General features: G+C 47.2%; 2 protein-coding genes, 1 long non-coding RNA gene and 1 pseudogene across 7 annotated transcripts; 2 read left to right on the top strand and 2 right to left on the bottom strand.

The window, feature by feature from the left end:
* Positions 1-3,593: 3,593 nt before the first annotated feature.
* Positions 3,594-5,365, bottom strand: LOC144124689 (uncharacterized). The gene is made up of 2 exons (XR_013313253.1): positions 5,042-5,365; positions 3,594-3,996 (listed from the first exon to the last, which is right to left on the bottom strand). It is a non-coding gene; the product is annotated as an uncharacterized LOC144124689 (long non-coding RNA).
* Positions 5,366-5,903: 538 nt separating this feature from the next.
* On the bottom strand, positions 5,904-13,147 carry LOC144123853 (uncharacterized; annotated as a pseudogene). Its single transcript, XR_013313139.1, has 3 exons — positions 13,031-13,147; positions 8,447-9,281; positions 5,904-5,908 (listed from the first exon to the last, which is right to left on the bottom strand). The product of XR_013313139.1 is annotated as an uncharacterized LOC144123853 (transcript).
* A 59,995-nt stretch (positions 13,148-73,142) lies between these two features.
* LOC144123106 (uncharacterized) lies at positions 73,143-120,253 on the top strand. 4 transcript variants are annotated; one of them, XM_077656012.1, is made up of 4 exons: positions 77,718-77,781; positions 101,811-102,015; positions 113,001-113,182; positions 119,526-120,253. In XM_077656012.1, the coding sequence occupies exons 1-4, from the start codon at positions 77,736-77,738 to the stop codon at positions 119,729-119,731; spliced, it is 639 nt and encodes a 212-aa protein (XP_077512138.1). In that variant the 5' UTR covers positions 77,718-77,735; the 3' UTR covers positions 119,732-120,253. The 4 variants fall into 4 exon arrangements, 3 of the variants coding, with proteins under 3 accessions (XP_077512138.1, XP_077512139.1, XP_077512140.1); XM_077656013.1 differs by having other exon boundaries at positions 113,001-113,137; XM_077656014.1 differs by lacking the exon at positions 119,526-120,253 and adding an exon at positions 114,700-114,779.
* A 3,848-nt stretch (positions 120,254-124,101) lies between these two features.
* LOC144123854 (uncharacterized) lies at positions 124,102-125,200 on the top strand. Its single transcript, XM_077656583.1, has 2 exons — positions 124,102-124,294; positions 124,809-125,200. The coding sequence occupies exons 1-2, from the start codon at positions 124,132-124,134 to the stop codon at positions 125,198-125,200; spliced, it is 555 nt and encodes a 184-aa protein (XP_077512709.1). The 5' UTR covers positions 124,102-124,131.
* Positions 125,201-137,759: the final 12,559 nt, after the last annotated feature.

Genomic DNA, 137,759 nt, shown 5'->3' on the forward strand with positions numbered 1-137,759 from the left:
CTGCCACGGGAAGATCCCGGAGGGCGGCTAGTAGCGTAACGCGCCACCTCCCAGCTGTGGCAGGTAGTAGCAAAGCGAAATGCCACCTATCACTGAATCTTGCCGTGGCAGGTGGCTCTCTTAAATTTTGTACCTTAGCATATTGCAAAACTAAAATACATAAACAGCTGCGCTTAAAATTCGCATTACCGACTATCGCAATTGGCTGTGTATACATACAACCTTTGTCCGTAAAGTTCCGAGACTTAGTCCATTAAAAAAAATGCGTTGAAATCATTGAAATCATTTGTGCAGCACCCCTTCGAAATAATCTCCCTTGCAGTCTATACACAGCTTCCAACGCTTGTTGAGGTCTTGGAAACAGTTGGAAAACGCTTCTTTTGGCAGGGCTGCCAGCTCCTATGTCGTGGCGCCTTGAATGGCCTCCCCACTCCCCATCCAGCGACCTTTTAGGGCTCTCTTCACACGATGAATCGGGAAAACATCGCATGGGGTGAGGTCAGGCGAGCATGGCGGATGGGGAACTACAGTAATGCTGTGCTTGGCGAGAAATTTTGTCACGCTGAGAGTAGTGGGCGGCCTTGAGTTATCGTGGAGAAGGCTCCATTGTCCAGATGCCCATAAGTGAGGGCGACGGCGTCGCAGTGCATCACGCATGTGTTGGAGCACGCGGATATAAAACTCCTGATTCACCGTCTGCCCTTGTGGGACGAACTTGTGGTGTACGACACCTCAGGCATCGAAAAAAACTATCAGCATCGTCTTTGTTTTGGTCTTCTGTCGCTGCACCATTCTCGACGCCGGAGAGCTTGTGGACCGCCATTCGGCGTTCTGCCTCTTTGTTTTGAGTATCGTATTGAAAACACCATGTTTCGTCTTCAGCAATGATGGTGTCGACGAATGCCAGCATCCTTCTCTGCCTCAGAGAGTAAATCAGCGCTCACTGATTCCCGCGTGTCCTTCTGGTCCTGTGTGAAGGAGTGCGGCACAAGTCTGGCATTCAGCTTTTGTTTCCCCAAGTTCTCACATAGAATTTGGTGGCATGTTGTTCTTACTAATGTCGAGAGCATCTGATAGCATGCGGATTGTAATGGTGCGGTCTTGCTGTATGATTTTCCTGATCCGAGCCACGTTGTTTTCATTCTGTGAGGTTTAAGGGTGCCCCTGCCTTGTGTTGTCTTCCACAGACGTTCTCCCCGAAACGAACCTCTTGTGGAACTCGAAAACTTGTGCCCGCGATAATGTCTCATTGCCGTAAGTGCCACGAAGGAGCTGCTACATCTGTGTGGCTGTCATGCCAAGCTTCACACAGAATTATAAGCTTACACGTCCATCTCTCCACATTCACTCACAGTAGAATGTGCAGACGACAAGTGACAACGTATTTACATGTAGTGCCATCTAGCGGCTCCCTCAGCAACTAACATAAATAGCTCAGGTTAGCCCGAAAAGATTGTGCTACACATACGCACCAACATTTGTTTTGGGGAATTATTTCTAGAGAAGAAAATAAATCAGTCTCGAAACTTTACGGACAAAGGTATTTTTTGCCCGTGGTTTACTGCTGCTACAATAGCACACATGGCTCAGTCTGTGCACTCTACTGCGTGCTAGCGCATGGTATGCTTCAAAAGCAAGGGTTCGGGCAAGTTGTTTGTTTTAGTTAAGGTTGGTCGCAGAACAAAAAGGGATGACACGGGAACCAGACGCATAGCACTGACCATCGAAGAGTTGAGTCAGTGCTGTGTGTTGGGTTCTCGTGTTTGTGCTGTCTTTATTCGTTGCAATGTGATCAACCTTAGCTTCAAAAGCAGTCTTCACACTCTGTACAGGGGGAGTGCACATGCAACTGCTGCACAGAAAAGGCCTTAATAAGGTAATAAACATTGTCCATTTCGCGCTCGTGTCTGTGTACAGCACCTGGTGCTAACTGCTCGCTACACTGCACATTTCAATTTAGGCGCCAAATGTACTTCCTTGTGATGCATGGTGTAGCGAGTACTTTTCTACTTCGCATGTAACAAACTGTAGCCGTGATTCAAAAATATCATTGTAATGCGTCAGCATCAGAACCCCCATGTTGGAATAATTCGTCCATCCATCCGTCTGAAGCCTCAGGTGGCAAAGTGGAGAGAGTGGAAAGAGAAGAGAGGGTAGGTGGAGATGGTTGGCAAGCGGTTGACAATCACAGTCGAGGGGTGGGGAGAGTGGATGTGTCACAGATAGCTGGATTTCATTAGGTGAGTGGAGTGGGCGTGTCACGTGGTGATTGATGGGACCCATTCGTAGTCTGAACCTGTCAGCAGCTGCTGCGCTCCGTCTGGCAGGAACATAATGCTGACGCATACTGTGCCGCATGAGTCACATTGATGGTCTGTGATTTATTTTTAGCCTTAATTGATCAGCATTTAACACATGTACCATTCGTGATTAAATTTTATCGGTTTTCATGCGGCACTGCAGGGACCAGCTTCGCGACATTCATGCGTATGCCATCTTCACGTTTGCTACAACAAGCTCATGCATTTTGTACTATATTTCATGATTTTTTTCAAAAAAACCTAATTAATGTAACAGTCCTTATTTTGACATCAGCTTATACTGACACCACAGGCTGATTGTAACCATTTAGATTGAACTAGCGAGAAACTATTTTCTGCAAAAGAAGTGAGATACTACACGTGAACAATATTGACAAAGGCTTTGACCCTACAGGCACGTTTTGTTCAAATGAAAGAAACTTTTCTAATCTTCAAGTATTCCCATCATTATTGTGTTCTGACAATAACTGGAAGTTGCAGCAAAAATACTGTTAATGAACATGCATTGAACACCTTGTCAGTTGTGCCCATGTGATGTGGGTATTGCAATTAATAGACAAGTTGGTTGTTTGGTTTATGAGGTTTAACGCCCCAAAGCGAATCAGGCTACGAGGGGCGTCGTAGTCGAGGGCTCCGGTAATGTCGACCACCAGTGGTTTCGCACAGCACACGGACCTTTAGCATTTTGCCACCATCAAAATTAAATCACCGCAGCTGGGATCGAAGCGGCGTCTAATGGAATCTATTGAATTTCAACGTTACACACACAGATTAGTTTTTGCTATGTGCAAGTTGTATTTAATGTCTGTACTAGGAAGGGTAGCTTTCTAAAGCCACAGATGGGCTTGTAGGGCATCGTAAACATCCATTAGAATCAATGTTTTTGTACAGTGATCACACAATGGCAGCGTATCTATGACTGCAAATGTTTAAATCAAGCGTAGTATCTTGAAGCTTATTAAAAATAGATCATATGTAAAATTACCTTCCAACTTCTCAGAAGTACCACATTCGTGGAGAAATGCAATTGAAAATTGCCAAAATGCCTAGGAAAAGAAATTTTGGCAGCCAAGAAAGGAAAAGGAGCACTTTATGCGAGGACTGTGGAAGGATGAGTTGCACCCAATTGTGGAAAACGATGAACCCTAAGAAATGATATGTGAAGGTGATGCAATTCACATTTCGTGCATACTGGGCTGCCTTGCATTACGACAACTTGTCCAGGTTGACTGCCACAAGTCAAGGAAAACCCCTGATACATACAACCGCAGCTTTCTGTTAGACATTTTATTTGCAACATTCGTTATCTAGCTGACAGGTTATCAATATCCCGAGGTGAATGTGAGGTGCAGGATGAAACGGGTGCCATGTCTGGATACTGGAGAAAATGTGGTGTGATGAGCCTTGGGAGCCTTCCTCTTCACGTGGCTCCAGGCAGTTTTGCGGCCACATATTACGGTTGACAGTGCTTCATTCTGTAACCTAATACCACAGTTACTTGCATAATGGATGCAGTCTGTGGGAAAAAATTTGAATGGTAATTTTGGTGCATTTATTACATGCTGTAAAACTTGGTGTGGTCAATTAAACTTCCCCAAATTTTGGCGACTGAAGTAGGCAAGGCATTTATTATGCAAGTGCATCCATTATGTAAGTAAATATGGTGTACGAAAGCCTGAAACAAAAATAGAAATAAGTATCTGCATGAGTGGAACAAATTCCTAGCAACTTTGCCACAGCACCATACCTATGACTGCCAAGCAAATTCATTTATGAAGTGCTTTACTATTGTGAGGGAAGGCCATTCTCAACTAGTTCTACCACGGCAATATAAGTCCGTGTGACACATTGCACCAGCAATGTTCCGAAAAATGAGTAATACTGTTTGTCTGCTGCAGCAGTATTGTCTTTGTTAAATAAGATGAATGGTAGTTATGTGCTCCACGATAACTACATATTCTCAACTGTCCTCTAAAAGGGCAGTTCACTGTGACATCACGACATGACAAAGAGGTATGTATGCAGCATGGAGTGCCACTTGATACTGCTTTTCCTGAAGTGCACCACATGCAAACAAAAATGATAGTGAATGCAAGGCAGGTATTAACAAGCAACAGAGTGCACTAATTGCCTAAAGATGAGAAATGCTTGCTAATTGTCAAGAGGTTCTCTGTTGAGCAGCACCAGAGAAAATTTACTCACACATGCAGATTCTGAGTGGGGAATGAGGGGCCTGAAATATCTTATTTGTAAACTGTGGGGTTTATATTTGAGGGCGACACATGGGCTATGAGGGACACCATAATGGAGGTCTCCGGATTAATTTGCACCCCCTGGGGCTTTTTAACGTGCGCTGACTTTGCACAACATATTGGCATTCTTGTATTTTTCCTCCACTGAAATACAGCCGCCACGGCCAGGATCAAACCCTGGGGTAAGCAGTCTAAAGACGCCAGAGCCACTGAGATGCCATAGCGGGATGAATTCTCCATTCCTAGGAGGAAAATTTCGGGAAGAATGACTAGAAAGGAATTACTTGAGGCCTGTAGTGTACCCTTACTGGTGCTGCTTGACATGGGATATCAGTTCCCTTGTTATGACCATGCGGGCTTCAAGAAAATTAGCAAATGGCACTCCTCTTCCCTGCTGTGTTTTGAGCTTGCTATGCTGAAGAACTTTGTCAAAGCAGCCCAGCAACTACCTCACAAAATAATCCTCACCTGAAATCTGCCATCTTCAGTTGGCAGGGTCTACAAACAGCCAGCACATTCAGGTGCTACTTTCTGCATTATATATTTTCCCTCATCAAATCTGCAAAAAACAAACACAAGCAAGGCAAGCACACAACTTGTGAAAAAGCTACATTTTCTCTAGTCAAGGACAAGTGAGAACCTGTCCCTATGACCAGTGTGGTTTAGCCTAAAATTTGGATGGCTAGTCTGGTGTAAAAATTTAGTTCTCTATAAAAAAGTTTTGCAGCCCATTCTGCTCTGCACACAAAGATACAGCAAGCTTCCTGCAATGCAAGCATGACAAGGACTATGTATTGCTCGACTGTATCAACAATGCCTAGGATTAGAATGCCTCCTTATAGTTAGTGGAGGTGCTGGCTTCCCTCAACCTGAACCCGCAGCTCTGCAGCTGTACATTGCCCCAGATGTTAGCATGGCTCAAGTCAGCAACCTGCAAGCCCGTAGCATTAAATGGAGTTGTACTCAGGATCATTGATATTGCCACTTGAATGACAAGGTAGGCTCACTATAATTCAGGGCACCAGGGTTCTTCCGTTACCTGACTGCACTTTATACAAACAGCCCGCTTTGGCCTGCTACATTAGAATTTTATAAGTTCCACCCAAATACTGTCTGGCATTGCACAAACCTTTTGCTTAAATAGTTTTTACTAAGTGAGAATGAAACATACAGTTAGGAAAGAGGCAAATACTTCAGTACATTACCAGCAATGCATTCATATGCACTTAGGCTAAGTCTTTACTGTAAGCTTGCCTATGCCACAGCAACTGGTCCATCAAAACAACAATATGGCATTTGCTGCACTTTCCTTGGAAATTGTTCAGTGCAGTCATGCTGCGAAAATAAAATTCAGACTTTTTGAGAACAGCCATACACATCACTGGTGCTCCCTTAGTAACGGCATCTCTGGTGTCTGAGTCATCATCGGCAGCTTGTGAGCATGTCTCATGGACATTTTCAGCCAGTTTTTTTTTAAATCTTAGTTCCCTTTGTGCTGTCCAAATCGTCAACAGCTTGTGAGCATGTTTCATCGCTGTTTTGAGCTAACACATCTGATGTCCTGTGCATTTTGACCTTAATGGCATGTTATACCTGGGCAGAAGTATTGCAACAATGTGTATTGTGAAAGTTCTGGTTAACAGAAAAGTGACAGCTGAGTTTAATTTGCACATGCTTCCTTAGACTGCATATATACGCAACCAAAAGACTGTTTTCTCACTTCAACATATTCTAGAATTTAACGGGGCTTGCATTGAGAGCTTGCTATATACTTTATGTCAGTTCCACCTGTGGCACTGTTGGAGATGCCTCTCATGCTCTTCAACACACACACCATCCAAGCCACTGCCACACCGCTGTACACTATGTTACACATCTATGTACACTCCATGCACACACTTACCAGCAGCACACGTGACAAGGTTGGAGGTGCCTCTCGCGCTCTAACGCACACACCATCCAAGCCACCGCCACGTGGCTGCACACCATACCACACATCTATGTACACTCCATGCACACACCAGCAGCACACGTGACAAGGTTGGATGTTCCTCTCTCTCACACACCATCCAAGCCACCGCCACGTGGCTGCACACCATACCACACATCTATGTACACTCCATGCACACATACTTACCAGCAGCACACGTGACAGGAGGTGCCTCTCGCGCTCTAACGCACACACCATCCAAGCCACCGCCACGTGGCTGCACACCATACCACACATCTATGTACACTCCATGCACACACTTACCAGCAGCACATGTGACAAGGTTGGAGGTTCCTCTCTCTCACACACCATCCAAGCCACCGCCACGTGGCTGCACACCATACCACACATCTATGTACACTCCATGCACACATACTTACCAGCAGCACACGTGACAAGGTTGGAGGTGCCTCTCGCGCTCTAACGCACACACCATCCAAGCCACTGCCACATGGCTGCACACCATACCACATCTATGTACAAGTGCAGGCAGTACAAAAAGGAACATGTGGTCAAGAACAGTTATTCCAATTTATCAATTCAGTGAGCACTGCTGTTCCGCTTTTCATGGAAGACAACTGAAAAGCATGACATACTTGTTTTTTTAAGACATGTTGGGTAAAGCACTGGCTCGCTTTGGGGCATGCTTGCGTGTTCCCTTTCATAATGGTTGCATTTGTATGTTACACAAGCAACAGCACAAATTAAGTTCGAGATGCCTCTTATGTTATAACAGATGCACTATCTATGACTTCCCTTATTTATGCTTGCTATTTACTGTTTTCAGTCAATGCACTCCATGAACATTTCGCTACACAGGGATAAACTGCACATTTCTCAGCTTTGGACAAAGTTCAATCCGCAAGGAAGCATTATTTTACTTTTTTACTTTACAGTAATCGTGGTCATTTCCGGTATGAATAATCAAGACTTCTTCGTCCAGTCCATGAGAGAGAAGCTGCCGTTTTACTGTTTCCTGCTGCAGCATAGTGGGAGGACGGCCCAATGCAGGCTTGATTTTGCCATATTTCAGTGCTCCATACCGCGGCTGCTTTTCAACGTTCTTATTTGCAGGCACCAGCCGTGGTTTTTTTTTCTGTTGGCTTCTTTGCGGTTGCAAGGCTATGCTTTGCAGCAAACTTTGTCAGGTCTTCGTCTATCATCTTTTGCTCCTCGGCAGTTTTCTCTGGAAGCTGGTTAATCAGCATTTGGAAGGTAGACCCAGCTTTCAATTTCAGCACATTAGTTCTTTCTGGTGATATTTTTAGTGTGGAGCCTTGCTGAGTGCTCTGCATAATATGTTGAGCACTGGCCATTAAGGAGCCTGCATCATCGATAGCAGTCTTGGATGCCATCTTTGGAAGGACAATTGGAACAGGTGGCCTGGCTGCTCTGCAACTTGCGCGACTGCAGCTCCATTAAAGCAACAGCATGCATGTGCTTGCACATGTGCGCATGCATTGCATGGTCAACACATGTGCATGTGAACATGTTGTGGCAAGCCTCACACTGCTTGCAATGAAGCTCACAGCCACTGCATGATTTGCTAGTCCTTTGCACTGTGTGCTTGAAGTTCACCAAGCTTTGTGGCTTTACATGCCACTGGCCATCTCCCACTCTCTCAATACTGGTCTTACAAAGCTCAATCCCCACTTTATGCCTCCCAAATAGGGCAGATTTGCGGTGGTCTGCTCCTCCTTTCATAAGTGCAATAGCCCTGATGTAAAGCTTGTCAGACGTCAAATAAAAAAGTACTTTGATTAATTTATCCAGTCGCCCATTTATCTTTCCACCAAAGGAGTACTTCAGTGTCTTGTGCATTGACTCCAAGTGATTATTTGTTGTTAATCCAATGTACTGCCGATAGCAGTAAGCCCACTGACATGCCCTCTTTGCGTATGTTTTTTCAAAATATCTGATGAAGCCATTCAGCTCTTCCAGCTCCTTTGGAGCAAGGCGATTAAGCTGCTGCTCTTTGGAATAAATGCTAAGAAACGCAGGGAGCAACTGTTGAAACTCTGTCTCATCTGTGCACTTCATCAGAGTGTGTAGCATGTCCCTTATTGTATCCCTGCAGTCCTTGTTTGTGACCGTATTCAGGCGCGCGCCCCAGTTAAGCAGCACGTGCCAGCTGCAAAGCAGTCGACTCTTCAGGGTACCCATCACCTGCTCCCATGCATTGCCATAAACAGGGGCATCATCAGACATAAATGCCTGACACTGTACTGTGTTTGTTTTTTCTTTGATGGCCTCGAAAAACCTCACCATGGTGCCCATGTTCACCCTTTTTGAAATCACATAGGCACACGGGATACCAGATCCGTCTTCAGAAATTGTGAGCAGGGTTGTCAGTTGAAATTTGTACTTATTTGTGCCATGGGTGGAGTCAATGCACAGTTTCTCTGTCCCCAATTTAGAAAGTAACTCTCGTTGTGGGAATGTCATTAACGCTAGCTCAAATTCACCATCATGACTGTTGGGGTCACCCTTCTTCATGTAATACAACAGTGGTGACTCGTTTTCCGCCCTCATTTCTTCGACCCATAAGTCAACACTTTTAAAATCGTCTGGATCTCTGCTCTTTGCCAATCCTAAACTTATCTGCAATGTTGCGGAGGTCCTTAGTGGTCACAAGTTGCATCCGTGGGCTTGATCCACTTGTGCCTGCTCGGATGTTGTGCACAACGGTTTTTGCGGGCACTCCTTCTGCTAACCGACCTGAAAATTGTACAGAAAAAAAAACTGTTAGCATCTCTGGTACATTTGCTTACTGCCATGTAATAAAGTGACAGATACTTCTTGTCAGATTCCTTTGTCTTCAGCCTTGTTCCTTTTTTACAGATGACACAAATTACATCATAACTTTAATTTCACTTTTGTGGCACTGCACAGCACACGACAAAATGCTTGTTTCACAGCCAGATGGTATTCATTTTATGTGCTTGAGTGTTTAAACATGCATAGAATGCAAAACAGGAAAGTTATATACAGCCTGTTATAAATGCAGGATATAAAAGCTCTGAAAATGTGTACAAGAAAAGAACAAGGACATCTGGCTCTCATTCAGTCCCGTTTCATTCTACATATTCAGAAAGTGCACCAATTGACCTGACTGCACCTTTAAAGGAGTAGACAAACCAAATTTCTGAATGCGTTCTTTGTTTATTTGGACTGGAGCACAATACTGTGCATGAGGCGCAATGTAAAATCCTGAATAATTTCTAAGTGAATATTTTTCTCTAGCTGTTTCGGCTTCAGCAACCGAATGACTGCTGCTAAGTAAGAGACTATTTAAGGGTGTGCAAGTTATGCATAAACTGCAATATAATCTGCTTGTTCTTTTTTTTGTGATTTGAACTCTTGTCCAGGCTTGTGTTTAGTGGTTTTTGAGGAATTGAAATGGCACTGTGGGCACCTGAACGTGCCATGAGGGAAGGCAGGAACGTGGGAGTGAACGAAGCAAGGGAAAGCCGTAGTGGAGGGCTCCGCAATAATTCCAACCATCTTGGAATCTTTGGGCACTGACAATGTGCAGCACATGCGCACCTCTTGCATTTCGCCTCCATCGAAACGCAGCTGTTGCGGCCGCGTTCGAACCCGGGTATTCCGGCTCAGTAGCATTCAAACCACTGAACCACTTCAGCGGGTTAGGCTTGCATAACAAATGCTGCGAATTAAAACGACGAAAGCAGTGACCATCAAATCATCTGTGCCGTCACAGCCACCGTTCAGCTGTTGAAACCGTAACAGCATAAGAGAAAAACATTCAGTTATTGTCGCTTGTTGGCATAATTCACATGGTTGTCAATATCTTCTCATGTGCTGTGCATCGTTGCAAAGACTGAACGTACAGCTAAAATTTGGTATCTCTATTGCTTTAATGCAGCCTGTTATAAGTACTCTAAACGGCTTATTAACATGGGTTCACGAAACAAAAATTTTCTGCACGTAGTACAAAATTTGGAGAGGATAGAAATGCAGTTATGGTCACGCAAAGTAATACATGAAAAAACAAAACCTTTAACTGATACCATAATAACCTTTAACTATTTATGTGGCAACAGCGGACACTGGTGTCTCCCACCTGCACAACTTTACAATTTGTGTATAGCTTGTGAGATGGCCATTGCCACTCTAGGACCGGAAATTCCTCATATGAACACTGCACTGAACTATAAATGTATTATTTTTCTTTTGTGTCATGGTGAAAGCAATATCAGCAGTTAAACTTCGTGCTCATTTCTGACGAGTGATGTTTCCAGCTGGCATTTTTTGGAAGCGACACAATCTTGATCCGGGCTTCCAAGAACATTTTTGTTATATTCCGCATGTCAACAGGAATGTCGGGACCCTGTTTGTGAGTGGATTTCGTAACTGGATGCACACTACTCTGTTTTATGTTTGAAAGTGTGGGCGTCAGTGAGGAATCATTACGATTAGCAATGACTCTGTTCCAGGCATACATTTTTAATGCAACGAAACTCTGCAGCGGCGTTAACCAGCAGTGATCCCAAAAATCCCAGATGATGTCTCTGTGACATCAAATAAAAATAAAATTTCGAAGGTGCAGGGAATTGAGCCCAGGACTTCCAGATTGCAAAGCGAGCGGGGAACCCACAGGCCACAAAACCATGTTGCGTCTGGGCGAGCAGAGGTGAACCATGTTTATGCGTTACCTTACAAATGTATGCTAATGAGTAGGTGTGTAAATAGAAAGAGAAAAATTTGAAGTGAAAAGGAACTGAAATAAAAATGCTTTCGCACTCATGTAAGTAGTTTAAGCGCCCTTAGTAATTTTTCATGGTATTGCATTCACCTAGTGACCTAACAGGTTTTCATTGTTCATAGTTAAGGGGGATCCGATAACTGAGGAGACCTTAGAACTGTTCTTCAGCTTTCTAGACGATTAAAAGCAAGGCACTGAATGATTTGGGCAGTGGTTTTCGAGCACCCTCCACTTTGGTTCTCACGGAGACATTAGATTGTGCAAAGCCAACACCAAAGGAAGCTGCAGGATCTCTAAATGCATGCTCAACCAGTTGGCGATGGTAGGGAAAATGACAATGGGATGGGCTGCTGTAAAGCTTACTGACATTCCTGCGAGCATTAGTAATGAAGTGACAACACAGTGAAATAGTCCGAATTAATGAAAGTTCACTGCAGACGAACCTGTCTTGTGAGAAAAAACATGCCCCTTATACAACCGTTAGCCTGGTAGCGTTGTTGCCCTTATCAGAACAAAATGCCTACCCTTTCGACAGGCGGCCAAAATGGGGGCTAGCATTTAATTTTTTATTTGGCTCTTGATGCTGCAGTTGTCATTCAAGACGCATTTCATTGAGCTCAAGCCAAGTTTTGTGGCTGAAGTTTAATGTCAGCCGACTGAGAGACAAACCTAGGATAGTCAATGAAACCAGCAGAAAAAAATTGGCGGTGGTTTAGCTCTGGTTAAACCTGGTGTGACGCGATAGCTACAGCTGGCCGAGTGGAACTCGCTTAGTCGAATTGCAAAGTCAGTCTTTCGCCGCTCCGTTTTGCTGGGCGTTTATTCTTCACCTTCGTACCACTTGACATGGCGCATGCGCACAAATGTTGCAGCTCGGTTTCGCCTGCTCTGCACCATGTGGCTGGTCACGTGACGAACCACGTGGCCATGTTGCGGTGGCCATGGTCACGTGCCACCACCACGCTAAAGGCTCGAAATGCTACCGTAATGTAGCTATCGCTACAAAGGAAAACAGACACTGCAGTGGTTCAGTTCTAGACGGCATTCCTAATCATGTTCAATTCGAAAGACTGGACCACTTCCACAAAGCATCTCTAAACTAAACAGCATGAAGTTCGTACGCGCAATGCGCCTGCAATGTGCCATTGTGGATCAATTGTTTTTCACCCTTCCATGCGACCAAGCAAGCTCAAGTGTATTGCACTATAGTCAGATACAGCTCAAGAACAAAGTGGCGCATGACCCTCAAAGAAGACCCTCCATTCAATGGTATCAGCTGATTTTCATGACCCAGCAGTTAAGCCGCAACTAATCCCCGTTCATCTGCCACCATCCTGCAATGCTACTCCTTAGGATTAACGTGACATCATAAGAATTGGTCGACACCACTGCCTAGAAGGCTTCCTTTGAGGGGCATTGGTCACTTGGTTCTTAAGTTGTATCCTACTATAACTTATTCTGCCCCCTCGTTTTGTGGGACATACCTTTTCCCACTTTACAATAGGTGTTTTCATGTGTCGTACCACCTCTTTTGTGCCATGAGTGCATTGCAGGAGAATGAAAATTCATTGTAATGATCACTCTTCAGTTCAATGAACAAATTATTTCCCTAAATTTCTAGTAATGCACTTTTGTCTCACACCATATGAAGGGTTGATAGAGTGTAGCCTCTAAATGTTTTTACATTCTGATACTGTGAACACTGCATGCACAAACGCTTTGTACAAGAGGAGTGGCTAACCTGCAAGCACTCTGGCCTCATCCTGGGACAGCCTCTGGTGGCAGACTTCATTGAAGTGTCCGTAGTGTTTCTTTTGAAACACTACATATACTTTGCTGTCTTTCTCCGTAACCTCTAGAGTTGCAAAGCAATGCTTGCCAATTCTGCAGCTTCCTTGCCCCTTTTTCTGCCTTTGGCGCTGTTCTATAGGAAGCTCTTTGTGCGTGCCGGAACAGTGGCAATGCAGGTAGCGTTTGAAAACGCTTGATGCGCTTTCTTTCCTTCCTGTTGAAGCTATGAATTGACAGCAAGTTCTTTCTTCTCCATCTTTCCAGGTGCAAAATTTTGAAATGGAAAAATTATAAACATAACTAAGCACTCCACACAGTAGAAGTTAATTATTGGTGCAAGAGCACTATTCTGATGCGTAAACACCTGAGCAAGATTTTGTGAAGTATGTGGGTCTGTGCCAAGAGCATAGCAACGGCAACATAGCAACCACAGTGTCATAGCAGCATTACAGCATAGTTATGACGTGATCAAAGTCCATGACAAAAAAAGTAAAAGAAAAACAGGCCTGAACATACATGTGCTTCATTTTGATAAAAATGTACACAATGACAGTGCATGAAAAACGGCATAAGGCAACATTAGAAAGCCAACAGTGAAGTAACAAGACAAGGCAACGTTCATGCAATTCTGCTTTTGCATGTTTATAGAATTTTGGCAAAAATTCTCTTTTTTTTTGTGCATCACACCACTTTCATTTTTTTGAAAGGCAAGTGCAAAGTGAAGTTTGCTCTTTTTACATAGACTAATGAAAAATGCAAGCACTATGGATTGGGAACACGGGCAATACTCCCGCGCTACTACTGGCGCTCTGCTTGTGCCAAGTGCACATGACAATCACGAATTTAGTTGACCATTTTTTGCCTTTTGCCAGTAGTGCAGAACTGCGTTTCCCAGCTTATTTTTACTATTAAAAAATTGATCAGTCATTCACTTACGGTTTTTTCATGCTACTGGTGCATGAGCAACAATTTCTGGAGAATATTGTTTAATATACTAGGTTAACTGATTACACGAACTGTTACATAGTCTACCTCTGCAAAGCTCATTCCTGCATGGCAACCTTTTACGTGGCCCTGTCCTTGGACCACAAATTCAGGGCAGCTTTGTTGACTTCCAGAGGCTAGAATAACACTGGGCATTCCTCCTGCACACTTCTGTGTGTTGCAACTGCGATGGCTACAGCACTGCCAAGCCAGTGCATGCCGCGACAATGTCGTGTGTCCTGTATGTGTGTACCTCTGTCACATTGCGGTTGTGATGGAGATATGAAGTGCAGTTCGGTCAAGACATCGCAGGTGCAACAGAGCATAAGCAAGGCCTGTAGCACCGAGTCTTGCTGCTAGGATAGGCTGCACGAGCAGTTTTTTTTCCTGCAGTGGCTAATTTAAATATGAAAGAGAGCCCCTTATGGAGGACCTAGGATACCAAAAAAAATCTGCAAACACACTTAAGCGAGAATGCGAAATCATTGAGTCACGGCTACGTAGCATGACTAAGCAAACTTTGTACAACCTCTGTACACATTGCATTACTTAAGTGCTGAGTCATGCTATGCTTCATAACCATTATGAGTCGCGGCTATGACTACGCATACTTTGTAAATTTCATTACGTCGCTTGTATGATGATTATCGATTTTTATGGCGCAAAGGCATCTATGGCCAAGGAGCGCCATGACACAAGGTATTTTTGACTTCTCAGGGTGGGGTCAAAGACCCCGTTTCCAAGCAGTTCACCCCAGATAAGGCGAGCACCAGGCCAGGGGAAAACTTGTACCCATTGTATCACCGGTGAGTGCCCGGCGGCACTGGGGATCGAGCCCCGCACCTCCCGCATGCGAGGCGGATGCTCAACCACTTGGCCACCGCGGCGGTCATTACGTCGCTTGTAAAGTGCCGAGTCATGATACATTGCAGAATGACTAACTACAATCATGACTTCCATAGGTCATAGTACGCTGCGTTTCAAATTTGACTAAAACGCGCATGTCATCGCGAAGTTTTTATGCGCAAAACCACGTGCACGTTTCCCCGGGTGAGTGTAAGCCCGTAAATAAAAATAAAAAACGAACGGGCTTTGTATTAACACACTTCAAAAGCGCGCACTCGAAAGGTCAGTAAACTGCAACTTTTAAAACAGTAATCGAAGCTATAACGAGCGTCCGACTGCCTCCCGCTCTGCCCCTTTGTGGTCGTGACCACTGCGTGCATGCATGCAATAGCATCGACTTCGTTTCTTACCTGTATTAGAGTCGAAGTCTAGATTCTCCACTTCTTCCTCGAAGTTGTGTTCGTCCACATGGTGCCGCCGCAGGTCACGAAGAATGACAAAATGCTTCGGACACAAGTCGCACGAGAACGACCGTACCTTCATCGTCAGCGCTTCCTCGTCTTTTACATGCTGCAAAGCTCCTTCCCCGTGAACGTTCTTTAAGTGTTTTCTTAAATTACTAATGTTGGAGAACGCCTTGTCGCAAAACTTGCACCACTTCCGTTCGGAATTTTTGCCGGTGGTCGCTGAAGCAGCACCAGCGCTCACGTCCGTCTGCATGCTTGAGGCTAAAGGAAATGGCGGGAGAGAGAGAGATGCACCTTGGGATATGGGCACCTATCGTACCAAGGAACGCGGCGCAAGCAAGGATTTTCGCAAAGAGTTGAAATTCTCCCTATCGGTTGAAGCACAATGCTCCCCAAAAGTCCCCACAGAGTGACGTAGCGCAGAGCAGTGACGTCTGTTTTCAGTTGGCCAATCGCAACGAGGATCAGCTTCCTCTGAATAGCCGCTCCGTTCCGGGCGTGTCATCTGCCAGCCAACCAAACGCGAAGAGCTTTCAAATGCGAGCACCGTTGGAAGTTGGTCCAAGCGACTGTAGGTGTCACCCGCTTCACATTGCGGTGGACTGCGCAGTTCCTAGGTAAGGGAAGAATACGGCGGCGTCACGCTCCGGCGCGCTCAAGGGGGAGCGCCTCCGCGGTATGCACCCGCGGAGCGTGCGGAGCATCCACTTATCCACGCGGAGCATGTACACACAGAATGTGTACGTAAGCACGCTTCTTGCTTGCTGCTTTTCCTTTTTATCATTTGTGCGATTTTCTTTGTTGTGCTAGATTGTGTTCTTTGGACGAATTTTTTTTCTTCTTTCTGAAGGTACATCGGAAAAGAGTTTTCAGAGCACACAAACCGGGTTAATATGTTCGCCGCTCTCTGAGATAACATTGTGGAGAAAATCTTGGCGACCTTGGAGCGGGGAATGCGCTTTTAGGCCGTCCTGACATTTGTTGATTTCGCCTTTTTTTTCGTCCTTTACAATCCGGATTGTAAAGTGTGCCACGTTCTCTTTTCCAACTTCTTCACACGGACCGAACGCACAAGTTTGCGTACGTTTCTCGACCGTAGCGCGAGGTTTGGGCGTTTACAGGCCGCGTCCGTGAGATAAGCTTGTTTGACATTGGTCCGCTGATAGCGCATGCAAGGAAAGTATGAAAAAAAAGAAAGTGAACTGTTAAGAAAAGTTCCCAGCTAGGATACCATCCGCCGCGACAAAGGGGAGAGCTGTTGGTATGAATCCTGTCTTGCCACCCGTACCAGACAAGGCGACTTGCGCCTAAAAGCGAAGGGTCGGACAGCCTGAATGGCTTTTTTCGTGGCCGCGACGCTCGCCGTGCGTTTTCCTGTGCCCGGTGTAATGTCAAGTTGTCTAATGGCTTGTCATCTACATGCGCCTCCTCCCCTCTCCTACTTAATTTTTTTATGGGCTCTTCCATTCAACACAGCTATCCTCTGACATCACCACCTGCTTCGTGAGCGCTTGCACTTTCAAACGTTACATATAACCGCCTAACATGACCATCTCTATTTGAGTGGCTACCCAACCTTCCCCGCTCCAGGATTCAGAAAATTAAAAAAAAATAGTTCAGGAAGAACATCATGGTGGCAGGAGTGCGAAGTTACTAGGGTAGGCGAACTGACAGAAAGGAACGCTGACTTTTCAGCTGGATTTCTATCAGCGGGAACACGTTAATGTACCCGAACACAAGGTAGAAAACATAAAAAAGACGTCAAAGAAAAAACACGTGCGAGGAGAAATAAAACGACTCATAAACCTTTTCTGAGAGTTTTTTGCTTATATAATTTGTTGCAAATGAAGACCAGCTCTAAAGTAAGCGTTGTCTTTCCCCGGATCTCTCACTTCGCGTATTTTTACGCTGTTGTCACAATCGAATACGCCCAGGTATCATTCCCCGATTTAGAGATGTCATAGTGCACTGCATGCTTTAAAGAGATGCTTTACACAGCACCGTCATCTCAACGGCGCGTATAAAGAGTCAACGGGCCTACAGCGGTCAGTACGGAGAGTGAAAAAATATAAGGGCGTAGCTTGAAAATAATTATGCACCTTAATATCCACCCACCTCAAAGGATCGATGTGAGAAATCGTTTTATAGCTAGCTTCAGCCATCGACGAGGAACCTCTTGTCATTACCACCACAACGAGCGATTTCAAAGGCAGCTATAGGAGCCTGCGCTAAATTTTCATGATGGATGGATGGACGGACGGACGGACGGACAGACGGACGGATGGGTGGATGGATGGATGGATGGATGGATGGATGGATGGATGGATGGATGGATGGATGGATGGATGGATGGATGGATGGATGGATGGATGGATGGATGGATGGATGGATGGATGGATGGATGGATGGATGAAGGGACGGACGGACGGACGGACGGACGGACGGACGGATGGACGGACGGATGGATGGATGGATGGATGGATGGATGGATGGATGGATGGATGGATGGATGGATGGATGGATGGATGGATGGATGGATGGATGGAGTTTAACCATTTAATTCGGGCGGTGGCTCACGCCACCAAGCCATGATTTGTGAAATTTTACTCTTGTCTTGATTTCAGCCACAAATCAGATAACCTTCGCTTGGTTACTTCTGCCCGCTTGAAATTTATGTCCCTTCACTGTCCTTGAACTATAAAGCTTTTAAAAAATCTGCCCCGCTGATTTCCACTGTAGGGTGAAGGCCTTTACAGAAAAGTATCAAGTGTTCAGCCGTTTCCTCCTCCTCTCCGCACGCAACGTACAACGTGTCTATCTAGTGCTACCTGACTCTATATGTCTTAGTCCGCAAAACTCTCATCCTGGCCTCAAACAACAAAGAGCTTCCCCTACAATTATCATAGAAATTTTCTTTGGCGATTTCCTCCTTAAAGGTTCATTCCATCTTTCCATCTTCCACATCCAATGTGCCCAGTATGTCCCATAAATCCTCTTGAAGAACTTTGTGGTAGGCTCCCCTGACACCCAGAAATACCAGCCATAGGGGCCTGTGTTCCTTTTCAGGAATTTGTGTACACTGAGTCAATGAAAACAGATTTTCCTCCAACCTCCTTTGTCTCCAGATCCCAATTTTGTAGCTCCCCTAGCACCCCTCGTTCTCCACCCAAGACTGCAGTTTGTCCTTTATAATATGCTTCGCCACCCTGTAAACCACAGACATCAATGTAATGAGACGGTCGTTGTTTATGTCAGCTTTGTCCCCCTTTGCCTTATATATCACGTTCATTCTTATTGATCGCCATCCTTCAGAGGCTCTGCCACCCGCTGTCATTTTTTGTTCACTTCTTTCATTAAAGTTTGCTCGGATTTTGGTCCTAGTTTCTTTATTAACATAGTCGGAAAAGCATCTGGTCCTGTTTACGTGCTAATAGGAACCTTCTTCTCCACCTTTTCCCTCTCTCTTTGTCCAAGCGGAACAATTGTGGGAACCGATCAATCCTCCTTGCCAGTGGCACCGCTGTAGTGAACGCCATCCTGTTCAAAGGGGTGGGAGCTGGTCTTGTACGCGGCCCTGTTAACTTCCATTACCCCGTATCCAAGTCGTTGTCTCGTTCACCTGAATACATGGTTAGCCTCAACGACGCTCCTTTCCGTCCAGATACACTGCTTCTGGATCTCTGGAATTGTGCACATGGTCACATGCACCCTCTCAGAGGCCTCTCTAAGCCTACGCATTCCCGCTTCTGTTTCTCAAGGTTCTGTCTCCTCCCCTTCAGCACATCGTGAAGACCAGCCTAGATGACGACAAGGTGCTCATTATTCATGTTGTCCCCTACCACCTCCTGGGCTTTTGGCCATTGCATCTACAGTGCACTTCCCTGACTCGTCCTCCACCTGCACCCGCCAGACTGCCTTCACTGTCGTCAAAACGCCTTCCGCAGCCCTCGCTGCGTTTGTGTCGCCCACTACCAGAACCCTTGTGCGCTGTAACGGTTCGCTTCCTGCCTGCGACTCTTGACCTCTGATTCACGCTAGCTAGCTCTCCTGCCGCCGTACGCTACTATCGCGCGTCACCGTGCCCGTTGTTACCTTTCCGTGTTCCCCACTCAAAGTCTGCTGCTCGGCCGTGCTGTTTTGTGTTTCTTTGAGGTCGGAAACGTTTTTTCAGCTCGAAGTACAGATAATTCACAGCAGTGAAATTTTCAGGTTCTTGATGTAAATTTTTGTATATTTCACAATTTTTGAACACTTTGTTTTTGTTTTATAAGCTGAACGTTAGAAATATCTAGCTGAATTTAATAATATTTTATACTGCGTGCACAAATAGAATTTCACATTACTGATATTTGTGATTCATCTAATTAAATGCAATAGAAGGTTCGCGTGCAGTTAAAACTCGATTTCACGAAATGAAGAGCCGCTGCTATTTATTAATTCAGATCAAAATTCGTAAAATCGAGAAAGGCATTTTTAGTACCTTGGATATTTAAAATTGTAAATTAGCTGCACATAAATGCTATCGCGGCTTCGTATTTGCCGCTAACTGACAACGGATCGTATGAAAAGTCGGCGAAGGTGGCGCGAATCCCTTGTGCCTGAAAGCGCCATCCGGTATAACGAATTCGCATCCAAGGTGCGAAGCGACGACAACAGCCGAATCGTTGTTCCATGCGGCGTCCACATCGTTCAGTCCCGCCCAAAGAAAGCTAGGTCCTTGACTATGGCGCCCAGATGTTCATGCATGAACGCTACCTATGACTTGCTAGACGCAGTGGCCACAATAAGTCAAGAATGACGCCTCTTTTTTACTCAGTGCTTCCTGGAAAAACTTCGATATATCGAGTTTGGTAGCCCAGGTTGTTTTGTTCTATCGGTTAGATGTGATCATTGAATCCTGTGGGCCGGGGAAACAAAATTTGTTTGTTAGATCGAGAACCTCTCAGAACCGGATGTCGTTAGATTGGGTTTTACTCCACCTTAATTTTGGTGCGCTGCATTAAGATATAACTAGCGCGCACTTTCTAAAAGAAGAATAAATAAACACACACGAGAATTGCCAAGTTCTCTGGCGTTAAGGAAAAAGTCAATTACTGCAGCTATTAAACTCCACGGTAAGAACCTGGGCACCTAATGTTCTACTTTCTAAGTGCTAGCGCCCGTGGGCGCCTCCTATTAGGTGTAGCGTGAGGTACCAGTTGCTGCCTGTAGCTTTTTCAAAGTGTTCTTGTATCAAAACGCGTCGAACATTTCTTTTTTATTAATGGGTCAGCATTCGATGGCCCATGCTTAAGAAAAGGCGAGGTGGATAGAACTAAACGCTCTTTTCTACTTGCTGGTGGGAGGAAGGACACGCCAGAAGGCTGTCACCGAAAGAATAAAACCATACGATTAAAGAAATTACTATAGAATTGATATTGACTAAAATGACTCAGAATGACTCGTCACCAATGAAAATGAGCATGAACGACTGTACAAAAATGAAGGTGTTTAGGAATGACTGCGCCAAGAGCAAAGTAGCTCAGCAGTTTGCTCAGCGAAGTTGAGTAAAGAACCACTTATGGCCAAATAAATAAATGGCAAAGTATATATGCGAATATGAGTAAAATAAGAACTACAGAAGTTATTCAAAGCAACAATGAGACCTAATCCTAATGCACTAAAATAGCATAATGATAATTAAGCACCCCGTAAGTTTTATTCTTACAGATGTCGCTTTATTTCACTTATCTGTATACTTGTGGAATATTGGCAGGGCGGGAGTAAACATACGGCGCCTATGAGGTATTTCGAGACGGATTCAACTCGTGAGCTATATTGCCGCGAATCTTTGCAGTGTTTGTTCCTTCTTCAAATCTGCCGCCACGCCACTTTATCGCTTTGTTTGCGACGCAAGACGCGACTTGACTTATCTGGATTGATCGCAGCCAAGCAGAGCTGATTCTACGTTGTTCGGAAGGTTCTAGTAACTTTGCACGCTTTATCTCGAAAGTTCGCTATCAGCTTCAAATCGAGCACGGCCGACAGCGGCGGGCATTCTCTTCGACGACCGCCGAGCACGCTTGTTACTACGCCGCCGCCGAGTGATTAAGTCCATTTTGGGTGCAAGTCTGCCCAACTAAAGAGTTTTGTCTGGAAACCATTTTCGGAGCCTTTCTGCGCTCCGGACTGCAGTCACCACTTCGTGACATCTGGTGGAGGTGCTGGGTGGCCTTCCATGTTCCGGATGCCCCCTTCAAGTCGTGACGCCACCCCTCAGCGCTTCGTACCTGAGGAAGGGCCTGCAGCTCAGCGAGCCAGCCGACGTCTCCAGGGAAAGCAGCCTGAGTTCGGGACCCTGCCGGACCGCACCAGATAGCGAAAGGACGCCGCTACGAGCACCAGTACTTCACCAAAAGATGCCGACCGCGATCATACTGCAGCAGCCGAGGGTGCCGCCAACTATAAGTGGATCCCTAGGCGAAGACCCCGAAGAATGGTTGGACCAATATGAGCGCGTGGCATCATTCAACAATTGGGATGATGTGGCGAAACTCCGGCACATATTTTCGCACTGGACGGCTCTGCACGCACGTGGTATGAAAACCACGAGTCTTCTCTAACGAGATGGGAGCTATTCAAGAATTATCTCTAGAAGGTATTCACCAGTGTCGTGAGAAAAGAGAGAGCGGAACGACTCCTCGAGTCCAGGTTCTAGCTTCCGAATGAGCCCGTCCGTGGTCACGTCGAAGAGATGAAGCGCCTATTTCGCCGCATCGACCCCGGGATGACCGAGGAAAAGAAAGTTCAGTTTTAATGCGCGGCGTAAAGGAACAACTTTTTGGCAGCCTCGTCCGCCAGCCGCCAAAAACAGTCGACGAATTCATGCAAGAAGCCTGCACGATCGAAAAGAACCTCGACGTCCGGGCGCGGCAGTACAATCGCCCTTCGTCTGTCTGTGCAATGTGTCCAGACACGACGACCACCACCAGCGACAACTTGCGGGAAGTGATCCGCGAAATCGTCCGCGAGGAGCTACGCCGATTACTGTCATCATCCCCACAGCCGCAAGCAGCGACTTTCATTGACGTGCTACGGGAATAAGTGCAGCAGGCATTTGGCACCCCGACGGCCACAGAACCCCTGACCATGACTTACGCCGCTGCAGTACGAAATCCTCAGCGCCAATGACCACCCCTACGTCCTCTCCGACATGATAGAACCACTTTTTCCCGAACGCCGCCTCCCTGCCCCCGCCCGCCCAACCTATGAGCGACGCTCAAGCCCCAGGAAGTGCGACGCCTGGAGGACTTCCGACAACCGGCCGTTGCGTTTGCATTGCGGTGAGGCCGGCCATATTCTTCGTCACTGCCCGTACCGGATGTGTCGGTCTTCGAGGATTTGCCGTAGACGCCCCACGACCACGCTTCGGCCAACGTCCGCGGGAAATCGACGAGTATCTGCGTCGGGAGGAGTACACACCGAACCGCCTTATGCGCTCACCATCGCCGTCAACCTCGCGCTTTGCGTCACCACGCCGCAGCTATGCAGCCGCGGTCCGAGGAAGGTCTCCCTGCCCCCGTAGGGGAAACTAAAGACAGCAACCTCTGGAGGTAAGGTTGCTCACGAGCGAAACGCCTAAGATCCTACACCGACCACGCCCCATGAAGACGCTGCACCCGCTACGCCGCATGAAGACGCTACACTCGCTGCACCGACGGCGCACAAAATGGCAACCCCGACCACGACGCGACCTGCATTCAGAACGACGCCGCCACACAGAAAAGCTTCGTCGTCACGCCCCACCCGCGACTCGCATACGCGACGAAGCCGTGACCTGACGTCGAGGCCGAATTTCATTGCAAGAGACAGGACATCTGACTTTGAAGTGACTATCGACGGCCGGAAAGTTACCGCTCTTGCCGACACAGGAGCCGATTACTCGGTGATGAATGGGACATTCGCTGCGAAGCTGAGAAAAGTCATCACAGGTTGGGACGGCCCACAAATTCGCACCGCAGGGGGCCACCTCTTTACGCCATCAGGGCGATGCACCGCGCGAGTGACTGTCAAAGAACATACCTATCCTGCGTCCTTTGTTGTGCTACCGCAATGCTCCCGTGAAGAGATCTTGGGTATGGATTTCCTTAATGAACATCAGGCGATCATCGACCTGCGATCCAAGCTGATCACGTTTTCGACGGACGAAGCCATCGCTTCGATGAAAACTCGGGAAAATCACGTTGCTCTAAGTGTCCTGGAGGAAGAAGTGAGCGTCCCTGCCCGTTCAAGCGTTATCGTGATTGTAGGTGCCACGGAAGTCATTAACGTTCAAGCAATCATCGATGGGAACATGCAGTTTCTTCTAGACCAAGGAATCAGCATCGCAAAAGGCATCGCCCATTTCCGCAATGGCCAGGCCGAAGTATTGCTGATTAACTTCAGCGAAGAATACCGGCACATTAAAAGAGGAACGACGATTGCTTTCTTCGACGAAATATCTGACGTACGAGACTCCTTCGCCCTCTCCGACCCCTCCGCAGAAGATTCGCCTGACCAAGAGAACTCGTCCAGTTTCGACATCAACCCAACCCTGCCCCGGAACATACAAGACCAGATCCGCAATCTGCTTCGAAGCTACAGCGAGTGTTTTTGGTCATCGCCGAAGGTCCGACAAACGCCGATTGCTAAGCATAGCATTATAACCCACCAGCACGCCCGACCTCTCCGACAAAGCCCCTACCGTGTGTCGCCGCGAGAACGACAAGTCATCCGAGATCAAGTGGAAAAATGCTTCGCGACGACGTCATCCAGCCTTCAAACAGCCCATGGGTGGCACCGGTTCTTCTATTGAGAAAGAAAGACAGCGCACTTCGATTCAGCGTTGATTACCGTCACCTGAACAACATAACAAAGAAGGACTTCTACCCCCTCCCCCGCATCGACGACACCGTGGACCGGCTCTGCAACACCTAGTCTTTGCCATGTAAAGAGATCGCGCGAAGACGGTATTCATCACTCCGGATGGGCTCTTCGCGTTCAAGGTGATGCCATTTGGTCTCAGTTCTACACCAGCGACGTTTCAGCGAGTAATGGATAGGGTGCTGGCAGGCCATAAGTGGCAAATTTGTCTGGTATATTTAGAAGACGTCGTTGTCTTCGCCTGGAATTTTGAAGACCATCTAGAAAGGCAGCGAATAGTCCTCGAGGCAATCGAGTCCTCCGGCCTAACCTCGAAAACAGAGATGTACCACTTTGCATATAAAGAGCTCCTGCTTTTAGGCTATATCGTTTGCAAGAAGGGAGTACGCCCAGACCAGCAGAAAACAACTGCTATTGAACAGCTTCCACCGCAGGCCGATAACAAAGCAGTGTGCAGATTCCTCGGACTGTGCGCATATTACCGACGATTGGTGAATAACTTTTCGCGCATTGCCGAGCCACTGACAAAACTGACGAAGTCCGACGTGCCATTTAAATGCGAAGCCCCGCAAGCAGAAGACTTCAAATAACTTCAGCGTCGTTTACAGTCCCCACCGATCCTCGCGCATTTTGATGAAACCGCCGATACTGAAGTTCATACCGACGCAAGCAGCGCGGGCCTAGGTGCCGTCCTCGTTCAAAAAAGCGACGGCTCGAGAAAGTCATCGCATACGCTAGCCGTTCCCTTTACAAGGTCGATGCTAACTATCCGACGACTGTGAAGGCGTGCCTTGCCATCACCTGGGCTATGTCGAAATTCCGCCCCTCCCTGTGCGGACGACCGTTCAAGGCAGTCAGCGATCAACACGCGCTGTGTTGGCTGGCCAAATTGGACCTCTGGCCGCCTCGTTCAATGGAGTCTGCGCCTCCAGGAGTTTGAGGTCACCGTCGTTTACAAGTCCGGACGCAAACACTCTGACGCCGATTGCCTCTCACGAGCCCCTGTAGATGCTTCGCCGCCGGACGACGATCAGGACGCCTTCCTTGGACCCATCAGCTCCACCTCTTTTGACCAGCAGCAACGCTCGGACCCCGACCTAAAACGCCTCATCGGGTACTTGGAAGGCAATGTTTCTTGACCCCCCCGCCTCATTCAAGCGAGGACTTTCTTCCTTTGGTGCACAGCAAGATGTCCTCATGAAGAAGAACTTCGCAGCGAACACAACAGCCTACCTCCTTGTTGTACCTGCTTGTCTTCGCGAAGAAGTTCTACAGACTTCACACGACCAGCCGACAGCTGGACATCTCGGGTTTACTCGCACCCTCCGCCGCATTCAAGACAAGTATTGCTGGCCCCGACTGTCTGCCCATGTCGCACATTGTGAAAACGTGCCGAGATTGTCAGCGACGAAAGACCCCTCCCACCCGACCAGCAGGATTTCTGAACCCCATTGAACCATTCTCAAGGCCCTTTCATCTGATTGGCATAGACTTGCGTCGTGCTTCCCGAAAGTCAACGTCTGGAAATAAGTGGATCATCATAGCGACCGACTTACCTTACCCCCTACGCCGAGGCGAAAGCCCTACCGAACGGAACAGCAGCAGAAGTCGCCAAATTTTTCGTGGAGTGCATTCTTCGGCACGGCGCCCCCGATGTGCTCATCACGGGCAGAGCAACAGCATTCAAGGCGGAATACCGCAAGCCATCCTGCGTTACAGCCAAACCATCCGCCGGAGGACAACTGCATACGGCCCTTAGACTAACGGGCTGACCGAGCGCCTGAACAAAACCATCACCGATATGCTCGCCATGAATGTCGATGCCGAAAACAGTACTTGGGACGCCATCCTGCCGTACGTCGTCTTCGCCTACAACACTGCAGTGAAGGAGACCACCCAGAAGACGCCTTTTAGGCTCGTCCATGGCAGGGAGGCCACGACCACGCTAGACGCCACGCTGCCCAACGTTACAGAAGAAGAGAACGTCGGCGTTGCCGCCTACCATCAACGCGCAGAAGAAGCTCGAAGGCTTGCTCGAATACGGATCAAAGAACAGCAGCGGACCGACGCCAGACACTACAACCTACGAAGACGCAACGCGGAATACAAGCCAGGAGATCAAGTCGGGGTTTGGACGCCCATTCGCCGCCGTGAATTGAGTGAAAAGCTTTTTCGGCACTATTTCGGCCATTACAAGGTTCTTCGTCGGCTAGGTGAAATGGATTATGAAGCCATGCCTGACGCAATGACTGTATCCCAGCAACGCCGCGTTCCACCAGAATTTGTGCATGTCGTCCGTTTGAAGCACTATTATGCGCGCTAAAGGACGCTGCATTTCCACACTGTTTTTATCTTCGCACGACCCGTTTTATTTGTTGCTAGTCGCATTATTTGTTTTATTGCATCGGGTCGATGCTTCTTTGAGAGGGTAGTAATGCCCCGAATCCTTGCAGTGTTCGTTCCGTCTTCAAATCTGCCGCCACGCCAATTTATCGCTTTGTTTGCGAAGCAAGACGCGACTACTAGGTTTACCTCGATTGATCGCAGCCAGGCAGAGCTGATTCTAAGTTGTTCCGGAATGTTCTAGTAACTTTGCACACTTTATCTCGAAAGTTCGCTCTCAGCTTTAAATTGAGCACGGCCGACAGCGGCGGGCATGCTGTTCGACCACCGCCGAGCACGCTTGTTGCTACGCCGCCGGCGAGTGATTCAGTCCACTGTGGGCGCAAGTCCGCCCAAATTAAGAGTTTTGTTTATACACCATTTTCGCAGCCTTTCTGCTCTCCGGAATGCAGTCACCACTTTGTGACAATATCATTCTTTGTATTATCTGGCTAGCGAGCTGCTCACCGAGACGAGAATTGTATCTTTGCACTGCTACGCAGAAATTTGTTTCATCCGTTTGTGCCTTGCTGCAAACAGAAAAGTGCTCTGGACAATATATGAAAACGTTAGGCCGCATGCATGAGAGGTAGCCTGAGCATGCTGCTGAGCATATTGTTAATCACATTCAGTGTGGATAGTATGGCAGCTGCCAACACGTACCACATGTGGCCAGTCTTCGTAAAGAAAATAGAAACTTCCATTATGAGATGTAGTCGAGGGTTCGACGGCATATCGTCTGGTCAGGTATCATGGCTTGATGAGGTTCACTGGTCACTGACCAAGGTCAACAAAATAATGACGTTTCAGGAGCGCTACGGCTCCCTTGTTCACAATGAGCAGCCAGCTGGACGTCCCGGGCTTTTTGTACCGGTTACTATCGTTCTGAGGCATTTCGCGTAGATAGGGTTCAATGTGCCGTCATTCTTATTTATTGCGTTGGGCGTAGTCTGGATGATTAATGACTCGAGATTTCGACGGGCTGATACATTCTTTTCCGTTGTAGCTATATCTGCTTCATCCCAGTTAATTTCATGACCAGTCTCTTGCGCATGCTCCGCGATTGCGTTCGTTGTCACTTTTCCTTTTCGTACATCGTACTGATGTTCTTTCAGGCGTCTCTTGAAATTTTTCGTTTCGCCTATGTAAACTGATGAATAGTCGGCGCAGAGAATCTTGTAAACCACGCCGGGAAAATTGGCACGAAGGAGCTGGTCTTTCACGTTTACAAGCTCCTTTCTTATCTTGCTTGTTGGGACATGTGCAACATGGACGCCGTGCTTGCGGAACATCCGCGCCAGCGCCTCGCTGATCCCTGATACATACGGGATAGCGGCTCGTTTCGGTTTCGGTGCGTTAGCACTTTCGTCTTCCCGGGCAGTAGGCTTACTCGATAGAGCCACTCTTTGCGTGCTCCGAACGAAGGAAAGTTGGTAGCCGCTTCTTTTCAAATCTTTTTCCACGGTCTTCATTTCGTGGTTTAGGGCGGCGTATTCACTGCATACTTCCCTCGCACGGTTGATTAGAGATAGAACCACTGACCGCTTATGACTGACAGGGTGTGCTGAATTGAAATTTGGGTACCTTTCGGAATGCGTCGGTTTCCGGTAGACGCGAAAACTAAGACCTGTCGGTGTACGGGTTACCACGGTGTCGAGGAACGGAAGGCAGCCGTCAGTCTCTTCTTCAACAGTAAAGTTGATTTAGGGCTCAATGGCATAAAGGTGATCGAGAAAAGTGTGGGTGTGCTTCCGGCCTATGACGCAGGAGCAGTAGTCCACATACCTCAGAAATACTTTTGGTCGCGGCTGGAAGGTGGCCAAAGCTTTGCTTTCGATGGCTTCCATAGCGATGTTAGCTGCTGTGACCGAGATGGCTGCCCCCATTGCTGTGCCAAAGGTTATGGGGGTTATTCTTGTAATAACGCTCAAAGGGCTAGATGCAGTAGTCGCTCTCTAGCACCAGCGTGCCAGCCCTAGCAGTCAGAGCTGTGACCCCCAACTCGCGGTGAGGTAAGTCGCAACCACGGCGGGTTCGGGCCTGAGGGGACAAACACGAGTATGCTACTCGGATGAGCGTTTATTGCTCCCGAGCGATAAGCAGCAAGCAACAAAACAACCGCCGCAACGAGGGAGTGTTCCGCTCGCGTACGGGGGTGAAAGGCACAAAAAGGGTGGAACGCACACAAAATGGTGGGGGAGGAAGGTTCCGCTCACCTCGTGGCTCCTCGCTCACGGCCCGCGGCGGTCAGTTCACACACGGTGGCCGGGCGATAATGGCAGCGGTCTCCGTGGCAGATCTGCGTCCGCGCGTGTGCGCGGCTCCCGCCAGAAGACCCCCGGGCCCCAGGAGAACCGCGCGACCGCGCCTTATCCAGGGATGTGGAGAGGAGGCCTCTCCGTGAGAGAGGGGAAAGAGGGAAAGTCTCCGCGGCGGCGTCGCTGCGAGGGCGCGAAAGGAAGCGGGGGTGGCGTGAGTGCCCTCCCTCGCAAATCTCCCGAACAGCGCGCGCATAACATCGCGTGATAATTACGCGCGGCCGTTACCATGGGGCAGGGGATTCGCGTGTATCCCCACAAGGTCTGTTGGTAGAAATTGCCGCTGTACGTAAAATATGTGTTGGCGAGACAGAACTGCAAAAGTTGGCAAAGTTCCGCTGCTTCGAACGGTGTCAGATCCTGCCACGAGGTGTCATTCTCGAGACGTTGCTTACATGTCTCAACTGCGAGATCAACAGGCACGCTTGTAAAAAGCGAGCAGACGTCGAAAGAAACGATCTCATCTGTGTCTTCTAGGGCGACCTCTTTGACCTTGTTGATGAAGTCGAATGAATTCTTGATGTCTGTGCCTGTCTTGCCCACCAGCGGAGAGAGAACGCCATGAAGGCACTGTGACAACGAGTATAAAGGAGACTTTCTAAAATCCACTATTGGGCGCAGGGGAATCCCTGGTTTATGCACCTTTGGTAGTCCGTATATGGCGGGCGCTGAGCCGTTTGTATATAGCAACTGATAATAAAGCCGTTTCATAGACGAGGGATGCTCTTGAAGATTTCTGCTGGCATTTTTTGAAGAGACGTCTGCACTTTGGGAGTAGCGTCTTTCGGGATCCGAAAGTAAATGGTCTCGTCCTTAAGCATGGCCTCCATATTTTCCTTGTAAGAACACCGGTCAAGGATAACAATGACATTCTCTTTATCTGGCGGTAGGACGGCTATATCCTTGTTAGCCTGGAGGCTTCGGATTGCTGAGCGTTCATCTTGACCAAGAGCGCGGTTTGATGACGTCTTCTCCATGCGTGACAACACACCTATCGCCTTCGTTCGAACTTCGTCCTGAACGTCTCGTTCCAGAAGTCGTACTGCCCCTTCTACGGCACATGCAACCTTTTTGTGGGTCCGGTGCCTTCCCTTGGTTGAAATTCAAACCTAGGCTGAGCACCTTGGCTTCGGATGGATTCAATCTGTAGGGCGACAGGCTCCGTGTTTCGAAGATTGGTGAGAAGTGAAAACTTTCTGCCCCTAAAGTTTTCGCCCAAACAAATCCAGTGCTGCGTCATATCTATGGTAAGTCTCTGAGTGCTGTAGTTTAATTCTTCTTTGAAAAGTGCCTTTGGTTTAGCATGCCTAAGCAAGAAATATTGTGCGAGAGCAGTTTTTTGCAGGTGGGTACCATCGCCACATACCTGAAAGCACCGTTGAGGCGCCCGCTGACCCAGGGAACCAGTTTTGCGCACCTTCAACTTTTTCATCGTCAATGCAAATTTACGCCACGTTCACCGGCGGCGTATTCTCCAGTGTCACCTTTCTCAATTTGCGTCTGTCTTCAGCGGTTGTTCTGTCCCTTGGCGCTTCTATGCTTGGCCATAGCAATGGGAATGTTTGCTCTGCTGTTCAAAATTATCTCCCAGAATCAAAACTTCTACCTTCATAAGCTTTCGTACTGCCCATACCATCATAAGCTTTAATATTTGGGTAACTACTTTTTGCAATTCCTACTCTTTCTCTCTCAATCTCTTTTTTTAACGGATTCCCTTACCTAATTTTCAGTTTGTTAGGCCGCCCTAACTTCCTGGAACCTCCTCTGCTACGGAAACAGAGTTACACAATTTTTGTTAGGTCATTCCACGTTTGCCATCCGCAATCTGCAATTTAAATAGCCCCCCGCCTGGTTATGGCCCTTCCCCCTTGTGGGTATGTGCCATTTTGTGAGGGGAACAACAACAGTGTGTGATCGGCAGCGGCGAATGCCTAGTGCTTTCGTGCAGTGGCCAGCGAAGCTGATCCGTTCACTCCCATACGCGTTCGAATCTCAGCTGTGGCAATACTTATTTATTTAGCCTTCACACAGACTGGTAAGCCGGCTTGACATCGTGATGTAATGCTTTCGCAGTAAGAACGGCGTCAGCGATGGACACGAAACTTCATTTTACGCTTCTTGTAAACGCAGTTCGTCTGAAGTCAGATATGTTCACTAGAACCTTTTGCGGTTACTAAATAAAAGTATAAAGCTGCTTGCCCTGAGGGCACAAGCGATCAGCGCTAGATCTTTTGAGGAAGAGTTTGCGCTATGGTGGCTCAGGAATAAAGCTACGGCGATTGAGTTTTTGGTACGGGACCACAGCGATGGTCGTGTGGTTTTAACACGAGCCTCACATGCGGGAGGTGAGAGGTTCGATACAACAGTACCACCGGGTACCTACCGGTGATAGAATGGGTACAGGCTCTCCCCTGGCCTGGTGCTCGGCTTATCTGGAGTGAAATGCGTGGGAAATTGGTCTTGGATCCCACTTTGTGTGATGGAAACCACCTTGTGCAATGGGGCGCTTTGGCCAAAATTGCCCTTGCACCATACAAATTTGTCGTCATCATCATCAATGTAATGGGAGGGCTAAAATGAGTGCCTGTGAACGCGTTCATTCAATACAAACAGTATCTCTAGCTTATAAAGACTTCGGCACATTCATGAATTGAGAAAGTGTACTCTGCATCAAGGCCTGTATTATAGCCTCCGGTTCGAATGCGGTTGCTGAGATGGCTTTGCTGGACACAGGCGACCGAGGGGTCTACTGCGGAATCTAGTTTAAAAAGGCCTTTTATTCTGTTTTCTTCTGCGAGTGCGAAAAAATGAGCGTAGAAGCGCCTTGAGCAATACGCAGCAAGAAAGTAATCAAAGAAATAAACGCTAACCACGTGAAAATTTTCTTATACTTTATTTTTTACAATATAGTCTTCGGCGTAAACAGCTATCAGCCTGCGGTTCATTTTTATTTCTACAGGCGCACTCATAAGGTTCAATACAGCGTTTCCTACATGCAATGCAAGCCGTGAAGCTGTTGTCAGATGAAGTTTTTATTTATTAGCATCACCATTATGTTTAAGCAGGAGCAGCCTAATTAACTGGTGTCTACTCATATTTAGTTCAAAGGGAAAAATGCATCTGTAATCGTATATCGTATCGAATATTTTTGCGATTCATGCTTTGTTCCTATTTTACGCATTTGATACAGGAGCCGGGGAAGGACACCGTGAGTTTTGCTGAAAACGATGGCCCCACATGTCGCAACTACCAATGGCGGAAGGGGAAGAAAGAATGGAAGAAAAAATGTGCCGATTTTGCCTCGCTCGCTACCTATGTGTTAACAGAAAAAAAAAACAAGCCTCCCGAGCGGAGATCTGCGGATGTATTCATTGTTACAGTGGAATTTTAAGATCTGTGAAAAAAAATTACCGGCTGTTTAGCTTGGGGCTAATCAAGAATTAACGGGCGTTTACACGATTAACCCTGATTTTGCATGGTTTATGTTGACTTTCCATGGTTTTTCTTAATTTGTGCGGAGTTACCTTGATTTGTATATCGCTGATGTAAGTCAGCGTGATATTGCTTGTTTTAGAAGTGCTTCAGTCAAATTGGTCGTTTCCTACATTCATAGATTCCTTTAAGTCCTCATATTACTCCGGGCGTAGTGGTGCAGCAGCTAAGCGATCTGCTTGAACTGTTTTGATGGATGCGGACAAACAAAAATAGGGTTGCTTAAGTAACCTTAAGACTATAACGCGCGAGCATGAGAACTAACGTTGCTGCCGCATATTTCAATGCGTGGTTTCAGTTCCGTGTTTCACAACGTGGAGAGAGAGAGAGAGACTCTTTAATGTAGAAACAGAGAATTTAGCCGGCGTTTCAATATCGCTGGCATGCTACTCTGCGTAGGGAGGGGAATTTGGGAGATAAAGACTGAAGGAGAGCAGCGTGGAAGGGGTGGAAAAAAACGAAGATAAAATGCAGCCATGAAATGGGTACTAAGGATGCAGTGGCGAGTATTGATGTAACCTATGGAATGATGGAGTGCATAGTCCGACGAATGGGCTGACGAAGTTCACTGCAAGAAGAATGCATGAAGGTAACCTGCAAGTTAATTTAGAGCTTATCGAGATGTCCAATGTCTTTTAAATATGTAAAAAGAAAGTTCATTGCAAGTCTCCGTTGCCTGAAGCAGGCTAAGGGGCCTAAAACTTTGTCCATTGTTAGGGGCACTGGGCAGAGCTTCTGCATGCAATGCTCATAGTACGCACGCTCGTTAGCATACGCAGGGCTCTCAAGCAGGATATGTTCCACAGTTTCTATCGAAGCACAGTTGTCACAATGCGGACTGTACATTTGTCCAAAACGGTATCGCAGGCCATTTGTATATTGCCGCCAATATTTGCAGTGTTTGTTCGTTTTTCAAATCTGCCGCGACACCACCTTATCGCTTTGTTTGCGACGCAAGACGCGACTAGATTTATCTCGATTGATCGCAGCCAGGCAAAGCTGATTCTACGTCTTTCCGGAAAGTTCTAGTAGCTTTGCGCCCTTTATCTCGAATGTTCGCTATCAGCTTTAAATTGAGCACGGCCGACAGCGGCGGGCATTCTGTTCGACGACCGCCGAGCACGCTTGTCGCTTCGCCGCCGACGAGTGATTCAGTCCATTTTGGGTGCAAGTCAGCCCAATAAACAGTTCTTTTAGAAGACCCTTTCGTCCGTCTTCATCGCTGCTTCGACTGCCGTCACCACTACGTGACATCTGGTGGAGGTGCTGGGTAACTTCCATGTTCCGGACGCCCCCTTCAAGTCGTGAACCCAGCCCTAAGCGCTTCACACCCGAGGACGAACAAGCAGCTCAGCGAGCCAGCCGACGTCTCCAGGGAGAGGAACCTGAGTTCGGGAAACTGCCGGACCACACCAGACAGCGAAAAGACGCTGCTACCAGCACTGCAACCTCGCCAAAGATGTCGACACCGATCATACTGCAGCAGCCGCGGGTGCCGCCAACTTTCAATGGATCCCTAGGCGAAGACCCTGAAGAATGGTTGGACCAATTTGAGCGCGTGGCGTCATTCAACAAGTGGGAAGATGCGGCAAAGATTGGACACGTTTTTTTCTCATTGGATGGCTCCGCACGCACGTGGTACGAAAACTACAAGTCGTCCCTTACGACATGGGAGCTATTCAAGAGAGAACTATTGAAGGTATTCACCAGTGTCGTGAGGAAAGAAAGAGCCGAACGACTCCTCGAGTCCAGGATCCAGCTTCCGAATGAGCCCGTCCGCAATTACGTCGAGGAGATGAAGCGCCTATTTCGCCGCGCCGATCCCGGGATGACCGAGGAAAAGAAAGTTCAGTTTTTAATGCGGAGCGTAAAAGAACAACTCTTTGGCAGCCTCGTCCGCCAGCCGCCAAAAACAGTAGAGGAATTCTTGCAAGAAGCTTGCACGATTGAGAAGACCCTCGACGTCCGAGCTCGGCAGTACAGTCGCCCTTCCTCTGCCTGTGAAATCCGTTCGGACACGCCGGCCACCACCAGCGACAGCTTGCGGGAAGTTATCCGTGAAATCGTCCGAGAGGAGCTACGCCGCTTACTGCCATCCTCCCCACAGCCACAAGCAGCGACTCTGATGGACGTGGTACTGGAAGAAGTGCAACAGGCACTTGGCACCCCGACGGCCACAGAACCCCAGGCCATGACCTACGCCGCTGCAGTAAGTACTGCTCAGCCCCAGCGACAACCCCCACGTCCTCCCCGAGATGAGCCAATCGTTCCACAACGCCGCCTCCCAGCCCCCACCCGCCCAGCCTATGACCGACGCTCAAGCCCCAGGAAATGCGACGCCTGGAGGACTTCCGACAACCGGCCGTTGTGCTTCCATTGCGGTGAGGCCGGCCATATTCTTCGTCACTGCCCGTACCGACGTATCGGTCTTCGAGGATTTGCCGTTAACGCCCCACGACCACGCTTCGGACAACGTCTACACGAAATCGACGAGTACCTGCGTCGAGAAGAGTACACGCCGAACCGCTTTTCGCGCTCACTATCGCCGTCAACCTCGCGCTTTGCGTCGCCACGCCGCAGCTACGCAGCCGCGGTACGAGGAAGGTCGCCCAGCCCCCGTAGGGGAAACTAAAGGCAGCAACCTCGGGAGGTGAGGTTGCTCACGAGCTAAACGCCGAAGATCCTCCACCGACCACGCCCCATGAAGACGCTGCACCCTCGACGCCGCATGAAGAACCGACACTCGCTGCACCGACGCCGCACACAATGAGAACCTCGACCACGACGCAAGCTACCTTGAAATCGACGCCGCCACCCAGAGGAGCTTCGACCACACGCCCAACCCGTGACTCGCATACGCGACGAAGCCGTGACCCGACGCCGAGAGCGACATGCAATGCAAGAGCCAGGACCGCCGACCTAGAAGTGACTATCGACGGCCGGAAAGTTACCGCTCTAGTCGACACAGGAGCCGATTACTCGGTGATGAATGGAACATTCGCTGCGCAGCTCAGAAAAGTCACAACGGCTTGGGACGGCCCACAAATTCGCACCGCTGGGGGCCACCTCATTACGCCATCAGGACGATGCACAGCGCGAGTGACTGTCCAAGGACATACCTATCCTGCGACCTTTGTTGTGCTACCGCAATGCTCCCGCGAAGTGATCTTGGGTATGGATTTCCTTAATGAACATCAGGCGATCATCGACCTGCGATCCAAGCTGATCACGCTTTCGACGGACGAAGCCATCGCTTCGATGAAAACTCGGGAAAATCACGTTGCCCGAAGTGTCCTGGAGGAAGAAGTGAGCGTCCCACCCCGTTCAAGCGTTATCGTGACCGTAGGCGCCACGAAAGCCATAAACACTGAAGCCATCATCGAGGGGAACATGCAGTTGCTACTAGACCGAGGAATCAGCATCGCAAGAGGCATCGCACATTTCCGCAATGGCCGGGCCGAAGTACTGCTGACTAACTTCAGCGATGAATACCGGCATATTAACAGAGGAACGACGATTGCTTTCTACGACGAAATATCTGACGTACGAAATTCCTTCGCCCTCTCCGACCCCTCCGCAGAAGATCCGCCTGACCAAGAGAACTCGCCCACTTTCGACATCAACCCAGCCCTGCACCGGAACAGACAAGACCAGATCCGCAATCTGCTTCAAAACTACAGTGAGTGCTTTTCGACATCGCCGAAGGTGCGACAGACGCCAATTGCCAAGCATCGCATTGTAACGGATCAACACGTCCGACCTCTCCGTGAAAGCCCCTACCGTGTGTCTCCGCGAGAACGACAAGCCATCCGGGACCAAGTCGAAGAAATGCTTCGCGACGACGTCATCCAGCCTTCAAACAGCCCATGGGCGGCACCGGTTGTTCTAGTGAGAAAGAAAGACGCCGCACTTCGATTCTGCGTGGATTACCGCCGCTTGAACAACATAACAAAGAAGGACGTCTGCCCCCTCCCCCGCATCGACGACACACTGGACCGCCTCTGCAACGCCAAATATTTCTCATCGATGGACCTCAAGAGCGGCTACTGGCAAATTGAGGTCGACGAAAGAGATCGCGAGAAGACAACATTCATAACTCCGGATGGGCTGTTTGAGTTCAAGGTGATGCCATTTGGTCTCTGTTCCGCACCAGCGACGTTTCAGCGAGTAATGGATACAGTGCTGGCAGGCCTGAAGTGGCAGATTTGTCTGGTATATTTAGATGACGTCGTTGTCTTCGCCTCGAACTTTGAAGAGCACCTCAAAAGACTTCGAACAGTACTAGGCGCAATCAAGTCGTCTGGCCTAACCTTGAAAGCAGAGAAATGCCACTTTGCCTACGAAGAGCTGCTGTTTCTAGGCCACATCGTTAGCAAGGAAGGAGTACGCCCAGACCCGCAGAAAACAGCTGCTATTGAACAGTTTCGACCGCCGGCCGATAAGAAAGCAGTGCGCAGATTTCTCGGACTATGCGCATATTACCGACAATTTGTGAAAAACTTTTCGCGCATCGCCGAGCCCCTGACCCAGCTGACGAAGGCAGACGTTCCGTTTAAATGGAAAGCGCCGCAAGCAGAAGCCTTCAAGGAACTTCAGCGTCGTTTACAGTCCCCACCGATCCTTGCGCATTTTGATGAAAACGCCGATACTGAAGTTCATACCGACGCAAGCAGCGTGGGACTAGGCGCCGTTCTCGTTCAAAAAAGTGACGGGCTGGAGAAGGTCATCGCATACGCTAGCCGTTCCCTTTCCAAGGCCGAGGCTAACTATTCGACCACTGAGAAGGAGTGCCTTGCCATCATCTGGGCTACGTCGAAATTCCGCCCCTACCTCTACGAACGGCCGTTCAAGGTGGTCAGCGACCACCACGCGCTCTGCTGGCTTGCCAATTTGAAGGATCCCTCTGGCCGACTCGCTCGATGGAGTCTGCGTCTCCAGGAGCTTGACGTCACCGTCGTTGACAAGTCCGGACGCAAGCACACTGACGCCGATTGCCTCTCACGAGCCCCTGTAGATGCACCGCCGCTGGACGACGATGAGGACGCCTTTCTGGGACCCATCAGCGCAAGCTCTTTTGCTCAGCAGCAACGCTCGGACCCCAACCTAAAAGGCCTCGAGTACCTGGAAGGCAAGGTTTCTTCACCCCCCGCTTCATTCAAGCGAGGACTGTCTTCTTTCTGTGTGCAGAATGAGGTCCTTGTGAAGAAGAACTTTACAGCGAACAAAACAGCCTACCTCCTTGTTGTACCTACTTGTCTCCGCGAAGAAGTTCTACAGGCTTCACACGACGAGCCGACAGCTGGACATCTCGGGTTTACTCGCACTCTCCGCCGCATTCAAGATAAGTATTACTGGCCCCGACTGTCTGCCGATGTCGCACACTATGTGAAAACATGCCGAGATTGTCAGCGACGAAAGACTCCTCCCACACGACCAGCAGGATTTCTGAACCCCATTGAACCTCCCTCAAGACCCTTTCAGCAGATTGGCATGGACTTGCTTGGCCCTTTTCCAACGTCAACATCTGGAAATAAGTGGATCATCATAGCGACCGACTACCTGACCCGCCACGCCGAGGCGAAAGCCCTACCGAACGGAACAGCAGCAGAAGTGGCCAAATTTTTCGTGGAGTGCATTCTTCGACACGGCGCCCCCGATGTGCTCATCACGGACAGAGGAACAGCATTTACGGCGGAGCTCACGCAAGCCATCCTGCGCTACAGCCAAACCAGCCACCGGAGGACAACTGAATACCATCCGCAGACCAACGGACTGACCGAGCGCCTGAACAAAACCATCGCCGATATGCTCGCTATGTATGTCGATGCCGAACATAAAACCTGGGATGTCATCCTGCCTTACGTCGTCTTCGCCTACAACACCGCAGTGCAGGAGACCACCCAGATGACGCCTTTTAGGCTCGTCCATGGCAGGGAGGCCACGACCACGCTAGACGCCATGCTGCCCAACGTTACAGAAGAAGAGAACGTCGACGTTGCCGCCTACCTTCAACGCGCAGAAGAAGCTCCAAGGCTTGCCCGATTACGGATCAAAGATCAGCAGCGGTCCGACGCCAGACGCTGCAACCTACGAAGACGCAACGCGGAATACAAGCCAGGAGACAAAGTCTGGGTGTGGACGCCCATTCGCCGCCGTGGATTGAGTGATAAGCTTTTGCGCCGCTATTTCGGCCCGTACAAGGTTCTTCGTCGGCTGGGTGAACTGGATTATGAAGTCATCCCTGACGCAGTGACTGCATCCCAGCGACGCCGCGTACGACCAGAAGTTGTCCATGTAGTCCGTCTGAAGCCGTATTATGCGCGCTAAAGGCCGCTGCATTTCCATGCTCTATTTTCGCAAGATCTGTTTTTTTCCCTTACTAGTCGCATTATTTGTTTTAATGCATCGGGTCGATGCTTCTTTGAGAGGGGAGTAATGCCGCCAATATTTGCAGTGTTTGTTCGTTTTTCAAATCTGCCGCGACACCACCTTATCGCTTTGTTAGCGACGCAAGACGCGACTAGATTTATCTCGATTGATCGCAGCCAGGCAAAGCTGATTCTACGTTGTTCCGGAATGTTCTAGTAGCTTTGCGCCCTTTATCTTGATTGTTCGCTATCAGCTTTAAATTGAGCACGGCCGACAGCGGCGGGCATTCTGTTCGACGACCGCCGAGCACGCTTGTCGCTTCGCCGCCGCCGAGTGATTCAGTCCATTTTGGGTGCAAGTCATCCCAATAAACAGTTCTTTTAGAAGACCCTTTCGTCCGTCTTCATCGCTGCTTTGACTGCCGTCACCACTACGTGACAATATGCAGCATTCAGACGAAGTCGGTGATAAAGTGTTTCGAGTTGTCGAGGAATTCTGGGTGAGAGTCTTGATCTAAATTGTGGGTCGATTGAGTGAAGAAATTGGTACTGATGTCTCGGCAAACTCCAAAGCCGATGCGTTTCTTCGTACGCAAAACTTTTAGCCATTTGGGACGCATCAGATTTCGTGAGAAAACTTCGAATGTATCTCTAATGTTGATGGCCCTTACGGGCCGCTTCATTTGCTTTTTCATTAGCCATAATGCCACAGTGAGCAGGTACTCACTGAAATGTTATGCAGTGGCCGGCGGCAATAGCTAAATGATGGATATACCCAATGTCCAGGGAAACTGGCTGGTGATTCGTTTTCTTCAGCAGGTTGGCCAGGATCTGCAGAGATGCTTTTGAATTGGTGAAGATAACCCAACGGCCGGCGGATCGGCGCAGGATGTAAGAAACAGCTTCCTTAATGCCGTGAAGCTCAGATGTTGTAGAGGAGGTCCTCCGCTGCAGCCGGTATGAAAGGGCATGGCCTGTTGAGGGCACATAAAGGCCACAAGAAGAAGTTTCTTTAGTAGTTGAACCATCGGTGAAGATATGGGTGTGCTGCGTATATTCTTCGATTAAGTAGGCGAGAGTAGCTTGCAGAAGTGCTGCCTGTGGCATGCGGCTCTTTGCATTCACACCTGGAACAGACTTCTTCACCTTTAGAGGAGAGAGTGTCCATGGAGGAAAGGCCAGAGGTAGTAGTTTCTGAGGCTGATTAATAGTAGGAAGGGGCAGGAGCTGCACTGCCTGGCCAAAGCTAGAGTTGCTGTGAGTTAGGTGGACACGGTGTAGGAAGTGCTTCTTCCCTTGCAGGACATGGCGGAGATGGGTACGCATAGTTTCCTGGGCGGCAATTACCTCTAGTGGGAGACATCCTGCCTCCGCTACTGTTCCTGATGCAGAGGAACCCTTTGGGAGGCCAAGACATACAACGTGGACAACGCGGTCACTATCAATGTATATTCATTGAAACGCGCATAATCACGCTGACAGTATACCTTCGTCCAGTTCCCCTTCATACCTCTCTTCTGCGTCTTCGTCCATGTTGGTGGCCCAGATTCCGTCGACACCTTCCAACGAACCGATCGAAACCTGCTTGTCTCTCCCTTTTCAGGCTGCAAGGGAAGAGGCGAGACCTTGTGACGTCGTCGGCTTCGCGGCCAATCAGCCACTTGTCTGGTTAAGCAAATCATGAGAGAGAGCGACATTTTAATGAAGAAAGGAGAAGTGTGCATGATAGCTAACGTCACCTCCTACTCTAGATAAAAGGGGAAAAGAAATGTTAAAGGGAATTCAGTCATACACAACATTCGCGCTCTCATAATTACATCATCAACATTATCATCATCAGCTTTACTACGCCCACTGCAGGGCAAAGGCCTCTCCAATGTCTCTCCAATTAACCCTGTCCTTTGCCAGCTGGATCCACCCTTCGCCTGCAAACGTCTTAATATCACCCGCCCATCTAACCTTCTGCCACCCCCTCCTACGCTTACTTTCTCTTGGAATCCACTCCGTTACCCTTAAGGACCAGCGGTTATCTTGCCGTCGCATTAAATGCCCTGCTCAAGCACATTTCTTCGTTTTGACTAGGATGTCATTAACCCGCGTTGGTTCCCTCACTCACTCTGCCCGCTTCCGGTCTCTTAACGTTACACCATTTTTTTTCCATGGCTCGCTGCGCTGTCCTTAACTTAAGCTGAACTCTTCGCTAGCCTCCACGCTTCTGCCCCGTACGTAAGTACCGGTAAAATACAGCTGTTCTACACTTTTCTCTTGAGGGAAATTGGTAAACTGCCATTCATGATCTGAGTGAAACTGCCATATGCGCTCCACCCCATTCTTATCGTTCTAGTTATTTCCCTCTCATGAACCGGATCAGCTGTCACTACCTGCCTTAAGTAGACGTATTCCTTTACCACTTCCATGCCCTTGCTGCCAATTGTGAACTGCTGTTATCTCTCTAGACTGTTGAACATTACCTCAGTTTTCTGCATGATAATTTTTAGACCCAGCGTTCTGCTCCGCCTGTCTAACTCATTGATCATGATTTGCAGTTCCCCGCTTAGTGAGTCAGCAAGGCAACGTCATCTGCGAATCGCAGATTATTTAGGTATTCTCCATTTACTCTTATTCTCAACTGTTCCCAATTTAGGCGTCGGATTTCCTCCTGAAACAGGAGATGAATAGCATTGGCGAGATCGTGTCTCTTTTCCTGACACCCGTCCTTATTGGAATTTTATTGCTGACTTTTTGTAGGACTATAATAGCTGTACAGTTGCTATATATATCTTCCAGTATTTTGACATAAGGCTCTTCTACATCCTGATTACGCAATGCGTGTGTGACCACTGAGGTTTGCACTTAGTGGAATGCTTTCTCGTACTCAATGAAGGCTATATATAGCCGTTGGTTATATTCTGCGCAGTTCTCTATCACCTGACTGATAGTGTGAAAATGATCTATTGTGGAATTTCCTTTACGAAAGTCAGCCTGATCATTTGGTCGATTAAAGTCTAAGATGGCCCTTACTCTATTAGCGATTACCTTAGTAAATACCTTGTAGGCAAATGGATAGTAAGCTGATCAGTCTGTAATTTTTCAAGTCCTTGTCGTCTCCCTTCTTATGAATTAAGATAATGTTTCCATTCTTTCAAGCTTCTGGTACGCTCGAAGTCATTAGGCATTGCGTATACAGGGTGGCTAGTTCTTCTAGCACGATCTCCCCACCCATCCTTCAACAGATCTGCTGTCACCTGATTCTCCCCAGCTGCGTTTCCCCTTTCCATTGCTCCTAAGGCTGTCTTTACTTCCTCTTTCGTACTGGAGCGATAACGCATTGCTGTGCGCTACTGTCTCTCTCATTAACACTTTGATTGCATTGGCTACTGTACAGATTTGTGTAGAATACCTCGGCTACGTTAGCTATCTTATCCATATTGCTAATGACATTGCCCTCCTTGTCTCTTAACGCATACATATGGTCTTTACCTAGGCCTAGATTCCTCTTCACCGCTTTTAGGCTACCTCCATTCTTTAGAGCATGATCGATTCTCTCTATATTAAACTTCCTCATGTCGGCTACCTTGCGCTTATTTATTAACTTCGATAGCTCTGTCAGTTCTATTCAGTCGGTATAGGGTTAGACGCCCTCATGCATTGGCATTTCTTAATCAGATCTTTCGTCACCTGAGATAGCTTTCCGGCATCCTGCCGAACTGTCCTACCGCCTACTTCTACTGCGCACTCCGTAATGATGGCTGTGAGATTATAGTTAATTGTATGAACATCAATATGGTCTTCCTCAGTTAAAGCCGAATATCTGTTTTGCAGTGATATCCTGAACTCCTGTACTTTCCCTCTTACCTCTAACTCGTTAATGGACTTCCTCTTCACTAGCTTCTTCCGTTCGCTCTTCAAGTCTAAGCAAAATCGATACCTTACCATTTTGTGGTCGCTACAGCGCACCTTTCCGAGGACGGCCACATCCTGAACGATGCCAGGTTGATCGCATAGTATGAAGTCGATTTCATTTTTGTATCACCACTGGGGCTCTTCCAGGCCCAGTTCCTGTTTTCTCGTTTGCGGAAGGTATTCATGATCCGTAAATTATTTCTATCTCCGAATTCGACTAATAACTCTTCCCTGCTATTTCTATTACCTATCCCATAGTCGCCTACCGCGTGGTCGCCAGCCTGCTTCTTGCCCACCTTCGCATTGAAGTCGCCCATTAGTACTGTGCACTATGATTTTGCGTTATTCGTTGCCGATTCCACGTCTTCACAGAAACCTTCAGCGGTCTTGTCATCATGGCTTAATGTAGGCGCGTAGGCCTGCACATCTTTCAGCTTGTGCCTCCTTTTGCGCCTAATTACAATAGCTGCTACTTTCTGGTTAATACTATTTAGCTCCTCTACGTTGCCAGCTATATCTTGATTAATGAGGAATCCCACACCTAGTTCTCTTCTATCCGCTAATCCGCGATAGCACAGTATGTGCCCGTCCTTTAGTACTGTATACGCCTCACCAGTCGTCCTCACTTCACTAAGCCCTATGATATCCCATTTAATTCCCGCTAGTTCCTCGAACAGCACTGCTAGGCTAGCCTCACTAGATAAAGTTCTAGCGTTAAACTTTGCCAGGTTCAGATTCCAATGGCGACCTGTCCGGAGCCAGAAATTCTTAGCACCCTCCGCTGCGTCACAGGTCTGACCGCCGCCGTGGTCAGTTGTTCCGCAGCCGCTGGGGCTGAGGACCGAGGGTTGATTGGTTTGTTCATAGGTTTTGGCCTAGTACTACACCATGGTGGCCAAATCCTGTTCTGGTGAGGGACTGCGTTGTCCGTTCTGGTCACCGAGATCAAGCCTCAACCCAGGCCTGATTATGCAATTCCATCGACACGCGGATTTTTTTTTTTCAAACCCGGTGGAGAATTGCGCGGCACCAGGATTTTAACCCTGTCATCTTGCACGAGTGGCGGACGCTCTACCTCTATGCCATCGCTGCGCCTCTCTCATAATAGTATAATAATAATCACAAACTGCATAATATAATCATAATCACACAGTGATTGTAGTCATAATCACGCACTGCTGGATATTCAAAGGGTGTGGTTCAAACCCGTGCCCTCAAGGAAAGTTAGCAGGGCTTTTGTCCCAGGCGCAGCCGAAGTCGAATCACATTTAGAAGTACATGCTCCAGGCGTAGGGCGCTGTCCTGGCTGAGTCCTAAAATAGTTTATAATGTCGGGCGGTGTGTATTACAATTGCGGCAGCTGCGAACCAAGTATTCAAGATGATCGCGCACACTTCATGCCAGAAAGCACAAATGACTGCTGGTTGCACCAGTTTTATGAATAAAACAGGACTAGAAAGCGCATAATGTGATGTGCCACCGTGGGAGAGACAATTGAATGGAATTTAATTCAAAAAATTTATTTTTCACATGCCATGCTGCGCGGGTTGCTCACAACCCGGTGGGCAGTTTGTGATGATGTTTGTGATGATGATGACCTTCGCTACGTCATAGCCTCCTCGAGCAATCGCATGATGTCAAGTTTATTTCATCACATTAACGAAGCAGCTTCCAAGCAGGCGAGGAAAGGAAGAAATCCTTAAGGCATTGCACCTATCTGGACAGCACAGCACGTTGGTCGGCGCACACATCAAGTGATGCTGCATGCTACATACGTGAAACAAATTTAACAAGCATCACTAGTTGCGCTTGCGACTGAGGAAGGTAGAGATGAGGGAATGGAGGAAGGCAGAGATCACTGAATGCAAACGAACAACGAAAAGGAGCAGGGCTACTAAGCGATGTTGGTGGAGGCTGCCGCAGCTGACGTCAGGAAGTCGTAGGCTACAGAGAACGCGCCAGAACGCCAAGACCCGAATGAGCTCCCGTTCCAAATGAGCCCTAGGCTCGGCTGCAGCTCTTCGAGCTCTGAATATTCGTCAAGCAGAAGGGTAAGAAACCGGAACAAAGGCTAACTACAAGTTCCTCTTTTTGCCACAGACTAAGAGATTAAAATACTCATTACGGCTCCTATTGTAAATAGGTTGGATTTACTCGTGCTCGACGCAGGATGCCCGCACCTGTAAAACACGCGAAGCATTCAGGCTGGTCTGAGCGGTTAGTCATCATACTTGTACTAGACGGTGCTGGCCAGCTGAAATTGTTCGACCCGAACGTTCTGTGTGAGTCGTTAACTCGGCTTCTACTGCTTGTGACTGGCTCGTCGCCGGACATCCGAAGCAACTATCTGGGCCTGGTCTTCAGGCTAGACGTGGCAACCCAAGGCCACAAGCCCGCGCAACCGCACTTCCAGGCCTAACAGTGCTTCATTCCAAACTGGTGAGAACACGATAGCTTTTGTTTACTTTGCTGAAGGCACAGTCGCATGGCATTTTATATATATATATATATATATATATATATATATATATATATATATATATATATATATATATATATATATATATATATATATATATATATATATATATATATATATATATAAATGGGGTTGCGTTAGGTCGGATAGACATAAATACATTTTTGTAGTAGGGTAGATTTTACTCTCTTGCCCTGTCCTCCACCACCTACCACTGGCTGACTAACCTCATGGCGTTCCTTATTTAATTATTTTTGTTTATTCTCGTACTAGTAGCGTTCTTGAAATGTATATTATTTTATGGAGGAGGAGGAGGGTAAAAGTACAGGTATACTCTGTTTCATACATAGCGCGCAACGATGCCAAAGCCGCGCCTCTTCGCGCTGCCTTTTTCCGCACCCGTGAAATAGCGATATGCGAAATGTACAGGCAAGGATCTATTGTTGTGACACAGCTCAAATACCGTGTCTGGCAACATCCTGCACTTCGTTTCATATATTACTACATTTCTGTTCAGCCCATCAACGAGACCTCGAGGTGCAAGAGTGACGTGCAGCGGAGTGATGCATGGCTGGCACGCCTAATCGCATTGACTACATCCATGCATTGACTACATCCATGCCAAAAAACTACCTCGCAATTAGTAAAGGTTAAAACAAGAGGGGTTGGGTGACTTAACGCTTTCCTGCCTTTTCCATGGGTTGCCGTACAAAGCATGTCTTTTTTACCGTTCCATGTTTTCGTCGAAACACTCATAGAGGCTTCGAGAAGTACGAATGATACGCGGTGGATGGATATGGTTTTCCGGGCGCACTATTTGCTCCTTTCAAGCACTAAGCATACATTTCTGAGGAAGATGATTTTCCTTGACTAGAAAGGCCTAACAATGAGGCCCCATTTGTTATCATACATCGCGTGCGCACACATAACTAACAGGCACATTTGAGGCGCGATTACTATTGTGGTTGACAGTTTATGCAATGATAGGGCTTGTTATGGCTAGCGTGTATGGTGATATGGTTCGTTATCTGCGGCAGGAGTGCGTTATCTGCGATTTCACTCGAAATCTTTTCCATTCTGACCATTTTTCTACCTTGTCATTACCTTGTGCCCTGCACTCTAAACACGAATTTGTAGGAGTAAAAAGAGATCAAGCTGTCTCTAGCGCGCTTCCTTTCAGGGCCAGTGTATGGTGCCGAAGCCCAGGGGTAGACTTCAATCATTTAAAATTCTGGACACTAATCGTTAGCAAAAGAAGCAAATTCCCCCTCAAACATTGCGAGCTTCTAGCAGCAACACAAGGATGCTGAACTGGGCAAGTTACAATGGATGCATGTTTGTAAAACACCAGCGGGAAAGAAGAACGGGACGGGAGCAAGGGAACGCGGGCAAGCGCCGTCTCCCAACTGAGTTTATAAACAGGAAGTGTACAGATTATATCGCAAAGAACACACAACATGCCCAGCTTTCTGGGACATCTACTACTTGCGCCATCTACCGGCAGTGGCGGCGACAGGGAGCGTAACTGAATGGGAAGGGGTACAAAAAAAATCGTAAAACGTGAACAAAAGCACCTACAAAAAATACTTCGGGGATTTGCGTAATATACACTTAGCTGAGGAATGTGCCGAAGTTTCGGTCCTGTGCTATTAATACACGAGCTTCCCAGCGCGTTTGAATATTATACGATGCTGCCTACGGGAGGGGCCAAAGTTTTGGCATTTTTCCAGACTTTGAAACTGTATAGCTCCGTAACACGGATAGATATCGAAAATGCTTCCCGGTTTTAGGTACCCAAATATATGGTGTTTAAAATGGTGTGCAACGATCTGGCATAGCTTTGATCAAGAAGCTTCCTGAGGCCTTTTAATTGAAACCTGATATTGCCTAAAATATGAAAGATGGCGCCCGGTAGCGAGCTACGCAGCAGAAATGGTTCGGACTGCTGAAGTTGCGTCCATTTCGACGCTTACCTTTTTGTCGGGTGACTTTTGCCTTGCAGACAAGAACACATGTCAGAGCTCGAACCCAGTGTCTCGACCGGAGCTTTAAATAAAGAAGGTTGTTACGATGGCCATGCATTAACGCAGCTACATAAAGTATTCGCGGCTGTTCATATATGCTTGTCGTGGAGCAACTTTGCAAATTTTCAGCCCTTTGCTATTATCTAAAAAGTCTATTGGGGCGTGTGATCATGATATATTAGGGTATGAGAGCTAGCTCGCCTGAATTTTAGCTATTCTTGTTACTTTTAAAGAGCGTAGCGGCATTCAAACGGCCGACATCAAAAAGTATTCGCGGATATAAATGTTTAAGATTATTCTTTTAATACTTATTTAAGAAAATTTGATATAGCTTTACTCAGAAACATTCTGAAGCTGTTCATCTGTTGTCGGGCAGAACACAGAATTTGGAGTCTAGATCAAATAGCGTATAGATAGACGTTCAGGTTGTTACTGTCACGTTCACCTGTAATGCTTTCAAATTAGTGACTCTAGCGTTGTCCGAGTATGGTGACTCGAGTTTGCACTTAGAGTTCTAACCTGGGTTCAGAACCTTTTGTTTTGGTCAACTAATTTTAATAAATGTGCTCGTTTCTATACAAAATATATTAGTATGAATGTATGAATGAAAAATTTCACGCATGATCACTATTCATACTTTTATTGCTGCAGCTATTGGCGACATTTTTTTTTGCTGTTCTTTCATTCTGACTTCTGTAATATGCATGCATTATGTATTGCCGGGATCCATCCTGTGTAACACAGCTGAAAAAATGAGGCTTCGCTTTTGAGGTACGAAACTTCGCTTTTAAAGATACCGCAAGATACCGCCAACTTTTTTCCATTTTTGCAAAGAAATTGGTGAATTTAATTGTGTCCACTTCTGTGCTACGAAAAAGCGCTTTTACATGGATGTCATCAAGGAACCAGTTCATAACGGCATATATAAATGGTAAATATGGTTGCTGTCGCAATTTGCGACGCTGCCAGCCGCTACGCTGCCAGTCGCTGCTGCGCTGATTCGTCGGCCGATTGTCATGATATCGCAGTTAATTCTCCCGCACCTCCCAGAGTGACATCGCAAGGGGCCGCCAGGTGCAAGAGGGTTAACCACGGATTAACAAGGTTAGTCGCGATGTCATATCAATCGTCTGAAGCGACTGTCTTGAGAGCCTCCTTTGAAGAACGTTTGCATCTGTCCTTTGAGGCTGGGCTGTAATAATTTTAAGCAATAAATTTTTCTATTTCACCAGTATAATAGATGAGTTGCGTTATCGCAAGCAGCTTGCTTTTAAGATTAATCTTCTTCAAAATGCTATGAAAACGTCTAAAAAACTGACCGCCAATAGCAAGATCAAAGGATGTCAAGGGGTATAAATTAGAGGGGGAAGAAAAATAAAAAACAACTAAGTGTCCTGCCCCCGCCAGTACAAATACTACATTGGGACTGCTAAAAGAATGAAAACTAGAAGTGCCCCCCGTTAGGGCGGCCAATAAAAGTCAAGAGAAACACCCCCACAAATACATTCAAAGATAGAGGGAGAGGCGGGTGGGGGGGGGGGGGTGGTGGCAATGTCTTGCACAGGGTGCCGGGTGACGTAAGGCCGGCTCAGGATCCAGCCGCTATGCCCACATTTCAGCGTACGCGATATGCAACAACGCTTAGGCTGTTTACCCCCGGGGGGTCGAATTAGTTCGAAGCGCTCCAGTGCGCTGTCCCTCATAGCCCGTAATGGAATGAATTTGTATTATTTCATTGTAGTTTTTCCCAGTTCCCAGGTTACTCTGCCTGCAGCAGCTTTGATTTCTGTGGTCACGTGAAAAACTAATTATACTGCACTGAACAATACTATCGCTTACTTTGGAAGCAGCAGCGTTTGGTAAATCAAACCAAATACAATTGTAATAGAGAGGTAGAGCGCAACAAATATAACCAGACGCTAAAAAGGAATGTATACCAATAAAATAAGTCACGAATTGCATTCTATGTTACAAAGTTAATGAGAATATGAAATAGGCGGGGATGTCATTATAGCAGGCGGGGATGTCATTATAGCACGTAGCGGAAAGCACAATGTCAGCAAATTACCATGAATGAAGGGGAAGCCTTCGTAACGATAACACTCATGGGAAGTGATCTGTTACGTTTACAGTAATATTCGAAGCACTGGAGGTTATATTTCTTTTCTCCTTTGCACCTTTGGGGAGGAAATCGAGCAAATGTAATAGGTCTATTTTCATGGCGTCGCTGTCAATAATGTTGCACTTGTCAGACTATCTGATAGCTGGTGCGGAAGGGGTTATAACTTCCCCGCAAAAAGGCAAGGACAAGGGCTAAAGTGCCGACATAAAATATTTTATTATAGCCTTTTTATACAACATTTGGAAACAAAATGTGCACAGTCAGAATCACATAGCGTCATTACCTTGTGTTCATGTTACATGTACAACCAGAACGATGCACTCCAAACGTAACGAATATGAATACAACTAAACACACTTCACAGCAACATTGCATACAAAAGAAGCAATACTTCGCGAAAAGAATAAAGAACAAGGAACACTTTTAATCGGTTGCCAAGCAAAATGAGTCAGCAAAGAACATACAAATGAACATAAATGATGGCATTGAATGTGCGTAGTACTGCTGTCGTCACTTTTCTGGAGCCTGTATGTGCACATTGTGCACTTGATGCCAGTATCATATGACCTACGCCCGATACGCCCAATCAGTTTTTTTAAATTCGCTGCAAAATTTTTTCCTGCTGCCCCGCAGAACTTAAAGGCGTGTGTGCATGTTCATTTTCAAAGCACCCCCCCCCCCCCCCCAAGTACTTTTTCCAGCTGTACTGATTGCGTTATAAATCGGTTATCCATGGTTTGTTTACATAAAAGAATTTTCTTACGCAAAAGAGAAGCCAAAAGATCATTTTAAAAGTGACAGCGGCAATACTTACAAAACACAGATATCACATTTATATTACACCAAAAAATTGCTCAGGGCATATATGGCAGGTAAACAGTCACCTAATACTAATACACTATTTTTAGTACACACCGAACACTCCTTTAGGGGCAGGTTACATAAGGAATCAGGAACAGTACTCTTCATCTTCAAGCAGTGATGCACTTTCTAAACTAGAGGTACAACATAGCACTATAATTATAGGAGGAAACACGCAAAACTAAAAGGCACATCTCACCACATAACTGTTATCTCCTCCTATGGCTACAATAATTGCTTTTCTCTTTCTTTCCTTACAAGGTTGCGAAGTTTTTCTATTGATTTGACTTTCGTCGACATTCCCATAGCCCGAAGCTCCGTGCGCAATTCTCCTGCATCCATGTCGTCCACATTTTGTAGACAGTTTCCTTCGCTCACTTTTTCTTCTGCACAGCGTATCCTCTTCGCCCGTGTCTCTTGAATAAGTCCCTCAAACCAATACTCTTGGTACCGCTTTTTATATGCACGGCTTAGTCTCATATACTCACTCACTTCAAGCCTTTTCGCCAGCTTGAGAGCGTCAGCGGCTGCATTCCACTTGTTAGACTTCCCATGGTGTAGATTCATTAGCAGGACGTTTTTTTCTCTAACCCTTGGCTTGAAAACCAACCAAGGCACTTGAACCTTTCGTGCTTTGCGGAAGCGTGGTGCGCGAGAATATGAATGTACGGCGTAACTCTATCGCCACCATAGCCTTTGCAACCTTGGGCTCCTAATTCTAAGAACGTGTGAAAGAATTCTGAGGTTTTTCTTTCTATGCTGCGACCTTCAACATCATTTCCCAGGTGGTACAAAATTTTCCGCATAAGCTTCCAAAGGAGCAAACTTTTTTCCTCTGTTTGAGGGTGCAATTTCCCGGCCAGTTTTTCAGACAAAGCCTTCAGCAGGCGTTCACAATCCCCCCCCCCCCCCCCCCGATACCGACGTGAATGTTTTTCTCTTGTTTCGTTCATTGGCTTCCCAGACGTGAAATTTAATCCCACAGTTATTTATGGCATCAACGATGTCCTGAATGTGTATGGTCATACAACGTGGGTTGCGGACTTTTTCACGGTAATCTCTGTCTTCTGCTTCTGAAAGCAATCCATCTACAAGGCGGTTAACTATTCTTAACTTCATGTGCAATAAATCAGGAATTATTAAATCAGAGTCGAAGTTAAACAATGGCACGTTTTTCATCCCGTTCGCCTCTGCGCAGCAATCAGCTTTCATGTTCTCAAAAGTGCGGATCAAAGGAGGCTCATTAAAGCTCCTGTTACTTGTCAGAACTGAGCACCTTGTCTGTGGGTTTGCTCGACAAAATGGACAAGGATAGTGTGATGCAGCAGACTGCAGACCCTGAACAACAAGCAAAAATTAAAAATCTGACCCTAGACAGATGCGAATCGGAATCTCGTGGTCCCCTACAGATATGCTACCGCTTCGTGCGACAACATTAATTTCTTTTATCAAATCCCGAACAGCCTCTCTTATTTCAAAATAACCCTCCGAGATCTCCGCCACACCGAGAAGGCGAAGAAGGTTATGGCTTTGTAGCTGCCGCGTTTTGCAAATGATGACGAATGATAATGTTGTCCAGGACGTGCGTCTACTCACAACGCAGCCATCACCCTCTATTTTTACAAGGAGTGCCTCGGTGGAGATCTCTGTCACACTTATGCCTACATCGTTAGCTAGCTCTTGCGCAGCTAACGCCAAGTCTTCCTCAAATGAAACCTGAGCGCCACGTGAGGTACCTGGTGTCTTGAAGACAGTTATTCTGCTATCTAGGTGCTCTCTGTAAGAATTTATTAGCCTTATGGTAGGCAGATTAGGGACGCTCGCGGAGAGGTGCTCCCAGAAAACATTACTGACAAAATGTACGTCCAAGAGGGCTGCAACTTCTCGAAAGCTTTGTTTGTTTGGAGAAGAAAGGGCATTATAGTTAACTTGACCATTGCTGCAGAAACCTCTTTTTACATCGCAATTACAAATAATTTCTCCATTTTCCTTGAATGTTACTTTATGCAGAAGGCCTTTTAAGTCAGTTACGAGAAGCTGGCATACATCTAAGCCGTAGCTCTCCAGTACAGCGTCAAGTGCTTGCGCGATGGAATATCCAGCGGCATTAAGCTTCCTTCGGTCTGTTTTTTGCACCCCTCGCCGACCATTATTCCTTTGTTCAGTAGCATTGTAGTTTTTTCGGATTTCAGCTTTTCATTCTCCTGCTCTAGGTTAAGAAGCTTAGCCTTATAGGCAGAGACGGTGCCTCTGAGCTCATTTATGGCCTCTTCTGAAGCTGTTCTTAGTCTTTCGAGCTATTTTTGCAGAGCAGAAATTATGATGTTCTCTATGGATTCTCCGGTATTCGTTTCAGTGGGCTAGACTGAGACTCGAAGTGAATCTTTATGAAGCTTTTATTTTTTAAGAAGGACGCTTTCGCACGGCCGGTCAAATTCCTGTAGCGCCTATCCGCAATATTGCAGTGACGTAAACTGGTCTTTAAAATATTTACCCATAATGGGAAGCCTTACATTCGGGGCCAAAATGATTGCACAGTTTCAAGGTATGTCTTTCGAAGAAGGTCCTTCTCGTGTCTTGTCTTTATAGCTGTCTCATTGGTCAGCGTGAATGTGACACTGCAACTGTCAAAGGTAGCAGACAAGATTATATGGTTATCTGGCGTGGCCATTTCGTGGAGCTATAAACAACAAACTAAATAAAAACTAGAAAATTTGACGAACAAGAAGTCATAGCAGTGGAATAGATACTGTAACACTCAGTGAGCTAAACAGGTGACACGTTGTACAAAACAAGCTAAAATAACGCGAAAACAAAACAAATAGAACAAAAGTAGAACTCCATAGGAATAAACACTTATCACTGTATTACGATGCGCCAGCAATGATCTTTGTCACGATAAAAACCTGCAAGGTCTCACGAGGAAATCCGCAAGGAAACCTCTTGCAGGACTTCTGAAGTGTTACCCCACCCTTAATTCTGATTGGAAACTCAATCGCCACCGTGTTCCCAAGTTTCGTTTCCCGTATCGACCATGCAGACGGAAGTTGGAGCCTGGAGAATTCTTGTTCCTCACAGAGTAGCCATTTTTTTTTCTAATGGTGGGCCTTTCCCGTGAAAAGCCCATCGATAAATGTCCTGGTCAAGTTTCACCTTCAGGAGACCGCTTGATCGACGGCAGTTGGACAACTTTTTTTTAAATTTTGTACACGATATCTTCAGAGGCAGACTGGAGGCGTCGATTCGATGGTTTCCTTGGGGATGTGAACTCGCGCAGACAGGCCTCGTTGAGATTCCTCTTAGGCTCCAGGGTACAATGCCATTTGGAGTACCCTTTCCAATGGATCAGGTATCTTTTGCGTTAAATGAAAGGCAAATGGAGACATTTTGTCAATACTTTAGGAAACGATTTCGTTCATCTGAAGATAGCGGGAGGGGGGGGGGTGAAACCAAAAGTAGGGAAACTGAAGCTGAGTCTCAGGATTTTATTTGTTGTGGTACTTATTAGGTTTATAAGATCCGCAAGCGCACATGCACCTTATTACGAGGAAAATTGCCATGTTATCTCTATGAAACAAAAAAATGCTGCTGCTAATATGAAGGCGGCAGAGCGTCATCACGACAAACGCTAATAGAAATCGCCCTTGGCAATCGCGAGAAAGGCTAATACCTGTGCTACACGGGCACGTTCGAATGACATCTGAGTCGAATGACATTCGCAACTTGGAATGGCATTCGGACTCGACGGACTTCCGCGGCGCTACACGACACTTTCCAAACGCATTTCAAATCTCCTCAGCTCGTTTTCAGTGTACGATGACGACGGCGGCGGTGGTCACACTAGTGCGACAACGACACTATCGCGGTCAACAGCAGCATATATGACTGTAGTGGGACAAGTTTTTGAGGCCAACGACACCGGCGAATCCGACCGGCGGACTGTCAGCCTTCATGTCCTCGGCAGGCCGGCGGCTGAGCGAAAACACGCTGATGAGGCGACGGTGTGAATATATTCGCCCTTCTAACTTATCCATATTGTTAATAAGCGAAATGAGCGGGTATATTTTATATGCTCACACTCGAACACTCAACAGCTATAAGCGCTTGCCAAATTAATTTTTATCGACGGCGACTCCATTCCCTTCCGCGACAACTAGGCCTAGCGAGTCCGCAGGGTTACGTCTTCGAATTCGGCAGTTGTGAAGAGCGAATTCACAAGTATGAGCGAACGAAAATGATCGACGAGTGTAGTTTTGACAACAGCGACCTCAAATCAACTATTGCTCACATCGCAGGGCGCGCATACGATGAACGGGAAGCGCCGGTGTGACCCAAACCGCCAAGCACTGCTTTACGACCAGCAGCAGTCGTCGCCGTTGCTAATTTGTGGATAACAAGTTATGCCTTTCAATTACCGCGAACGGTCCCCAATCATACTTCTGAATAAAGCAGTTTAAAATAAACTACTGATCGCGTCGGACGAAGTTGGGACACTTAGCGACAAGTGCCGATCGTACACGATGTCAGTAGCCCAGCTGTGAAGTGTTTCTCAGGCGAGCGATCGTATCGGCGCTTCCTCCCACAGATTGTCGCACTGCCTTAACAAGCCACGGGTACAACCAGTACAAGAAAGATGAGATTATTTAATAGAACTAAAGCGCAGAATGTGTTTTAAGTCATGGAAACGAGCACTAGCTGTTCGTACGCAGCGATGTAAACAATAGTATATGCGCGCAGGCGTCCTCATCGGCACACTGCTGGAGAAATTTCATGCTCACGCGGTCAATGTTCTTTGGTGCACTGTTACCTTCAAGCACTTACGTAAACAGAACACGAGCTATTTGCTAAGCAAAGAGCAGGAAAAAGCGAGCAGCAGGTATCAAAATGAGCAGCCACAGAGCCGAAAGCACTCGCCCGGCTGTGGGCGGGGCGAAGCGATGGCGGCGGCAACACCTATTGGTCGGTTCGGGCTGCGTTCGCGTTTCGACGGCATTCCAAAATCTGGAATGTCTCCGCCGAGCTCCGTCGACTCGAATGTCATCCGAACGGAATGCCGTTGAGAAACTTCATGCAGCAGCGTAAGTTCGACAGTCGAGTCGAATGAAATTAGGTTGGAAGGCATTCGAAGCTCCCGTGTAGTAGGGGTATAATACTAAATTCTGTATACTAAGGTCGGTGCGACTTACTAATATCAAATACTAAATTGAACAACTACTTGTTGGCACGCAATACTACGCGAAAATGTTGTGGCCCATAACAGAAGCGCAACAAACATTTTTATAACAACACTACAGAAAACGATATGTACATGAACTTGTACATTTTGTGAATGATACGATGTTGTCTTGCTCGGGACTAGACCGGTGCAAAGTGGAGCAAGTGCACCTGAATATGGGAATGCAGTTTGCACCTCGTTCCTAAACCGGGTGAAAACAGTCACAACTATTAGACTAGATGATGCGTGAGCGGAGTAAATATAAGTGACCCTCAATGTTGTCTTATTTCCAAACCATATGCATACTGTCCTTAACAAGTCTGTGTGTTCGGTGATAGATGAATCACCCACACTTAAAGCAGATAATCTAATACAATGCGTAATTATTTTTTGTTCTTGCGTTGCCGTTACTTTAAATGGAGCGAGTTTTCCAGGGTACCTTTTTAACAATCTCTGAAAGACCATTACTTAGGTTTCAAACTTAGTGCTGCAGATGGAATAAATGCACTTTATTTTTCTGATGAGGTATATGGCTGCACATACCAAAATCAAACCACAGGTAATGACTAAATGTAGCCAGCAGCACGTTACATATATAAAAAAGGTTTTAGTGTTACAATATTCAAACAAAAAAGTTAAAAACTTACCGTTTTCGCGATGACTCTCTCGACGGAGTGGTGCATCAGTTGCTTCTGGCAGAAAGGTGAGGCTGCAGTTGCTGGGCGTGGACGAATGGTGTTCAGCATCTCGATGGTACTGTATTTATAGTACGCCAGCGAACAACCTAGCATAAAAACAGCGCCGGGGATTCGGGATCACGTGCAAGGCTCACGTGCTTTCCCTTTTGTACCAAGACGCCTCCCGGAAACTAAACATCGCTAAAGAATTCCTTTTTTTTTTGAATTTTGCTTCACCTTCCGACGAAACCGGTTGTGTAAACCAAAGCATTGTCACTTTCTTTACAGCAGGGAGAGACCTATCCTTGGGGTAAACAGCGTGACGTCAAAGGGGAAAGGCCCGATGAGCAGAATCGTCAAGTTTTTTTTCTAAACTGGCTTTGCATGGGACGAGCACCTGCTACCCATCCATGTAAAAACGCGCATTCCAGCCGCCTGAGTCGAAGCGACAAAGGCGGCTACGGGAAAAGCCAAATACCTATGTGTCCCCCTCATTCCCAGCCCATGTTCCTTCAGCTGGTTGCCGACGCCATTTATTATTCGCCATTTTTTTTCTACTTTATTTCCGTGCTCCCTGTTTTCCTATTTTTTTTATTCTGGTGCGTCTCTGTCAGGAACTCTGTCAGGCGCATCAGTCCTATACTAGAACTGTCGAATGTGGGCGAGTAATTCTCACTATCCAAGCGGCTTTGCCTCCCCAAAGCTCACGCGGCGCACAGAAGAAGGCAGCTGGTCGGCCCACGATTAAGTATCGCTGTTTAGTTATTGTGGCGATAAACTCATCCCCATGGCGTAAAGTGGAGATGTGCTACTACCGGCGCATTTCGCGAGTGACTTTGGGAATTGGATCCTTTTAAAGACTTTGTATTTATTAACTTCGTTAACTTTCGATGTTTACAGCCTTCAATTTATAGTTCATTAATAGTCTTTTAAATGAACTTTATCACGGACATAATGTCCGCCTTGGCGCACAATCCACCTGCACGGACCACGACGATGCATCTTTTACGGCTTTTAAAAGAAAAATCTGTATAGATTAGAAAAAGAAAGCACGCGCTATTTGCTGCAGCCAACACGATATTAATGAACGTCCGTCACGTCTGCAGCTTGGCAGCGTTCATAACGAGGCACAAAACAATGATAAAATTCAATACACACGCAAAAAATTATGAAAAGAGTATGATACAAGCAAGAACGCGAATTCAGCTTCTCATAACGAGATGAAGGGTAAATGCTTACCCATGTATTCTCTCTAGTGAGGCTATCTGTTTAGTTATTTTTTTGTTAAAAGATTTCAGGAGTGAGTTAAGAACGAATTCTTCTCACAAGCAAGACACTATCCTAAGATCGGGTCGCAAACACTCACTGATAGCAGTGTATTGACAAGGAATCACCGTTCGAAGTCTTTACTTTATTGTTATGGTGTCGCCGCCGGCAACTAATACAGCAAACGGTTTCATCACTTTTGCAGGAGCATAATAGTATGAATGCAAGCATGCAAATATTCAGAGAGTAGTTCTACCATCCTTTCGTTCCGCAACCAAGCGTGCTAACGACTACGCTACTTCCTGCCAACGCATATGTAGTTCTGCTTGTCTAGGACGCTGGAGAGTGTTTGCAGAAGGGCGTCGAATCAGATGGATGCCTCCCAAATGCCCTGCAGTGTCTCCATTCTTTAAGATTCACAAGCAATTGTGTACTAAATAACATCTTAACCCCACATCAGTGACACAAGCAACAACACCGTGCTAAAGGCTTTCGCCTCACCGCACTTTAGTTCAACAAAGTGCCCCTGAATTTTTTTTTCTGGTTCTAACGTAATAATTGTTCGCAGCCTGAGACTGCGATGCAAATGTTACATTTGCGCAGGTAAGAAGCGTATTACATTCCGCGTATTCTGCATAGCAACGTTGTGTTCATTTTCGAGAGGTTACGTTGCTGCAAATGTACAAACTGCATGCAGTGGGAGACCGAGACAGGCAACCATAGAGGGATATAAAGTCGGAACCCGATGCATGGCGTTGCAGCGCTTCTAATATTGTCACAACACTGAAGTCAGTGTTCTGAATAACTGTCCGGCCCGATTACGATGTACAAGAGCTGTAGTACACAAAACATGGTGAGGACGGTTAGTTTTTTTCTTTTGCTTCGGGCTTGTCTGGATTGGTTTATTGGGTTTTAACGTCCCAAAGCGACTCAGGCTATGAGGGACGCCGTAGAGAAGGACTCCGGAAATTTCGACCACCTGGGGTTCTTGAACGTCCACTGACATCGCACAGTACACGGGCCTCTAGAATTTCGCCTCCATCGAAATTCGACGGCCGCGGCCGGGATCGAACCCGCGTCTTTCGGGCCAGCCGCCGAGCGCCATAACCACTTAGCCACCGCGGCGACTGTTCGGGCTAGGATAATTTAACAAGCAAGCGCAAACAATGGTACATGGATTTGTTTTTGATAACTACGTAACAGAACCAAGAAACAATCCTACTCATGCTCTGTGCAGCTTGTTGGGAGAGCAGTGGTGGTGGTTTCAATGTACATGCGGGATTACCCTTACTGGGGTCTGTCGGCAATTGCTCCATCTGAGCCCCTTAATTTAAACAATGTGTTTCTACCACTGTCCCGCAAAGCCATTGTTGGCCGCTCAGTTCATGAACGCTGAGGGTACACGATGAAAGAGACGGTGTCCAAGCGAACGTTCAGTCTCCTCAGATTGCACATGAGTGTCTCACTACGGTCACAAAAAAAAAAACCCGGAGTGCGCCGCTATTCGTGGTTTCACCAGTTGATGTTAGATACGCTAAGTTCTGGACACGAAGTCCTGTATTTATTTATTTATTTACTTATTTACCCAATACTGCAGACCTCTTGCTTGGGTGCAAGCAGGAAGGGCACAAAGATATAACATACAAGGGCATTAAGTCAGTAATAAAAGCATGCACGACAAATAAAACTGAAGAATATCTCTATACAGTAACTAAAATACATCATCAAAGGCCTTCAGAAAGTCAAAAGCGGATATCACTCTCTAAGGGAGAGCATTGTAGTCAGTAACCGTCCTCGGAAAAAAAAGAAAGAAAATTTATAACAGTTACTTTTCGCGAAATATAGCGCTGAACTATAGTCGTGCTGATGAGGAGTTCGACGTGTTCCTAAAAACTGTATATGGCATTACGCCGATAAAAGAGCTCGTTCACTGATCCGCCACAAAGATAGGCGACAGCAATTACTCAACCAAGACGGCATCTTGCAACTAACTCCCCAAATGATTGTTGAGATTGACCTTTTGGACGTTTTCATTGCGTTCGCCCAAAAAATTCTTCTATAAGCATCTGACATCCCTGCATTCGGCGTCCTTGATTATTTTATTTTTATACATATTAATTTGGCTTCTAATCACGAGCCTAAATCCAGGAGTGCACTAAGGTGGCACTTTGGGCTAGTTGTAATGCAGCAAAAAGATACGGCGCCGGTGAGACATGACACACTGTATCACTGCGTCCTGCTTCTACTGGGATGTATCTCTTCTCTACCTTACAACTCGTCAAAACGAACCACGCGTTTTCACTCCACACAGCGTCCCTATCGAACGGCCTCAACAAGCCCTTCAGCCATCTTGCCTTTTCCGTCCCCTCTTTCTCTTCTAACTGGGCGTCTTTCTCAATATCCTGCTACTGAACATGCGTTTCTCAGGGGCAGCGAAGGCTTCACGCCGCATTGATAGTTTTTTTCTCTCCCACAAAGCCCTACTTGCTCCTTCCTCCTCCTACAGTGTGGAATCCGAACAATGGTTAACCGCCCAACCCAACCCCGCAGCTGTGCGCCCTCCCGTCTGCCTGCGTGCGGCTATGCGAGGCAGGAAAGGGGAAAAGAAAAGAGAAAGAAGGAGTTCAGGGTGAAGCGGCCCGTGGTGGCAGTTTGCCGAACTAAACGGCCATGTCCCTGAAAGCTCGGCTTGGACAGAAAACTGTATTTGAAGAAATGAAGAATTTATAGACAGCATCGTTAAAATTGATGGATTGCTTGCAGAAAACAGACCGGGAAAAGTAGGCCGTGGTGACGACCTGTACCGCCATCCGTGGAATAATCTTCCTCCGAAGGAACGTTCTCTGCGTCTACCGCCGCATTTCTCCGCCAGTTGCATGCTGCTCTGCAAAGAAAACACACCATCGTTTTCAAGCGCGCATTCCGAGCATGTAAAAAGCGCTAATGTAATTTTCCCCTGCTAGTCTATCCTAAAGAACAAAACTAAGCAACCATAAAATGAAAAGGGAATCTTCAGTCAGCAAGCACAACACTTTCGTTCCTTTGGTTACGGTCCGCACGTGAATACCGCCGCGCTTGGAAATTTGTTACAGAAGTAGAAACGGCACTAAAAGAGAATGGAACTGCTAATAAACTGTTAAAGGCGATGCCGTACGTACACCATGTGTTGCACAGCATCTAAAAAGTCGTGAACCGATATGGTGGCAGAATGGTTATCGCGGAGCAGGGTAAACCGAGCTGCATCTGTCCTTTGCTGTCCAGACCAACAAAAAGCTCGCTGCAGTCAACCAGGAATGAGCAGGAAAATTTCATGAAGTGCAATTCAGGTCTAGTGCGGGAGCTGTTCCCTCGTTCAGACAGGTAGCTGTTCCAACGCGACACCGCTAAGGGCCCCATAAAGCGTCGAACCCAGAATCGACTCGTCGAGAACATCGGCATTGGTCGGGAGGATCGTGACGTCGCAACTATACAAACTTACAACCCACGATTACAAATTTCACTAAAGATGACGGCACTACAGAGTTCCTCTTTCGTTTACAGGGTTGTGATGCAATTTCACCAGAATTACCTAGCGCCTATAAACACGCAAAAGCAATGGCCACGAAAAGAAAACTGGTCGAGCCTTGACTCGAACCGCTGTCTGTTCGGTCGTTAGTTGGACGTGCTATAAATCGGCCATTTAGGAACACTTGTTGGATATGGTCAAGGGAAGGCCTTGTGTCTTGTGGAAATGAAAGAATAAGAATACAATATATTGTTACAGGTTTATTTACAGGGGTGAGGCAACCTGAGCCTGGTGCGTTCGCGCGAAGATGCCGGGCTTCTTCCGTGCCCCCTACTCCTTCGTTGTCTCTTCGGCGTCGCGCGGCACTTCCACCTTCGCAGACGAAGCTCCCTGGACCAGTCAGTCAGGTTCCTGAGAATGACATAGCTTCATCCGTGCAACATGCACAACTTGTGTTTTCCGGGAGCGGCAAACCTGTGAAGATAGGCGAGACATCACGTAGTTGAGTCGTCGATTTGAGCGATCGCAATAAAGGGGCCTGTGTAGCCGCACTAAGTAGCCGTCCAGGTACCAGGCATCCTTGTGCCGCCGGTCGAAACGCTGCTTAGAGTGGTCCTGCGCGGCCAGGTTACGCAGGCAGCGAGCCTACGAGCCTCTTCAGCGCGCCAGAGGGCGCTTGAAATAGAAGGCCCGGTGTCGAGAGAGAACGGTAAGATGGTGTCGACGAAATTCGCTGCGGAAGCAATACAGGAGGGAAAAATTGTGGAGTACTGCAGTCTGCTGCATGGGAGAAATGCGAAAACATTTGCGTTTGAACGCCAACTTTTTTTTGCAAGTCATTGTTGTCACCTGACCCTCGTCACGTGACCCTTGGATTACGTCGGCAACTTTTTTGCAAGTCAGTGTTATCACATGGCAATCAGATGATGACCGAGCTTTTTTTGAAGTCCTTGTTATCTAACATCAGTGCACATCCCCAACACATTTTACCGTCATACACACGACAATGCGTTAACTTCGTGCCCCTATAACATGCTTGAACGAAAGACCTTTTGTGGCGTATGTGTTGCGCGTCCGCCTGGCACACAGAGGACCAAGGCTCAAACCCCGATGTCATCGAATTGCTTTTTCCGAACAGTCATTTTCCTACGGACCCGCTCTGATAACACGCTGTGCCGACAGGTCTCTACACGCCGCTCATGAGACAAGAAATGCTTTCGCATTAAAATGGGCTGTACGCAGTTGTTTCACGCCTCGAGGCGCTACAGGCATATGTAATGAGGTGGACCTCGTCGGCCCAGTTCTTATGACGGGAGTCGACATATATTACAAGTATGTTCGTCTCAGTCGGTGTTTTACGTTCAAAGAGGCCATTTGTCGGGGGGTGGTACGACGTGGAATGACAGAAATGGCAATAGCAAAGGCGCAGAAGCTGTTCCCCAACGGCTGCCCTAAATTGGCGGCCAGTGCCAGTGATGCTGACTCGCGGAGGCACTAACGGAGGATGACAGCATGAGGAATAAAGAGAAAGACTTCAGCTGCTGTGCATGAAGGAATGGCGGGAGTTTGACAGTAGCGCGTGAGGTTATGAACGCACACGATGACACAGCGGTTAGCTTTGGACAAGCAGAAAAACAGCCCTTAGAGGTCAAGATCCACTTACTACTAATAAGGTCTGCTCGGCGGTGTCGCCGAATGCCAGCGTCCTGTCGGATCAATTGTTGGAAGTTAAGTTTGAACGCTGGAACTGCGCACAGGAGGCCACGTAACGCTGACTCTTGCGACACATGTTTGGCCGGTAGACACGTTCCGCAATTTGCCTAAATGTCCAGGAAAACTACAAATGCCCAGCCATAACGTCACCGTGCACTGCGTCTAGAGCAGAGGATATTATAGAGGCTAGTCGGAAAAATGAGCGTAAAGCGTGCACCTCCAGACGAGTAATTCGTTCTCTGGAGTAAACCGGATCACGGGGGTTCTTCGAACAGCGGTACCAAGTAGTGATCTTTGCGTTATTCTCTTTGGAAAGTGTAAAGATGTGGAAACGTCAAGGAACCGGCGGCAAGAAAGTCGCGCTTACATTCACAGCGCAAAGACGAACACGGACAGGAGAGGAGACACCACAAAGAGCGCTCCCCTCGTGTCCGTGTTTGTCTTCGCTCTGTGAATGTAATAATGAAATACCAACTCGCCCAGCAACTGATTTTAAGATAGTGGCGAAAATTTCCTCATGGAAATGAGAAGTCGCTAGTGGCAGCGTCAGCGTGGTTTTGTACGACAATGTAAAGGCAAACTCCTGAAAGCGTAAGGCCCAGCTGGCCAGCCGACCGCAGTGGTCGCGCAGATTCACAAAGCAGTAAAGAAAATGATGGTCTGTGATGATTCTAAAGACACGTCCGAAAAGGCACGTACGAAATTGCTGTACGCTGAAAACAACGGTAAGCGACAAAATGTTGATTCCGGGAGGGGCGTTGTGTGAGAGCACAGCACCCACACCGATGTCGCCGGCGAGAGTTTGAACTTCAGTGGGATCTGCCGGGCAGAACAGGTAAGAATCACATCCGGCAGTCCACTTGAAAGGAATGTATTTCTGCAAGAAACATGTGAGTGATTAGGCTAGGTCATCAAACTTGGAATAAAGCGCCGACGGTAAGAGCAAAGTCCCATGAAGCTCCTGAAATATTTCAAAGACTTGAGCTCTTTGACGAATTTGAGACCTTCAAATTTCTCTGGGTCGGGCTGACACCATCCTTATCAGCCAGATGGCCACGCACAACGATTTCGCATTCCTCCAAGCTGCACTTAAGAGTTCGCACGAGACCCGTTCATTGGATGCAGCCAATAACAACGGATAAGCGGTTGATCTCGAATATGATATCATCTAGATAGCGCAGGCAAACTTGCCACTTCAGTTCAAGCAAAAGATTGGTTTGGTTTGGTTTATGGGGGCTTAACGACCCAGAGCGACTCAGGCTATGAGGGACGCCGTAGTGAAGGACTCCGGAAATTTAGACCAGCTTGGGTTCGCACGGACATCGCACAGTACACGGGCCTCTAGAATTTCGCCTCCATCAAAATTCGACCGCCACGGCCGGGATCGAACCCGCGACTTTCGGGCCAGCAGTCGAGTGCCATAACCACTCAGCCACCGCGGCGGCACCCCAAGCAAAAGAGTGTCCATAAACCTTTCAAATGTGGGCGGAGCGTTGCATAGGCCAAATGATTTTTATTAAATTCATACAGCCCATTTTAAGGCACGAACGCCACCTTCTCTTAGTTTTTCGGGTGCTTTGGGATCTGCCAGTATCCGGATCGTAAATGAACAAAGAAGTAGGACGCTGAAAGGAGGCAGTCAATAGCATCTTCAAAGCGCTGGAGCGGGTAAACATCTTTCTTCTTGACAGCGTTAAGGCGGCGCTGGTAGACGCAAAATCGTTGCTATATTTCTTTTTCACCAGAATCACAAAGGCGGCCAGCGGCCTTCATGATTCTTTAATAATTTCTCGTTACAACATGTCACCGGCCCGTTCGGCCCGCACCATGGGGGTTGGTACACGGCGGCCGTCATCCACCAAAACACTACAGTTCAGGGCCTTACTTTCCGTGCCCCAAACATTACATTTGCGGAAGAGATCGCCATTGCACTGGCCGCCGCAGATCCAGAGTCCCGAGTCATTATTACGGACTCCAGGGGCGCCTGCCGCAATATTGAGCAAGGGTACATTCCAGAACGTGCTTTCAAAATTCTCCACGCATGCGATTACACAGGGTTTCCGACCCATCGTACCATCGTGTGGGCTCCGGCTCATGCGGGTCTTGAGGGGAACGAGGCAGCCGACGCTGCCGCCCGCGCGCTTACTCACCGGGCGTCGCCTCATCCGCAGCCTGATCCGGAATTCAATTTCAATCCGGCCATCACCTTTAAAGAGATCACCTCTCTTTATCAAAATTTTCATGGTCTCTATCCCCCTCACTGTAAAGGCCTCACCAGGGTGGAGGAGCGCTGGCTGGAGCAGCGCACGGAGCCCATAGGGCTCCGTGCGCTGCAGTTTGGCGCGCGCGAGTGGCGCCACCTGGTTAACAGCGGTGGCGAAAGGCGGACGCAGCCAACGCAGCTCTCCGGTTCAGTTTGCAGTGAGCGAGGCGAGCGGTGAGGTGTTTCGTCCGAAGGCGAAAACAAACTTGGATAATTATGGGTGCTCTACTTACTGCTGTGTTTACTCAATGTCATAACAGCTATAAAAACACTGCAGTCAAGTTACCGAATATATTTAAACGTTTCTCTTGGACATCGTGCATGCTAGCTCATGCACAGAGGGTATGCTGGAAATGAGTGCACTGTGGAATTAAATTCATGAGAGTGAACTGGAAAAGGGTTTACATTGACTGGGGTGTTTCGAACGTGACATCATTGGTAGGAGCTGCTTTATGTCTATATGTAGAGCGAAGGAATGCGTTCAGTCAGTCACAGGAAATGGTCTACGGTGAAGTTCTTGGAGCTAGCATCTGAAGTTTAAGTCTTCGTTTGTTATGCTCATCTGTGGTTCAGCGTGTCAATTTTGTTTCTAGCTTTTTTTTCGTGCGTGTGTGTATGCAGTGGGATCGACGTCGTAATTCTGAGAGTGCTTATGTCGTTTTTCACATTGTTTCACCTAAGCTTTTGTGTATTTATTTGCATCATTTTATTTCCTTCAGTGGTTTAATATTTTGTATCTTTATTTGTTGCATTTATGAGATCTCAAATCCTGTTCTAGACGAATAAAAAGAAAAATAGAGAGTGGTTCAAATTTCTCTCTATATATATTTCTTGTTTTTCACAACATCACTAAACCCTTAATTTCGGGAATTAATCTTTTGATTTTAATTAGGTTTATCGTCCCAATGCAACGAAGACTATAAGGGGCGCCATAGTAGGAGGTTCCAGATAATTGCAACCACTTGGAGTTCTTTAACGTGCACTGACATCGCGCAGTACGCGGGCCTCTAGAATTTTACCTTCACCGAAATGCGACCGCCACAACCAGGATCGAACACGAGTCATTTGGGTCAGCAGCTGAGCACCATAACCACTCAGCCACCGCGGCGGCCTTTCTATAGTTATTATTTACCAAAAGAGAAATACGACCAAAATAATTCATGTAATTGGTGTCTTCATGAAATTCCTGAAATGAAAGTCCTGTGGAAGATACTTAGCAAGAAACCCATCGTCTTTTTGTATGCTTAGAGCTATGCTTCTCTGAGAGGAATACACGAAGTGAAGTGTCGATCCTGCAGGATGTAAAGCACTATCATCTGATATATATATATATATATATATATATATATATATGTGTGTGTGTGTGTGTGTGTGTGTGTGTGTGTGTGTGTGTGTGTGTGTGTGTGTGTGTGTGTGTGTGTGTGTGTGTGTGTGTGTGTGTGTGTGTGTGTGTGTGTGTGTGTGTGTGTGTGTGTGTGTGTGTGTGTGTGTGCAGTAAGTTTGCGTTTTTCGCATTTCTAGCCGACCATCCACATAGTCGATGTCACAGTGGATGTAAATTACATAGCTGATTTCATTATTTGGGTCAGAGCCTTGTTTCTCAAACTGTAAAGGTACTTAATTAATCTCAATAAGCTCAACTGCGCTGCCAGATATTGCAGTGCCGTCGGGACTGCAACACAGTCATGGCTGCTCGGAACCTGTGATCAGCCCAACCTGAAAGCAATTGAAACGAAATGCAGCAGTGGTGGTGTCAAGGCTTTCAATGCGTTGAAATCCGCAGAGAAAAAGGCGTTGACTTAGAATGGCATCGCGGTCAGTGCGCGTCTGCTATATGCGGCGCAGGGCCACCACGGCCAGTCTCGAAGAGGGCGCGCGCGCTCTCCCTTCGAGAGACCGGCGGTGACTGAGCGTCCGGTTAACGTGGCGAGTGCCACGAGGCGGCGCTGGCGATGTGGTCGCTGCTGGCGCCACCATACCAGCGCACGGAGCCCATACCAATACTGTACTGTGCCCGGCAGTACTTAAGCACTTCAATTCTTCTTTCTCGGGCGCGTGCCCACACTGTGAGGAGGAGTTTTCGGACACCTACCACATGGTGTGGGCATGCCCTTCCAATCCTGCCTACCCACCCCACCTCCACCCCACTCGAGAGGCCTGGGAAGCTGCCCTGCGCGGCTGCTCCAAACTCCATGCCCAACAGGCATTGGTAGCTAGAGCCCGAGCCGCTGCGGAAGCTACAGGGATCCCGGACTAGGGCTCCCTCCTAGTGTTTGTAAGGGACGGGCCCTTCCGGCTCGCCCCATCGACCTCTCACTGTAAATAGAAATAAAAGTTTTCCTCCTCCTCCTCCGTTCTTGAGTTCATTACGTTCTGAGGGCGATACGCGGTATGGCATCTGTCAGTTGTGTGTGCAGATCCGACATTGATCATGCGATGGGTTCAGGAAGGTGGAATCGGCGGTGGTTGATCTCGAGCCCAGTCGAACACGTTCACATGCTTCAAAACAACTTCCATCAATATTTGTGCCCAACTGTGGACTGCTTTAAAACAAGAATTGGAGACCATTTCTGCTTGCCTTGACTTTGTGTCATCCCTGTTTGATTCCATACCGCGCCGAGCTGATGATGTAATTGCCCTTAATGTCAACTTCACTAATTATTAGTTAATTGTTACGTTCTGACCACGGCACGGAAAAAGAGCCTGTGATCGCCGGACGTTTTTAATTTTTATTTCAAGGGGCTGTCCGAAGCGAGGATCCACAGTGGCTTGCATTTTACGCCTCGATGTATTCGTCTCTACCTACGTAATGATTCGGAAGTCGAGTGGAAGCCGCGCGTGCCTTCCAACAGCATGCCGATACAGCCACGGCAACGGCGCGTGACTGTCAAGGTGCGCCGAAAACGGAGGAGGAGGGGAGCACTTCGCCCAACTTGTCTTCAGAGACTTTAGGCGCTTTGCGATTCGTGCTCCCATTCGTCGCATTTATAATAAACTGCACATCTCCAACCAAAAAGTTAAGTTTAACCCCATTTCGAAGCAAACTCGGCTCCTTCATCAGGGGTGACTCAGGGCAGTAGCTAGCGTCTTTTAAGCATGGAGGGGAGGGGGTCAAGGCAACGACAGCTGTGACGCGATAGGCGCGGGGGAGGGGGAGGGGGGTTTAGGCTGTTAGTCACGCTGGCGCACTGCAGGGAGGTGGTGAATGGCGACTTTTTTTCGTTGAGTTGAAGAGCGAAGTCCCTGGGCATATACTGGGGGCAGGTTTCCTTTTGTGCGGTTGATATTGTTCGGGTTGCTTTGGATATGCCAGGATTCCAGAAGGAGCTTTTTGTGGTAATTTGTTTCGGTTCCGAGGATGCGGGTTTCGTCGAAGCCGATTCTAAGGTCGGAGTCCTCGGAATGTTCGGCTACTGGATTGCGCTCTCTTGCGAATTTGCGGACGTCGTTTTTATGTTGCCGAATTCTCTCTTTGAAATTTTTGGTTTCGCCGATTTAGCTTGCGTCACAGTCGGCGCATGGAATTTTGTAGACAATGCCTTGGGCTCTTTCTCTCGGCGGCCGGTCTTTGGGAACAGGTAGGCAAAGCGCAACAGTGTTTGTGGGCTTGCGCGCAACCTGAAGACCCGATTTTTTCAGGATTCGGGCGATGGTTTTGCTGACACCTCCGACATAAGGTGTAAAGTGGCGTATTTTGGTGGTAGCGTTGGTCTTTGTGCGTTGATTTCTTGACGAGTGTTGTGTTTTTGACGTCGAATGGTTTTTCGAATAAAGTCTTTTGGGTAGCCGGCCATGATGAGTTCTTTGAATATCGTGCGTTGGATGAACGAACGAACCCCTGATGAAGGAGCTGAGTCAGCGTCGAAACGTTGTGCTAAAGTTAAATTTTTGGTTGTTGATGTGCAGTTTATTATAAGTCTTCAAACCCAACCAGACAGGCAAATCAGTCAAAGTGTTTAGTTTTCAACCCCTTCGTCGCGACCGTCAGCTGTAGAGTAACCGAACGCCGCAATAGAAATTTATTAGGTATGCTAAGCATCCGTGCGACAGCGAGGGTGAAGTTTTTCGACACTTGAGGCGCTCTCACAGTGAGCTCGGCGAGTGATAGCAGCGCCGCGGTGCGGCCCCGCAGCTGCTGCCGCGACCCGAGCCGTGGCCTCTCCACTTTTGCTTACGAGTGTACGCCTCCGCATCTATGAACAAAAACACGGAAAAACGGTAGAAGACACCAAATACTCAGAAAAGCAAATTGTGTCCAAAGTTTGCCTGACGCGGGGTATGCCGTACCCCAGGAACCAGTTGGCAACAGTTGATGAGCAATTGTGGGATATGTTGCGATCCTCTCCCCAAGGCTACATTTTGAGCGAGCTGTTCGTGAGATGTGGGACTTTAGAATATATGGTGCGGGCATCGACAGACTTGATGGAATCCAACACAGAATAATGGGTACGGACACATTCACCTTCTCCGCAGGAGAGCTTGAGAACGTCCGCCGACTGAACACTTTTAATCTTTAGATGCTCAGTTCCTCCTTTTCCTAAAGATTGTTAATGCTACGTGTGCGTCTCTAAAGGATGTTCTTTTTGATAAGGTCTACAAGGTGACTAAAATAGGGCTGAAAACTTCCCGCAGTGGCGCTGGTTTCTCTTTCATTTGGATTGAGAAAAAACACTCATTAAACATGACTCATCATTGAATCATTAAAGAAGTGCCTGCTGATGGTTGAAGGCCCTCCCAAACTTCTGTGCCCTATGAAAGAGAAGGTTATGTTCGAAACCACCTGAAGAACTGCCAACCAGTCACTACTGTGTTCAGTTTTTTGGTACATAAGTGACTAAAGCTATCACGCACAAAACCCACTGTTGATTATGTTTGATTTTGTTTTAAGGGACAAAATATTGTTTAAAAATGAACTTGCTTGATTCTTCAAGAGTATGTCAAGAAAAGTCGAGGTGTGCAATTTATGCTAGAATTATTCTACGATGGAAAGAGGTGCATTCGTCATAAAATGTAAAAAACGTTTCTAAGAACGCACTTCCAACATATTGTCCTGTGTTTAAGTTAGGCTTCACCTGATCTGTTTGTTTCATTCATGGACTGTGTGCTGTGCATTAACACTAGATATCCACTGCTTGGCAGTTTTGTGTAAATGTGAATCATAGAAAGCATTCTTTAGCCTTTCTACTTCGCATAAATGAGGAAAAATTTCTGTCTGTAGGTACTGCATCATTCATTTTTATAGAAATGTGCGCCAACCTTTCAGGTATTTCAATGAATTGTTCAAACTGCAATCAGTGTTTCGGTTGTTTGATGCGGGTCGATATTTGGATATATTGTGATGTTGCCATGGATGCTAAGCAAGATGCAAGCATCGCTTAGCAACATCATAAAACTGTACGCACCTACGCTAACTATTTATTTTTCGGCGAAAGAAGCAATTCTTGCATTTTTTTTTTTAATGCGTAAGCATTGTATGGCTATTTAGGCGGTTTCGGCGTGGACTAGATAATCTCGGTCCTATAAGAGAGGGACTAGTTGGTATATCGGAAAAAGAATCCTATCGTCGGATAGAGTATCGAAAGAGGATGCGCAAGTGACAGAATGCTTCAGGTGGGCTAATTAGGTAATAAATTAGAGCCAAAAATGTCCAAAAAGGTGGCTGGGCTGGAGCAACAGTGGCTGCAAATTTGAAAACACCGTAAGTGGGCGGAGCTAAAGCGTGTCGCCAAATTTGAAAACAAAGCGTGTAGTCAAGTTTCAAAACTCAAAATCGGCCTTATGGAGCCCGAATAATTTAGCCCAAAAGGGTCAAAGAGGGGCGAGCAGGCGTCACTGCTTACGCATTTCTCCAAAGCGGGTTCCGCAGTGATCTCACAAATTTTAACCGCACCTCTTGCGGCTATGTTTTGTTGCTCAAGTTCACCTCTTGCTGCATAGCTGCATCATGGTAAACGTGAAAAATGCTTATAACGAATGAGCAAAATGCTAGCGATTTCTAGCAGCAGACTTGATGGTTCATATAAATAGTGAAGAGTCCTATTCTGACCATGTCCTTCATTGCAACGCTATAAGAGGCTTGCTGGGGGAAGCCTGAGCGAAGGCAAAGTATTTAGCCGTTTTTCAAATGGTTTACCTTGTGGAACACGTTTCTCAGATAGAAAAAACAGCACATACTTTAGCCAGCTTTAATTTTTCCTTATTAGAAAACTGCAAATATATTTACACGTCACCACCTTCCCAAAAAGTTTCTGCTGTTTCGAATTAGAGAACGTACGAATTACAAATTTTCATAAAAACCTTCATAGGACACAACTGTTCTGAGATATGTAATTCAACTTAGGGAGTGTCTCAGTGAGCATACCCATGGCTAGCATTGTTTTATCGCGTACAATACCATATGCGTGCTCAGCATAAATCGCATTGTAGTGTTCGGACAGCCTGAGTTATTATGTAAGATAAACGGTCACTTAGAAAAGAATTCGCGTTTGAATTTTCCTTCAATAGAGAATTCCTAATGTGTTTGCGCATCAGTTGCAATAATATTAACGGGCTCGTAAAATAGAAAACTTGCTGTGTAATCTCGGATGAATGTCTTTCGCAGATATAATCATTAAACACAGTACATGACATTCCTGATTATACCATATATATGCCGTCGAGCCAAAGGCGCGTCTCACTGCATATGTCAACAGCTTTTACAACACCATACGCAGTGTGCGCGCAAGTTAGAACATCATGTTTCCAGGTTACCTGACCTAGTATGGAAGAAAAATGGTTACATAAGTGAGAAAATGCATCAAACTGCTACCCCATTCGACAATTACTAATCTTTTTCCAATTACCTACAACAGCAACATGCTATGAAGTTTTCCAAGTATAAAATTTCCGGTACGATAAAAGATACAATTCTGTTGCAGATATGAGAAGAAACACACCTTACGTTGAGTTCATTTTCAGTGGCTGACGACTCATAAAAAACGCTTAGCATGCACAATGCAATTCAAAACCTAATTTTTTTATAAGGTCTCTGGCTATCACACAGTCTATGACAGTCGATGGTTGGAAAATTGAAATCACTAGTATGAAATAAATTCCGGTTCTGTTAAATAGTAAAGAGTGAAAGAGGCTAAGTAGAAAAATAGCCGCTGCGTCAGGTGCACGATTCCCTACACTTATGGAAGCAATGAGGCCATGCGCTGCAAATTAAAAAAAAAACTTTCAAGCTGATGAATTTTTGTAAGGCGCGTTACGGTTCGCTTCTCGCTTCGCAACCACACCAATGCCTTCACGACGTGAATCGTGATCACGTCAGCGCATGACGTATTCCGATGGCAAAATTTACATATCAAGCATGCCGCTGGGCAACTATGCCTCAGTAATCACCAGCAGGTGCGGGTGGTAAGCCTTTGTTTAGAACGCTTATATCGCTCAAATGTATCACACGTAGCTGGCACTTTTCTGGTCTCGTCGTGCCGTCAAGAGAACTTCAAACGCTAATCTTATCCTAAAAAGGTTTCTGTTTCTTTTAATTCTCAGCATTTTATACATTGAAAGAAGAAAGCAGTGATTATAAACTGGTGGGTTATCAAGCAGTGGAAGCATAAGTACTTATTCTGTATGTACGATCAACTTTTTTGTCTGATACAGAACCTTTCGCTACGTTCGTTGAGAGTTGTGACCAGTATGACGTGAAACCGCATCGAATACCTCATATATTTGTTTTCCGTTTCGTTCCATGCGTGCACTTCTTAATTGGTGACTAATTTCTCATACTCAAAATACACTTCAGCCTCAGGCTTCGTATTGTCTTTACAATATTCAGTGCAGCTCTCTAAATTTTCGAACCTAAGCTAGAAGTCCCTGAAATCAGCGTGTCGGTTGCCATCAGATTTGAAGCTTTCCTGAAAACTCGCGTCTTTTCAGTGAAAAAAAAAACATACTCACAGGACGCCTTTCATTTTTTGCTTTTTCTACATTTGCATATCCTCTGCAGACTGCGTACTTTTTTCAAGTCCCTGCCCAAACAGTTTTGTCAGAACATGTTCCTTAAGATTGTTTGCCGTCCCTGTTTCAGATCACACAATGCCATAAAAGAGCATATTGTTTCGTCCAGACAATGAGGTAGGCGTAAAACAGCGCACTTCCACAGCGGACATGACTCGGCGTGTCTATCTGCAGCTTGCCTGTTTTCGATGATGGGGTTATTGTTATATTTTCTGATTGCGATTTTTAGATTCCCGTTTCAACACTTATTGAGTGCAGCGCACATGCGGCCGCATAGCTTTGTCCACCACAGAAAGCAGTCAGCTTCTTAATCCCACTAGCAATAATCAGGTCCTGCGATCAATTTGCAACGTTTCTTGCTAAAGCAAGAGGCCAGAAGTCTACCACCACCGACGTCTTAGCCTACTCGGTGAGAAGTTTTTGCCTGAGGTCCCACGCCACAGCAGAGGCGGTATTCACACATATGAAAGATTCTGAACGAGGGGTATAAACAGCAATGGCTACACGACATTAGTTCATAGTCACACTATGAATAACGTGACGGATAGATGCGTGCAATATCGCCTTCTTAGACTATGAGAAAGCATGTGACTCAATCACAACATCAGTGATTCAGGCATTATAGAGTCAGAGTGCAGGAGAGATTCATGTAAAAGTGCTGCAAGATAGCTATAACGGACTGCGCAGCCACCATAGCCCCCATTAAGCAGCAGCGAAATGTCTATAACGAAGGGTGTAAGGCACGGAAACAACCGTTCTAAAACTATTCACCGCCCCTTTACAGGAGGTACACTGAGACCTGGATTGGAAAAAGTTGGGGATAAGAGTTAATGAACAACACGTCAAAAATCTGCGATTATTTTTAGATTCCCGTTTCAACACTTGTTGAGTGCAACGCACCTGCAGCCGCATAGGTTTGTCCACCACAGTTAGGTAATGAATTTCAAAGCACAATCAACAACATGGATAAGAAATGAAGAATGGCGTATCTAAAATATTATGCATAAAACTAAAGATATATTCAACCCTCTTCGAAAGGAACAGCAGCGTACCGTTGATACGAAGCCGCTTTAATTGGTAAGTAAGAACGTCTACTTATGCCAGGTAGTTATCGCAGATCGGAACCACGGCAGTGATATAACTATAAGAGACACTGGAGGGGACACTTAATATAGTATTAATAGAGTGATGTGACAGGTTAATGCAAATATATGAGGAATGCGTCATTCTCTACCTCACGTTCATAGATCCGTGGGAATCATCATACCCCTCCTGGCGCAGTGGTTCAGCAGCAATGCGATGTCCCTCTTCCCTGCGATGACAGCTAGTGACACCGGTGGGGCTTCTGCTGCTCTTCTCGAGCAAACTCCCTCGACCAATCATTCATGTTCTTGCCACCTGCTACGGTAGGCAGTTTGCTCACAATCCGTTGGGAAAGTTGCGGCGGCAAAGTCGCGTGAGCTAGATAGACCACCTTCTACCTAGGTTGCTTCTCTGGGGATTACTCGTAGATTTTCCGTTTACTATAATGAACATTGTAACTTAAAGGCGCCAAAACCACACGCGCGCCCGAAAATAGAACGGGACAGAGCGTCACTCACAAGTGGTTTAATTTCTAGAAACCACATACATGCGTACATACATATACAGTCAGCCAGCGCCTGCGCAAGGAACATATTCACACATCAAGTCGCACACGATAAGCATCAGTCAAAATCTTTTTTCCCCTTATAAAAAGATATAGATGTTTCGCTTACGCACAAACTTCCTTACTTGCTGATATACCTCGTAGCTAGCCTCGTAGCCAGCCTCGTAGAACGCATCAATCAGTTCTTTGGCTTTCAGATTGCTACTCCTGGCAAGAATCCGCACCTTTGAAAAACATGGCTCACACGAGCGTGAAGAGCTGGATCTAATATGTTTGGGTAAATTTGGGCCCTCTTGATTTTCTTTCATGTTTCCTTCATGTTTTCTGATTCGCTCGTCGACACAGCGCCCGATTAGTCCTATATAGGAATGACCGCACGATAGCGGAATTTCATAAACTACCCCTTCGGCACATTTCATCAATGGTCACCCATGCTTGGTTCCGCAGCCTCTTTCTTTTCTTTTCCCTTTCTTTTTTCGACTAGAGGGCAAGCGCTTCCCAGCTCCAGGGGGGCTTAGAAGGCGAGCGGAACACCATGCCTGCTCGCAACCTTTTTCAGATTATGGGCCAGCTTTTCCACATGCGGCCCTGCTACAAGTCTCACCTCTTCTCGAGGAACCTGTGCCCCAGCTCGCACTGCCATAGACTTTACATAATTCCTTTAGAAAAACTTTATATAGGACAGGGTTAATTAGACAGACATGGGGAAGGCCTTTTCTCTGCACTGTGCTCAATCCTGCTGCTCTTGAAGATGATAATGACAAACGCCGGCATATTCAAGGAAAGTTCGGTTCTGCGCATGACTCAAGATATAAAGAAAAGCGAAAAGGTAGCGGTTCAGTCCTAGCCAAAATGCTAGCAGGTAAGGCATTTGATTCACTGATAGGCAAACTTAAGGGGAATTTTTATGTTTGTTCGTGCGCGCCAACATTGGCTGAAGTTTATGCGCATAGTTAGTACGAGACAATATGTGATATCCTGCTTTGATATGCTTGGACGGAAGGGATGAGTTGCTCTAGTAAAACGAGTAGAAAGTTTGCGCACGAATTTCATTTTATATTTAGGGTCAAGACATTCAGTGATTGGGTGCAGACATGCCGTGGTTTGAAGAGTAGGAGTGCAAAATAATATAATAATAATAATAATTGGTTTTTGGGAGAGGAAATAGCGCAGTATCTGTCTCATATATCGTTGGACGCCTGAACCACGCCGTAAGGGAATGGATAAAGGAGGGAGTGAAAGAAGAAAGGAAGAAAGGGGTGCCTTAGTGGAGGGCTTCGGAATAATTTCGACCACCTGGGGATCTATAACCTGCACTGACATCGCACTGCACACGGGCGCCTTAGCGTTTTTCCTCCTTAAAAACGCAGCCGCCGCGGTCGGGTTCGAACCAGGGAACTCCGGATCAGACGTCGAGCGCCCTAACCACTGAGCGACTGCGGCGGGTAGTGCAAAATGAAGCATGCTATCTTAGTTTGTTTTAACTCTGTGCAACTCTACAGGACCCCTTGAGGGGGACGCCATGCTCTGGAACAATACTCTAGTAATATCTCTATTAGTGAAATGTAGGCGATCAATTTGCTATGAGAATTTGCAAGCGATACACGACGTTAAAGAAGCCCCAACGTAAAGCTTATTTTTGAGCATCCTGCATACGCACCCATAGAATAATGCATCAGCTTGGCCAGTAAAATGGTTCCGGGTCAAAGGTTGCGACTCCGCAAATTTTCGCAAAGGATAGTCGTAACGTCACCGAACTAATACAAGGGTGTCTAGAAGAACGGGTCGAAACCGTATCGCAGGCTCGTGGGTGGACGCAAAGCGATGCTATAGCATTGTCACGCGTAAACAGCGATTAAGTGTCGCCCCTATATGCAGTGCGAAAGCACTTCTTAACAAGTCAAACCCAACCAAGATTCTTGTGTGAAGCCTCGGAGGAACTCGGGTAAGCTCGGTTTAGCTCGGAGAAACATAACGCGAACTGCAGGCAACGTTAGGAAGCTCGGGTAAATTCGGAGGAGCGCTGCGCCGCGTGTAGCCAATAAGGGGAGGCCGTCGCGCAAGCTGCCGCCGAATGGAGAGAGGGTGTAAAGATTAAGAGCGAGAAACGCGGTTGCGTGCGCACGCAGCTGCCAAAAAGAAGAGGCGATAGAATGAACACATGCTTTCCTACGTGTACTCCTTTTAACAACGTGAAAATACTACCACTTTTTTTTTACTATGGACCGCACAGTGCTCCTTGCTAGTGCTGCTGGTTTTGGTGAAATCCTGCAGCTTTTTGTGCGCCAACTGAATTTGACGGTAATAGCCTTCTTCCAGTCGTACAAGGCTGCTTCTTGGGTTAGTAAGGTGCTTATAATTTCGACGAAAACGTAACTGCACAAGAAAACAGGAACTTGACAGAGGCACAAGACACAGTCCTTAGAATGGTTGATCTGTGAGCCAGAAACCGAACTAAACCGGCCTGTTATAAAAAAAAGCTTGATCGATACCCGGCTTGCAACACAAAAAAAAAATGCGCAAGATAATCTCCGTGTACTAATACCTTCTGCGATAATTGCCAAAACTTTAAACGCCACCATCAGCAGTTGTTCCAAAAGAACGAACAGTTGCATGTATAGCGGGCGACCTAGCAGTACAGGGAACCAATGTACACTAGTTGTGTAAGGCAACCATTTACACTTAAACATATCAGGAAAATATAACGTAGCTGTTTTATATTAGAAAAAAAAATGAACTACTAATCGCGATCTCTAAATCAGACAGCTGAAAGTAAGAGCGAACATATTGAAAAGCCCCCCGAGCAGTGCATTCTAAGCTGTGCTTCTTCCTTCGGAGGTACGCAGAAAAACTGTCAAACTGCACGAACAACATATTAGATGGAGTGCACAAAATGACCCCTTACAACCAATTCTCTGAGATCCAATGAGATGCGTACAGTGAAAACTGCTCCCGTTTGAACAAGGTGTTAGCGAAAAATGTTCTAGCCCAGTTTAATAGAATGATTTGCTTCGTGTTGTCTGCGGCGCACAAATATTCAGACTCTCCAAATCGCTGCTGCTTCACTTTTCATCTTCACAGACGTTTATAAGTTTGTCTTCCATTCCACGCCACTAAAAACTGCTGCGTAGCCAAGATTAAAAGAGGCAATGTAATTATAATAGTCTTATCATGTCGCTGTATTTCCTTTTCAGCCTTCGCAAGCAACAGTATAAACATGCTGCTGCTGCCATTCTTAGCATTCGCTGTCTTTGAAGTAGGCGGTAAGCCACTTTCTGATTTTACGAGAAAATCAGCAACTACACAAAAACATAATATTTGGTTAAAACAGTGGCCTATACCTCTACAGCCTTTCGAGCTCAACGTAGTTGTAGCAAGCACTTTTTGACCGAGCTAGCAAACAAAATGTGCAGCCTTGATCGTCTCTGCTGATATGATAGTGTGAAAGATGAAACGCGAGCTATTTCTTACATATGCCGTTTTACTACAAAACAGACTAATGAACAGCCCAAGAACTCAAGGTAACCCTAGACTTAAAATCACCCGTAACATCTCCAGGTCCAGCTTCTAAGTAAAAATAAACAGTTGAATAACCAAGAATAAAAAAGCTTCTATACAAGATAGACTATTTACAACGGTCGCATGGTACGCAAGCAGTTTCCTGAAAAAAGAAATTGGAGGCTGCCTGAGCTGCTATTAAAACACGCTGAGTGGCACGTTGGAGCATGGCTTGTACAAGATGAAAAAATATAGATTGGTGGCACATTTGGCGACACATATAACCAAAGGTTCCCCGTAGACATAATGACGGACAGAGAACACACACAGCAGAAGCGCTGACACAACTCGTTGTCACTCCCCTAACCACTGGACTTGCCAACAATTTTAAAACAGTAGTATCTTGCACAATATTTGCCAGTTTCCAATGATCGGTCGATAATGTCGAACAGTGAAGCTATGCCAAGAGGGCACCCTCCTTTTCGTAGGCAAAAGGCAAGGTCCTCACGCTGCATGTTGTGAGTGCGATCAGGCTGACGCAACGAGCGGCCTGTTCGGCTGGTGGAAGGTTACTCAAAAGAGAACCCAATGAAGACGAAATGAACTGCAGAGGTGCGAAATGGTGGCCCGGTTTGTGATACATAGTACTGAAGATTTAGCGCCCGCATAAGGGCAGGCAGAGAAGTACAGAGCACAAGCGCTAAAAGAAATCATAACCGTTCTAGAAACCACAGGATATATTCAGGCTTCAGTATACTGTGCTTCTTTCCAGTGTCCCAGGCAGCGGTTGATAAAGCCGAACAGTGAAGTTATACTTCTTAATGTGTCAGCCTCATCGCACTCAGAGCACAACATGTAACATGTAAAGTTTAAGCAACTTTGAAAGCTGCGCGAAAAAAAAAACAACTTTTCGCCTGTTTTTTTTTTTCCTTAGAAAAATAAGAGGTTTTGGAAATGAACGGGAAGGCACTTCAATAAGCAGATTTACATTGTAATTCAAAAATAAATAACTTGTAAGAGGGGGTTGTGGCTCAGCAGAAGCTAGCTAGCTTTGTAAAGGTTGCAAATGTTCAGGTCCAACGTTCGGGCTGCGGAGGAGTTTCACACCTTTGGATCGTCGTCGTCTTTCACCAACCCAGGTCGCCACAGTGAGCCAGCGTGGCTGCTACGCTACAATTACGTCCCAGCGAAAAAGGAGGCATCCTTCCGACTTAAAGAGCATGCACAATTGGCGGACAGCAGTACGACTTGAGGCGGTTGAGGCGGTTGAGGCGCTTTGTTCACGGCCGCAATGGGGCTCATTTTGGGGCGGCGAAAGCGGTTAAATTGTGTAGTTCACTGGAGAGGTCTGGCAGATAACACAGTACGGGCCTTGGTACCTTGAAATGAGTTTTGTAGAGAGACCGGGACCAGTTGACGGAAACCAAAGCCACACAAGTGAGTCTGCGGAATAGGATGGGAGAGGACTGGTAGGGACTCTAAGGTGCTTGCGGCGATTCTGGTCCTCCGTTGTAAGAGAGCAAGCAAGCTGACGGCATTCTTCAGCATATGTCGCTGCTCGAGAAAGGGTCAGATATTCAGACACATGAGGGCGATACGGAAGCACGGCATCCATGGTACAGGTAGGCTCGCCGCCATAAAGAAGAAAGAAGGGATAGAAGCCAGTTGGTGCTCTCTGTGGCAGTGTTTTAAGCATATGTTATAAATGGGAGAATGCGGTCCCAATTTGAAAGGTCAGAGGCAACATATATGGCCAGCATGTCGCTCGATGTGCGATTGAAACGTTCAGTCTTGCCATTGGTTTGAGGGTTGTAGGCCGTTGTAGAGCGGTAAACAATACGGCATTGGCGAAGTAGGGCTTTGACGGTGTCTGAGAGGAAGACACGGCTGTGGTCACTCAGAAGTCCCTTAGGGGAACTATGGCGCAGAAAGAGATAGTGAGGATGAAAGAGGCAACGTCTGGCGCAGACGCCGATGGCAAGGAGGCGGTTTCGACGTAGCGGGTGAAGTGATCCAGTGCCACTATGACCCAGCGGTGTCCAGGCGTAGTGAAAGGGAAGGAGCCCGTAGAAATCGATGCCAACGCGGTCTACTGGGCGCGTGCGACAAGGCAAGGGCTGCAGCGGAACGATGGAGTGACGAGGAGGGGTCTTGTGGCGTTTCATTCCGGGCAGAAGCGAACGTACTGTAGGGTAAAACGCTACATCCCCCCCCCCCCCCCCCCCCCAGTAGAAGCGGAGTCGAAGGCGCGTGTAAGTCGTCGCCACACCGGCGTGAGCACACTGGGGGTCGGCGTGGAAACAGGCGCATATGTCGGAACGGTGGTGCCGAGGAATGACAAGGAGCCATTTGCAGCCGTCAGGAAGGTAGACGCAGCATTAAAGCAGACCGCCCGGTATTGCAACGTGGCGTGCATGACGGCGGAGAGTCCGGGCCGCACGGCGCTCAGATGGTGTAGACAGGAAAGCGAGGAAGGAAGCTATTCACGGCTTCTGGCGGTATTCAAATGGCATGTCGGCAGTATTAAAGGAAGAGGAATCAGTGTGACGAGAAATGTGGAATCGAAGTTACAGAGTAGAGGGGAGCAGGATAGGGCGTCGGCATCAGAATGTTTACGGCAAGATCGACAGGCTACTTCAATGTCGTATTCTTGCAAGCGCAACGTCGAACGAGCAAGGCTGCCAGAGGAGGCCTTTGAGGGAGGACAATCAGCCGAGTGCATGGGGATCGGTAACGACAGAGAAGGCGCGACCATATATGTAAGGTCGGAACTTTCCGATAGCCCAAATGATCGCCAAGCATTCCTTTTCCGTTACGGAATATTTCCCTTCTTCTTTTGTCAATGTGTTGCTGGCATACGCGACACGCTCGGCGAAACTGGGTTTCTATTGTGCTAAAACGGCGCTGAGGCCCACGCTGCTGGCATCAGTGGCAATATCAGTAAGTTGGCAGAGGTTGCAATGGCGGAGAAACGGAGGGGGCACAAGCAGGCGCCGAAGCGTGGAGAAAGCCGCATCACAGGCTGGTGCCCAAGGTCGCCGGGTTTGGGTCGCCGGCAAACAGCTCAGGCAGGGGAGACAGGATGGAGGCGAAGTTTCAGACCAAGCGGAGGAAATAACAGCACAGGCCGATGAAGTTTCGCAGCTCTTTCAGTGAAGTGGATCGAGGGAACTCGGCGACTGCACGCAGTTTTGCAGGATCGAGAAGGACGCATTTTTTGGAGACGACATGACCCAAGATGGTAAGCTGGCGGGCAGCGTATCAGCACTTCTTCAGGTTCAGTCGCAAGCCGGCGTAAGTCAGACATTGCAGGACACAGAGGCGGGCCAGGTGGGACGAAAAGTCTCTAAAAAAGACGACAACATCGTTCAAGGAGCCGCTTGAGTCCGCTGAGAATTGTGCCCATCATGCGCTTGAATGTGGCCTGCGCATTGCACAAGCGGAACGGCATGACATTAAATTCGTACAGGCCGTTGGGCGTAACAAGGACCGTCTTTTGCCGGTCAGGGACAGCCATGCGCACCTTCCAGTAGCCGGAGCGCAGGTTCAGTGAGGAAAAGAATTCGGCACCCTTCAGGCCGTCGAGGGTGTTGTCAATGCGGTGAAATGGATACAAAACCTTATGCGTAATCTTGGTGAGTCGACGGTAATCAAAGCAAAAGCGGATGGAGCCTCCGGAAAGGAGGATGATAGGCGAAGGTATAGGGGCTATCTGGCTGGTGACTTCGGGCATAACGGATGTCGGTGGTAAGGTGCGGCTACGGAGCGCCATGATAAGGAGGCGAACGAACAGCTGCATCCGCCAAATGTAAGAATGGGCTGTGGCTCAGCTGAAGCTAGGTCGCTTTGCAAAGACAGCAAAGGCTGAGGCCAAGCGTTCGGGCTGCGAACGAGTTTCACGTTTCTTGATTGTCGTCGTTTTCCACACACACAGTTCACCTTGAGCGAGCGAGCGTGGCTACTGCGACACAAAATATATTTTTAAAAATTCTGGGAAGTTTTCAGGAAAATGCGGTTAAATATTGCATACAATACAATTAAAACACAGCAATGAATCAGTATGACTCTTCACTGCTTGGTAAAAATAGTCTTGCTTGTGCACGTTTCCTAACGTTGAGGTTGGAATGAACGTGCACAAGTTTTTCCATGCGCTCTCCCGCAAGTCTCTTGTGCAACTTCGTGTCCACTTTTTCGAACTTCAACCAGTTTCTTTCATATGACGTACACGATGGTGCAATTCGAAGTAGGGGACATGCCACTGACATCAGGGCTCGGTTGCTACAAAGGCCCTGCGACTGCGTGGACCGCTTCAAATGCTTGATAGACACCCAACCAACTTATTGTGAGCAACTTTTAGAGAGCGTAGTGAAGTAATACTGAGCGAATATCTGCATTTTGAGGTTTTGGCGCCTTTTTTTGTTCTGAGCAATGAGAAAAAAACTAAAAGGACAACGTTTGTGTCCCTAATTTTTCATTTTTTTTTCAGGCGCTAACATCTCTACTGACAACCCGCAGAACTAGGTACCTTCCCTACTGCGTACGATAAGGTCACTTCCCTCCTGATATAGGTTCACTGTTCGGCAACATCGGCTCTAGTGTGGGATGCTGGAAAAAATTTTGCGCTATAAGAGGGACTGAAAATTGGTGGCAAATATAATTTTTACAAGAGTGGCTTCGAGTTGTGATAGTGTTTTTGGTGTGTACTACACTGTCTGTTTTTGTGTCTGAGCTAAACCTTTAGTAGCTTGTAGAAGACGCTGCGCTAAATCGCATGTTATACAGAAGACAGAAAATGACGGGACGCGCTCTATTCGGAGCTCTGTATTGATAGAAAAGAGCGGGGATTTCATTGCCTTTAGGAGGGGAAGGTAAGTACATGGCGACGCGCGAATAGAACACGATTTCTAAAGGAAGACAGACGTGTGCTCTCCCATTCATATTACCCCACTACTAACTCCTCTAATGGCGCCATACTGCGGCTAAACTGCATTTCCTAGCAGTTGGCAAGCCTTGAGCCATCTCGGGGCTAGATGCTTCGTCTTCATCAGTTGTCGAGCTGCCTGGTGCCTAGCGCGTCCCAACGTCTTGCGCGTCTAAGTAAAGCAAGTAAACCAGCCCTGCTTACGTAAACCGTTTCTCGGTGACATATTTGGTGGAGGTGCTGGGTACCGGATCATCTAGGCTGACCTCGAGGATACCTTTGACGTCAGCTCTCAACGCGTGACTACAACACCAGTCCACAAGGCGAGCCGCCGCCTGCGAGGCCTACAACCTGAGTTCGGCCAACTAACAGCGCCGGTAAGGGCCATGACATCCACCGCGGCTAGCCAGACAAGTCAGCACTCCGGGAATGCCCCGCCATTCGTCCTTCACGCACCTCGGTCGCCGCCAACATTCCACGGGGACAGGTTCGAGGACGTCGAAGACTGGTTGGCCAGCTTTTACCGAGTGGCAGGTCTCAATGAGTGGGACGGTGAGCGCAAGCTGCGCAACGTTTACTTTGCGCTGCAGGACTCGGCCAAAACGTGGTTTGAGAACCACGAAGCTTCCTTTACCACTTGGGAGGCGTTTCGTCGCGAGCTGCTAGCGACATTTACCAGCAGCGAAAGAAAAGAGAAAGATGAAATCGCCCTGCGCTCGAGATCACAGCAGCCGAACGAGGGCCTCGCGATGTTCATCGAGGACATGACGCGACTGTTCAATCTGGCCGACCCTGCTCTGCCCGAAGCCCAGTAGGTACGCCATTTAATGCGCGGCGTAAAAGCGCAGCTGTTTGCCGGACTGGTCCGTGACCCGCCACGAACAGTGTCCGACTTCACCAAGGAGGCAATGGGTATCGAGCGCTCTCTGCAGGAACGGGGAGCCCACTACGGACGTCAGGCTACTGTAGCAGCCGCTTCCCAGTCCCAGTACACGCCTACGTCGCTGCCCGCCGAGGACCTTCGGGAGCTTGTAAGAAGCCTGGTGCGCGAGGAACTAGCGAAACTTCGCTTTGAAGCTCCACAGGTCAGCGTCGCTGCTGTAACGAACGTGGTCCGCGAAGAAATCCGACGTGTTGTGCAGCCACCCCCAGCTTCACAGCCGGCGCCCTCCGTTATGACGTACAGCGAGGCGCTACGACGTCCCGGGCCAGCGATGCGAGCCTTTTCCCCCATCGCTCCTGTGCCATACCTGCAGGCGCCAATCGCACCAGCAACCTCCGTGCCGCGGGAGTACATGCCCCCCGTGAGCAAAGCGCAGGTTTAGCGTACGCCAAACAATCGGCCGCTCCGTTACCACTGCGGAGAGCCCGGCCAGATCCTCCGCCACTGTCCCTAACGCAGGATGGGTTTAAGGGGGTTTTCACCTGACGCACCTCGACCACACTACGGTGAAAGACCACGGGTTATCGAACAGTATTTGGCTGATAATGTGCAATCTTCGACCTCGCAGCGACGCCAGTCCCGATCGCCATCCCCAAGGCGGTTCTCTTCGCCCGGCCGCCCGTCATCCCCTGGCCAGTTCAGAGGTACTTCCCCACGTCGGGAAAACTGAAGAGGGCGTCCTCCGGGGGTAGGGCTGCCGCTATTGGACCGAGTCAAGAGCCTCCACCCGACGATCCGCCGCAACGCTCCGACCGACGACGACCTGACCCGACGACCTCGACGACGCGCTGCGACCGACTGGCCTCCGCCGAAATTCCTGTATCCGCCGACAACCACGACGTTACCGCACTCGTAGATACCGGCGCCGATTTTTCTGTAATGAGCGGACGGTTAGCCACGGCCTTGAGGATGGTTCTGACCCCTTGGTCTGGGCCGCAGATCCGGACAGCTGGTGGCCACGTGGTAACTACGATCGGTGTCTGCACTTCGCGAATCCAGATCCGCGGTGTTACTTTCCCTGGTTGCTTTTTTGTGTTGCCCGAGTGCTCCAAAGACCTCATACTCGGTTTGGATTTCGTTCAGGAGTACGGTGCCATTATCAACCTCCAGGAGCTAATCGTGTCGTTTTCCACCCAAGGCCCTGTCGACGACGATACCGAGCTACGCAGGGCTAAGTTATGCGTCTCTGATGACCACGTTTTCATCCAATCAAGATCCAGCATGTTTGTTACTGTAGATTGCGAGAACAGCACCAAAATTTGTGGCATCACTGAAACCAACCTGTCGCTGCTCTTTGGTCGGCAAGTCTGTGTTGCTCGAGGAATTGGTGAACTGAACAATGGCCGAACCGAACTCTTCATGACCAATTTTCGCTGTGAACCTCAGTGTTTGCCTGGCAGAAGAGCTATTGCGTATTTCGAGGAACTCAGCGAATTCGTGGGACAGCAGGCTTTGTCCGAACCCCGGCATCAGTGGAGGAACCGACCACTCCCATAAAAACTGACGTGAACCCAAACCTCCCATCTAATCAGAAACGCTGCCTGGAAAGCGTTGTCCAGTCGTTCCGCGATTGCTTTGCCTCGACCACCAAGGTTATGCAGACACCGCTCACAAAGCACCGAATTATAGTTGACGCCAACCAACGGCCGTTATGTCTGCCGCCTTACCGGATCTCTTCGAAGGAGCGCGATGCCATTCGCCAGCAAGTTCAAGAAATGCTCAAGGACGACGTGACACAGCCGTTGACGAGCCAGTGGGCGTCGCCTGTTGTTCTAGTGGCAAAGACAGATGGAACCCTATGGTTCTGCGTTGATTACAGACGTTTAAACAAAGTCACAAAAAAGATGTTTATCTTTTCCCGCGTATTGATGACTCCCTGGACCGCTGCGCCACGCCAAGTACTTCTCATCGCTAGATTTACGAAGCGGCTATTGGAAAATCGAGGTGGACGAACGCGACCGGGAAAAGACCGCCTTTATTACACTGGACGGTCTGTACGAATTCCGGGTGCTCCCTTTCGGCCTGTGCTAGGCTCCTGCAACCTTTCAGAGGATGATGGACACCGTTATTGCCGATCTCAAATGGAAGTCCTGTCTCGTGTACTTGGATGACGTTGTCATCTTCTCTGACACATTTGAAGAGAACCTGAGACGCCTGCGCGATATGTTCGAAGCAATTCGGTCAGCCGGTCTTCCCTGAAGCTAGAAGTGTCACTTCGTTTTCGAAGAGTTGAAGTTTCTGGGCCACATCGTGAGCGCTAAAGGGGTTAGCCCAGACCCCGGTAAGACTGCTGCCATGGCTGCTTTTCCTGTGCCCACCGATAAGCGCAGTGTGCGCCGCTTTCTGTGTCTCTGCGCCTATTATAAGCGTTTTGTGCAGAACTTCTCCCAGATCGCTGAGCCCCTCACCCGACTCACGAAAGATTCCGAACTATTCTTCTGGGGCCTGGAGCAACAGAAAGTTTTTGAAGACCTCCGCACTCGCCTCCAAAGTACGCCCATCCTTGGACAATTCGACGAGTCATCCCACACTGAACTACAGACGCCAGCAACATCGCCAACAACTTTTTCATTCAAAGCATTGTGCTTCGTCACGGTGCACCCATCATCGTTTTAACTGACAGGGGAACAGCTCGGCCCTTACGCAGGAGGTTATGTGCCTAAGCGGCACCAGTAACCGCAAAAGAACTGCTTACCACCCTCAAACGAACGGCCTCACCGAGCGGCTCAACAAGACGATCGCCCACATGATTTCTATGTATGTCGACGCAGACCACAGTACCTGGGACGCCATACTCCCTTACGTCACCTTTGCCTATAATACTGCGGTCCAGAAAACGACACGCTTCACTCCATTTCGTTTAGTACATGGTGGTGAAGCCACAACCATGCTGGATGCAGCGCTGCTTCCAGCTAGCGCTACCCCCTTTGTTATGGGTACTGCCAAATGTGTTCGTTACGCAAAGGCCGCCCGCCAACTCGCTCGACAGCGCATCCGGCACCAGCAAGTTCATGACGCACGGCTCTACAACCTCCGCTACCGAAATGTGCGTTACCTGCCCGGCGAACAAGTCTGGGTCTGGAGCCAAATCCGCATGCGGGGATACTCTGAGAAGCTTCTACGCAGATACTTTGGCCCCTACGAGGTGCTTCGCCAGCTCAGTGAAGTCACCTACGAAGTTCTCCCCCAAGGAACAGTTCGCTCATCTAGACGGCCGACCTCCGAAGTTGTCCACGTCGCTCGGATGAACCAGTACCACGCCCGCTAGCCCCTCGCGCGTGTCTACACCGCACGCCAGACACGTGCGACTACCATTGTGGTCCTGCCTGCAATCGCTACCACACCGAGTCGGTGTCTTCAACAGAGGGGGAGCAATTCCACACTACTAACTCCTCTAGTGGCGCCATGCAGCAGCTAAACTGCATGTCCTGGCAGTTGGCAAGCCTTGAGCCATCTCGGGGCTAGATGCTTCGTCTTCATAAGCTTTCATGCTGCCTGCTGCCTTGCGCGTCCCAGCGCCTTGCGCGTCTAAGTAAAGCAACTAAACCAGCCCTGCTTACGTCAACTGTTTCTCGGTGACAATATCGCATGCGGGAAAACATATATCGGCTAAACGGGCCGCTGTCTCAATGGCCACTTGGAAGGCCCTAACTGCGGGATTTCAAAGGACGGTTATCACTCTGTAAGACGAGGTCCAGCAACAGGTGTTGAGGCATTCTCGGGTGTCCAAGCATTCCTCTTGGTCGCTGTACCCCGTCCTTCAAATAGTGGCCGCCCTTCAGTTCCTTATTACGCTCCCGCCATATAGCCTCCTTCTACCACAGTAACCTTCTTTCACAGTGGTTCCTCTGTTAGCCACTCTCAGGCTATACATTACTGGGCACTTGTCATACCCTACTCCCGATGTAATCAACCTACGGGCGGTTCCCGATCAAACCTTCCTCCCGTCGTGGATTGTTCCTCTCTCATCATAAGCTCTTCCTTCCGCGGTAAGCATACTCTGGATGGTTCATGTGGTAACCACAGACCAGGCGTTCATTCCTCCGTTCTCGTTATAACATCCTCCTTCCGCGGTAACTTCCATTAGGCTTGTTTTGCTGGTAACCCGGACCGGTTGCACAAATCTCCGATCTCATCATTTTTTAATTCTACAGTAGCCGCTCACTGGTCACTCACTGCTACAATTTGGAACCCGAGGAACGGGATCTTAACAGCTGCCGCATTAAATTGAAAGGAGGCTCATAGAAACTGGTATCTACCAGTGCGCGTGGTAGGTGCCAGTGATAGATGCCAGTGCGCGTTAAAGATCGCCAAGTGGTCTAAATTACTCCAGAGTCCTCAAAAACGGCAAGACTTTCTTCCTGTCTTCTTTCATTACCTTCTTTATCACTTCGTTACACGTGAGACAGTTACTGCACCGTTTCCTTTCCTCAAATCCAATTTTCAATTTTTTTCCACTTTTTAAGCAGGGAAAAAGGCGTGGCAGTACGTGAATTGGTAGTAATATACCATGTCAGAAAAAGCGGGAGCACCTCTGCTCACACTGCATCATTGGAAATTCATAAAATATAAATGTATGCCGCGGAATTAATGATACAAGACTATCGGTAACAGTGTAACTATCGAACTATCCATGATAAAAAAACTATCGATAGTGGTATCGATAGTAGTATCGATAGTACTATCGATGGTAGTATCGATAGTACTATCGATAGTTATATCGACAGCCCCATCAATAATATTTTCTAACTGTCCAAGCTACCTTTTAAACTGAATTGTCCCGCTTTTGCGTATCAATTTATTGTGGTGGTCATTTTATTTTAACTGTAGCAAGATCTCACAACCCCGTCAGTTATGTTTAAAATTCGTTAACTTGTATACAGCTCAGCGTATAGAAGAAAAAATGCACTAGACTTGCACAGTGCATGTGGCATGCTATCATGAGCTACAGCAATTAATGTTCATTGTTCTTTTTGCGTCGTCTTGTTGCATTATACGTCATGCAATCTAGTGTCTTCGTTACGATGTGATACATAAAAAATATATTTATGTAGAACGGCTTCCTGCAATCTACAATTTTTTGCTTATATTTAACTTTTATATAGTTGGTGTATCAAGATGTCCTTCTTATTTGTTATTCCATTTGAAATGCCTCCGAGGTATAGACCAATAAGCCACTCCTACGCTTACAACCTCACCACCGACGAAATGCTTGATAAGCATTGCCATACATTTGTACAAAGTGTATATGACCGCGCATCTTCTCGAAAAGTATGCTGCAGTGTGGGGGCGACAGTTCAATAAACAAATATCTCACAGCTCAAAATCGTGCAACAGTATTTTCTCCTAATGCATCAAGCCACGCATATATACTTCTAAAGAACAGTTTCCGTGCCATTCACATGGCGCATGTAGCGAGCCAAAAGTTCACCCCGATTCCCTTCATCTTCAATGCCTGTACTAACGGATAAACCCATTTACCTTTTTCGTGTTTTCTACCACGTTTTTGTTAAATCTTTTTCCAAAAATCAACCTGAATGAATGACAACATGTTGAACTAAAATCGTAGTGAAGATGTTACCAGGTTCTTTCTTCGCACCTCACTTCCTTCGAGAGGCTCGCTTATTTAGCATTGGACGTGTAGCCGACAGCCAGACTATGAATGATGGATGATAGACAGACGATTAAAGAAAGTTGACTTTTATAACACTTGAAAACTCTCCACAAACAAGTGTACACATAAAAAATAGAGGCTTCATACTCGGCTGTCAAAGCTGACACAAATTAACGTTCGTTCTCGCCCCTTTTATCTCATCGACCAGTGTATAATCGCTCCGGACTATCTCAGAGAGCTCGCTCCTTTCCTCGGTTACTGTCGCCACCCTGTGGGTTCGCGTACTCCTTCCGGTGGCGTTGTTCTTCTTGCTTTGCCGCTCTGCCCGGAGAGCGAACACTCTCTAGCGATGTGACCCACTCCGTGGTATTCGAAGCAGCCGCTCCGTTTCCCTGGTTTTTCACATCGCGCCCCTTCGTGCGCTCGAGTGCTGTCACCGGCTATCACATAGCTGCACCTCTACCCTTCGCATCTTCAAATATGTCGAGCTCGCCGGCTAGCTCCTTAGGCGTGAACCACTTCTTGTCCTTACGCAGCCGGATGTACTCTAGTCCTTCGGCGCTGAGTCAAGCTTTCATGTGGTCTGCTACTACTAAAGAAAAAATTTCTTCTTTTGTTTCCGCCTTTCTGGACTGGAGGTAATAGTATGTGCGCGTACGGGAGGCGAACTGCATCCACGTCTCGTCTTCCCTCTTGAGCGGCTCTTCTAAGCGCTCTTGGTACTGTGCCGGGGTCAGCTTCAGCTCATTGAGTACTGCGTCATAGGTATTGCATTCCTCGGCTCCTAGTCCCTGCAGGAGGTACCTCACCCGTTCGGTCAATGCTGGCATGGTGAGGTGCACGCGACTATCGTCTGGCACATTGTACGAAACTACCATGCTTTCTACCTCTGCGAACCATAATGGTACGTCCACATCATCGGGCAGGTTGTGACCCTTTAGAATTTAAGCGCACTAAGTATAAATGCAATGATGAACTTACTAAGGGACTTTTTGTTCAGAAATAAATCTTTTATCCGTCTACGATATGTTTATTAAATGCAAGAATTGAGTATTACTGACAATCAATTGTCGCAAATGTGCTGGGGTGGCACGAGGGTTATGGTACTTGGCTGCTGACTACAAAGACACGGGTTCGGTTCCAGCCACGGCGGCTCTAATTCGATTGAGGCGAAAGGCTAGAGGCCTGTGTATTGTGCAACGCCAGTGCACGTTAAAGAACCACTGCTGGTTGAAATCATTCGGAGAACTGCACAACGCACCCCACATAGCCTGAGTCTCTTCCGTTCATTAAGCGTCATAAAACCGTGAAAGCAACAAGGTATCGCAAATATTTTGGCAATATCACTTGGCAACAAATGCAGAATATCGATAGTGTTACTATCGATAGTCTACTATCGACCGTCTTACTATCGATAGTCTCACTGACGACAGTCTCACTATCAATAGTCTTACTACCTATAGTATTATCTATGGCACTAACAATAGTCTATCTATAGTTTTTTTTACTCTATCAATAGTACTGTCGATCATACTATTATACTATAGTATTATGCTATAGTATTATACTATAGTACAGTATGATACTATAATATAGTATAGTATGATACTATAGTATTATCGATAGTATTAACAATAGTCTATGGATAGTAGCACTATCGATGATCCTATCGATAATACTATCGATAGTCTATCTATAGTAGCAGTATCGATCGTTTTTTACACTATCGATAGCTTCAAAACAACTATCGATACTATCAATGGTAAATTTTTCGATAGGTTTCCATCACTACTAGGAAAATAAAGAAATTCTTAGTCCACATGCGTGTTTTTCAATGAGAATCGCATCCTTCTGGCGTTTGCCCAGAACTTGCCCTCCCAGGCTATATTATCACCCGCGTCTCGTAAAAATTAAGTGCAATTAATACATGTCTGGTTCTTTTTTCTGCTTGTGTACCGTTGCTTCATGCGCTTCATCTCCTAGAAGCTACCAACTTATAATAAGCGATTCGGCCGAGAAAGCTGTGTTGCAGGTAGACTTGGCTTGCAGACATTTGGAAGCCTTGCAGCGCCAGCAGACGTAGGTCGACAGAGAATGGACAGACTCCACCGCTGTGTCCGTTCTCTGTCGCCCTTCGTCTGCCAGCGCTGCGTGCCTTAAAAATGCCGGCCCAGCAGTGATTCTGATATTACTTGCGTGCGTTAGTGCTAGCTGATACGAGTGAAAACAATGGTACAGCGAAACAGCGGACTACATCAAACTTGAGCACAGTGCTCGATCTGGGAATGTCTTCAAGAAAGCATTGCGTGACCCCATCAGTGCTCTACTGTTATTTCTAAAGTCTGCATAAATGGTGCCCAAGCCCCATATTCATATTTTGCTTCCTCTTTTGTTAAGCCTGAATTTAAGCATTGCTAAGTATGAAGAGGAGCTGACGATTATATGAGAAACAAGTGTAAAGAAGGCGAAGACATGCCATCGCATAATGATAAAGGGCAAGACGGGAGTTTTTCCAACATCTAAATTTAATGATTTCATATTATACCTTCGACTGACCTGCGTCTGGCACAAGAAACTGATTTACAAATTAGTAAAACAATTTTAAAGCAACAAAAACATTAAAAAGGCAGAAAATGTCGTCTCGTGGCTGGGAATGATGCTCTTGTTGGCGCAGAAATAACGTCAAGAATATCATTAGAAAAGTACTCCTACGACCTTGATTGGTTCAAATAACCACTGAAAATGATGAATTCGTTCTTAAAACGCCTAAACCGATCTAATAAAAGATTCAAATTTGTTCTTCTCCCGGGGAGCAGGAAATAAAGTTTGCGACGGCGAAATTAACGTTTGGGACGGCGAAAACACAGTGTTGCCCGCAAAAATCATCTGAACACCAGCCACGTGAGGCAGCAAACAATGAAATCCCACGACTGCCAAATCTGGTTTTAGTATAACACGTGCATCTCAATAGAAATACCGGAAGTGCCCCTTTCGCCGCCCTGTAATTTTTCTTCTGAGATTCTGTGAGAAACAAAATTTCATGCCGCTGAGAAGTTGAGGGCAGTTGGTCACTTCATGGAGAAGTTTGAAAAGGATGGTTCTGTCGGCTTTCCTGCGTCAGGAATGCAAAGATTCTGTTAGAGAGAGGCTGGGAACGTGGGAGGCAGCGAGTGTGGTTCTTCTTCCCTTACCTACAATAACGGTGTTTAGTTATGACGAACAGCTTCAATTGAACTTCTATAAGGTGTTTTTTTAACTGGCTAGTGCTCTTGGCAAAATCTTGGCAAACTCCCTGAGACTGCGCGCTCCCTTCTTTCCTCTGGGCAAGAATCCCATCTACCTGCCCTCTCTCTACCATGCAGAAACGGATAATGATGAACTTAAACAGCAGTAAAGGTCGATAGAGGTAAATGGACTGTTAAATTCCTTAGACACGACTAACTGTACGGAGGGTTCGCAATGCGTTCCTGGGGATGCGGTTTGCCTGCGTATATAGAAACTAAGAGGACAGTCAAAAACAGTAGCGAAGTCCCGCATTTCATCCTCGCGAAAACTAGGTTCCCATATGTCCGATATGGTATATCGATGGCGTTAGTTTTTTGCATGCACAAAGCAAATTATCTCTTTGTACTGCTGAGTACGAATTTGTTGACAATTTACGAGACGACGGAAGCAGAGATATCCTTGATGGAGAAGTGTGCAGTCATTACTATTGAAAACTTTTTTAGATATCTTAATGTCGTTAGCGTAAAGGAGGAATGATGAATGTTAGAAAGTAGCACCAATGTCATTTAAGGACAAGCAAAATAGGACTGGTGGGAGGGCGGAATCCTGCGGCCCACCATTTGTGGCTGAGTACATTTTCGAGGTCTGCTGAGCGGCAGTCACATATCATATGCGGTCAGTAGGATATTCCAATAATAAGTAAGAGTGCCAATATTGTAGCAGGATTGGCTGACTCCGAAATATGTTAGGAGAGTATTGAATGACCACCTACATAAAAGGCTTTAGTAAGGTCACAGGTAGCACATGATACCGGGACGATATTAGAAATCCGTTGGAGAAGCATGACCCTCAGTAGGTCCAGAGTCCCAAATGTGCATCTAATATTGGCAGAACCACTCATTAACACATTAAATGATGGCCCTGGTTGTCAGTGGCTTTTCCAGTATTGGCTGTGTTGTCATCAATTAATGGCGATCACGGGCCAGGTTAGCCAGAATGCTCCTACTCTTTCCTATTGCTGGCTATGCCATCTTATAATCATGGCTATCACGAGCCATTTTGGCTGGAGTTCCCCTGTGTTTTCCAGAAATGGCTATACTATTCTAGAAAGCTGCCTATGTTGGCTTAACTTTGCCGTCACTCATCCAGTGTTAAAAGTATACTGGCAAACGCTGGTCAACCTTGTGCAATCTGCTAAAACAACATGACAACGTTCAATATTACTGCCACAGAGAGATAGAAATTTTACAATTTTTCAAACTAGCAAACACTGACTGGAGCTCTCTATAAGAGGTGTGAGGCCCGTGTATAGGATATAGCCATGAAGTATGGGATAGAGCTTATGTTGTATAGGGTGTATGCGTGTACTATCTGTAACGCAGCTTCTTTTTTTTTGTGCCAGCTCTCTGCTGTACTGCTTTAGGCTGCTCCTTTTGTTACGGGGGCAGAGACCTCGTCAGGCAACCATGCCTTTAGTCTCTGCCACCCGCAGGATGATACAACAACTGGCCTGTGTACGTTCAAAAAGTAGATGTTTAACGTTATAGCATTCGAGTTGTATTGAAGTAGTAAGCGCTCTGCTATTACTCTCCTACTACAACTACTTATATTCTATAATATTACCTGCTACGCGGACTTTTAAGTGGCATTTGAGTGAAATGGTACTCAGCACTTGAAATGTCATTTGGACCGGACGAAGTTCCGCGGTGCTTCACAAAATTTTCTAAACACATTCAGAAGCACTCTAAACGCATTCGCTCGCTGTATAGCAATGGCGCGCCTGCGATCGAGTTTTGTTTTTTGCCCGTTCGCCGAATTTGAGTGGCAAAGCGATGTGACGACGACTTCGGTGGTGGTCAGTGGACTGTGCATATTCAGCCACAGAGCAACCGGTGTGTCGCATAAGACCGACAACCACACCTTCCAGACCAACCACCACAGATCTACATAATTCTATCGTTAATGCAGCGCAACTAGAAGCGGCTGCAACTGACCAGAAAAATTGCTTTTAGAAGTCCCGTGAATTTCATACTGAACGAAAGCGCGCTGGCGTGACCGAGTGGAAATCATTCGTGTAATTTTACATGGCTTAGCGAAGCCGCTAATACACAAAATATATTCTTTGTTTGAGAAGTGCACAGACAGAGCTCATACTGTTGCCTTCGTCCGATTTCTGGGCATAACAACTCGTCTATTTCTCATAAAATTTATGCATTAAAAAGCGTGTTTTCACGCTCTCCCCTCGGGAGTATCTGGAAACCAGCCCAAATGAGTTTACTTCTAAAAAAATAACTTTCATTTCTTTAAATGTTTTAATTCAAAAAGGACTTCTTTGCTTCATTCTAGAGAATTCACTGGCACACTGCGCAGCGGGTGTCTGCTTAATGTAGATACTGAGTGAAACGTAATAGCTTAGTGCAAGTGTATTCGCTAAGCCGATCTTGTAGAGCAGTTTTTTAGCAATGTCCAGAAACGGAGCAGTGGCCTCGTAATTTTAATTATAAGATGCGCACGCGCGGAATACTACTCCGGCGCTTCATAAACGCACGCGGTCACGCGCTAAAAGACCCCAACGCTTCCGTATGTCGTTCCCTCTGATGACGCCTTCCCATGTGTTTTCTGATTTGCTATTTCCATCCTTTTCTGCAAATCGTAATGATGTAAATTGTTGTTTTTTGTGCATTTTTTGTTGTCTTGTGTTATTTTTAATCTATAGCCTATAGCTCTTGCTCACTTCTTTGCTTATTTAGTCACAAATTATTTCTTTTGCTTTCGAACATCACCTTTATTGATAAAAACATCGGAAGTAGTTGATAAACACAATTCAATACGTTTTTGTTCATTTTTAATTTTTACGTGAAACTTCAACAGCAGCAAAAATTTCAGGATTCTTCGATGACCAGTGAATAAATCTACTGACTAGTGTTAGACGCAAGTTAAGCTAGCTTGTTTTCCACATGTACCTTATAGAAAACTATGAAAGTGCCCACATTCTGCACGTATATCATTTTGTTTATTGTTTTATATTTTAGTTATTTTATGGCAACATTTTAAGCCATATCGAACTAAAAGAAGACATATCACACGGCCCTACAAAAAAATTCAGGGGGGCACTTTGTTGACCGAAAGTGCGGTGAGACGAAAGCCTTTAGCGCGGTGTAGATGCTTGCGTCACTGATGTGCGGTTAAGATGTTAAGTATTTACGTTTGCCCGCATTGTGAGACTCCATTGAAGCGAGCGCTGGGAGGGAGGATGCGCGCCACCCAACTCGGACGACCGCTGGCGCCAGCTCGCGCATGCGCAGTAAACTGCTAATGACGCAATATGACCTCCGAGATCACCCACAAGCGCTAGCGCGAAAGCTTGTAATGGCCCATCCTCTGTCCGTCCATCTATTCGTCCGTTACGCTCTTGCACCTGTGGCCTCCGAAATCACCTGCACGCGCTCACATACGGACGGAGGATGAGCCGTTTAAGGCTTTCGCTAGCGCGTGTGGGTGATTTCGGAGGCCATAGGCACAAGAGCGTAACGGACGGACGGACGGACGGACGGACGAAGGATGAGCCGTTAAAGGCTTTCGCCTTAAAAATTACAGATTGCACTCAAGTCTGCTTCAGAACGCAATGAAAGATATTTCTTACGAACGCTTAAGATTTTGCTTAAGAACCCTTAAAAATGATATTTCCACCCCTAGTTCATTCTCTCTCCAATAATGAGGCGCGCATTTGGAGGCGGTTACAAGCTAGAAATTACATCGGCCCTCTGGGTCTACTTGACACACGCCGGGGATGAAAATTACTCAAAATATAAAAATTGCGGTGAAAGGGGAACTCTTCATCGCATAATTTGGGAATGCGCCGATTCCCCAGGCGCCGGCCTAAACATCAACAGTAGAGAAGCCTGGGGAATTTCGCTGCGGAGCGAGGAACCCGCAATCCGGCAGCAAGCCACTTGCCTGGCGGCTGAGGCTGTTAAAGGGACACTGAAGAGAAATTGAAGTGACTTGTATCGATAGAATGCCAGCTCCTGATCACAAAAACGCCACTTTTACTGAAAACAAAGCTCTTGTATGGTAGAAAATAACCAGAACCAAAATACAGGTATCGCCGCCACAGGCCAATCCCGCAAGTACAAGCATGGTGAAGCCAAAGGACAAGAGATGCCACCTTGGAGGAATTTTCCTCCCTACATTATTGTGCGAATCTCTGAAGCTGACAAATGACGGTTGCGCGGTTCAATATTGGAGTAAGTGTTGTTTTAAAACCAATAGTGCGCTATTATCGCACAAGGAAGGCAGACAAAAGACAACCTGAATGTCGTAAGCAAAGAAAACCGATGCTTGGTGGGGCGCCACAGGCTGCCAGGGGAGTTTCGAATTTTTATGGCGCTTCCCGTCTATGAGCTTTGCGTGCCCCGTGGTTTTGTTTTTGACGCGCATCGATATACAAGCCGCGAACAGCAGAAGAACCCCAAGTGCCGCTTCAAGTGATAGTTAACCTTTCAACGAGCCTGTTAAGGCTGGTCAAATGATCGCCACGGTCGATGAAAAAATATGATGACACGATTGTCGGTGATCGTACCACGCAGTTCGCAGTATAAAGAGCACTTGCTCTTCGCACGCTCGCTTATAGAAAAGGCAATCCATGCGAACCAACTATTTTGAGGACAACAAGCTACTGCCACAGACGATGTTTGAATTCAGGGCACAGTTGTCCACCCATTATGTGCTTCTGCAACTCAAACGCGAATTCCCGCGCGCCGAAATAGTAACCGAGCGCTTCTAAACCTCGACCTCAAGAGAGCGTTTAACAATGTCAAGCACACCACGATCCTCAACAAAGTCATCAGCACGAACTGTGCCCAACGAGTCTACTCCTACATCTGAGATTTCCTTACGGACAGAACCGCCAACATCAGCACCAGCACAAAACGAACAACGCATGTGATGATGGACACGAGAGGCACTCTGCAAGGGGCAGTACTATCCCCACTTCTTTTCAACATTGAGCTTCTTAATCTCCCACCCCTTCTTAATCGGGTACAAGGGATACGCCACGCCCTGTACGCTTATGATATAATCATCTGGATACCACGGGAAGTATCGGAATGTTTGAAGAACAACTGCAAACAGCACCAAGAACAATTCACAAATATGCACGGGCGTGTGTACTAATGTGCTCTCCCGAAAAATCGGAACTGATAATCTTCCGTCAACCCAGTAACCAGGACCCCATTGACATCAACGTTGACAAGTTACCCAACAAGGAAGTTGAGACTCTCAAGATACTAGCTCTGTACATAAATAACAACACAACTACCTTCTCACCCTCTAGAAACTCCGGCTAGTGAGCAAGCAAGTCAACAGGATGAACGCCAAGATAACGACGCGGAAATCAGGGAGTCGAGAAGAAGATAGTCTGCGACCGGTGCAGGCTTTCGTCGAATTCCGTGTCGTCTACGCAGCACCCTACCTCCGCCTCAAGAAGCTTGACATCAAAAACATCGACGTCATAATCAGAACCACCTACAAAAATGCCCCGGGCCTCCCTCTTGCGTCATCGAGGGACCGGATCTTATGGCTGGGCGTCCACAACATGATAGACGAGCTGATAGAGGCACACCTCACGGCGCGGCTGGCACGGCTCTCCACTACTCGGACTGGCCGACAAGTCCTCAGTGATTTAAACACCAATTGCCGCCAACAGCCAGACACCAGAAACGACACCACAGCCTCATGGAGAAGACAATTCAAGGCAGCTCCACTGTCCAGAAATATTCACCCCGATTTTTACCAGTCACGACGACAAACTCAAGCCGAAGTAATGGAAAGCAGTACGGCGGGCGCGAGGGCGTATTCTCTGTCGATGTTTCAGGTATTGAGCAAGGAATGGCGGCCGTCGCGGCAGTGCACCAAAATAAAACAATGGACGGACTAGTACAGCCTATCCTTGACATACTGGTTGCGGAAGAAGTGGCGATTGTTGTATCTGCCACACACACTACCTCAGAATATATTGTTACAGTTTCACAGACAGCGAATCGCAATTACTTCAGGGGCAGGATCGCACCGCTAGAAGCTAAAATCCTGCAATAAAGCTGCACACGTGGCTACCAACCTACAAATAAACACTTAATATGGGTACCAGGTCACCACGGCATCCCAGGAAACGAGAGCGCGCAAGCCTCAGGCCGATCATTGCTGCCCCAGGCACCCAGTACGGATGTCGTGGAACCTCCTTCCCCGCTACTAACTTACACCGACATACTTCAGCACTTAAGATTATCCTGTCGGGTCTACCCTCCACCGCCTAAGACACTAGACAAAGGGGAAGAACTACACCTCCAAAATCTACAGACTAGCTCTTACAACAACCCACGGAGACTACATGCAATAGATCCGGAGTCATTTGACTCACAATGCGAATTTTACGGGGAGAAGGCAGACCTGTATCATATTGTGATAAAGAAGAACTGAGCAGTGGCGTGGGCAGGATTGCTCACGCCAGGTCGTCCGCCATTAAAATCTTTCTGTAGCCATCTGTCATCTCATCTCATTCATCAGCTTGCCGTCGCATAATATTTGGTGTGAGGTCCTCGGGTCTTTTCATCGTCATCCTGGTCCCGGTCCTGCGCCTGCCGTGGACGTCGGCCGTGTGTACCTTGTCCGCCTCGCCCGACTCTGCCCCAGCCCACCAGACCTGAACCGAACTCTGCGCTCACCACAGCTCCGTCCCCCGCCCGGGCCAGAAGACACGTTGAACTGACAACGTTGCCGCAACCAGGAATGACCCGACTGACCCGAGGCGCTGCCCACACATGTCGCCACCGCCCCCCTGCCCCTGCCGTTCGGTGCGTCCGAGGACCTCGGCCGTCGGCGCCTGGCAACCTGCAGACACGGACCGCCTGCTTCGTGGACCGGGACTCATTCACCTATCGTGTCATCTTTGGCGGCAAGCTCTTCACCTCCTTCTTCTGCATTCACCAATTTTTCAAGCCTATCGCCATCTACAGCATTTCATTTTAACTGCTGATCTGCTCGTTCCCGATCGCGACGATCCCCCGGCGGCCCCGTGTAGTGTGACGAAAAAGAAGACGAACTGTGCAGTGGCTACAGCAGGAGTGCACGCGCCTGGCCATCCGCCATTAAAATCATTGTGTAGCAATCTGTCATCTCATCTCATTCGTCAGCTTGCTGTCACGTAACAATATGTTGTGGGCCTCCCAACAAAATCAGGCGGTCACTCTTAATAACCAGCCAACGCAGGAGGGGTGGGAGGCGCACCCCTGACCAGCTCGGCACCCCTAACCAGCTCGGAAAAAAAACTCATCGGAAGTGTCCGGATGACAGCCTACGCCAATGGGGTTCCGGACTGAGAGATCCAACCGCCAACACAACTTCTAGACAATTTCATTAAAATATTTTCAACACCACCGAACATGGTGCTTTTCGTGCGGCTTTGCAACAATACTTTGACGCTTCCGCCTTTCTCAGCCCCTTGTTCCTTATAGGTGTTGCCTTCTTGACTGCACATGACTCATTCATCGAGAATTGCTAACCTCCCCCCACACATTTTTCGGCCCCGGCCTCCAGTGTCTTTTTAGCCCCATATCTCCCCACTTCTTGTCCCGGCTATGCCCTTTTCCAGGTACAGCGCTAACCCCCTATCCGGTGACGCGCAATTTTTTCTGTCTGATTTTACTCACTTTCTCGAAGCTATTTTCCCTGGCGCACAGCTACGCGTTTCGCCCTACAACAACAAAAAACTAGCAGTCACAAGACAAGCATCAACAGTATTTCGCTTATTGCATCCGAACACAAACATTACTGTGAGCTATAGATAATAGTCGCTTTATATAACTATCCAAGGATTGACTCCCCTGCCACTTTGATTGCAATTAATCAAACTTGACGGCTTGAATCACAAAGCACCAAATTTAGTGCGGAGGTTCTTGCTCTCTCTTTAAATAATAAACTAGGTCTGCACCTTTCTTGATGTTTAACGTCGTTTTCCAGTAGCCAAACAGGGTACCATCATCCTATAAATTTAAACCAGATGTTCTATTAAGTAGAGCACTATAACGTTTAGTTTCCTGCACGGACAACAATAAGTATGTGATTGCCCAGTGATATCTATTCATTTTTTATTCACAATATCTTCCAGGCCTCTGTTCAGAGTACTAAGAAGGAGGGTTAAAAGTCGAATTAGTACGCAGACCAGAAGTAAACATAAAGCCAGCGCTGAACCAACTACCGCTATAAGCGCCTTTCCGTACTCTCGTTTCGGTTTGATTTCACTATTGGGTATGCCCACCCTGCTTGGAACGAGTATCATCAGTATTTTATCACTAAATAAAAATAGAAAATTACGAGCAACATGATCCCAAGAAACTAGACGTCATGACAATTCGCAAAAGCCAACCGCTGTCATGTTCAACACTGGAACCAGTCTTGTTTAGGAAGTGAGTGGAGTATAGGATACCACTTTCCAACATCGGCTTTCCAACATGCCGCAGCCCTACACACACGCTTTTCCATTCCACATGGGGTGCCCCAATCTGCCAGGGCACCACCCACCCATCCTTTCACGCGCTATCTTCTCTTTGGATGATGCCCTCTGCGGCGCAGACACACAAGACCAGCAACGGCTGATCGCGGGTGAACTCAGGATGGCGACAGACGACGGAGCTCTGGACTAAGGGCCCCGGCCGAAGAGGATGGCGACCAACCCTCAATATGCCATTGGTTGAATAAAATGTTTGCCTATTCTTCCTGCCGACGCATGTTGTGTCGTCTGGCCTCTGCATCGGTGTGCGTTCAACAGAGCATGCGACGTTGTTCTCGTCCACAGTGTGAAGAGTAATGTTTTTGTTCTTTTTACAAATAAAGTACTGAAAATACGCTCGACCGTATACGTCTTTCTTCAGTCCTTATGCGTTCACGCTTCAGGCACCTTCTCCATTCACTGAAAGTGAAAGAAAAGCAGCCGCAATTTTTAACCGCATGTTTTGTTGTAGCTTTTGTGGCCACATGTACACGTAAATTACCTTCGGTGTTGGGTCGCCATGTTCACCGCAAATTTCTGGCTTAGGTTATTCGATGAGCGACCCTACGCCTGGGAATAAACTGTTGAGCCTGCTGAACACAAAGGTGCAGTCCTATAACCCAGGTAATGACTACCCTGTGAAAGGCTGCTCATGGTTGACGCCTTCAACGACACAAGGGGACGAAGACATCAATTTTACAATGACGCACGGCCACATTTCTAACCTTGTACAGCCGGGCCTCAAACCAAGGTAAGATTGCTAACACTTTCACTAAGCATGGATGCTAAGAACACGCTGAATGACAAGATTTATTAAACAATCTTCGCTTACAATCCTTTAGAAGAGATAAAAATCTGGCTTTTTTGGGAGCGCTTGCCAAATTGTGTCGCTCTTACTGTTGACGTTGGCTGGCATTACATTTAGGGACCGCCAGGCTTGCGTGTCTTGGCAGTGATAACCATATTTAGGGAAAGCTTTCCGCTGTTTTTTAGCACTGGCGAGTTTTAAAAAATTGATGCTTTTGCAAAGTTTTTCACTTTCTTTTGGATTTAGAAATCTAAGCTAAACGATGCCTGTCAAAAGTGGCGTTGATTGCCTCAGATGCACTACGGTGGTAAAAATGTCTAGGGTAGAATATTAGGGTCATTGTTTCAGAAACCGGTACTTGGTAAAAATATGTTGACACTTTTTTGCAGCGTCAGCTAAAGAAATTAATTCTGGATGATCCATTTTTAGTCAAGCATGCTGGAAAAGTAGTTGAATTTTTTAAGCTCCAGCACAATAGACCGATTTTGAGATGTTCAGCCTTGTAAAGAACATATTATTCCATTCCTCATGGCGACCTACCGAAATGCATCAATGAATGCATTGACAAATTTGGTTCAGTATCTTTTCAAAATGACAGTGGCATTCCAGTAAAAGGATTCCTGGAACATTTAGGAGCTTATCTAAAATGAGCTTTTGCAACAAGCTACGATAATATTTTCCCCAAAAGCAAGATATCTGCATTTGTTTTGTCATTGCCCGGTAATTAAACGACTTGTATTTGGCTAAACAAGATAAATTAGTGAAGAGTAGTATTGAAGGCACAAATCTACAAAAAGAACTTTCGTTTTGTAGATGACTATCTTGTGCTTCTTTATAGCAATCAAGGTACCTTTCATGTTGAATATGAAAAGGCTTTGGTCATTTTCTCATAATGCGTATCGCCATTAAGTTAGACGTATCAACTGCCAAATAATAGATTTTTGAGATTTTTGGAATTGGGTTTTTGTTTCAAGAAGGATCACCTTTGCTGGTCTTATGAACCAAGGGGCAAAAAACTACCAATTCTTCACTTTGACTCAGCCCACTTTAAGTTAGTAAAAAAAATTCTAGTCCAAGGAATTTTTAGAAGCACGCAAATTAAATCTTGTATTCACTAAATTGAAACCAGTTTTTTAACGCAAAAGAAAAAATTAGAAAAGGCGGGTTACTCTACAAAGCTATTGACCTCAGTTGCAAAAGCAATGCCAAGAAAATCAAAACAGTCTGCTTCCCAACATAAAACAAATAAACCACCAAAAATAAGGTAGCCGTTATGCGCTACTTGCGTCACATTTAGCACAATATCAAGAGAACTGGAAAACGAGTTGGCGTTGAGGTCATCTTCAGTGCTCTTGAGAGATTTTCCCAGCTTTGCAAGCGGCTCAATGAACCACGGAAAAAGACCAGTAATTGCAACATTCAGCACCAACAGAATTTCGTGCAGTGCACAGATTCAGTTGCCTATTCTATTCCTTTGTCTTTTGGTGAGGTTGTCTAATTGAAAGACTAAAAGAGCATGCCTACAACGTAAGTGTTCACAAGTGCCGCCACATTGGTATCCATTGTCGGGATTGTGAAGCTGTGGAAACGGGCTGTTTGCCTCAATTTAACCCTTTCAGCCCTGAATTATTTATATGGCGCGGAAATTTTTTTTTTGCCTTAAGTACTCTAATTACCCAACAAAAAGCATGTTACAATCAAATATTACCTTTTGGACTCATTGGTGTTCGAGATTGGATCATGTCCTATATATAGGACATCAGGGCTTGGAGGTTGTCAGAAATCAAAACACAAAGTTGCAATCTGAAGTTTATTTTCAAACAGAAACAGTTGTTTGGAGCTTTTTCTAGCAAAGGCTTAGGCTATTGCGTATGGAAGGCTCGAAAGCAGTTCTTTGCTGCAGATAAGCAAAGGTGCACATTGCACTTTTGGCACTTCACCTTGGGCTTGCCTTTGCATCCTTCAAGCTTGCATCGCTGCTGCTCTTCCTCTACTGAAGGCAAGTGACCAGTTTGGTCGTACCGAATGTCTTGGATTGGCCTCACTTCAATCAAGTTCGGCCTCTTCAGCGGCTGAAGTGGAGAGGAAAATGGCCGTCCGAGCTTCCGTGGCAACCCGGCAGAGCAAGCTTTTGCCAAGCTCTCTATTACATTCAGAGTGAACTCTAGTAAATCCATTTGATCCTTCATCTTGATTTTTTGGTGCTCGGCATGGCGCCTGTATTCCAACCACGAGTTTGTGACGCACAAATTGAAAAAGTGCGTTATTACACGCAGTGTCCATTTCTTCGATCGAATTGAGGTCCTGTAGAGGGACACCAAAAAATCTGTCTTGTCTACTCCCCCCATGCTTTCGTTGTACTGCTGCACAACTGCTGGGCGTTTCACATTTATGAAAGCCCCGTCTGCTTTGCTCCACCTTGTCACATCGCCTAGATCATCAACGCCAACAAAATTCGATGCCAGGTTTACTGCTCGATTGTCCATCCATCGTGTGATCACAATTTTTCCGTCGCTGCTCACGAGGTAGTCTGATGACCCTCTTCCTTCTTTTTTCAGTTGTTTTTCCGCCTTCAAAGGGCATTTTTCAGTTCTGTTCTGGCGAATAGTGCCAGCAGCATAAATTGTTTTCTCAAGCAGCACACGGAGCACAGGCAGGGAGGTGAAATAGTTATCAAAAAACAACTTGTGCCCGATGCCATCAGGTATCCTGGATGCTAAATGGAGAACAAAGGCGCCTGTTACTCCGAACGTTTTCTTGATTTCTGAGCTAAGTTCTGTTGTGGAGCCTTGGTAAACGAGAAAATCATAAATTATTCCCGACGCACCACACAACATGAACACTTTGACGCCCCAGGGTTTGGCTTGCCTTTGATGTATTGCTTGATATCAAGCTTCCCTTTGAACGGAATGATCTGTTCATCAATGCATAGGCGCTCCTCCAAAGGAAGATTATGGCATCTTTCTTGAAATGAATTCAGAAGTGGCCTCACTTTCCACAAGCGGTCATTATTGTTGTGACCTCCATTTACATCTACAATATGAAGACAGTTCCTGAGCTTTTCAAAGCGATTCCTGCACATGTTTACAGATGCCAAAAGTTCTGTTTTCATTGAAGGCTTCCAATACATGCGCAGCCGTGGATAGCGCAGAACACCCATTGTCAAATGAAGTGCAATAAGTTTTCTGATTTCTTCTTCATTTGTCAGCACTGATTTTCCATCTTGGAAAACTGAGTATGTGTTGGTCTTGTCGGCTAACTCAATAAACACGCTTTTGGGCACATACTTTGAAAAATACTCGTAAGGCGTGAGAAGAGGATCGCGATAGCTTTCGTTCTCGTCAGCTACTGGCTTGAATTCAGCAGCTGGCTTTTCAAATGGTTTCCTGCACCAGGAGCCGTACTCTCGAGCGCTCTCTTTATCCGGCTCTTCCTCGTCAGACGAGTCAGATAGCTCCTGCTGGTTGTCCCAGTCGCCGTCCACTGCATCGTCTAGCTCACCTGCTTCGTCTACCTCTTCTTCGTCATCGTCGATGTCCGATATATCGCCGTTGCCCAGTGCAGCAAAGATAATATCCGGATCTTCGAGACGGGGCCGAAAGGGTTAAAGAAACTCTAGTAATAGCAAGGAACATAAACAAGATGCCCCGTGAAATCATTTAAGCAGTTAGTATACTATCGTTAAAGGACAACTGCATAAGCAAGCCCTCTGTTTCGCTATCAGCAAGAAAACTTGCCTATCTGACACGAAATTAGAGGCATTAGCTGTGCAACCCTCCCACCATGCCTACTCTTATTTAGCACTTTTTTCACCTTTCAGCGCATCCTATAGCTGAACTGTATGTATAGCATGGTCTTAATCTTCATTATTCCATTTTCCTTTTGGCCGCCTTTCTTTTTGGACTTTTAACTCAATATACTTTTAATACCTTTATACCTTTTATCGTTTTAGCTTTCAAGACCATGTTTTTATCACCGCTTATTTATGGCGTGTTCCTTGATGTCCATTCATTTTCTTATGCCTTTATTTATTTCTTTCCTTGATATGTGATAATGAAGAACTGTGTTGGTTGTTGCTTGCTTGTTGCCACCGCCACTTCATATAGATCCTGAGTCATTGTCCTATCAAAAAATTGTTTTCCTCTGCTTGTGCGTTATTGCCTCTGACAGGAAACTATCAAAATACGTTGTAATTTTTTCCGAAATAAAGCTGAAATTTCAGCGCGTTTGTCCGTGCAATCCTCCTTGTTTCTTATCCGTTGTTCGTTTTGCGCTGATTCTTCTGCGATCACGGTGTTCTTGAACTACTGGATGTTGAATTCGCTATCGGGTGGCTTATACCCAAGTGGCACATGTCAGCGGCCCAGTATTAGAAATCCGCAGGGAAAGTGTGGCCGTAAGTAGGCGCTAAGTTGTCTACTTATCTATTATTGATAGTGCCTTCATTTACACATCCAATGATGGCCATCGTTTATTTATTTATAGATACTCCGATCTTGTACACAAGCTCATAGTAGGTAGGAACCATTGTGTTAAGATACAAAAATAAAGACACATACAAACAAAACACAATTGCGCATAGAAAGTCAACAGGAATATACCGTGGCAAGGCCATCAAAAATAATAAATTCAATTGCTCTTGAAACAAATGCAATGATATCTGGCTCACAACATCATCCGTGAGATTATTCCAATCAGTAATGGTCCCTGGAAAAAAGAATAACACGCGAATTTATTGGTGTTATACAAAGAAAATTACGATTTCTAGTTTCGTACCCTGAGGAATATGTAACGATATTGGAGGTGTCAACTTTGAAATTATTGTTAATTAACTGAAAGGAAAACTTCAAGCGACATTCTGCTGGGAATAGAGGATAGGCAGCTTTTTTATGAGGAGGTCACTGACAAATGCTCGCCCGTAAGCGTTGTATATAAACCTTTAGTCTCTTTCTCAGTATTGGCTGTGCCGTCACATAATCATGGCTATCATTGGTCATATATATTAGCGAGAGTTCCGCACTGTTTTCTAGAATTGACTACGCCATTCTCGAAAGCTGTCGATATTGGCCTAGGTTGGCTATCACTCATCCAGTGTTATAAGTATTCTGACAAACGCTAGTCAACCTTGAGTGATCCGCTAAAACGGCATTCCAACTTCCAACATTCCTACAACAGAGAGGTGGTGGTGGTGAAAACTTTAATAGACAGAGGGAACTTTAGGACACGCAGGTCTTTGGGCCCCCGCACGGCCCCACTGCACTCAAACGTTCATGTCCCGGAGCCTCATGACGCTGGCAGCCCGGCCTGTGGCGATGGCTTGCTTGGCCGGGTCCTCGGAGCGCAGTAGGGCCTCCCAAGCCTCCCAAGTGGTAAGGTACACCAGTCCCCGCGGGGGAGGATCCGCAGGACAGAGAAAAAGGATATGATCGAGAGTGGTTTTGGGGTGCTGGCAGAGGGTACAGGAGGGCTTTGTTTGGACTTGGTGATAGCGCGAGCGTATATAAGGGGAGGGTAAGGTGCGTGTTTGGAGCTGCCTCATAAGTGCCTGGTGATAATTGTCGAGGTAGGGATGGGGTGTGGGGTACAGCCAACGTTTGGCTTTTCAGGCCTGCGTCAGTTCACTGAATGAATGCTTGAGCCGGTGTCCCGGTTGAGAGAACCTCGGGCTAAAGCGTTGGCAGCCTCGTTTCCGGGATTCCCATTGCGGGCAGGCACCTATATGAGCTCCATGTGGCGAGGCGAGTGTGCGGCGAGGGAGTTCAGTATGCAAAATGCAGGGACGTGAACTCTCCCGTGACCAAAATTAAGTATGGCAGTTTTACAGTTTGACAGTATATACCCGGCCTCCGTGCGCGTGATGGCTAGGGCAATGGCGGCCTCTTTACTCTCCTCCGAAGTGGTAGTGAGGGATATGTGAAGAGTGGTAATCGGTTGTAGGGAGGGGTTCGTGATGGCTACAACCGCGTCCTCGCCTGTGCATGCGGCATCCACCCACACGGTATCGAGTTCCATGCCATATTGTTTGTGGAGCGCCCATCGCGAGCTCTGCGGCGGGATTCGTGGTAGGTGGGGTGCATGTTTTTGGGGAGAGGTTTAATGAGTAGTTCGCGGTGAATGTGGTGGGGGGTTTATTTTATTGTTACGAGAACCGTCTTGACAGTTTAAAGTTTTTTGAGAAGAAAAAATAAAGGCAGGGAGAATGATCGGTTTGCTACCCTGACCTGAGTTCTTTATAAGAGGTGTGAGACGTGTATTCAGGCCGGTCTTATCTGAGCTTTACTATTATGGTTATCTATACGTTGGGAAAGCAGATGTTTTACGTTGATCTTTGAGGTCAAAATACGTGCTCCTAGAGCGCATTTATAGCATCCAAGCCATATTAGAGCAATACCAAAGCGGTACTACTCCAACACTACAGCAATGCTATCAAAATACTCGTGCTGCGCGGTCTTTTAAGTGGCATTTGATTCTAACGGTATTCGACAGTTCGAATAGCATTCGCGTCCAACGGAGTTCCGCGGTGCTTCACAGCAATTTCTAAACGCATTCGGAAGCATTTCTACCGCATCCGCTCGCTCTAAAGAAATGGCGCTGCTTCCATGGAGTTTTGTTTTTGTCCGTTCGGTGATTTCGAGTGGTACAACGACGTGACGACTTCTTCGGTGGTCAGTGTACTGTCGGAATGTTCCGTCGCAGAGGAATCTGTCTGTCGCATAAGACCGAGGTCGACACCATCCAGACCAGCGGCCTCAGATGTATCGAACTATATTGTTAATACTGGGCAACTAGAAGCGGCTGCAACGAAGCACAATTTTTTTTAAAGGCCCCATGAATTTAGGAATTAGCGAATGAGCGCTAGCGTGACACAGATGTAATGATTCGTGTAAATATACGTATATGGCTTACCGAAGCTCCTCATCAACAAAACATATTCTTTTCTGAGAAATGCACAGACAGCTCAGACTGTTGTCTTTGTCCGATTTCTTAGCATAATAACACACATAGGTGTCATGAAACACTATGAATTTGAAAGCGTTTTTGCACTCGCTGGTCTCGTGAGTATCTGAAAACCAGCACAGCGATGTTTACGTCTTGAGAACACCAAATAAACTTCATTATTTAAAATCTTTAAAAACTCTATAAAGAATTCAGTACCACACTGCGCCTCGGGGGCGTGCATAATGGCGATCCAAAATCAAATGAAATAGCTTAGTGCAGGAGATTTCGCTAAGCCGACTTTGTGCGCCGTGTTAGCAATATCCAGAAACGAAGCAGTGGCCGCCTAATTTGCAATTAGAAGTTGCGCACGCGCGAAATATTAGGCCGGCGCTTCATAAACGCGCGCTGTATCGCGCTAAATGATTCCAACGCTTCCATACGTCGTTTCCTGTGATTCGCGCCTCCCCGTGTTTTCCGATTTGCTATTTCTTTCCTTTTCAGCAAATCGTAATGCTGCACTTTTTTTTTTGTGCATTTTATTGTTCGGTTGCGTATTTGGCACTGAAGGCTTTAGTTCTTGCTCACGTCTTTGGTTATTTAGTCGAAAATTATTACTTTTTTATCTCAAACATCACCTTTATTGATTAATAGCATCGGTAGTAGTTGCGCATTGCAGTTGAACACGTTTTTGTTCGTTCTTGCATCTTGCGCGAAACTTCCACGGGAAGAAAATATATTGACGATTCTTCGATGACCAGCGAAGGAATCTACTAACCACTGGCGTTAGACGAATGGTTACCTATAGCTTGTTTGCCACATGTATCATGTGGTGAATCTATGAAAGAGAGCGCATTCTGCTTGTATACCTTTTTATTTTTTGTTTTATATATTTGCTACTTTATCGTAACATTTTAACTTATATTCAACTCAGAGCACATCACATGGCCCCACACATTACGCGAGCATTTGAAGTTGTTATCGGGAAACTGATCTCGAAGCTCCACGTTTTTTCTTTCAAAGATTTGGGGAGCCGAACATAATGCTTTCGCTGTGGCTTTGCAAGAATACTTTGCCGCTTTCGAACTGCTCACTGTATTGTTTCTTATTAATACTGCCTTCTTAAATGCCCATATTCAATTTCCGAAATTCCGAAACATTTCACGTGTTTGCACCATTGCCCAGTTTCTGTTTCAAGTCCCATATCTCCCCACATTTTCTCCCGGCCGCGCCCTTTTCCAGGTAGCGTTCTAACCCCCCCCCCCCCCCCCCCCCGCAAAATGCTATTTTTTTCCTTTGTGAATTTAGTCACCGTCTGGAAGCTCTGTTCCCTCGCGAGCGCTGCGCCGCTCATGCACCCTTCCAAGATCTTCCTTTCTGCAACTTTTGAGGGAAACTTTTTCTTCTGAACACAAAAGCTGTGCAAAAAATAACCACTTCCCCCCTCCACCCCCCCCCCCCCCCCCCTTAACTCCCCTGCCACTCGCCTTCCTACAACGCTATGCATCACCATGACACCGCTTTGACTCGACGGGTTTTGCCTTGGCTGGTGAGCTGGCCCCGTTAGAAGTCTTTTCAAGCGAAAAGCCAAATCTGATATCTTATGAGAGCTGCGACACGGTTTAACCCTAGACTGAAGATCTTATTTGTAAGTACTACAGCTCCTATATTTGCAGATGCGTTCTCAAATTAATGTGGTTTTGGGAGTAATTGTCGCTTTCGATACATGCCGATTTATTTTTTTCGACAGAGAAACCAAACGAGACAAAGCACGAGTATGACTTCTGAGTAGCTGCTCTCATTACGAAACATACTGCTTACCGTCTTGTGCAGTGCACTGCTGCTAGAATGGTAAAAAATTATCTTTTTCGCCTTTTCTGAAATGCATACATCAAACACTGACCACTTTGAATAACACCGGGTTTGCAGTCATGTCACATGACATCTGACGCATTCGGGAATATGTCTGTCCTATACCGCTTATGCACGACAGGAATCAAAACTGCTTATTCTTCCACAGCAGAACAGTCGGGAAGGATATGCCTAATATTTCTGAACTGTTTCTATTTGGCTTGTACACTTGCAGGCACACTAGAAAATGTGCAATTTATGGTTAAAGATAATTTTGCCCAAGTCATATCTGAATGAAAAAGAAGGCATTAGTCTGGACGCCAGGCGGGTGCTGTGTGATTTTAAACTCAGAATTTTGAATCCTATATTAAATGCATGCGAAGCGACGAAGATAAACTTATTCTTTTTAAAACATAGGTAACCTGAGTTTCGTGCGTCCAGCGTATTTCGTAAAAAGGTGCAGGCCCTATTTATAGCCTATTCAAAATAACACTTTTATCAAGAATTTTTTCATGTCCATGTAAAGGTGCTACAAACTGTGACTTTACTTGGGTAAAGGTCGTAAAAACTGAGCTCTCAATTTAAAGATACGTAGTCATGATATTGAGGCAAAATATTATACTCATTTCCTTTTAATCTCCTATTAATTTGCTTTCGTAACATTAAATACGTTTCGTAGAAGGCAAGTTTAGTAAATTAAGTTCAACTTTGTGCAAATATTGCAGTCGTAGTTCAGCATCAATTACAAATTATCCTCTAAAATGTGTTGCGAGTGTCTTCACATACGCTTTTGGTAAAGAAATTGAACGTTATTTAATCATTTTTGTTTTCGTCCAGTGACAGCCGTTCTTAGGATCATTATCACATCATGCATATCTTAGCAGGTAAGAGTTACTGTGAGGTCATCGTGCGAGAGTCGGGCAAGAAATTCGTTTGAAAGCAGTGAAACAATCCTCTCGCAAAAAAAATGTGGCACAATTAGTTCCGTGACCACTTACAAAATTCGGTGCTTATTCAAAAAAAAAAAAACGGCATAGCGCGGAAGCAATCGCATCCGCGCGCGCCATACATAAAACTAAAACTGTGGAAAAGGAACAACCCGCCGCGGTGGCTCAGTGGTTAGGGCGCTCGGCTACTGATCCGGAGTTCCCGGGTTCGAACCCGACCGCGGCGGCTGCGTCTTTATGGAGGCAAAACGCTAAGGCGCGCGTGTGCTGTGCGATGTCAGTGCACGTTAAAGATCCCCAGGTGGTCGAAATTATTCCGGAGCCCTCCACTACGGCACCTCTCTCTTCCTTTATTCTTTCACTCCCTTCTTTATCCCTTCCCTTACGGCGCTGTTCAGGTGTCCAACGCTATATGAGACAGATACTGCGTCATTTCCTTTCCCCAAAAAACCAATTATTATTATTAAAAGGAACACCGGAGAGCGCGCAACCTTGCGTGTGCTGCTGCCCTCTCCATTCTCGCCGGCGCGGTGCCGAAGGAAACATGGCAAAGCCAGACGTTGATTTTTCGAGAACGTCTGAGTAATTCTGCTCAGTGTCCCAACCACTGGCCAACATGCGCCAACCTGCGCAACATGCGCATGGAGGCAACATGCGCCATGAAGGCAACATGCGCCAACCTGCGGAACGGCTCCGTCGCGTTCCTCAGGTCGTCGGACTGTCGAGTGTCCGGTGAACAAATTGTTTTGTTTGTTTGTCTCTCTTGTGTTAGTGTGCTTTATGTGCAAAGCTTTTGGCGTGTTGTAATCTTTCAAATGTTACTTTGCACAAGTTGCATTGTCTTGTAAATCACTTTGTCCTAGTACAAGTGATTGCGAAATCCTCTGTATCGTCTCTTTGCTGTATAATCTTTCTTTTGTTTGTGAATATTTGGCTCCGACCCATTATCTGGCTTGCGATCGGCGAAAGCTGGGCACCAATCGACCACTCCCCTTGTCACTTCATAGCTGGTTTCTGGCTGAGCTTGTCACACTGAGTCAAAGGCATCTCATTTTATACCGATACCGCTACTCCCACACTCTAAGGGTGTTTGGGAGTGCACGCAAGATTGCGAGAAAAAGTGACATCTACTCTGTATTGAAACCTCTTTTTGCATCAGCAGGAGTAATTTGCCCCGCCGCTTTCTTTCTACAGGGGCTGGTGCTCGTCGCTTGGATGGCTCGGTAACGAGCTGACTGTCGGCTGCTATTCGTTCTTCTCAGATGTCAAGGCGGTGTTTACAATATCGACCAGCCATAAGAAGCATATTGCCAACGGGGCACCTATCATCGGTAAAGCAAACATTAACGTCCTCGTCGAGATTGCTTCAGAGCCAGGTATCGCACATGCAAAAGTGCGCCGCATGCTTTTACCAGATGTTCTTTTGGGCGTAGTACTCCGAACTACACGGAGATGACAATGCCTATCATGGGGTGCTTCTTTGCGTCCAACAATGGTAACAAAGTAAAACATAAACATAGGAACGGATAGCGCGGGTTGACGTTTTTGTTAACTTGTGTCTTTTAGTCATCTTCTTTTGCTCAGTTTCATTGTTGCAAAGCAGTATCCTACTAGGTAAAAGGCTGTAAGTGGCGGTAGACACTGGAAAGGTATGCGCTGCGAGCCTATTTACCAGTAACGAATATAATGACTAGGAAGGGTATTGGAGGACCTGGGATGAATTCTGTATTAAGAGAACGAGTGGTCATTTTACTAAAGAAGGGAAATTACTTAGGCGGCGTTAGACAAATGTCATCATTCCATACGGTTTCTTTATGAAGTAAAATGGATCACTTGAGCAACCCCTAAGACGAAAAGGTGTTGACTGTCGAAGTAAAGGGCTGCTCTCACCTGTCAGACATTTAGAGCTTGAGGAATACGATAAGTGTTGCAATCTGTGGGAGGCCAGCAAATCATTTTGGTTTTGAGACTTCTGGCCAAAAGTGTACAGCACGTACCCTATGCAAGTTATCCAGTACACAAGCTGTAGGTTTCTAGTTACCATTACCATTTGTAAAAAGGTCCAAACAGAACAAAAGAAGGAAAGTTTGCTCTCAGTAGAAGGAGAGTTTCTCCAGTAACGAACATCATTGTAATTATGCGACGATCCACGTCAGCTCAACCATGCTGCCAAAGAACTACACATCTTAGGCAAAATCTCCACAGCTGAAACAATTACAGCCATTCCTTTGAAGAAACTAGGTATAACGTGGAATCCTTCCACGGACGGCGCAGGATTTTCTGCGATCTGATGTGAAAGCCAACATGTACGTGCTATAAAATGGCAGTGCATGTTGAAAATTCTTGACGTGGTCAAAATTTTTCCCAAATCCTGCGCTATTAACATTTCATATCTGTGCCTTAATTCTCACATCCCCTCTTTCTTCTCCCGTCACAGCGCCGTTCTTGCGTCGAGCGTGAGTGAGACGTGACTGCCCATTTCCTTTTTTCAAAAGTTCGTTTTTCTGACTCTTTGAACGCTGTTGGTCAGGCCCCTTGACTGCCTGATGGGCCTCCTACCATTTCCGTTCCTCGAGCTTGGAAGACTGCACAGCAAACCTCGTTAGTTGGCGCGACACTGCGCTGGCAATTCTTCCGACCCTATTGTGATTCGTGCGACCATATTGGTAACCATGACACTAACCTCGTACGCTCACACAAAGCTGCAATTACAGAAAACGGGAGCCTCTTTCACTGCCGGCAAATGTCTACAAAGCACTTCTCCGCAATATTGTGTTGCTGCTGTTCTATTGATGCTAAGCACGCGGAAGCACTGTCTGAATCTTTCAGACATAAAGGGTGACTGGGACCAGCTTTATAACGTCGTACTAAATTTCCATTTCATTCTATATAGTTTGACGAAGATACAGGACATCAAGGAAGACCATTAAGACGGAGAGACCGCGCTTCAATGCGGAGCGAAGGAGATGCTGAGGGCAAGACAAGCGGAAGTTACTAAAATGAGTTTCATTAAAAGGCATATTTTTTAAAGAAAGAATGGCCCTGGCACTTTACATAGCAGGGAACGAAGAAAACAAGCAGAAAACCTGCAGTCAAAAATGTTAGCCCGATATCACAGCGATAAATTGAAGCAACATCAACAGAGTACGTAATCATGTATTCTGTGAGCGTTGAACAATCTCCACATCTTCGTTATGTTTACGGCTACAAGCAAGGATCGGCCGTGGCGCCTCAGTGTCTTTGGCGTTCAACTGTTGACGCCAACGTCGCAGATTCGATACCGGACGTTGCGGCCCTATTTTGATGGGGGCGAAATACAAAAACACCACCGTATTGTGTGTTGTTTACACTTCAAGGACCTCAGTTGATCTAAACTCATTCGTAGCCCACTGTTAGGGTGTCCCTTATCGGCGGTGTGTCGCTTCAGGATGTTAAACCCCACAAATCGGAAATTTATTGCCCAGCACACCTTTATTGTCTAGCGTTGGTCCCGCGTATATATCCTTTCTTAGTCCAGTGTGTTTCATGCTGAAAAATGCGTTCCACGTGCCGAGACCAACCAGCCCGTCTTTCCACTTTAACCAGCACACCTACTCCTACGAAGACAGAAAATAGCCACTTGGGCTTCAAGCAAGCAGCTGTCATGCTCCAGATGTAGACAGCTGCAAAATGCCACGAAGAGTAGAAATCGAATGCGCCCTGTGGTCGCGCAGACGATACTTTTCGTAGCTTCCATTAGGTCAGCATAAGTTTTACCATGATTAAGGAACTTATTAGCAACGCTGGACTGCAGAGGACATATTGTTAACGCACCTGGTATTGAATCTGCCTTTTTTATCGCGTTAGAATTACTACTCTATCTTCGCAAAATTTTTCCCGTAGCATTAAACTAAAGCTTAGGAGTGGAATGCGGAGATGTTGGGGGGGAAAAGTGGAAGAGGAGAGTGGTAAATGGAACTTGTGTCCTGTGAAAGATGGGACCAATCAATAAATTCTCCCCCTTCGCTCGACGGTGAAGAAGGCCGCCGACCCCCTCGGGCTGAGTTCCAAGCGGCTTGCTGGCGACCCGCAATGGCGATTACGACCGAAAGACCGCGTCCCCAGAGAAAAACAACCAGGTGTCGTCTACAAAAATCCTGTGCTCAAAGTGCCCGGCTTCATACATCGGCGAAACAAAAAACCTCCACCAAAGAATGAGGCAACACGAATATGACATCCGGGTAATGAATGCAGAATCCAACCCCCTCGCCGAACACTGCGAGCGCACCGACCACTGGAAAGCCTTCGAGGAGGTGAGCATCTTGGCCGCGGAAAAAAACCTGTTCAAGAGGCATCGGTATTTTCTATTACCATTTAGCTAAATCAAGTGTATAATTAATAATAATTGGTTTTTTGGGAGGAAAGGAAATGGCGCAGTATCTGTCTCATATATCGTTGGACACCTGAACCGCGCCGTAAGGGAAGGGTAAAGAAGGGAGTGAAAGAAGAAAGGGAGAGAGGTGCCGTAGTGGAGGGCTCCGGAATAATTTCGACCACCTGGGGATCTTTAACGTGCACTGACATCGCACAGCACACGCGCGCCTTAGCGTTTTGCCTCCATAAAGACGCAGCCGCCGCGGTCGGGTTCGAACCCGGGAACTCCGGATCAGTAGCCGAGCGCCCTAACCACTGAGCCACCGCGGCGGGGCTCAAGTGTATAAAAAAAAAACTTTTTGTGGGCTATCTTCTTGAACACAGCGTCCGCTCTCGGAATAGGTTAAGCATTGGTTACAAAGATGTTATTAGGCCGTCGGAAATCTACACACAGTCTGTTGGTGCCATCACGTTTTTTTAATGACCATGAGAGGGTATTTTATGCTGACCAAGACCTCTCAATTATACCAAGCTCCAACATCTTCCGCACGTCCCTTTCAATTCGTTCCTGTACCATTAACGGTAGTGGGTGTTGCTTCATACTGATTGGGCTGTTTCTAGAGAGGTCTAATTTGCAGCATATGACATCAGTCTTCAGTCAGCATATGACATCGGTCAGTTTGAACACCGAACGATAGTAGTCTCTTTCTGCTCCACTATCGCGTGTACCGTTACACTTTGTGGTTTGTGTCAGTCTTCTTTTATTGGTATTTGTGCAAGCGCCATTATGATGTAGGGATCATTAAATGTGCTGTCGCCTGGTCCATTCTTTCTAGCCGAGCTTTCTCCTAAGATGCGTGACCCCGAGATGCGTGACAGAAATAAGTGGCGAGCCTGTCAGGATTCTCCTTTTTTATTTTGTCTCGGTTCTTTCAGATTTCTGGTCGGTACAGAGTATAGACTTCACAAAAGCACTAGAGGGGCTTTAAAGCTATGTGTAAGCAAGGAAGAGGCGATGGGTCTCTGTGGCCAAGAGGCAAAGATACGAAAAGCCACAGGTACGTGAAGATGCTCGCGAAGCTGAGGCTAGGAGATTCAAGATAAAAAGAATGCCACGAGCTGAGTAGTTTATTTTCGGGAAACATCAGCATCGCGGGAGGAAATATGAACACAGGCCATGATCGGTGCCCCCTGGCGAGTGAAAAATCTCCTACACCGGCCAGTGTTTGTCCGAGAAAGCTAATGGCTCCTTTTGATGACAAAAAAATAGAGATTATCTGGACGAATATCTGCAACTATATGAGCGGGTACCTTTAGAGCAAGGTTAACAGCGCTGTGAGCGGCCAACGGAGCGGAGCATGTTTTTAGTTGGGGAAGCACTGAATATGTTGGACAGGATGCCTGCTACTGATTCCATGGAATACGACAAAGTCAAGAACGCACTCCTCCAAAGATTCAGGCAAACAGCGCAGGGTTCTGAGGATTCTGAAACCGCTAAGCAGTTTTCATATCGGCTGGCCAAATATTTCGACAGGTGACTTCATGTGCCGAACACAGAAAAACGTTTTCAAGGCGTGCGTGACAAGTTGGTCACAGAAAAGTTTTTTATTAGAAGAGTTTTCTAACAATGCAGACCAATTCGTCGAAGCTTAGGGACTCAGAAATATGAGTAATGCTACAGAGGAAACTCGAAAGGTCCCTGAAGTTAATTCAACAACACCAAGAGCCTCTGGCGGTAGGGCGCCATTAAGGTGTTTTTCCTATGTTACCGGGTGGGACAATGTGCCGATTACTGTCGATCTAATAGTGCGGCCCGAAAGTGGCAGGTCGTATGTCGAGGAGAGGGCATACTCTGGAAGTGTGCCGATATATAACGCAAAACCAAGCTGCATGTGTGGTTGACGAACGGGAAGAACTGGTCACGCCATCTGAAGTTCCACAGCTCAAGGGGAAGCAAACGCCGCTGGAAAACGAGGTGGTGGGCGGAACAACCAAGTCGAAAGCAGCCATTCCAGTGGTGGTTGGACAAACTGGGAACCATTATATATTGGCACTTAGAGACAGTGGAGCCAATACAGTTTTGGTTCGGAGAAGCTTGGTGAGGGATGAGGACCTGAAGGGTGATCCCTCTGGGCTGTCATTCTTGTCGACAACACGGTCAGATACTTTCTGAGGCCAGGATTCTAGTCATAAAAAACAGCTTCGCGCAAAGCTGCATCTACGCAAGAAGATCCAAGCTCACAAGCCTGCTTCGAGAGATTAGGGAAAATTCGCAGAGAATTGGAAGCTCCGGCCGGTTATGGACGCCTCGGTTGCTATAGAGCAAGACTGACTGCTGCTCCGGTGGACAAACTGGAGACCGTCATATACTGGCATTTAGAGACACAAGTTTTTGGTGCATAGTTGGGGCCCATGCATCCCAGGCACACCAGTGGCAGTGAGGCTGTATCGTTTTCCGTACTAGTTGGATGTCTAGGAACTTTCGAAGTCTGTCTTTATTATCACCGCGACAACGGTAAAAGTGGCATTTGGTATGCATCTGTTTCAAGGAGCGATTTTTTTTGTGTGTGTAAAGCTTCGACGAGAGAAGCCTTACCCTCTAGAAACCACCGCCAGTCTCCAACATGCCTACATCAACCCTTCATAAAACCTCTGCCCAATAGAAGCCCACGAAGCAGAATCAGGAAAGTTTGACGGCGACATGGCATTCAAATGCTCAGTGGGAAAGCCAACTCTCCTCCAGAAGCACCAGCCAGCTCCTGCTCCACCTCTCTGGCTTTTGTTTAATTACTGAGTTTCTACACAAGCTTTACAGCTTTCCTTTGTAGCGGTATGGTTGAGCCTGGATGGATGCCAATCGGTGATCGCACCGTTATTGCAAATCTACTCCACCTTGGGGGATTCCCCAAAACATTTCTCTAACACTGTTCCTATTTTGAGTTATTGATAAATTCGCTCTGGCCCTACCATCGTCTAGCCATCCCGGTTAGCTCCGTTGGTAAAGAGAATGCTCCAGTGATACGGTGGTCCCGGGTTAGAACCCCGAACCAGGATAAACTTTTCATTAACTACGAAGCTTCTATGCGGAGACTGTATAGCTTTTTCTTATAGCCACATGGTTGCCACTGAGTAATCAATCCCCTCTTACATGACAATAGCGCCCAATTATTTCATGCGCCCCGTGGTAGATCGTAGAAGTTTAGTGAGCACAAGAATATTCACAGCTCTTAGTGTGTATGATCCCCTCTTTCATCGGTTCTTGCGTTGTTCAGACCCAATTTGAATTTATATCGTGGTTTTTGATTGATATGACTAGTAAATACGCTACGTACAGAAGCTGCGCTTACACGATGCTCTCTTTCGCAGGTGGTCCGCCGAGGTTGCGCACGTGGCTGGTGCGCCCGTTTCACCTGACCACATACAGCAATCGCATACTAGAATTCTCAGACCGAGAACTAAACTCCATTTACAACTGCGCATACGACAGGATATGGGAGGTGCTGCACGGGAAATACAAAAAGGACCTAAGCAAGGCCGCAGGCAGTCAGGATAGCTTCACTCCGACGCCCTGAAAAATCGACGACTGCTTCGTACTTGAAGTCCACAATTTTCTTTACTGTGGTGCAGCAGGCCACGTTTTAGATTTTCGTGATGGGATTAGCAGCACATGCAGATGAGGAGAGTTTAAAAAAACACAAACAACAGTGCCGAAACTTTACTTCTGACGTTTTAGGTTCAGCGCACTTTTTTCTTCACTGTCCTCGATTGGAAGCGCTGCGTGTTCCATTATCGCTGAAATTCAGCCAGCCCAGGAACTTAACCTTCTCAAAATTTTTATTGTTTTCTACAATGCAGAATTCTTTATTCCTTCTTAGCTCTTTATTTTTTTGAATTTCGTTTTACCTCGTTGCGCCATGTGTGATACGGGCAGGGCGATTTTTATGTTTAGTTTTCCGTGGGCTGCCCAGCATCTAAAGAATGTAGGAATGAGATATCTTTAAAACAATCAGCACAGGCGCCAGCAGCTGAAATATGATCAAAGTCGAACGTTGTTCGTCGCACAGAAAAAAATTGTCACACGCTTCTGGTCATAGTGAATCACGAAAAGCGACAATGAAACTGATATCTTCATGTCTAGAAATTCGGACGTGACTAAGACTGCCACGAACGTGAAAATAAAAAAGTTTGATAGTCTACCTCTTTTTCAGGCTGAGATGTGCCTGCAGGCCATTCTGCAGTGCACATGTGCACACGCACTCAGGTGCACCACGACTTTCAGAAAACACGACGTAGGGAGTATCATGTTCGCCCCAGACCGCGCTTGGCTTTAACCACAGCTCACTCTTGACTCTCAAGATTTAACCCATGTTTGACTTGTGAAACCAGATGCTCACTGAGTTAATTGCTGCGCCTTTACGCTCCTGATACCAAAATCTTCCTCCTACACAGGAGTTACTTCCTGACGTTATACTAACCATTTCGTAGCATAAAAAAAACAAGTAATGGTCAACCAACGGAACACAACGCCAGCTTTTTGTTATATATATATATATATATATATATATATATATATATATATATATATCGTATTTACACGATTGTAAGTCGACCCTTTTTTGAAATTTAAAATTCCGAAGTGGGGGGGGGGGGGTCGACTTACAATCGAAACGAAACCTTGAACTGCCAATAAAAGCAAGAAAAACAATCTATCAGGGACGCTGCTGCGATGTTAGAAGTTTTTGTTTGCTCTACGGCTCCAAGCGAAGCATTCAGGTATTTCGCGTGCTTATTGGCCAGGAGTTTTCCTTTATTTTTACTGCGCACACTGTTACCCACCGCGATGGTTCAGTGCTACTGAACAGGATACCCGACCGCGGCGGCAGCGTTTCGATGGAAGCGAAACGCAAAGGCACCCGTGTGCTGTGCGATGTCAGTACAGCAGGTTAAAGATCCCCAGGTGGTCGAAATTATTTGGGAGCCCTTCACTATGTCACCTCGTTCTTCCTTTCTTCTTTCACTTCCTCCTTTATCTCTTCCCTTACAACTGAGTTTCCGCCGATATTTGAGACAAATACTGCGCCACTTCCTTTCCCCCAAGACCAATTTCATTTCATTTCACTCGCGGGAAGGGCCGCTGTCCCGCTGTTCCAATCGTGGAGTCTGGGCCAGCGCCCGGGAGTGTCGCTAGCTGATGGAAGAGCCGCTATTTCAGTTGGTTGCGCAATACGTAACAGCGGCGCTTCTGGGGAATGCCGATGTTTGCTGGAAGAACCAACGCCCCGACACCGATCACTCTTTGTTTGGTGGTGCTTGGAGGATGTGCTTTTGACTCGACTGCCGGCCGCGTGCTTCGCCATGAGCTCTCCAGGTTCGAAAAGCGTTCGGCGCTCGTTCACTACAGCGTTGAAGAGGGAGGCCATCATTTACGCCGAATTATATAATAGTTTTTTTTTGGGGGGGGGGGGGGAAAGGAAATGGCGCAGTATCTGTCTCATATATCGTTGGACACCTGAACCGCGCCGTAAGGGAAGGGATGAGGAGGGAGTGAAAGAAGAAAGAGAAATAGGTGCCGTAGTGGAGGGCTCCGGCATAATTTCGACCACCTGGGGATCTTTAACGTGCACTGACATCGCACAGCGCACGGGTGCCTTAGCGTTCTGCCTCCATAAAAACGCAGCCGCCGCGGTCGGGTTCGAACCCGGGAACTCCGGATCAGTAGTCGAGCGCCCTAACCACTGAGCGCCAAAGAAACAAACAACTGCGCGGCGGGCCGCAAGTTCGACGGTTTTGAACGGCTGGTGTGGGAGTGGCGAAAGCAGCGAGACAAAATTTTCGATTGCGACTCCAAGCGAAGAGGTTTCCGCGGACCGAAGTCGGGATGCTTTCTGGAGCTGGAGGTCAAGCTTGCAGCGTATGTCACCGAAATACGTGATCGGTCCCTTCCAGTGACATGCGAAATGATCACGCAACAAGCCCGGGTCTTTGCTGCGGAAGCTGGAATACTCCGAACAGACTTCAAAGCCAGCAGGACTTGGGCTTCGAACTTTATGAAGAGGGCTGGCTTCTCTCTTCGTCGGCGTACTAGTGTATGCCAGAAGCTGCCTGCTGATTATGAGGAGAAAGTTCTCGCCTTCCATAGGCAATACCTCAAGCTCCTCCACTCGCGGCGATACCTGCTCGGCCAAATCGGCAATGCGGACCAGACTCCCGTCTACTTCTTCGACTTGACGAGGAACACAACAGTGAGCGTGAGGAGAGCACGCGAGGTTAACCGCCGTATTCACAAACAACCCTCCACTCGACGCTGCGCCTCCACTCCTGGGAGTGGAGGAGAGCGCTCATCCTCGGCCCGAGGAGCAGTCGCGCTTCTTGAACACACCTCGGACATTCCTCCATCGAGGAGCTGGCCGAGTTGCCCTCCTCCACTCCAGTGCTTTCGAGGACGAGAAAGAAACTGCTGGTGTTGAGAGTATTGTAAATTCCTGCAAACAGAACACCACCTAATTGATAATATAGAAATCCTTTTGTCTATTTTAGCGGTAAACTGCAAGGTAAAAACAAATAAACTGCATATTTTTTGTTTTTCTATAAAAAAACGTGTACTTTTAGAAGAAATAACCAGTTTTCTTTACCTGTCTGGCAACCGCAGCAGTCGCAGCTGCCCGGCGCGGCATTTTTGTTACGGTCCCTCTTCCCTTTTTCCCCTTGCTCGCCGCGTGTTTCTCGTCTGTTGTGCTCCCGACTCGCTTCGTGCAGCTTTGTTGCAGTGTTTGTGCTTGCGCGTGTTCGACTGTTCGTGTGTGTTTAGGTGTTTTTGTATCTCCCCTTCCTTTTTTTTTGCGTGCACAATGTTCGACCATGATGAGGTATCGGACTTCGATACGACACCGTCGGCATCTGCTTCGGACGCTTCCCAGCGCGCCAAGAAACGGCCCGCAGTTCCGCGGTTCATTTTCACCGCAGATGAACGCCTCGTGATAAGAAACATAATGGCGAAGTATCGGGACGTTGTCGAAAACAAGCGAACAGACAACACCTCGAAAAAGGCAAAGGACGAAGCCTGGGCTCAATTTTGCGAAGAGTATAATAGCTTGGCCGGCACACGCACTGTGTGTGTAGCACAGTTACGGAAACTGTGGGACAATATGAAGTGCCGCTGGAAGAAGAAGTCCGAAGAAAATAGGGAAATCTTTCGGACAGGTGAGCGAAACAGTTTTACATTCAAAAACTGTCCCATACATTTTCCTGCATGTTCGCACGTTTCATCTCCAGGCATCATCTTAATCCTAACAATTTGACGTTATTTCTTACTAATGCGAAAAAATTATATGGTTACGTCACCTCAGCAAAACGTGTCCGCAAATTCTGTCCGCGCGATTATGTCGTTCTGTGGAGATAAATATGCAAAAGTTTGAGTTAGGCAGTGTGCGAGTAGATCTATCTTGAAATGGGAAAAGATTTTTGAATAATTGTAATTAGTTAATTAAGTTGAAATAATGAAAATAAATGCTGTCTTTGAAGCAGGTTTTGTGCGACTGATTCGATGAAAAACGATGTAAATGCACGAGAAGGCTTACTTAGTATAAAAAACTGAAGTTAAAAAATGAAAACAAGTAATAAAAACAAAAAGAAAAATTAACTGAAATAAAAACAATTTCTAGTAACGAAAACAAAATAAAAAGTTAAAATAACGGAGGGAGAAAGAGAGGAAAGGGAAAGGCTTTCGAATTTCCGCTCATAAGCAGATGTATGTGCAATCTTCTAATTTTTCTTAATGTGAAAAATCTTCGAACTACTTTTGAGCAATACATTGCTGGTTTGTGCTGTTCTGATTAGCTTTTTTTTTTTCAAGCATTGCATGCTGCGTACAAAATACACCTCACTTCAGTGTGTTTCACTGCACGGATGGTGCTGTGGGAGCTGCACAATTAAGAATTTTGGTGCAGGTGGTGGTACTCTCGAATGCCGGCCAATGAGTCCGGCTACGGAACTGGTTGGCGCAGTTGCTGACCATATGGCAACAAGACTGCCAAACCCATTTGACAGTGACGGAGCCCACGTCGGCGAGGCAGTGCTGTCCCTGCCACCTGCTGCACTATTAGAGGCCATGGTAAACGGCAACGAAACAAGCCAAGGTGACTTTTCCAGTAAATAAGGCTGCCCTCTTTAAATACTAGTTACAACTGTCACGGTTAGTTTTCCTCGTGCATCAAGTAAAAAACCTGCGCCTGGGCTAAGAAAGACTTTGTCGGGGAGGGCTATGGATTAATTTCAACTGCAAGGGGTGCTCAGCGATCGAGCGGCACTGCAGCAGACGTTAGTTATTTTCTGCTCGTTGTATGTGCATGTGCTCAAGCAAGCGGGGCCACATATTTATTAGTACTTCTTGACGGGCTCCTACTGGGTCCATTTTTCATGACGTCACATATATGTTGATAAGTTTATTTTTAGATGTCTACAATAGTCGTGACCATGTAGAGGATGTTTTTGGTTCTCTGTTATGGTCTGAATAGCCTCTATTCATGGTCTTATTTGTTCTTTGCGTGTCATATCACAGTAGTCTGTATGTAAGCATAAGAGTCCACCAATTTTGTCACAGCATTGCAGAGTCCTCATGAAGGCATTGTATGTATGCACATGTTTTTGCAGATGATGTTCCTGCACAGTCACCATTGCTGAACAGCCGACCCATAAACGAGGATGAACTTCCTGTTCAGGAAGAGTGCCTCAACGCAAGCAGACGAACAGTGGTCGTGCCAAATCAGAGCTCATCTGAAGGCATCCCACCAACACAAACTGCTCGCACGAGGGCAGGTGGCCCCCGTGTTGCTGCGGTAGAGCGGACGCTGGCTCCTGAACTAGCCGCCAGAATTACGGCTATTGAAGCTGAGGAGCGGCGCAAGGAAGAGCTGCACCATCTCGATGTGCAACTCCGCAGGAGCCAGCTGGCCGAGCAGCGGCTAAAAGTAAAAATGCAGCGCAAGCTGCTTTCTCTCGACATTCAAATTCGGAAAAAGCAGTTAGAAGCAATGCAGCGCTAAATGGAAAAATAAAATTTAGTTGTACATATTTGTCTGGGAACACTTCTGTGTATAATTACAAACACTGTCGTCATTTTGATGCAGTCGTACAGTATATGCTCATTCCTTCAGTTTCTTAAAAACAATGTTCTTTATTTAACACACTCCACATGTATAAACAGCACAAAGAAATATAATATGGAAAAGATCAATCAGTAAAAAAGGGAGGTAGCCTAAAAGCGGCCCAAAGGAAATCCGTCGTTGGCCGAAATTGGAGAGTGCCATAGTCGTTCACAAGGAAATTGACAAAATACTAGTTGTGAAGGGTGTCACGCAGGCAGACACGTCTCCAGTACTATTTGCCACGTGCTTCCAGGATATTTACAGAGAACTAGAGAGGAAGCAACTGTAGATGAAATTTAATGGCGAATGCCTCAATAATCTGAGATTTTCTAAAAATATTTCACTGCTAAGTAGCTAAAGACAAACTTCCAAGCATGATCGAAGACAAGCAAAGGAAGCAGAACGGTGGTTGTAAAAATAATATTGACATCTCCAGTAATGTTAACACTCGGAACGGAACAGCCCACGAGAGGCAGCAAAGCATTGAAAGTTGTAAGGTAAATGCATCTATTTAGAGCATAGTGACCACAGATCCGCACCACACGTGTAAACTAACTAGGATAATAAGAATGATGGTGCAGCGCATTTGGCAGGCACTCTCCAGCCATGAATGGCAGTTTACTAGTATTCTTCAACAGCCATATCTTGTGGGGCAAAGCCTATAACCTATGGGGCCGATACAGTGCAGAACTACAAAAAGGAAAATGATAAATGTAGCGGTTAAAGTGCAGAATGAATGAGGGAATAAATGAGAGTTGGTGACATCCTAGATGGAATCAAGAAGAAATGGACATGGGCAGGGCATGTAATGTGAATTCAAGATGAATGTTGGGCCATTGGTAACAGAATGGATCCCAAAAGAAGGCAAGCATAGGAGAAGGCGGCAGAAAGTAGGTGGGCTAATGAGATAAGGAATTCTGCCACAACAAGGCGGCCGCAGCTGACACAGGACAGGGTTAATTCGAAAGATACAGGAGAGGCCTTCGTCCTCCCGTGGACGAAGTTCAGCTGATGATGACATTAAATTGTTATAAGAAATAGAAAAAAGAAATAGGCAAAAACAATTCAAATACCATAAAAGTAACGGTTCTTTAACACTAGAAAAGTATTGTGTACATTTGCCGAGAAGGTAATTAGGACACCTAACGGAATGATCTGGCTATAAGCCCCACCCGAACATGAGAGCCATTCACTGTGTTGGCAGAAGGCTGCGGTGGCACATGGAGCTGCTGGGGTTGCACGCTGGGCCGTGGCTGCTGGATAACGGGGAGGGCCACAGCAGGTGGCTCCGGGTCCTTCCTTAGAACGGCGAGGTTGTGAAGGGCGCCGCAGGCAGTTATTATAACTGCTGAGCGCTCAGGGCGGTTTTGGAGGCCCATATCTAAGCATGGAAAGCGGCGCTTCCAAACTCCAAAAGCCCTCTCCACACTGTTTCGGGTTTTGATGTGGGCCGCCTGATACCTGCGTGAAAGACGAGCAGTTTGAAGTAAAAACTTGTATAGCTGTGCTAAACTGAAGAGCACAGCAGTCTGTGCATTACATTCTCAGTGGCCCCATTGCAGCTACTAATGAAGCTTTAATTACATTTGCACGCCTCGGGAAGTATTAAGTCATCTTCAGGGGCTTTGTCCGTCAAACGGTGGCAAATGTATTAAGTCTGAATGTTGAATTTGTGTTGAATTTGATTAGAAAAATGGGAAAAGCATGGGAAAATTAAGTGTTTCGGTAACAAAAAAAATGGAGGATCCACTCTTTGATGTAAAGAGTTTACAGAGCAGAACAGCAGCAAAAGGAGATGACATTCGTACATTTGTGTTGCCTTCAATCAAAGAAACTATGGTGTATAAGTTCCCTCTTGTACTTACCTGCCCTCTGGGGTATTTGGTGGGTTGGCATCTGCCAGAGGTGTCATTAAAAATGACATGCAGGGATAACCTGCGTCTCCCAGTAGCAACCCGGGAACTCTCTTTGTCTCGTAGAGGACTCGTGCTCGGCTGTTATCAAAAATTCTGCTGTCATGGACTGATCCAGGCCAGCCGACGACCAAGTCGTAAAATTCCAGTCTTGGCCCCGTTATTGCCTGAGGATAAAATATTATGTCTCTGTCATGAAGATATTCTCAGGAAATGAATATAAATTTTTGTGGCTACATGTCAAATCACTGTACTCTTCAGCAATTAATATCTATTTATATAGCTTAGGTTCTATGTTTTACAAGCAACAAGAGCCAGAAAAATTAGCACATTCATTAAAACAGCGCAAATTGTTTGCTTGCAATGCGAGTGAAAATTTGGTGCTTCATGTAACAGGAACACTAGGTAACATACATGGTATTTATTAATTTTTACCCTCAAGGTCATGCAGGCATTTCAGAAGGGTGCAGGCAGAAAGAAATGTAAAACAAGCAACGTGAAAAACAAATGACCCCTCCTACATATACAATGTTAGCTAAGAAATAGAGAACAAATTTATTAGTGGATACAGAAGTGCGCAAGCCAAAATATTGAGGCATAACTAAAATATTGTGCAAAAATAAACCTGCATCACTGATAAATTGATAGCACAAGTCGCTTTGGACATAAAAGGAGTTTGCGTATACTTAGAAACAATAATTGAACCAGACCCTCCAATCTTGAAAAGTGATGCAGTGCAGGTTCAAACCACTGCAAGAGATCGATTATCTTTTTTGCTCAATGTTTACATGAACATTATTTGAATAAGACGACAGCTATGATGGGCAATGTGAAGGAAAGCGGCCCTTATGTTTGTTCTAAATATCAACACGCGTTAATACGATATAATGTCACCTAGATCGCGATAAAGTTTTGCAAAAAGAAAAATGGGCTCACCTGCACATTGATCGAAAAGTAACCTTTTCGGTTGCGGAATACTTCTCCGAGTTCACCGCCAGGAGACTTGATTCGGATGTGGGTGCAGTGTATGCACCCAGTCACCCCAGGGAAACGGCCAAGGCGGTAGAAGGCCGTCGTATCCTCTTGTAACTCGGCCGCTGTAGCAGGGAACTTCACAGTTCGCGGGAACAGATGTGCCGCGATCAGCGTTGATATTCGTTCCACTGCACGGCACACCGTCGGTTGCGAAACATTTATCAAGTCACCGGTGACGACTTGGAATGTTCCACTTCCATAAAATAGCAGCGCAACGGCCAGCTGAAGCATCGGTGGCAGCGGGTGACCGCGATTGCTGACGCTTTCTTCCATGGGCAGGCACTTCAGGAGCTCTCGCACGGTGTCCTTCGTAAACCGGTACCGGGATAAAAACTCCCCATCGCTGAAATGCTCCACCGGGTTTATTCTATCCCGCAAAGCCCGCCGTGGCACAACTGCAGCTTCGCTATCGTCGGCGCCATCGTGAAACAGTTCGTCCACACGTAGCACATGTTCGGCGAACTCGGCGAGCGAGCCGGCAGCCATCTTGACAGTGTTGAGGGGGGACGCTTCGGTCGAGGAGGCGTTCAAGGTAGCAACAGCGCCACCTCGAGATTTTGGAGGAAACCGTGGAGGAGTTCCTCCGTTCGAGGGCCGGTAGGAGTGGAGGAGGGTTTAAGAAGCACGAAACCGGCTTCGAGGAGCAACTCGATTGAAATTTCAAGTGGAGGTCTGTTTAAGAATACGGGGGTAAGCTTCTCACGACAGGAAACGAAAAACTTCGGTTTACTGTTATGCTATCATGCTTGGCAGATGGCACAAAGACCCGACCGTACATCGTGTTCAAAAGAAAAACTATGCGAAAGGAAATGTTCTCGAAAGGTGTGATTGTGCGAGTGAACGAAAAAAAACTTTATGACGGACGATTTAGTTATTAATTGGTACCGTCGGGTGTGGCTTTTGAGGCCAGGGGCATCCCTCAAAAATCGCAATCCGAACCTCCTCGTGCTGGACTCATTTCGCGGCCACCTTACCGCGAAAGTGAAGGCAGAGCTCCGAAAAGAAGATAGATATGCTGGTGATTCCCGGCGGTCTGACGGGGCAGCTGCAGCCGCTAGACGTTGGCATTAACAAGCCATTCAAGGACTTGCTCCAGCGTGAGTACAACGAGTGGCTGACGGCAGAAGGGAGAGAAGATACGCCAACGGGGCGCGTTAAGAGAGCCTCCCTGGCGGCTGTGTGCGGGTGGGTGATTTCCGCTTGGGCGGCCGTTCCACGCGATGTCGTGGTGCGATCATTTAGGAAGTGTGGGCTTTCCATGGAGGACGATGTGCTCTGGGATCGCAGCGGCGACGACGACGACGACAGCAGTACCACTGAAGATGACTCAAGTGTGGATGAATAGCCCATCTATGCAATAAATTTTCGTTTTTGAAGCGCTCCACCGGTGTTTTTTTTCGGACATGCGATTTGGGGGGTCGACTTACATTCGAGTCGACTTACAATCGTGTAAATACGATATATACATATATATATATATATATATATATATATATATATATATATATATATATATATATATATATATATATATATATTGCCGCACCCGTATCCACTAGTGCGCTAACCTCCTTAGAGTCAATCAGCACGGGTATGTCAAGGGAGACCTTGGTCTTAGCAGACCCAGTCGTCGGCGCCGTCTTCGTCGTCGTCGTCGTCGTCATCGGTATCGTGGTCGTCGATTCGGGAAGGGTCAGTCGGCGCGTCGGTGGAAGCTTTTCGGCAATACGGCGTTCGGCGGCCTCGCCTCCAAAGGTCGCCTGTTCTAGTTTTCCCGGTGCGGGCTCGAGGACCCACGCTGTGCACCAGGTCCATAACCGGACTGATGAGGCGGCGGATGGCGAGGTGAGGGCGATCGGGACGTTGGCGCGGAGGAGGTGGTGAACCACGCCGGCGGGTGACGTATTCGTCAAACTCCTGAGGCTGTTCGGCATGCCGCGGACGGGGACTACCTGCAGACAAGCCTCGCAATCCCAGAGGCCGATATGGACACCGCCGGAAGATGTGACCGGCCTCGCCACAATGGTAACACAGGGGACGTCGGTCTGGCGCACGCCAAATATCGGTCTTCCTCGGCGCCTGTCCTCGAGCTTGCCAGTAGGGAACCGGCTGCTCGGCGTGTACTGCGACTACCGAAGGGGCATACGGTGGCGCGCAGGTAACCGGCGCAGGACGGCGCAGCACGTCCGCATACGTCGCTGGCGGCCAAGCAGCTGGCTGTGGTGGCGGCTCTACTGGAGCGACGGGCGATCTGAGCGCCTGCTGAACTTCCTCCCGAATGGCGCTAGTCAGAGAGTCCACAGGAAAAATCCCCTGAAGTTTCTGCAGCTCCTCACGGACCACAGAACGCACGATGTCCCGAAGGGAGCTTGTATTGGCCCCCGAAGCAGCATCCAGGGGGTGTAGAGCCGAGATAGGGTTTAGCTGCCGGTCGTAGAAATTGTACCGTTGCTGGAGCGCCCGCTCCATGAGCACAGCCTCGGTGAGGAACTCGGCGACTGTTCTGGGCGGGCTTCGCACAAGACCGCAGAACAATTGCTCTTTCACGCCTCTCATCAGGTGTCTGAGCTTTTTCTCTTCCGTCATGGTCGGGTCCGCTCGGTTGCAGAGGCGCGTTACTTCCTCCACGTACATCGCTACGTTCTCGTTTGGTAGCTGAATGCGAGCGGTCAATTCACGCTCGGCCTGTTCACGGCGATCGCTGCTGGTGTAAGTCTCCAACAGCTGGCGACGGAAGTCCTGCCACGTCGTTAGACTCGTCTCGCGGTTTTCGTACCAGATCCGAGCGGCGTCTTCTAAGCTGAAGTAAACGTTCCGGTTCTTAGCACTGTCGTCCCAGCCGTTGAAACGCGCAACGCGCTCGAACTGATCAAGCCAGTCTTGGGCGTCCTCCGAGTATCCGCCGTGAAAGGGCTTCGGGATCCGGGGATTTTGCAGGCTCACAAAAGAAGCAGGTATGAACGGGGCGCTGTCTGACCTTGCTGCCGTGGTCGTAGCCATGGGTGCGCTCTCTTGAGGCTGGAGTCCGAATTCTGGAGAAAAGCCGCGGAGCCTGCGGCTGACACGATGGACGGGGGTTCGCACAAGAGGCACCGGGCTTGTGCTTCGGCTCTCCGAGGAAGGATGGAGCATCAGCCGAGAATACCCAAGCGACCTCCACAAGATGTCACAGGCCAGACGGAGAACAGTCGTAGACGTAGAGGGGGACCGCAGAACGGCCGAGGTTTTTTTTAATCGCCCAGAACAGAGCCAGCTCGAGCGCGCCTCACGCGAACGCGACCACTTCGTCCTCGTCACGGCTTAGCGCGCAGGTAGCTCGAACTGAACTCGCTGCCACCAAACCCGCCCCCGAGAATTGCAGAGCCGCACTGCGTATATCCGACGATGCCGTAACGGTGCCTCCACGTGCGAGTATTCTGGCCAGGGTCACTTGCGACGCGCCACATTGCGGACAACGTGTTGTTGAGCCAAATGTCTCTCTTTTGCTCACCATGGGTGTTTGCGTAGCAAGAGGGCTCGCCTTTCTATCTGACAGTCGCACTGAAGTCCTCGTGACCAATTTCAGTAATGAACACCGCCATTTATTTGGTGGCACAGCCATCGCCCACGTCGACCCCGTCGAAGAGGTGGCTGAGTGTTTCGCATGCTTAGAAGACACGCCTGGTGAAGTTGACGAAGAGGCAGTACGCGCCGTTCACATAAACGAGGGCCTCCCGCCCGCAGAAAGGCAGAAATTGCAAGAATTCTTGCTGCAGTTTAAGGACTGCTTTACCTCGTCGTCTAAGGTACGTCAGACGCCCATCACTAAGCATCGGATAGTCACGCACGATGGCGCGCGCCCAATACATCAACAGCCTTATCGCGTATCTCCCCGAGAGCGGGAGGCCATCCAAACGCAAGTGAAGGAGATGCTCAATGACGGCATAATCCTGCCATCGAATAGTCCCTGGTCGTCTCCTGTCGTTCTCGTAAAAAAGAAGGATGGCACGCTGCGCTTCTGTGTGGATTACAGAAAACTTAAGAGCGTAACAAAAAAAGATGTCTATCCGCTACCTCGTATAGATGATTCCCTCGACAGACTGCGCCAAGCAAAATACTTTTCTTCGGTAGATCTGCGCAGCGGATATTGGCAAATAGAAGTTGATGAGAGGGACCGGGAGAAAACCGCCTTTGTCACCCCGGACGGCCTCTATGAATTTCGTGTGCTCCCCTTTCGACTCTGCTGTGCTCCAGCAAAGTTCCAGCGAATGATGGATACCGTGCTCACCGGCCTTAAATGGCAAACATGTCTAGTATACCTGGATGATGTAATCATTTTTTTAACAACGTTTTCGGAACATTTGCAGCGGCTCAGAGTGGTGTTAGAAGCCGCCCGATCAGCTCATCTTACTCTAAAGCCGCAAAAATGCCATTTTGGATTTACTGAATTGAAGTTTCTCGGGCATGTCGTCAGCTCCGACGGCATCCGGCCAGACCCTGACAAAATTTCTGCCGTCGCGGACTTCCGGGTTCCCAATGATAAAAAAGCCGTCCGACGATTTCTAGGCCTTTGTTCGTACTACCGACGTTTCATAAAAAACTTTGCTAAGCTGGCCAGTCCTCTGACGCACTTGACACGAGATGAGGAGCCATTTTTGTGGGGTGCCGAGCAGCAAACTGCTTTTGACGATCTACGACGTCGGCTACAATCACCACCAGTACTAGCCCATTTTGACGATGATGCCGCCACTGAAATTCACACGGACGCCAGCAACGTCGGTCTTGGAGCGGTTCTCGTCCAGCGTCCGAACGGTGTCGAAAAAGTAATCGCTTATGCTAGCCGTGCACTTTCCCGTGCAGAGTGTAACTACTCTACAACTGAGAAGGAATGTTTGGCCGTAGTATGGGCCATCACACAGTTCCGCCCCTATCTGTATGGCAGGCAGTTCAAGGTTATTACTGACCACCACTCATTGTGCTGGTTGACAAACTTAAAGGACCCATGTGGCCGCCTAGCACGTTGGGCATTACGCTTACAGGAATTTGACTTCGCTTACAGGAATTTGACTTCACGATCATCTACAAGTCTGGTCGCAAGCACACCGACGCTGACAGCTTGTCGCGTTCACCCGTGCAACCTTACGAAGGTAACGCAGAAGACGGAGCATTCCTTGGTGCAGTCACGTCGTCCGACATCATCGCACAACAACGTGCGGACGACGAGTTGAAGCTGCTCATGGAGCATCTAGAAGGTCACCATCCCTCGATACCCTCCCACCTGGCTCTTAGGCTGCCATCCCTATGTCTTCGAGGCGGAGTGTTCTATAAGAAAAACTCCGCCTCCAGTGGTAAGAGTTACCTTCCGGTTATACCAGCCGCCCTCCGCCACGAGATCCTCCTCGCCTGCCACGACGAGCCGACCTCTGGGCACCTTGGATTCACGCGCACACTTGCCAGAGTGCGGCAGAACTACTATTGGCCCAACCTTGCCTCATGTGTGAAGCGATATATTCGGACCTGCCGTGAGTGCCAGCGTAGGAAGACGCCGCCTCTGAAACCGCCTGGCATGTTGCAACCTATCATGCCTCCTAACATACCCTTTGAACAAGTCGGCATGGACCTCCTCGGACCATTTCCCTTGTCGTCGGGAGGAAACAGATGGATAGCTGTTGCAACCGATTACCTGACGCGTTACGCCGAAACGCAGGCTCTCCCTCAAGGCACAGCGTTCGAAGTTGCGCACTTCTTTATGCGTGCAATAGTGCTTCGACACGGCGCTCCGTCCGTCGTCATCACAGACCGAGGGAAGGCATTTACAGCTCAGCTTGTCCACGACATCTTTGAGCTGAGTCACACCAGCCATCGAACAACGACAGCATACCATCCCCAAACAAATGGGCTCACAGAACGCCTGAATAAAACGCTGGCCGACATGATTTCCATGTACGTGGATGTGGAGCACAGAACCTGGGACCAAATACTCCCCTACATCACATTCGCGTACAACACTGCGACTCAAGAAACAACCCGCTTTACACCATTCCGTCTAGTCTACGGCAGAGAAGTGCGGATGATGCTGGACGCCATGCTCCCGTGCGTGGATGATGACTTGACACCAGATGCGGGCTCCTTTGTCGAACAAGCCGAGCAAGCTCGCCAGCTTGCTCGTTTGCACATCACAGCTCAACAAGACACGGACTCCAGACGTTACAACCGGCGCCACAGGGAGGTTACCTACAACATCGGTGACCGTGTGTGGGTGTGGACCCCTGTCCGCCAAAAGGGATTGTCCGAAAAACTGCTGCACCGATATTTCGGACCTTATGAAGTGCTCCGTCGTGTTGGAAACGTGGATTATGAGGTTGTTCCACGTGGAACTGTGGCTACCGGTCGTCGGCAACCACGGACTAACATTGTGCATGTAATGCGACTTAAGCCATACTTCTCGCGTGAGAGCGATGACGCTCCACTTTAAACTGTGTTCGGGTTCTGCGTTTTAATTTGTATCTTTTTGTTCGTTTTCTGCTTTGTACATACCCTCGCATCGGGACGATGCTCTTCTTTTTCGGGGGACTAATGCCACGGACCTGGCTCGAGCTACCTGCGCGCTAAGCCGTGACGAGGTCGAAGTGGTCGCGTTCGCGTGAGGCGCGCTCGAGCTGGCTCTGTTCTGGGCGATTAAAAAAAACCTCGGCCGTTCTGCGGTCCCCCTCTACGTCTACGACTGTTCTCCGTCTGGCCTGTGACAATATATATATATATGTCACGGGAGCTGACAGTCACCGACACCAAGGTGCATAGGGGAATGATTAGTTGTTATTTTTTAATGTGCAGTGCTGATCAGTGGGATAATATTACTTCGATTAATCTATCGCTTAAAGAAAATTACTTATAAAGCAGCAGAAAAAACAACTATGCCGCCGGTGGGATCCAAACCCACGACCTCTGAATATCGCGTCCGGTGCTCTTACCAACTGAGGTACGGCGGTCCAATCTGCTGCTCTCATGGGTATTTATGTTTTATTGGGTGTAAGCGAACCTTGAGAGTGTTCACCAGCGCCACCCTCGTCCATAGCGGCGGACGTAGCACGTCCTGTATTACCGCGAGTTAAACGTGGAACGTCCTCTAACGGCGAGGGCGGAAACTGTTCGAGAGCCCTCTTATGCTACCTGTGGCATCAAGACTGCCAGAAACGAGACCCTCGTTAAGTTATTAGGAGGCAAAGTTAAGGAAATGAGGGGCTCGTTTTCATGAACATATCAAGGAAGCTAACAGTCACCGTAACTAAGGTGCATAGGGGAATGTTTAGTTGTTGTGTTTTATAATTTTTTGTAGCTCAGTTGGTAAGAGCACCGTACGCGATATTCAGAGGTCGTGGGCTCGGATCCCACCGGTGGCATGGTTGTTTTCTCTGAATACCTGGAGCTGAATACCTGAAGCTGGCTTGTTGAAGAAATCGTTAGCTCCTTTGGAGGTACACTTGCGATGAAGGAACGCGCGGAGCATGAACTTTCCCAGAGAGCCCAGGTGCCAGGTGAAATATGCACGTGATACATCGAGGAAGTATTTAAACTTTTTCGCATTGTCAACCGGCAGATGCTAGAAGAAAACAAGGTAGGGCACCTACACAAGGGGATTGCTGAGGACGTGCAAAACTTCCTTATTGCGCGAGACAACCTTGCTACGGTTGCAGGCGTCATTAAGCAGTTCCGTGCATTTGAGGCGTTTAAAGTACGCCGCATAGCGCCCAATTCGCCCGCCTTTCCAATGTAATAGCCGTCGCCAGAATTGACATCCCCGAGCCAGAAGACATCGCTTCTGTAGTCAGGAGCATTGTACGCGAGCAGTTAGTTGGCTGCACAGCGGCAACGTACCTTACCAACCGACATCGAGGTCTATGCCATAATGGGAGCAGCGTACATACGCCATATGCTGCACCAAAAAGCAACGAACCATCAAAAAACACAATTAAATCTCCCCGAAACTATGCAAGGCTCTCACGGCTACCCATCCTTCTCCTGGGCGTTTTTACATACTTCCTAAATTACATAAAGCCGGTATTCCTGGACGGCCAATAATTTCAGGAATCGGCACCATCACAGAACCAATATCAAAGTACATTGACACTATAATTAGCCACATTCCAGCCACACATCCATCCTACATCAAAGATACAAACCACTTTCTCCGCCAGATAGACAATATAACATTACCTGAAGGAGCCTTTCTTGTGACCATGGATGTAATATCCTTATACACAAACATTCCCCATGCCGACGGCATTGCAGCCCTTTTAGAATCTTATGAACAGCAGAGACCTCATAAATCTCCAAGCCCAAACGTCTTAGGAACACTAACCAAAATTTTGTTAGAATATAATAGTAAGTGGCACCGCTATGGGAACAAGAATGTCCCCAAATTATGCAAACATCTTCATGCGTCATATAGAGTCAAAATTTATTTCTTCTTGTCCAATCCAGACGTACATTTCCAAGCGCTATTTGGATGATATTTTTATAATATGGACCAACACAGAACAACAACTTATCCATTGATGTTGACATTCTGGTGGACAAGGGGTCAGTTCGTACAACCGTTTACAGAAAACCAACTGACTCACAAAAATATCTACGTTTTCACAGCGCTCATCCCCATCACTGCAAAACCAGCATCCCTTATTCGCAGGCCCATCGTTTTATAATAATTAATAATTGGTTTTTTGAAGGGAAAGGAAATGGCGCAGTATCTGTCTCATATATCGTTGGACACCTGAACCACGCCGTAAGGAAAGGGATAAAGGAGGGAGTGAAAGAAAGGAAGAAGAGGTGCCATAGTGGAGGGCTCCGGAATAATTTCGACCACCTGGGGATCTTTAACGTGCACTGACATCGCACAGCACACGGGCGCCTGAGCGTTTTTCCTCCATAAAAACGCAGCCGCCGCGGTCGGGTTCGAACCTGGGAACTCCGGATCAGTAGTCGAGCGCCCTAACCACTGAGCCACCGCGGCGGGCCATCGTTTTCGAAGAATCTGCTTTAACGACCTAGACTTTCATGAAAACTCCGAACACATGCGCAAAGTGCTCTTAACACCGCGCTATCCACGTTCCCCTATTGATGACGCCATAAGCAGAGCTTCAAATCTGAACCGTAGTCAAATACTCCAGAGGAACCGAATAGATAACCGAAATTATTACACTACAAACCTTATTCTCACATTTAACAGTAACGCACCGAACATAAACAGAATTCTTAATAAGCACTTTAATATTCTCCAGAATAGTCAACGACTATCGAAAATATTTACATGCGCACCCCGCGTGATTTACAGGCGTGCCAAGAAAATTCAGAACCATCTAGTTCACTCCAAGAAACACAAAGCTCCAAAATATGGATGCCAGCCCTGTGGTAAAGGTCGCTGCAAAGTTTGCAAGCACATGCAGACTACGTGTTCCGCAACTAGACGGGGTCAGTTTTCCAGCATTCAATCAACGGTAACTTTGACTGCGACTCATCAAACATTATTTACC

The sequence above is a fragment of the Amblyomma americanum genome, chromosome 3 (genome assembly GCF_052857255.1).
Source record: "Amblyomma americanum isolate KBUSLIRL-KWMA chromosome 3, ASM5285725v1, whole genome shotgun sequence".
Lineage (NCBI taxonomy): Eukaryota > Metazoa > Arthropoda > Arachnida > Ixodida > Ixodidae > Amblyomma > Amblyomma americanum.

Bases quoted from the DNA above. Each gene is read 5' to 3' on its own strand.
- LOC144123106 (XM_077656012.1), top strand. From the start codon at position 77,736: ATGCTGCTGCTGCCATTCTTAGCATTCGCTGTCTTTGAAGTAGGCG. The intron at 102,016-113,000 runs GTAAGATTGCTA...TTCTTTCTACAG, and splicing joins CAGCCGGGCCTCAAACCAAG to GGGCTGGTGCTCGTCGCTTG. The intron at 113,183-119,525 runs GTATCGCACATG...TCTCTTTCGCAG, and splicing joins CGAGATTGCTTCAGAGCCAG to GTGGTCCGCCGAGGTTGCGC.
- LOC144123854 (XM_077656583.1), top strand. From the start codon at position 124,132: ATGAGTCCGGCTACGGAACTGGTTGGCGCAGTTGCTGACCATATGGCA. The intron at 124,295-124,808 runs GTGACTTTTCCA...ATGTTTTTGCAG, and splicing joins CGGCAACGAAACAAGCCAAG to ATGATGTTCCTGCACAGTCA.